General features: G+C 37.2%; 1 protein-coding gene across 1 annotated transcript; it reads right to left on the bottom strand.

The window, feature by feature from the left end:
• Window positions 1–55,827: 55,827 nt before the first annotated feature.
• CXCL14 (C-X-C motif chemokine ligand 14) lies at window positions 55,828–139,038 on the bottom strand. Its single transcript, XM_053717202.1, has 4 exons — window positions 138,834–139,038; window positions 138,280–138,385; window positions 92,948–93,061; window positions 55,828–63,430 (listed from the first exon to the last, which is right to left on the bottom strand). The coding sequence occupies exons 1-4, from the start codon at window positions 138,895–138,897 to the stop codon at window positions 63,415–63,417; spliced, it is 300 nt and encodes a 99-aa protein (XP_053573177.1). The 5' UTR covers window positions 138,898–139,038; the 3' UTR covers window positions 55,828–63,414.
• Window positions 139,039–144,179: the final 5,141 nt, after the last annotated feature.

The raw sequence follows: 144,179 nt of genomic DNA, 5'->3' as shown, positions 1-144,179 counted from the left end.
GGAATCGTGCACAAGCACGTTTTTGAGGCTGGCCGCGTTCGTAAGCAACTCTGGTATCGAGAGTTGAAGTTGCGTTAAATATGCTCTACGCTCCTTTTTTGGAGCCTAACGAAGCCATTCTGTGGACTCTCAATACCAGAGTTATTTTAAAGGTGCGGCCAGAAAAAAGCCAGCGTTAGCTACGCGGGTCGTTACCGACAAAACTCTAAATCTAGCCGATAAGCTTTTATCTCCAGACAGACTGTCACATCAATTCTCACTGAATTTGAGTAGGATACATGTTGGTTATATAGGCCCCAGGTATGGCCTGTATAAATGGCAGCAGTATATATTTATTATCTGGTGGTAGGAAGTTCCAGGCCCCACTAAACTAGTTTTGAATTAGCAGTTTAGAAGCACAGGTGCAAATTCCTAAGCGATTAACAATTTGCTGTGAGTAAGTGAAGTGTGTTGTGTATAAGACAAGTGCCTGGCTAACATAGGGCCTATCGGCCTAAGTACTCACATTTATAGTAGGTGGCAGGATAGTTCCAAAACCCTGTGTTAAACCTAGGCACTGTAAAGTATGCTCAGGAGTCCTAGGGCGTGTAGCTCTGTTACAGGCACAATCTCACACTTTGCGAGCGAAGTCAAGATGTAAAATGACCGGACTCAGGTTTTGGATGGTGGTGTGGAATCTGTCCCATGTGTGACTCAGCTTACTGCTGGAGAGTCGTAATGGCGATGCGCATCAAAGAACTGCATGCCAATGAACTGCTCAGTCTCCACTGTGCTAACTGCCGCTCAGGACACTCCGGCAAGGCTAAAAGTGCACACCACGCTCCCGATGTCTCTGGACAAAGAGGTCTCAGATGGTGCAGCTACTAAGATGGAGGTCGGCACCCGCTTGTCTTGGCCTGCTGTGTTGGTGAAGGTCCACTATTATGACAGGTATGCCTCAGCTGATAGTTGAGTGTTAGGTACATATGACCCAGCTGGATTGCCAATGAAGATGAGTTGAAGTTCGGTGGTGAACTTAGAATTTAGTTAGGGATATAACGATATTTGAACAGAGCTGCAGCTTTGTACGTCTCTCTCTTTGGCAGCTAGCTCCGCCCCCCGCTTATAGAATCTTTTAAACTAGGCAAGGGGGGGAGGTCAGTCCAAGCATAATAGAACAGGCAGAACAGTCTGTGAATATGTCACGCCTAGAATATCTCAAGGAGGGGACGGCAGTAGGATACACTTAGAAAAATGTAAAAAAAAAAAAGTAACAGCAGAAAGCACTTGAAAATTAAATTTATGACAGCAAATGCAAAATGCATGATGGGTGACATGGGGGAGCTTGAGCTCTTGGTTGCAGAAAAGGACTATGATATTATCAGTATAACTAAAAACTTATGGGATGATTCACATGACTGGGCAGTTAACCTAGGGAGTTATACTTTATTTTAGGAGGGACATGACTAATAAAAGTGGTAGAGGAATTTGCATGTATATTAAACATGACCTTGAACCTACAATAAGTAGGCTGACAATATTGCCGCTTTAAAAAGGGACACATATGAAAAATACATATGTAAGGGCTATTTTCTGGGCTGTTTAAAGAAATGGTTTTGTATAAGAACCCTCACATATGTATTTTTCATATGTGTTCCTTCTTAAAGCGGCAATATGGTCAGCCTAACAATAAGGGAAGATATTTATAATGATACAGGTGATAATGTAGAGACCCTGTGGGTTGAAATAAGGAGTAAGGAAAAAATCCTAAAATATTATTACTAGGGACATGCTACAAGCCACCCAAAATTAGTGAGATGGAGGAAACTGAACTACTAATGCAAATAGAAAAGACTGCTAATAAAACCAGTGCTGTTATTATGGGAGATTTCAACTACCCTGACATAAACTGGACCAATAAATCTTTTAATACAGCTAAGGGCGATAGATTTTTAAATTTTCTCAGGGATAACTTCTTGTCACAATTAATAGAGGAGCCAATTAGTAATAAAGCGACGTTGGATTTAGTTCTATCATACAATACAGATATACTTTTAAACATAGAAGTCAAAATACATTTGGGTAACAGTAATCATAACATGGTCACATTTGAAATCACTTTCCATACGCAGTGTCTTAAGGGTTCAACTAAGACTTTTAATTTAAAAAAAAAAAAATATTTAAGGCATTTGTTAAATCAAATTAGCCAATATTGAAGATAAAAGATTAATGGCAAAGGATTGTAAGTCAAACCCTAAAAGGTTTTTGTAAGTACATAAATGGCAATAAAATGTGTGAAGGGTAGCATGATTAACAGTGACAGGGAGAAGACTGAGGTACTAAACCAGTTATTTTCTTCAGTTATACACAAGAGAGGTGAGAGTCACTTACTGTGTTAGCACCAAATAACTTAAGTCCACTTTGTAGGATGCATATGAGAATGTAAATGTCATTTCATTTCCACTGTTCATTTATTTGAATGTGAACAAGAAAGCTCCTACTGACTCACCCAGCTGTCCGTCGGCTCACTGCTCCTGTCTAGACGAATCGGTTATGGAATCTGCCCGTCCACGGGGGGTACCCTTTAACAGAAGCTGGTTTACTTTACCGGAAAACCGGAACTTCTTTGGCGTGCCTCCTGACTCGGTACCTTCTCCCCTCCTGGGTCCGTTCCTCACTTCACTGTTCGGCGTCTGACGTGTCCTGCGAGCACCTGACAGCTGGCCACACCTCTCCCTCTCGGATCTTCCTGCTTCCACAGGCTGGTGTAGGTGAGTGCATCCACTAGGTGTAAATCGTGCTGTTGAGTCTTCCGTGCCTGCTCGATTTCTTGGTCATCTGTGTTTAGTGTAAAAAGCGGCACTGGAGACTGGCTGCACTTTAAAAATAGTGGCTTTATTCAGGCAATTGGATCCTTAACAAAGCGGATACTATGTGACAATATTGTGCCATAGAATTGCACTCCATGAACTATTGCTGACGCGTTTCAGCCCTTGTGGCCGTAGTCGTAGCTGTAGCTCACAATCACCTCTACCTTAATATACACCTGTGCTTGCTTGTGATTGGATAAAATCAATATCTGGGGCGCAATTCTATAATTGGCAACAGAACTACCATATTTATCTTAGCAATACTCAATGTTTATACTCTGTGCTCTTGCTGTATGAACACAATATTATACAATGACATAACATAAAATAACAATATTAATAAATTCAGATAGCATCAGATAACTTATTATACTGTACAATTATCTTAAATGCACACATATTTTCTATTAACAATAGTAAAGAATTGTGATATTTGTCTAATAGCTAAATGACCTTATTTTAGTTAGAAAAGAAAGAAAAGAAAAATTTGATGATGAGCAACTATCTATGTGTTACATATTTCCTGCTTATGGCCCCATTCATTTATTTATTTAAGCTCTTTTCTACCTAAAAGTTCAATTGCTGGTGCAAGATTAAATTTAAACTTATAAGAATGTTGCACAGCTATTTACCATATTCTAAGGGATTATGAAGTGTCACATGTCATTAAGAGTACCTTATCTGATGAAACTAATGAAGCTTTTAGCTAATAAAACTAATAAAGCTTTTGCTTGAATAGAAAGAGGGTGAAGGTTCCCGGACACACCGATTATTCCCAAAAGTTGATAATGTCATATTCTGAATTTAACCCTGTGGGAATTCTTGGCTAGAAGGCTATCTCTGTCCCCTCCTCTCTTCTTATTCCTTACCTGCTCAATAATGGTCCATTCTAATGAGGCTACATTTTTATTATGGAGGATTTTAAAATGTTGTACCAAAGGGGTCGTGATTTTGCCTGCTTTTATATTTGTGATGTGCTCCCTGATCCTATCACGTGCCTCCCTGGTAGTAAGTCCAGTATATTGCACCCCACATAATTTACATGTCAGAAGGTAGACCACGTACTTACTTCTGCAATTTAAGCATGAATACTGCCTGAACTTCTCCCCAGTTACTGTACTTGAAAAGCCCTCATTATTAGTTTGTAGACCCCATTGTGTTTAAGCCATGATGAGCTGGAAATTAATATTGAGGGTAACTGTGTTGGAGCTACCATGTTTCCTATTGTTAAACCCTTTTTGAAGGCGTACCTACATCCTTTCGATACAATGTTCATTAACTCATCATCCGCTTTCAACATATGCGTATAATATTACAAATCTCATGGTATTGAAAACTGTAACGGGTGACGAAAGTAACGCCTTCAAAAACTTTCTTTTTATGGTTATCTTTATTCTGAGTCAAAAAAGTATTTCTATCCATTAGAGAGACTTGATTTTTGATTCTTACTATTTCTTTCCTATTATAGCCCCTCCTATTCAATCTTCCTTCTAAATACTGAGCCTGTTTTTCGTACTCTTTCTGTGTAGAACAGTTTCTTTTTAGTCGTACAAATTGGCCCTTCATCACTGAGTGAAATACTCTTTTAGGGTGACTGCTCTTCGCATGTAGAAGTGTATTTCCGGAAATTGGTTTCCTATACACTTTCGTGAGTACTTTATCTTCTGCCCCTGTCAAAGTTACATCCAAAAAATTATGGTATGTCCAAATTCAAAAGTTATTAAGGTATTAAGGTATCAAGTTTACTTTTGAATTTGGACATACCGAAATTAATTTTTTGTATGTAACTTTGACAGGGGCAAAAGATAAAGTACTCACGAAAGTGTATAGGAAACCAATTTCCGGAAATACACTTCTACATGCGAAGAGCAGTCACCCTAAAAGAGTATTTCACTCAGTGATGAAGGGCCAATTTGTATGACTAAAAAGAAACTGTTCTACACAGAAAGAGTACGAAAAAAACAGGCTCAGGATTTAGAAGGAAGATTGAATAGGAGGGGCTATAATAGGAAACAAATAGTAAGATTTAAAAATCAATTCTCTCTAATGGATAGAAATACTTTTTTGACTCAGAATAAAGACAACCATAAAAAGAAAGTTTTTGAAGGCGTTACCTTCGTCACCCATTACAGTTCTCAATGCCATGAGATTTGTAATATTATACGCAAACACTTTCATATGTTGAAAGCGGATGATGAGTTAATGAACATTGTATCGAAAGGATGTAGGTACGCCTTCAAAAAGGGTTTAACAATAGGAAACATGGTAGCTCCAACACAGTTACCCTCAACATTAATTTCCAGCTCATCATGGCTTAAACACAATGGGGTCTACAAATGCAGTTATTCATCATGCATAGCTTGTGGTCATTTACAAACTAATAATGAGGGCTTTTCAAGTACAGTAACTGGGGAGAAGTTCAGGCAGTATTCATGCTTAAATTGCAGAAGTAAGTACGTGGTCTACCTTCTGACATGTAAATTATGTGGGGTGCAATATACTGGACTTACTACCAGGGAGGCACGTGATAGGATCAGGGAGCACATCACAAATATAAAAGCAGGCAAAATCACGACCCCTTTGGTACAACATTTTAAAATCCTCCATAATAAAAATGTAGCCTCATTAGAATGGACCATTATTGAGCAGGTAAAGAATAAGAAGAGAGGAGGGGACAGAGATAGCCTTCTAGCCAAGAGGGAGGTTTTCTGGATACACCGATTAAAAACAAGAATTCCCACAGGGTTAAATTCAGAATATGACATTATCAACTTTTGGGAATAATCGGTGTGTCCGGGAAACTTCACCCTCTTTCTATTCAAGCAAAAGCTTTATTAGTTTTATTAGCTAAAAGCTTCATTAGTTTCATCAGATAAGGTACTCTTAATGACATGTGACACTTCATAATCCCTTAGAATAGCTGTGTAAATAGCTGTGCAACATTCTTATAAGTTTAAATTTAATCTTGCACCATCAATTGAACTTTTAGGTAGAAAAGAGCTTAAATAAATAAATGAATGGGGCCATAAGCAGGAAATATGTAACACATAGATAGTTGCTCATCATCAAATTTTTCTTTTCTTTCTTTTCTAACTAAAATAAGGTAATTTAGCTATTAGACAAATATCACAATTCTTTACTATTGTTAATAGAAAATGTGTGTGCATTTAAGATAATTGTACAGTATAAACAAGTTATCTGATGCTATCTGAATTTATTAATATTGTTATTTTATGTTATGTCATTGTATAATATTGTGTTCATACAGCAAGAGCACAGAGTATAAACATTGAGTATTGCTAAGATAAATATGGTAGTTCTGTTGCCAATTATAGAATTGCGCCCCAGGTATTGATATTATCCAATCACAAGCAAGCACAGGTGTATATTAAGGTAGAGGTGATTGTGAACTACAGCTACGACTACGGCCACAAGGGCTGAAACGCGTCAGCAATAGTTCATGGAGTGCAATTCTATGGCACAATATTGTCACATAGTATCCGCTTTGTTAAGGATCCAATTGCCTGAATAAAGCCACTATTTTTAAAGTGCAGCCAGTCTCCGGTGCCGCTTTTTACACTAAACACAGATACACAAGAGAGGAGCCAATGGGAGATACTTTGAAACAAACTAGAAGATACAAGCCCATATCATTAACTGGGTTATCTCTAGAAGATATCAGAAAAAAACTGGATAATATTAAGGTAAATAAAACTCCAGGCCCAGATGGAATACACCCAAGGGTTTTACGGGAACTTAGCACTGTTATATACAAACCTCTACTCTTAATTTTTCAAGACTTATTATCTTCAGGCATAGTACCCCAGGACTGGCGTCTATATATGATGTGGTGCCACTTTTTAAAAAGTAAGCATGGCTGATCCAGGAAGCTATATACCAGTTAGTCTGACATCAATAGTGGGGAAGATACTTGAAGGGGTTATAAGGGATTATATTTATGTAAACAAATTTATGAGTTCAAATCAGCATGGTTTTATGAGAAATAGATAATGTAAAACTAATCTAATTTCATTCTACGATGAAGTAAGTAAAAATATAAATAAAGGGGAATCAGTTGATACAGAATCTTGTGGCGGTATACAAATAAATGATAATAATAATAATGTGATTTACTTCGATTTTTCAATGGTGTTTGATAGTGCCACATGAGAGATTAATGTACAAAATTAAGGGATTAGGAATAGCTGAAAAAGTTAGCTCAGGGAAAAAAATAACTGGATAAAAGACAGGGTGCAATGAGTAGTAGTAAACGGATTATACTCAGATTGGACAAAGGTAATTAGTGGAATTCCCTATGGATCAGTACTGGGCTATATTCTTTATAATATTTTTTATTAATGACTTGGAGCAAGGATGAAATAGTGAAATGTCTATATTTTCAGATGATACAAAGTTGTGTAAGGTCATTAGATCCGGGCAGGATGAAGTGGCTTTACAAGGGGATCTACAAAAATTAGAAGAATGGGCAGGAAAATGGAAAATGAGATTTAATACTGGAAAATGCAAGGTTCTTCATTTTGGAAGTAAAAATAAGCAGGAAACATAATCTATTATTTAATTAGGACTAGACTCAGCAAAACAGAGGAGGAAAGGGATTTGGAAGAAATTATAGATAACAAGCTAAAGATGGGTGCACAATGCAGGGCAGGGACTTCTAAGGCTAATAAGATACTAGCATGTAGCAAGGGAGAAAAGCATAATTCTGTCACTATAAAAAAAAACCCTGGTGAGACTTCAACTTGAGAATAGAGTGCAGTTCTGGGAACCGATCTAAAAAGAATACATTGCAGACTTAGAAACAATTCAGAGAAGCTCCACAAAGCTATTAAGGGGATCATTTAAGTTATGAGGAGAGGCTAGCCAAACTGGGTCTGTTTTCTCAAGAAAATAATGCACTTGAGAGGTGATATGATTCCTTTATATAAATATATTCAAGGCCCATATAAAGAGATGGCAGAAGCTCTGTTTACTCCAAGAAAATTTAAGGCTGGAGGAAAGGAGATTTAATCTCCTGCAACGTAAATGTTTTTTCACTATAAGAGCAATTAAATTGTGGGACTCATTACATGAGGAGGTAGTAAATGCCAATACCTTAGATACATTTAAAAATGGTTTAGATACATTTCTGACTAAAAACAGAATTCAGGAATATGATTATTTAAATTAAATGGGTCACCTTTTTTAATGGGATTAATTGAAGCTTAAAGGGACAGTATAAACCAATGTTCATATAACTGCATGTTATAGACACTAATAGAAATAATATGATGCATAGATACTGATACTGCAAGTGGGAAATAAGACACTCCCCCCCTCCCCCTTCTTTTGCATATGAAAAGACTCTTTACACAAACAGGAGCAAGCTGGGCTGGGGTAGGTATCTGACGGTATTCTCCTAAAATTTAGGGGCTTGGTTAGGAGTCTGAAAATCAGAGCAATGTTATTTAAAAATAAGCAAAACTATACATTTTTAAAAAAAATAAAAAAACTTTATGGGCTATATAAATAGATCATCTACAAAACATTTATGCAAAGAAAAAAATGAGTGTATAATGTCCCTTTAACTGGAACTTTTTTGTAAGTATATTAGGATTTGTATAGGTTGAACTCAATGTTTTTTTTCAACCTCATCTACTATGTTACTATGTTACTACAATACATAGAATTATTTTTAATTTTTATTATTAAATATATAATTCTGTATATATTTAATAATGTATAGGTATATACAGATATATATATATATATATATACAGTATATATACAGTAGTATATATATATATATATATATATATATATATATATATATATACACACACACACAGTGGGTATTGAAAAGAATCACCACCCTTGAAAATAATCACATTTTGTTGCTTTGCAGCCTGAAACAAAGACAACGTTTTTTTTTTTTAATCCAGTTGGAATTACTCAGTGCAATTTATAACATGTAAGTGAAAGATATAACATCAGCATGTCAGGCAAAAATAAAGATAATCCAAAAACAGAATCACTGAGTTGGAAAAAGAATCACCCCCCTCGTGTCAGTATTTTGTTGAACCACCTTTTGCTTTAATTACAGCCTTTAGTCTGTTGGGATATGTCACTACTAATTTTGCACATCTGGACTATGCAATATTTGCCCACTCTTCTTTGCAGAACTGCTCCAGTTCCGTTACATTTGATGGTGACCGTTTGTGGACTGCAGTCTTCAAGTCATGCCACAGATATTCATTTGGGTTTAAGTCTGGACTCTGACTAGGCCATGCAAGGACATTCACATTTTTCTCCTTCAACCACTGTGTTGTCATTGTTGCTGTGTGCTTTCGGTCATTGTCATGTTGGAAGGTAAACCTTATTCCCATTGACAACGTTCCGGGCAGAGGGCAGCAGATTTTTCTTAAGAATTTGACAGTATTTTGCCCCATCCATTATTCCTTTTATCCTAACAAGTGCTCCAGTGCCTGCTGCAGAGAAACACCCTCCACCTCCATGCGTTACTGTATGTATGGTGTTATTTGGATGGTGAGCTGTATTGGATTTCCTCCAGACATTATTTTAAGGCTTTTTTTTTATTTTTAATGGGCTGTAAAAAAGCTGAATGCCTTTTTGGTAGATTAGTAGTTTACTATAGATTAGGGTTTTTTATTTTGGGGTGGGTTTTTTTTTAAACAGGATTTTAGAATAGGAATAATTATTATTATTTGGATAATTTTGTTTGTTATTTTTTGTAATGGAAGTTTTTTTTATTTTTTGTAATTTTAGTGTTTATTATTTTTTGTAATTGTAGTTTTAATTTGTTTGTAATGTTAGGTTTTATTATTTTTAGAAATGTTAAGTTTTTTAGTTTTATATTACTTTTTAATAACAAATAATCAGCTAGATTACAAGTTTTGCGTTATGAGTCAAATAGCATCGTTATGGCCCATAACGTTTCATTTTCCCTAACGCTGCTATTACAAGTCTTGTCGGTATAGGTGTACCGCACACCTTTTAGCCTGTCACGCAACGTCAGTACCGCACTTTTAAAAAAGTCCTTTTCAATGGGACTCTCATAGCACCGGTATCACGAGTTTGCCTGGGAGGCCAAAAGGTGAACGGTACACTCTATAACCACAAGATCCGTACCGCCATCTAAAGTCAGTAGTTATGAGGTTTACATTACAAAGCTGTACCATAAAACTCATAATTCAGTGTTAAAAAGTAAACTAACACCCATAAACTACCTATTAACCCCTAAACCGAGGCCCTCCCGCATTGCAAACATTATAATAAAGTTATTAACCCCTAATCTGCCGATCCGGACATTGCCGCCACTATTAAAATGTCCGCCAACACCGCCGCTATAATAAACCTATTAACCCCTAAACCGCAAACCCCCCACAACGAAATATGCTTAAATAAACTATTAACCCCTAAACCCCCTTGCAACAAAATATACTAAAATAAACTATTAACCCCTAAGCCTAAGACTCCCTAACTTTATATTAAAATTACAATTTCCCTATCTTAAATTACATTAAAACTCACCTGCCAAATTAAATAAATTAAGTTTAAACTAACAATTAAACTAAGATAATTATTAAACTACAATTAAACTAACTACCAATTAAATTAAACTAAACTACACATTAAAACAATCCTAACACTACTCTAAAAATTACAAAAAGTATCTAATTACAAAAAATAAAATAACTAAATTACAAAAAACAAACAAACACTAATACGAAAAATAAGAAACAAATTATCAAAAATAAAAAAGAATTACACCTAATCTAATAGCCCTATCAAAATAAAAAAGCCCCCCCAAAATAAATAACCCTAGCCTACAATTAACTACCAGTAAAACCCACCACCCCCACAACCAATCCCCCCAAATAAAATAACTATCTAAAAAAACCTAAGCTCCCCATTGCCCTGAAAATGGCATTTGTATGGGCATTGCCCTTAAAAGGGCATTTAGATCTTTTACATGCCCAGACCCTAAACTAAAAATAAAACCCACCCAAAAAACCCTTAAAATATCCTAAAACTAACCCCCGACGATCTACTTGCAGTTCTTGAATACCGCTTGAAGGATCCATCCAGCCGGCGAAGTCCTCATCCATGCAGCAAAAAGTCTTCATCCAGGTGGCCTCTTCCATCTTCATCCAGCCGGCGAAGGCCTCATCCAGGCGGCAAGAAGTCTTCATCCATACGGCATCTTCTATCTTCATCCACCGGTGCGGAGCGGGTCCATCCTGAAGACATCCGGCACGAAGCATCCTCTTCATACGGTCGCAGCCGTAAACTGGAACCTCAATGCAAGTGACGTCATCCAAGATGGCGTCCCTTGCATTCCTATAGTTTGAAAGATTTCAATCAGTCAATAGGATTAGAGCTGCTAAAATCCTATTGGCTGTTCCAATCAGCCAATAGGATTGAGCTCTCATCCTATTGGCTGATTGGAACAGCCAATAGGATTTTAGTAGCTCTAATGTAAAAGAGCTAAATGCCCTTTTAAGGGCAATGCCCATACAAATGCCCTTTTCAGGGGAGGCAATGGGGAGCTTAGGTTTTTTTAGATAGTTATTTTATTTGGGGGGGGGTTGGTTGTGGGAGTGGTGGGTTTTACTGTTGGGGGGGTGTTTGTATTTTTTTTTACAGGTAAAAGAGCTGTTATCTTTGGGGCAATGCCCCACAAAAGGCCCTTTTAAGGGTCATTGGTAATTTATTGTAGGCTATGGGTTTTTTTATTTTTTTGGGGGGGGGGCCTTTTTTTATTTTGATAGGGCTATTAGATTAGCTGTAATTTTTTTTATCTTTGATAAATTTGTTTCTTATTTTTTGTAATTTAGTGTTTGTTTTTTTATGTAATTTAGTTATTTTTATTTTTTAGTAATTTTAGTGTTTATTTTTTTGTAATGTTAGGTATTAGTGTAAGGCAGGTTAGGTTTTATTTGACAGGTATATTTTTATTTATTTTAACTAGGTAGTTAGTAAATAGTTAATAACTATTTTACTAACTAGTCTACCTAGTTAAAATAAATACAAACTTACCTGTGAAATAAAAATAAAACCTAAGCTAACTACAATATAACTATTAGTTATATTGTAGCTAGCTTAGGTTTTAGTTCACAGGTAAGTTTGTGTTTAGCAGTATTTTAATTATGTTAAAGTTAGGGGGTGTTAGGCTTAGGGTTACATTTGGGTTAGGGTTAGGTTTAGGGGTTAATGGATTTATTTAGTGGTAGTGATGTGGGAGGCCAGAGGTTTAGGAGTTAATAACTTTAGTATAGTGGTGGCGACATCGGGAGCAGCAGATTAGGGGTTTATAGTTTTATGTAGGTGGCCGCGATGTCGGGGGTGGCAGATTAGGGGTGTTTAAACTCGGGGTTTATGTTAGGGTGTTAGGGTTAAACATAACTTTTTCTTTCCCCATAGACATCAATGGGGCTGCATTATGGAGCTTTTCATTCTGTGATCATAGGTGTTAGGCTTTTTTTGCCAGCTCTCCCCATTGATGTCTATGGGGAAATCGTGCACGAGCACGTCAAAGTAGCGCTTGATTTCGGTGCGGTATGGAGCTCAATGCAACCATATCACCCGCACAAGCCTGCTTTTTTAAAACTTGTAATAGCAGCGCTATAGGGAGGTGAAATAAAGCCGTTTTTGTGGTGGTCATTAAAATCCCTATAGCACTCAAAACTCGTAATCTAGCTGAATGTTAGGGTTTTTTTTAGTTTAATCTTAGGTTTTATTTTATTTCACAGGTAAGTTTGTATTTATTTTAACTAGTTAGTTAGTAAATTGTAATATTGTAACTAGCTTAGGTTTTATTTTTATTTCACAGGTAAGTTTGTATTTATTTTTAAATAGGTAGTTAGTTTTACTTTAGGTGTATTTTAATTATGTTAAAGTTAGGGGGTGTTAGGTTTAGGGGTTAATAGTTTCATTTAGCTAGTTGCGATGTGGGGGGCGGTGGTTTAGAGGTAAATCATTTTATTTAGTGCTTGTGATGTGGGGGGCGGCGGTTTAGAGGTTAATTTTATTTACTGCTTGTGATGTAGGGGGGCGGCAGTTTAGAGTTTAATAGGTTTAGTTTGTGTTGGCGATGTGTGGGAATGGTGGTTTAGAGGTTAAAATCTTTATTTAGTGTTGGCGATGTGGGGGGATGGCGGTTTAGAGGTTAATAGGTTTTTATTTAGTTTTGGCGATGTTGGGGGGCAGCGGTTTGGATAATTTTGTTTCGGCATATTCCTTATGTTAAGTTAAATAGTTTTTTGGATCCATTCTTTATTCATATTCATTATTTTATTCTAAACTTTAGAATAGAACAATGAATATGAATAAAGAATGGATACGAAATAATGAATGGATACGAAAAACGATTTAACGTAACATAACTAATTTGCTGAAACAAAATTATTTATTTAACTTATGAAAACAAAACAAAACGAAAGTAAACAATTTTTTTCGCTGTGAATATGTCTAGCTTTTTCCTTGCAAACCTCCCATACAAGCCACATTTGTGGAGAATTTGTGATATTGTTGCCACATGCACACAATGACCACTCTTTGTCATAAATTCATGAAACTGCTTCAGAAGTTGCTGTGGGCCTCTTGGTAGTCTCTCTGACCAGTTTCCTCCTGGCTCTTTTATCCAGTTTGGAGCGATGTCCTGATAGAGAGAGGGTCTGTGTTGTACCAAATACCTTCCACTTCTTAATAATAGACTTCACTGTGCTTCTAGGAATTGATAAAGCCTTTGATATATTCTTGTATCCATCTCCTGACTTGTGCCTGTCCACATCATTATCCTGGAGACCTTTTGACAGTGCCTTGCCACCCATAGTTGATTGTTTTCATTATTTGCACTACCAGGGACTGAGATCCTCCAGGAAAGCTCTTTTCATGCTGAGCTAATCAATATGCCCACAGCTGATCACAGTTGAAGGTCAAATGGCTTTGTGTGTGCTGTTGAGAAGCTACACCTGATTGAGTTTACAAGTAAATTTAGGAGGGGGTGATCCTTTTTCCAACTTAGTGATTCTGTTTTTGAATTGTCTTTATTTTTGCCTGACATGTTGGTGCTATATCTTTCACTTGGATGTTATAAGTTGCACTGAGTAATTACAACTGGATAAACAAAAACTGTGTCGGTCTTTATTTCAGGCTGCAAAGCAACAAAATGCGATTATTTTCAAGGATGGGAATTAATTTCGATATCCACTGTATTTATATATTTACAATAAAAATGATATAATTCTGTATGTGAAGAATATTGGAATGGGGATTATGTACAATAATATACAGTAAATGCATATATACACATGCTTGTGGCTCTGGGGACAGCACAGCTTCCTGTGAGTGCCAGTGGCACCCAGGGCTGAGCATGTTGCAGGGTCATGGGATGTGTACCCGGTCCGGTATGAGAGTGCAGTTCCCTTCCGTGTTTTGTATATGTCTAGGGTGGTTACATATTCCTGTGCACCCTTCCCTTGTTTTCAGTTTGTTTGGATTTGAAAGCTTGCATTGTGTGGCTGTTTTAGGGTCTCAGGTATTGGAGAGGACCTTGACGTGGTACCTGAGCTTGTCCCATTTGGCCAGATGCGGTGAATAACCTTTCCATTTTTGCTTTTAAATCTTAGCTGAGAGCTTGTAAGTGAGTGCTGGGTTTTCTCTGTGTGTTATATATATATATATATATATATATATATATATATATAAACAAATTTAGACATGTATATGTATGTATATATACATTATAGCCCTTTGCAGTCAACCACCTTGTCATATACCATATACCTTTGAATTCTTATAACTGAGGAAGGGAAGATTATCCTCAAAATGTCACCAGAATAAAGAAGTATTGAAAAAGCCCTTGTGGGGGATACGTACTCATCGAATAGGACATAGCACGAAATGCAGGACTTTTGAAATGTAATGGAACTTCTCTGATCCATAATCAGCAGAGAATGTCGAGCTGCCACGCATTCTTTCAGCTGTAGATCAAATATCTGTACTATTTGTCCTCATTACGCCAGTGTGCATGTATATTGTCCTGAATCTAAAGTTTTTATATATTTTAAAATAAATATTTACCTGGATCCTGCAGTCTCCTGTCATCTATTCTGCAGAGAAGTGGGATAAATTTGAGCAAATACAACTGAGAGCTAAGTCATTAGCTCTCAAGTGTGTGAGTATGGTCCTTTAGTATTAACATATACTGTTTGCAATCACAGAACTTCATTATCGATTTGCACTCTCTTGATTTGAAGATATTGATATGGATAGGTGAAGACCTTAAAGGGACATTTTTCCAGACCTTGTTAAAGAAAACATCTCCAAGGACTATATCCTTTGTTTTATGTTTTAGACAAGTGCACATTGCTGTATATTACTGTTGCTTTATTTTACGTATATGAAAAATGTCTCTGTTAGGATTATCCAGTAACAGTATAATGTTATTTAAGTGAAAGCATTTCTGAGATCTAAATTCAGTGATTGGACTAAGCTTTCCAAATGTCCCAGTAAACTTCCATTCTACCTTGGCTATTGTATGTGTATTTTCCCATTTCAGTAAAATACTCATGCTGTAAACTTTAGCAATCTGTGGGGGATCCAGCCTTTTCCAGTTGTAGCAATACATAATTTCGTTGCGGCTAAAATATAAATCATCAGCCTTTTTGATGATTCTGGGATCTTATTGTCTATGACATGGGGAAGAGCACATGAGGACAAAAGAGTAGATATAATTTTAGGAGTCGCAAATAAGGATGAGATCTCACGCCATAAGGGGCTCACTATAATTTTTATTATCAGATGACTGACAAAGTAACTGATAAAAAAATAGCCTTCTTTCTCACATTATCAAAATCAAGGTTATTTCATCCTAATATATTTCCCTTTATTATTCATGGATTTCTCTAAAGGAATTGAAGGATTGATCATATCTCTAAAGAAGAACATTGAACACAGTCTTGAATAGAATTGTGTCTACAGTTTTACAGAATTCGCAATAACTACTCTAACATTGCTTCTTGTTCCTTGACAAAAATGGTTGATTTCTGTTTTTTCCTTTTACTAAGTCAATACCTTATGTCCTTATATTTGACTAAGAAACCTCCTTTGTGAGACAAGAGTCCTATCAGTTCACTTTGTAGATCATCTCAACATTCTTGCAAAGGCAGTGGTGGCCCATGATAAACATCCCCCTGGTATGATGCCAACTGATACAGTTTGGAAGAGCTTGAATTAAAGGCAGTGTAAGAACCAGCATGGGACTGTAGCAACCTAAGGGTTATAGCTGTAAGGAGTGAGATAGGAGTAGAGGGCTGGGTAGTGAAGTTAGTGCAACATAGTTGCAAGTTTGGGGAGGAGCCCCTTCCTGACCTTTAAGAAGTGCAGCTTTCAGTTCCCTTTCCCTCTTCTCCTGGTATCCTAAACAGAGACGTTTCCCCTCCCACCCTCCCTAGTTATGGCGGCCCGCAATCAACATCTGATAGACGGCTATGGCATAGTTTTGATTAGTCAATCTAAGATCAGTAAGACCATAGCGGTAATCTATGATTATCCCTAATTCTGTTTACTCGGTTCGAGCGGCCGGGTAGCAGTTACCCTCATAGGGGGAGAACCTTTGCACCCTGACTGCGGGAGGTAGCGGCCATGTTGCGTGGGAGAGGGTGAACGGGGGCGTGATGGCCAATCTAAAAGCGGGAGGGGCGGATTGCCTCAGGTGCACATGAGGTGCCCCTCCTTCCCATCTCCCAGGGCAGAGGGGACCCTCCCCTCTGCTGCAGTTTCCGTTTAGGGCTGCTGATCTCCAGTAGCGATGGGTTAGTTAGCTCTTGTCGGCTCCTAAGTTTTATATTTACTGTTTAATAAACAATTTTTAACCTGTGACAGTTGAAAAATGTACCCATATATGTGTTGTGTCTTTATTTAATAGTTAAGTACAGTTAAGTTTTTATAAGTTATGGTTAATTTATGTTAGTGATTCCCTCTCTGCTGGTAATGAATTGTAAGCCTTTAATCCCTTAAGGCATCTAGCTCAAGGGAATTCCTGGAATATGAAAATAAAATAATTTGTACATTTATGTTTTCTGATCTCAGGTTATTAGAGTTTTTGTAATATCTAACCCTCAATCTTTCCTACCTAAATCTTGTTCGACTTGGTAGCTGATTGGTACTGAAAAGTTATCCATTTTATTTTCTATACAAAATAGCCTTTCTTAAAGAAAATATAATAGCTTGCAGAATGTCAACTGCACTAAACTTCTTATTTAGAAAGTATTTAACAAAAATTATGTTTACTTTTTGCAAGAATCTTTTTTTTTTTTATATGTATGACATCCAGTAAGCAAATGCTTTAATGCAAACTTGGAATAATTTAATAATATATAGCGGCAATAGAAAAATGTTTTACTGCTTGGTGTACATGGTGTATTTATGAAAATGTTGGCAGGGGGTGAAGTGCAGTAGGGCACTGTTCTTTTTCAGTAATGCTGTTTAAGCTTACTTAAGTTAAAATGAGACATCATTAGTCATAAGTAGTGCCATACATCATATGGTGTATATAAATAACAGTAAGCCTTATGAAAGTGTGGTATTTATTCTAAGAAAAGCCTCATTCACACATCAAGAATGATTTCAGATTACCATTCAGCTATTTCCAATGTGCTTAAATTTGGCAGCAGATTTTGCATGTGCACCTATTCATACTAACCATAAGAAATGTACTAGATGAGAATGAAATCAACACTTAAAAGGAGTGTCGCTATTTGTCATCCAAATTGTTAAAGGGACAGTATACAGCAATTTTCATTTAACTGCATGTAATAGACACTATTGTAAAGAAGAATATGTACAGATACTTATATAAAAATCCAGAATAAAACCTTTTAAAAACTTACTTAGAAGCTCCCAGTTTAGCACTGTTGATAAGGTTTGGCTGGGACACCCACTGAAAGGGTCTGAGAGCAGACCCACCCCTCCCCTGCATAGAAAAAGACCCATTATACAAACAGAAGCAATCTGAAGTCTGTACACATCAGTATGCATCTAAAACTTTGGGGATTGGTTAGGAGTCTGAAAATCAGAATAATGTACTTTAAAAATAAACAAAATTAAAGTTTTTTTTACAAATAAACCCCAAGATGGGCTATATAAAAGGATCATCTACAAAACATTTATGTAAAGAAAAATCTAGTGTATAATGTCCCTTTAAAAAAAGATCTAAAATAGCATTGATATTGTCACTTTTTGCTCATGTGCTTTTTACATTCTTTAAGAAAATATAATAAATGAGACACACTGTGTAATTCAGGATATCATTCTTATTGCATAAGTAGGGCTAGATTATGAGTGGATCACTATTCAGTGCTCCTGCTTGAGTGTAACCTTTGCTAGATGGAGCGAAACAAGGCGAGCAATAACCAAATGTCGCAACTTCATTAACTTCAACCCATAGGAGTCAATGGAGAGTGCAGAGAAATAAACCGAACAACAATTGCTCGCATGCTAACCATTCCTAGTAACATTATCACATGCACACACATATATATATGTGTGTATATATATATATATATATATATATATAAACATCTTTCATTAAAATTTTAAGATAAAATAAAGCTATATTTCCTTTGTTTAACCAATAAGAATATATATTTAATAATACAAATTACATTATTTTCTATCTGAAGAACAGAGGAATGTAAAATGTGCATAACGCACATCTGGGTTCACAATTTAAGTCTAACACAATTGGGTCAGCGCACATGAAGTATAGCTAACTTTAATGCGTGTAATTGAAATATTAAATATAAATTATTAAAACATTAATAAAAATGATTATACATACTGTAGAATATTTTAAATAATCTATAGAATATATCTATATTTGTTATAGTATATGTATAATCATTATTATTAATATTTTTAAATATTTTATATTTAATTTTTTAATAACTCGCATGAATATGCAACCACAGGACAACTGATGACCCACTGTTGCGTTAGTGGGACAGATCTTTGCTGTTAATAGACAGAGAGTTGCAGAAAGAAATATTTTAATCCTCAATGGAGATTATTGCATACTTTGGGACATTTCTATTATTGCAATGGCACTGTACTTAATATTTTATTAAAATAGAACATGTTTGGTATAGTGTGATTACAATATTAGAAATAAGACTAAAGTAAGTTGGATGAGCAATATAATGCTGATAAAATATTGCAGGCTCTTAAGAGGATAGCAGCACAGTAGGTAGGAGAGCAGGCAGGCACCAATGTGAAAATGGAGTTTGTAGTCACTGATGGAGCATCCAATAAAGTGAAGGCTGTCCGTGAGTGTGAGTTTGTTGGTGTGCGCATTTTGCTCACTTCCCCCACCTGCTGGTATAGGCAGCTATTCTGGAGGGTAATTCTAAGGTAGCAGTTGTTCTTGAATGTTGCAGAAGGATTACAGGCCGCTTCCACTGCCGTTTTAACGCCAGTTAGCTTCTTAGGCAAACTTCTCCGGCACTATCTTAAGTAAGAGATGATGGAACATATTTTGAAGCAGAGGACTACCTGTGCTATAGCAGCCAATCAATTGGGATCGGGGGCCCATTAGGCAGAGATGAGTGGACCATGATTGGTCAGTTAGTGGCAGTGCTTAAACTGTTTAGGAATGTAACTGAGAAGTTGTGCCAAAACACTGCCAGCCTGGGTCAAATCAAAAGCTTGTTCTCTCACCTTTTGAGCAAGATGGATGCCTGGTGACATACTAAATGGTGATGCAGCAACACTTGTCAGGTGTCTGAAGGAGCCGGAAGTTGCAGCTGAAAGTCACATGCGGGAGGGTCTGGATAAATGCCCTAAACTGATGCTGCCATCTTGTTTGATCAGAGAATTAAGGGGAAAATGGCCCTACATATTTGGAGGGACAAACTGATTAACAGGTTGTGTGCAGTCCAAGAAAATGGGGGCATGACATATGAGAGAGAAGCACATAGCAGGAGACATACATTTCTGCATCTCCTATCAGCAGCAGCACAATACAGCTGAGTATACCTTCTGTGTTTTGGTTAGAGACAATGGCATCTATTTATCAAGCCGCCAACTGCAAATACGCTGGAATTCTGCAGCATATTTGTGGCGAGCCTGATTGCCCTTAGTTATCAAAACCTACAGACCGTCAAAAGTAGAATTTTGTGACGTAACATACTATCTGCCGGACTCAGTCCGACACAGATCGATGCTTACGTCATTACAGATGTTCCGAATGCAAATTTGGCACAATCTGACTACTTTTGCTAGTTATCAAATTTCTACCAGGTACGCTCGCCACTACTCCGGTCCAGCGTACCTGGAGGTGGTGGATACCATAGGAATCAATGGGAGTCTGAAAGCAGCGAAAGCTTATGTTTGCTGCTGCCCGATATCCAATTGATTCCTATGGGAGAATAAAGTTACGTTTACACTAAACACCCTAACATGTACCCTGAGTCTAAACACCCCTAATCTGCCCCCCCCTACACCGCCGCCACCTACATTATACTTATTAACCCCTAATATGCCACCCCCTATACCGCCGCAACCTACATTATATGTATTAACCCCTAATCTTTTTCTACCTTAAAGGGACAGTCTAGTATAAATTAAACTTTCATTATTCAGGCTCATATGCTAATTTCTAAGACTTTGAGGGCTGCCTCTTATCACATGCTTTTTAAATCTCTTTTCAACACAAAGAGACAGAAAGTACACGTGGGACATATAGATAACACTGTGTTCAGGCACAGTGGGTTATTTAAGATTTAGCACAAAACAATGCTAAATTTAAGACAATAGCTAATAAACAGTCACATTCATGTGATCAGGGGGGTGAAAGAAGGTTCCTAGATACAAGGTAATCACAGAGGTAAAATGTATTTTAATATAACTGTGTTGGTTATGCAAAACTGGGGAATGGTTATTAAAGGGATTATCTATCTTTTAAAACAATAACAATTCTATGGTAGACTCTCCCTTTAATTGAATTCTATCAGCCAATCGGAATTGAAGGGACGCCATCTTGGATGATGTCACTTAAAGGAACCGTCATTTAGTAAGAAGACGTTGAAAGAAGAGGATGCTCCACGTCGGATGTCTTGAAGATGGACCCGCTCCACGCCGGATGGATGAACAAAGAAGATGCCGTCTGGATGAAGACTTCTGCCCATCTGGAGGACCACTTCTGCCAGATTCGTTGAGGACTTTGGCCCGGTTGGGTGAAGACTTCTCATGGTAGGGTGATCTTTAAGGGGTTAGTGTTAGGTTTTTTTAAGGGGGGATTGGGTGGGTTTTAGAGTAGGGTTGGTTGTGTTGGTGGTGGGTTTTAATGTTAGGGGGTGTTGCAATTTTTTTTTACAGGTAAAAGAGCTGATTACTTTGGAGCAATGCCCCGCAAAAGGCCCTTTTAAGGGCTATTTGTAATTTAGTGTAGGGTAGGGCTTTTTTTATTTTGAGGGGCTTTTTTATTTTGTTAGGGGGATTAGATTAGGTGTAATTAGTTTAAAAATCTCTTAATTTGTTTATTATTTTCTGTAATTTAGTGGGGGGTTTTTAAAAAAAAAATTGTACTTTAGATAATTTTATTTAATTGTATTTAATTGTATTTAGTTTAGGGAATTTATTTAATTATAGTGTAGTGTTAGGTGTAATTGTAACTTAGGTTAGGTTTTATTTTACAAGTATATTTGTATTTATTTTAACTAGGAAGTTATTAATAGTTAAGAGCTATTTAATAACTATTCTACCTAGTTAAAATAAATACAAACTTGCCTGTAAAATAAAAATAAACCCTAACGCCTAGATTTAGAGTTCTGCGGCCAAAGGGGTGCGTTAGCTACGCTGGCTTTTTTCTGGCCGCACCTTTTAAATACCGCTGGTATTTAGAGTTCACAGAATGGCTGCGTTAGGCTCCAAAAAAGGAGCGTATAGCATATTTACCGCAACTTCAACTCTCGATACCAGCGGTGCTTACGGACGCTTCAAAAACGTGCTCGTGCACGATTCCCCCATAGAAAACAATGGGGCTGTTTGAGCTAAAAAAAAACCTAACACCTGCAAAAAAGCCGCGTTCAGCTCCTAACGCAGCCCCATTGTTTTCTATGGGGAAACACTTCCTACGTCTGCACCTAACACTCTAACATGTACCCCGAGTCTAAACACCCCTAACCTTACACTTATTAACCCCTAATCTGCTGCCCCCGCTATCGCTGACCCCTGCATATTATTATTAACCCCTAATCTGCCGCTCCGTACACCGCCGCTACTTACATTATCCCTATGTACCCCTAATCTGCTGCCCCTAACACCGCCGACCCCTATATTATATTTATTAACCCCTAATCTGCCCCCCACAACGTCGCCTCCACCTGCCTACACTTATTTACCCCTAATCTGCCGAGCGGACCGCACCGCTATTATAATAAAGTTATTAACCCCTAATCCGCCTCACTCCCGCCTCAATAACCCTATAATAAATAGTATTAACCCCTAATCTGCCCTCCCTAACATCGCCGACACCTAACTTCAAACATTAACCCCTAATCTGCCGACTGGAGCTCACCGCTATTCTAATAAATGTATTAACCCCTAAAGCTAAGTCTAACCCTAACACTAACACCCCCCTAAGTTAAATATAATTTAAATCTAACTAAATAAATTAACTATTATTAAATAAATTATTCCTATTTAAAGCTAAATACTTACCTGTAAAATAAACCCTAATATAGCTACAATATAAATTATAATTATATTATAGCTATTTTAGGATTTATATTTATTTTACAGGTAACTTTATATTTATTTTAACCAGGTACAATAGCTATTAAATAGTTAAGAACTATTTAATAGCTAAAATAGTTAAAATAATTACAAATGTACCTGTAAAATAAATCCTAACCTAAGTTACAATTAAACCTAACACTACACTATCAATAAATAAATTAAATAAAATACCTACAATTACCTACAATTAAACCTAACACTACACTATCAATAAATGAATTAAATACAATACCTACAAATAACTACAATTAAATAAACTAACTAAAGTACAAAAAATAAAAAAGAACTAAGTTACAAAAAATAAATATTACAACAATTTTAAACTAATTACACCTACTCTAAGCCCCCTAATAAAATAACAAAGCCCCCCAAAATAAAAAAATGCCCTACCCTATTCTAAATTACAAAAGTTCAAAGCTCTTTTACCTTACCAGCCCTGAACAGGGCCCTTTGCGGGGCATGCCCCAAAGAATTCAGCTCTTTTGCCTGTAAAAAAACACATACAATACCCCCCCCAACATTACAACCCACCACCCACATACCCCTAATCTAACCCAAACCCCCCTTAAATAAACCTAACACTAAGCCCCTGAAGATCTTCCTACCTTATCTTCACCTCACCGGGTATCACCGATCGGTCATGGCTCCAAAATCTTCATCCAACCCAAGCGGGCGCTGGCGATCCATAATCCTGCGGCTGAAGAGGTCCAGAAGAGGCTCCAAAGTCTTCATCCTATCCGGGAAGAAGAGGCGATCCAGACCGGCAACCATCTTGATCCAAGCGGCATCTTCTATCTTCATCCGATGAGGAACGGCTCCATCGTGAAGACCTCCAGCGCGGACCAATCTTCTTCCGACGACGTCCAACTGGAGAATGACGGTTCCTTTAAGGGACGTCATCCAAGATGGCGTCCCTCGAATTCCAAATGGCTGATAGGATTCTATCAGCCAATCGGAATTAAGGTAGGAAAATTCTGATTGGCTGATGGAATCAGCCAATCAGAATCAAGTTCAATCCGATTGGCCGATCCGATCAGCCAATCAGATTGAGCTCACATTCTATTGGCTGATCGGAAATGTATTATAATTGCTATATTAGGGTTTATTTTACAGGTAAGTATTTAGCTTTAAATAGGAATAATTTATTTAATAAGAGTTAATTTATTTCGTTAGATTTAAATTATATTTAACTTAGGGGGGTGTTAGTGTTAGGGTTAGACTTAGCTTTAGGGGTTAATACATTTATTACAGTAGCGGCGAGATTAGGTCGGCAGATTAGGGGTTAATAATTGAAGTTAGGTGTCGGCGATGTTAGGGAGGGCAGATTAGGGGTTAATACTATTTATTATAGGGTTATTGAGGCGGGAGTGAGGCGGATTAGGGGTTAATAACTTTATTATAGTAGCGGTGCGGTCCGCTCGGCAGATTAGGGGTTAATAAGTGTAGGGGTACATAGCTATAATGTAGGTGGCGGTGGTGTACGGAGCGGCAGATTAGGGGTTAATAATAATATGCAGGGGTCTGCGATAGCGGGGACGGCAGATTAGGGGTTAATAAATATAATATAGGGGTCGGCGGTGTTAGGGGCAGAAGATTAGGGGTACATAGGGATAACGTAGTTGGCGGCAGTGTACGGAGCGGAAGATTAGGGGTTAAAAAATTTAAATATAGTGGCGGCGATCTGGGGGGACCTCGGTTTAGGGGTGCATAGGTAGTTTATGGGTGTTAGTGTACTTTAGAGCACAATAGTTAAGAGCTTTATAAACCGGCGTTAGCCCAGAAAGCTCATAACTACTGACTTATTTCTGCGGCTGGAGTTTTGTTGTTAGATTTCTAACGCTCACTTCAGCCACGACTCTAAATACCGGCGTTAGAAAGATCCCATTGAAAAGATAGGATACGCAAATGACGTTAGGGGATCTGCGGTATGGAAAAGTCGCGGCTGGAAAGTGAGCGTTAGACCCTTTCCTGACTGACTCCAAATACCGGCGGTAGCCTAAAACCAGCGTTTTGACGCTGGTTTTGACGGCTACCGCCCAACTCTAAATCTAGGCCTAAGCTAGCTACAATGTAACTATTAGTTATATTGTAGCTATCTTACGGTTTATTTTACAGGTAAGTATTTAGTTTTAAATAGGAATCATTTATTTAATGATAGGAATATTTATTTAGATTTATTTAAATTATATTTAGGTTAGTGGGTGTTAGGGTTAGGGCTAGACTTATGTTTAGGGGTTAATAAATTTAACATAGTGGCAGCGGTGTAGGGGGGCAGATTAGGGATTAATAAGAAGAATGTAGGTGGCGGTGGGCTCCGGGAGCAGCGGTTTAGGGGTTAAACACTTTATTTAGTTGCGGCGGGGTCCGTGAGTGGCGGTTTAGGGGTTAATACATTAGAGTTGTGGTGGGCTCCGGGAGCGGCGGTATAGGAGGTAAACAGTATAGTATAGTGTGGGTGTTTAGTGACAGGGTAGTAATAAAGCTGTGAAAAAGCCGAAGAGTAGCGAGATCGATGACTGTTAGTTAACAACAGTCTGCTGCTCATCGCCCTGTACTTGGTGTTTGGCTTTTTGACAGTTTTTTTTATAATTTTGGAGAACGTATTCATGTCCGCGGAAGCGATGTTAGGCGATCTTAGGCGAGAGTATTGGTGCCGTCGAATGCAAGTAAGTTGACGGCTTGATAAATAGATGCCAATGTGAGATGAGAGCTACTGAAATCCTATTGGCTGATTTGAACAGCAAATAGGATTTCAGTAGTTCTCATCCTATTGGCTGATTTGAGTTTGAAGACTGGAATGCAAGGTACACCATATTTAAACACGTACATTGAATTCAGTCCTCAGTGTGCGTCAGTGATCATACGAAGAGGATCTCCAAGCTCTATTGCTCTGCGGTCGCCGGTTTTCAGTTCCGCCGTCGCCAGTCTTCAGTTCCGTGGTCACTGGTCTTCTGTTCCGTGCTGCTCTCCGTGCCGGCTTGTTCCTGGAAGAAGACTTCACCGCCAGACTTCAGGAACCATGAGTACTTATCTGGGGGTTAGATATAGGCTTTTTTTTATTATTAAATTAGGGATTTAATGGGCCTTTGAAAAAGAGCTGAATGCCCTTTTAAGGGCAATGCCCATACAAATGCCCCTTTAGGGTCAATGGGTAGTTTAGGATTTGTTAGTGTTAGGTTTTTATTATGGTGGGGGGTTTTACCGTTAGAGTTGGGACTTAGTATTTTCTAAGGTAAAATAGCTGTTTAACTTATGGCAATGCCCTACAAAATGCCCTTTTAAGGGCTATTGGTAGTTTAGCATTAGATTAGGGGATATTTTTATTTGGGGGGGGGGGCTTTTTTATTTTATATAGGGATTAGGTTTTTTTTGTTTTTTTTTTGATAATTTAGTTTATTATTTTATGTAATGTTAGAATTTTTTATTTTTTGTAATCTTTGATTAATTTAATCTTAGGCTTTTTATTTTTCAGTAATGTTATCTTTTTATTTTAATTGTTTGTAACTTAGAATTTTTTAATTTAGGTAATTGGGGTCAATTTAGGGGGTGTTAGGTTAGGGGTGTTAGGTTAGGGGGTTTAGTAATTTAATTAGTTATTTGCGTTGTGGTGGTTTGGCGGTTTAGGGATTATAAATTTTATTAGGATTATTGTGTTGTGTGCGTTTGGGGGGTTAGGGGTTAATAGTTTTATTAGGATTATTGGGTTGTGTGGGTTTAGCGGATTAGGGGTTAATAGATTTTTTTTTTTTTTTGCTGTAGCTGTTGTCTTTCTCCCGAATACTATATAATTTTTATAGCCACCAAAAATAAAAAAAAAGGCTAGTATTGGGATTGAGATTGCAGCACTTTACTTTATTAAATTTATTAATATTTTAAAAAGAGAAAAGGAAAGAAAAAGGGAAAAGAGAAAGAGAGAGAAAAAAAAAATAAAGGGGAAAAGGGATCATTCTCTCCTCTCCACCTCTCCTCTCCCGTTAGTGCTCATTCATATTCCTTAAGCTCTATCTTTATTCAGGAATTCCTCCCAGTGAAAACGTATCATCAGGAAGAGATCTTCCCTTTTAGACTTTAAGTATGAAAACTCTTCTAGTTCCAGTAGCTCATTTACCCTGGGTATTAACATATTCTCATTTATGCGCCCTTCTTTTTGCAGTTCTGTGCTATAATGGATTTAGTACCATTTAATATGTATATTATAAGTTTAGCTTTAATTTTACAAATACCTTTAATAGGTTTATTCATAAGGGCGTTATAAATATATCTAATTGAAAAGATTTATTTAAAATAAACTGAATACATAGTGAAGTGCCTGACCATAGTCCTTGGATCAATGGACAGTCCCACCATATGTGTTTCATTGTCCCAACCATACCGCATTGCCTCCAGCAGTTTTTGGAAGCATTTTGGTAAATACTATGCAGTCTAACTGGTGTAAGGTACCATCTGGTTAGTACTTTATAGTTAAGTTCTTGAATATTTGAGGATGCTGAAATCTCAGCTGATTTTAGAAAGATTTGGTTCCATTCTGCATTTTCAAGATGGTTACCAATCTCTTTTTCCCATTTATGTATATATACATGGTTTTTAGGTTTATCCGTGTCTGTTAAAAATTTATAACTACAAGAGATTATTCCCTTTAGTGGTGTTCCTTTATGGCATATTTTTTCAAAAGTAGTTAGCTCTCTTACTAAGTCGCTTCTTGACGGATGATTAGCTATAAAGTTTTTTAATTGAAGATATTTTAGCCATTTTGAGTATTACCCTTCTGCTATGTTTACAAGATTTTCCTTTGATCTTAAATTACCTTGTTCAAGGAAATTTACTAGAGGTAACATTACTTGTGTCTGTTTTGAGTTATAGAGTCTAGGGACTATGCCTCCTTGAAATTCCACGTTAATATTTATTGGTAGTAATGGTGATGGAAAAGTTGATATATTGGGGCATGTGATCACTATCTTATCCCACTTTGTCACTATATGCTGGATCAGAGGGAAGTCCTCTGTGCCTGGGGGTCTGCTTTCTGCCGTTACCCAACATAAGTTACTAATTGGTTGATGTGCTATTAGGTCTGTTTCTAGTGCTACCCATGCTTTATTCTCTTTATTTGTGTGCCAGTCTATTACTCTCTGTAATACTATTGCCCTATAATAATGTTTAATATTAGGTACCCCCAACCCTCCTTTTTTTTAGGTGTATATAATGTGGAGATGTTAATTCTAGTTTTTTTCCCATTCCAGATAAAAGCATTGATCATCTTCTGGAGGTCAATGCAGTAGTTTTTAGGGAGAGCAATAGGAACTGTCTGAAGAATGTATAAAATACGAGGGAGAATATTCATTTTTATTGTATGTATACGGCCAAACCAAGAGAGTGTTTTTTTTTTCCATTGAATAAGATCTTGCTGAATATTTTATGCTAATTTCACATAGTTTCTGTATAAAGGTCTGCAGTATCTGACATTAAGTGAACACCTAAATATTTAAGCGAAGATTCGTTCCAGGAAAATGTTTTTTGTTGTTTACATACCTGAATGGTCGATACAGGTGTTGAGGTAAATAATGCCTCTGATTTATTGTTATTTATCAAAAAATTTGAATATTTTCCACTGATTGGGCACTGATTGAATCGGCTGGATTAGTCAAGGTTAATAAAACATTGTCAGCATAGAGTGATATCCTATATTCCTTATTCCCTATATTCAGCCCTCTAATTTTGTTGTTGAAGCGTATTCTAGCGGCTAAAATTTCCATGGATATTACAAAGAGTATGGGCGACAGGGGGCAACCCTGTCTCGTACCATTGGTTATATTAAATGGGTCTGAGATCATGCCATTCACCCTCGCCCTTGCCATAGGACAGGTGTATAAATGGAAGATATTGTTACTAAAGGGATCTTTTTTAATTTGGCATATTTTATTAAATGTAATGTTCTAATAGTGTTGTCCCATGCTTCTCTACCAGGGACAAATCCCACCTGGTCTGTATTTATAATATGGGGGAGGAACTTATTTATTCTATTAGAAATAATTTTGGAGAAAATTTCTATGTCATTATTAAGTAACGAAATTGGTCTAAAATGTTTCGTACTATTGGGTTCTTTCCTGGTTTAGGAGGCACTACTATTCTAGCTTCTAACATTTCTTTTAAAAAAGATGAGTTTTTATTGAGTGAATTGAATAATCTAAGTAAATTAGGTGCAAGAGACTCTATATAGGTTTTATAGTATGTTGTATTAAAGCCATCGGGGCCCGGGCTCTTACCAGATGGTAGGTCCTTAATAGTCTGAATGACCTGCTGTAATGTGAATGGCTCATCTAATGACAATCTTTGTGCGTCAGTAAGGGTGGGTACTTCTGTTTCTCTTATGTATGTCAGTTTATCTGATTCAGCATTTTGAGAAAAGGGGTTAGGGTCTAAGTTATATAATTGCTGATAATAATTTTTAAATTCTCTAACTATATCCTGACTCCCTACAATGTGATTCCCTTGTGCATCCAGTAATTTTGAGATATGCGATTGCAATCTTTTTTTCTTTAAAGCTTTTGCCAGCAGTTTTCTGGCCTTTTTGCCTCCGTTGAAATAGATTTTTTTAAGTGCTAGTGCCCTTCGTTGGGCCCTTTTATTCAAGAAGGCATTAAGGTTGGTACAGGCCTCTTTAAGCTGAGTAGATACAGTCACATTGTAAGGGTCTTTTTTATGTGTTTGTTCAATCTTTTGCAGTGTGCTGGTAAGTGAAAGGTATGTTCTATTCAAATTTTTATTTAATCTGGCCTTATATTTGATAAATTCCCCCCGTATCACCTGTTTGTGTGCTTCCCACCAGATAGCGGGTGAGGTGTCCCCCCATTGGTTATAACAGAAATACATATCTATTGTTTCTTGGATAGCGGTCTTAATTTGTAGATCATTCAATAGATGATCTTCTGATCTCCATTGATATGGAGTTATTGGCGTCTCTGGCCATTTAATACTTACTGAGATAAGTGAGTGGTCTGACCATGCTATGTTATGTATTTTCATTTCCTGGGCTAAAGAGTAACTATTTTGATCAATAAAAAAATAATCGATGCATGAATATGATTGTTGAGGGGCTGAGTAATACGTATAATCCTTTGTTGTGGGGTATTGTGTTCTCCAACTGTCTACAAGGGATAAAGAAAGTAAATTTGTTTTAACAGATCTAATTAAATGTTTAGATATATTACTCTTTTGTTTTGAACAGTCCAACATTGGTTCAAATGTGAGGTTAAAGTCTCCACCCAGTATTAATGTGCCTTTCATATTTTCTAATATAAGGTTAGTAATTTGTTTAAAGAATGCTTTTTGTCCTATATTAGGTGCATATAGATTGACTATTGTAACGGGTCTATTGTATAATAGGCCAACCAGGCACAGGAATCTACCCTATAGATCTTTTTCCATTTGCAAAAGTTGAAAGGGGGTATCTTTCTGAATTATTATACATACTCTGTTGCGTTTCCGAGTATTCGAACTATGGTAAATAGTAGGGTAAAATCTATTGGTAAATTTACTTTCGTTATTATGTATGAAATGGGATTCCTGAATAAAGACAATATCTCCCTTCTCTTTATGAAAACTGTGTAATGCTATTTGCCTTTTATGGGGTGTATTGAGGCCCTTCGCATTTTGAGATAAAAATTTTATTTGTTTGGTATCCATTATATTGTACTTGAAAAAAACAGCCTATGAGTGAGTAATCCACCTTTTGGGGTAGACACATTTCCACGAGAGGGAAGAAAAACCCAGATAATAGGGGATAAAGGAGGGGGGAAGAGGGACAGGTAAGAGGAGAGGAAGGAGAAAAAAAAAAAATTGTTGTACACAGACCCAAGTAGAACATCCATGTACCTCCTAAGCAGCTCTACAGCAAGAGTAGATAGGAAAAAATTATTCTGTTACCCTTCTCCTCCACGAGAGACAAATTTTATCAGAGGAGAAAAAAAACAAAAAAAAAACCCCAAGGGACTTCCACCTCTGTTATATGCCTTCAATAAAAACTTTAATCAGAGAGGAAAAAAGAAAAAAGAAAAAGGGGGATATATGCTTTTATATTTCTTCATTAAGTGTATAATACAAGCATTTTATGCTAAAATAATTAATAACACTTCTACATATTTTCTTAATTTCTATTAATTATTTACTATTATTTGAAATAAATATTAATGTTATGTACTATATTGTGTGCCTTTAGTGCATTTATTATTCAAACTTTATGTGGGGAAGGGGTGGAAGTGAGGTTTTAGTATGCCCATATATAAATAGACTAACTGTGTGTTTTCCAAATTATAATGTAGCCAATAATTAATCTATTTGTGCTTAAATTGTAGCCATGTGCTTCTCGGTCTATACTATAACTAATAATCCTTTTATTTGTGATTGTGTTAAAAGCATTTAACAAAAAAAAAAATTAAGTTGTGACCTTATACAAACAACCTTAACCATTTACCTTACATACTGTGCTATCGTCAAAAATCTTACTATTTGTAATTGTGTTAAAAATTCTTTCTTTATTATTCTCCCTCTTTATCTCCTTTATCTTTTCTCTCTGTTCCCTACTCCTTCCTCCATTCCCCTCACTCCCTTCTTTCTCTTCCTTATCTTTCTTTTCTCCCCCCATTCTTCTATCTATTTATGTGTCACTTTGGACCATTGTGAGCTTTGTAGTTGTAAGGGGGCTTTTGATTGTTTTGGTTGCTGGGCTGAGTTAGTTTTAGGGCTTTCTTTATTTTCTGCCTGGGTATGGTGGGGTGGAGGGTTTATCCCTAGAGTGGTGCAAAATGTGGTTATATCATCCATCGTTCTGAGGATCGCGGTTTTTCCGTTTATTGTTGCTCTTAAGTCAAATGGGAATCCCCATCTGTAAACAATGTTCAGTTGACGGAGATGGGTAGTCAGGTGTCTCAGTTCTCTTCTCTTCTGCAATGTCCTTGGGCTCAAGTCTGTAAAGATCTGTATAGTCTGTCCATCATATATTATATTTTGCTGTCTTCTTGCCCTTTGCAGTATAAGGTCTTTATCCTTGAAGTGTGCAAACTTAATAATTATGTCCCTCGGTGGTTCCCCCGCTCTGGGTTTAGGCCTAAGGGCCCTGTGACTTTTTTCAAGGATCCTCGTGACATAATTATTAGTATCTGTGAAATGGTTAAAGAATTGAAGGAGATATTCTTCCAGGTCTTCCTTTGTTACATTCTCTGTAATCCCTCTTATTCGCAGAGCCTTCTGTGTCTATTTTCCATGTCTTCTATTTGGTTCTGCTGTATTATAAGTGCTTCCCCTTATTGACGTATTTGGGTTGTTAGGATGTCAATAGTATTAGTAAATAGTATATTGTCTTCTTCCAACTGTGCCACCCTATTGCAATCTCAGAAACATCTTTTTTAACAGGTAAAAGTTCCGTTTTAATACATTGTTTAATCTGGGCAATTTCATCCAGAAGAGTCTGGATGTCTATTTTGCTAGGTAGAGTCTGTAAATCTGCCTTTGTTACAGGAGACATGTTTGTTTCTATTGGGCTCTGTGTAATTTTAGAGGGAGATTGATCTTCTGAGTTGCTTATAAGAGATGTGTCTGTTGCTTTGAAATATTTATCCATTTTTGATGCTTGTGGTGTGATGGTTTTATTTATTTTCTCTTGCTTATTTCCTTTTTTGGAAGCCATATTGGTGGATCTTTTTTCTTCCTTGCCACCTTCTCTCTCCTCTTCTCCTTCTCCTCTTTCTCTCCCACCTCTTTCTCTCCTTTCTTTCTTTTCCCCTTTTTGGGCAGGGATTGGTTAAATCTTATCCCTTTTAATTTAGTAGTTGCTTTATGGTTTTGTAGTCTTTGACCATATATTATTCCATACAATATAAATTTAAAGGGTTACCATCTTTATTGCTTATTTGCCTTTATATATTATAACTGGGGGTCTTATTTTTTGTTATACCACCCCAGACCTGCCTAAGTTATGCGGGTTTGATTATGTATTTAAGGGAGAGCAGTGGGAGTTTTGCCTTATTGTTTTAAATTATTATTTCTCTATTATGTAGTGTGTAACCAGGGGTACACATGTACTTTCTTTACATAGGTAACCTTTTTTTCCCCTTTTATTCCTTCTTCTTCCCTTTTTCCACTCACTCTTCCCTTTTATTTTCATCCTTTACTTTATTTTCTGCTGAATTTCAGACCCCTCTCCACCACCACCCTTATCCCTTATCCCGTGTTTCTCACCTCTGCACCGCTTGTTTATAATCTGCCTGTGCTGTTGTATGAGATCCATTAAAGGTTGGCGTTCCTCTCCGCTACAGGGTCCTTCTCCCCTCTCTTATTGCTCAGCCCTCTCATGCTCCGCCAGCAGCTATTAGCCCCCGCCTCTGTGCCAAGATACTCCATTATGTGAGGGACCAGAGCCACTATACTTCACCGGGTTGTATACCCGTTTTTGGCTAAAGCTTCACCTGATCTGCACTGTTTCTCCCAACTACTCGCGCTCTCAGGATCAGTCACTCCGTATCCTCCTTTATTGGACTGTGCGCTCCACTGGCTCCTCTCTAGTCAGCTGTTGTTACCCGATGCTCCTTCTGTGTTAAGGCGCGCCGCGTCACAGCATGCTGTGGCTCCTCCAACCCTCTGACCTGTGCACCTGTCCTCAGATGTATTTCGGCCTATTTCGTAATTGGGCTTGTGGAAGGGGGGGATTGCGAACCAAGGTGAGTGAGTTCAGATCATTCTATTTTCCTCCCCTCCTCTCTCGCTCAGGACCTGGGTAGTTATTTTTTGCTGCTCCTAGGGGATATTCTTAGCTGGAGCTCCTAGCACCTGCGGCCATGTTCGTTCTCGACCGGCTCCGCCCCCTTCAAAATAGCTTAATCTCTTTCTTAATCTGGGGTTAATAGATTTATAAGGTTTGTTGTGATATGGGTTAATGGAGGATTAAGGGTTAAAAGTTTTAATAGGTACTTTGCTGTTTGGGTGAATAGAGGATTCGGGGTTAATAATTTTAATAGTGTCTTTGCTGTGTGGGTTAATGGCGGATTAGAGGTTAATACATTTATTAGGTAAATTATATACACACCCCATTTAACCCTGTATTGTCAAAGTCCAGTGCCCACCAGATCTCACTTTCTAATAGGGGGGAGTGCCACAATAATACCGCTTTCAACACTTGTTCAAACCCACTTCATAAATATTCACCGTTGTAAGTAATCTTGCTATATGCAATAATTATTACTCACATAACCTTCAGTGACACATGTCTGTCAGTGCTCGGTCCTAGGGGATGCCCTCACACACAGGACCATGTCCAGTGGGCCATTCCTCCCCTCCTTAAGCTTCCTGGTTTACTGTGTCTCCATATGGGTATCGGCGTTGTTCACATCGTTTCTGTGTAGCCGGTGACGTCAGTGGCTACGTACTCACCCCCTAGTGGTCTGTGGCCTCACTAGCATCCAACCAGAACTCCTCTGCTGGCTCCAAATATGAAAATTAAAATACACAATGCGGGTAAAGGAGTAATCCGGAGTCTTGCAGGTAAAATAAAAAGTCCTTTATTATTTGTCAAGTTTAAAAACAGGTTAGCAGCTTCTGCTCCAAGTAATGCAATCCATCTAGGGTAGGCTTGTCACTAATGCTGACATGTTTCAGCTACTTCTGCCGTAATCATAGCTTGATTAGTGACAGCCAAGCCTCTACTTAAAAAGCTGTTGCCCTCATTCAATAGGTTAAATGAAACTGACATATTAGCCAATGCCCTGTCTTTTCTTATTTGACCATTGATTAATTAATATTAACCCTTTCCTAGACACAGTATATCACCCTTTAGAATTTCTATTTGCTAAGTATGAATATAGTTTAAATGCAAATAAATAAATATTTTGCCTACTGTAGTATCTGCATTCTTAGCTGGCAAACTAGATTCAATATATGTGGAAACATGAGAGTTAAAGGTATAAATTACATTGTTTTCAAAAAGGTTTTTAAAACATTTCAAAATAGCCAAAATAGTGACATTAGTGGCTATTGTACATATTCATTTGTGTTAATGCACAAACATTTGCACCAACTTACAGAGATGCAAAGACACATATAATGCTACACACAGCTTATTAATGAATACAGGTTTATCATAATATACCTGTTGAAAACCATTGCAATAGATTTTATCATACTCCATTTTGTATTTTAATATATGGGATTTTAAATTATTTTGTTGTATTTTACTTCACTTCTCTCCATCCTTAACTATTGCATGATTCACATAGTTTCATAGTTAATTACAACCCCTTATATTGTGTCACTTCACTGAATATTTATCTAAGTCCAGTAATTAATTAAATCAAACTCACTGTCAGGAGAGGGTGGTGTTAGTTCCATGGTGTAGATAGGTTCTATAGACATGGCTAAGGTAAAGTAAGGATTTTGATGGGGTTTTGTGGTAAATCCCACAACTTTTTTTTTTTTTTTTTTTTTTTTCAAAAGAGCTTTATTCAAGTATAATAAACATACAAAAAATAAAAAGCGATCTTACAACCAGAGGATTGTTAATGTACAAAGCAAAACAACTTGAACAGCTTGTCGCAGTCTATTAAATTACAACTTAAATCAGTGCATAAAAGGTAAGTTTACATACAGCCAATGATGTCTCACTGAATCCCTAACTGTGATAGCCAGTCTACTACCATAATTGTATATTCATTTTTCATTGTATACCCCATCGGGTTGCACATAATATCACTCCTAAGAATGGTGTAGGGTATAAGTCCATGAGATTTTAATCCAGTCCAGGTTCAGTGAACGTAGGTTTCTATTGCATTAAACCTTAAAAAATCTAGAAAAACTGCGTAACTGCTAAAGAATCTACAGATCCTAACAAGTTTTCCACCGTGAGGGCCACTCTACATTACTGTTCTGGGTACTATCGACACATCTTCTAATACATATATATTACATATTATGCACTATCTTACATGCTTTCAATAAATATCAATTGCCAGCCACCTCTAAACCATACATATATTGCTCCCATAGAAATAACAATAATACAAAGTTAAATTTCCTATTTTAAGATAATGTAACCTTTCTAGTATTAAGGTGTGCTTCACCAAGTCACGCCAATCGCTAAGTGTAGGTGCATTTATTTTCTTCCAGGCTCTGGCTATGAGCCTTTTTGCTGCATTAATTTGTATTTGATAAAGGTTCCCCTAATCTTACAAGAGATCTCTATACTAGCATTAAACAAAACACCTTCTGGTGACAAGGTCCGATCAATACCAATCGTTTTACAGATCTGATTATGTATTTGTATCCAAAATGCGTGTATTGTTCTGCATTCCCACCATATGTGATACATAGTACCTTCCTGCCCGCAACCCCTCCAACATTTGCCACTAGCATTCTTAAACATGTGTTTTAACTTGCCCGGTGTTAAGTACCACCTAGTGAGGGTTTTGATATTGGTTTCAAGTGCTGATGATGAGTGTGCTGATTTGGCTGTTGTCTGAAACCATGTATCCCACTGTTTACAAGTAAAACTTCTGCCCATCTCAGCCTCCCATTTAGATATGTAATTCGGTTTGGTCGGAAGGCTTGACCTAAGGACCATTCTATACATTGTGGAGATCACCCCCTTAGGGCGATGGTGTGAGATGCAAAGGTTTTCAAATACCGTGAGCGGCCTGATCAAGTCTTGCTTGCTTTTGTGCATAGCTAGATAATGGCGTATCTGATGGTATCTCAACCAGGACTGAAAAAAAGAGTAGCCTTGTGTTAGTAGGGTTTTTCTCTGTGCTAATCTTCCTTTTTCTAATAACAGATATATAGGGATATAATCCTGTAGTTTAGATGCTTGATCTACCCTTAATTTCATTCCCGACCAGCCATGTAGGAATTCCTCATTTGGGTCAAGTATTGTTAGAGGGGAGTAGGTGGTTGTTATGTGTTTGTGTTTGTTGCGTAATTTTAACCAATCGGACCAGGTTTCCTTGATTATTGGGAAAGCTTCCATTTTTTCTATAGGTGGTTTTTGAGGGGCCCAGCACATCCCACCTATGTGTGGGACTCCTAACAGTTGGGATTCTAGATGGACATTTCTCTTATAAGAGTTATCCCCCTGTCTGCACCATTCTACTACTTTGTTTGCGGCAATTGCCAATTTATAAAAGTGCAAATTAGGAACCCCCAATCCCCCCTCTTCTCTGTGTCTATAAAGCGTAGTCTTAGCTAGGCGTGGGGGTTTCTTATCCCAAATATAAGTATCTATAATCACTTGTAGCTTGTTGATGTCTGCTGCCACTCCAGATATGGGCAGTGCTTGCATGACATATAATGCTTTGGGTAATAATGTCATCTTGGCAGCGGCAATTCTGCCCGGCCAAGAAATGTGTTTTTTCGGTAACCAAGAAGATACCAAATGTTCGAATTCCCCCAACAATCGGCCATAATTTAGTTTCCTTAGGGAGATAGGATCTTGTGTCAAGAATATCCCCAAATATTTTAATGCTTGACTCTGAATTTTATAGGGGAACATATGTTTAATTTCTAATATTTCTGATTCTGCGAGATTTATCGGGTATAATTCCGATTTGTTAATATTTATCAAGAAATTTGATACTGCCCCAAATGTCTCCAGTTCACTTTGGATGTGCGGGAGAGAGAGTAGTGGGTCAGCTATGGTCAGGAGAATATCATCAGCGAACATTGCTAATTTATAAGATTGGTCTTGTATAGTAATACCTTTTATTCCCGAATGTTCACGTAGTTTTGTGGCCAATGGTTCTAATGATAGTATAAAGAGGATGGGGGAGAGCGGGCAGCCCTGCCTGTCCCATTCCTGATTTCGAGGTGTTCAGACAGAGTCCCATTGACTCGTATCTGGGCCGATGGGGTAGAATATAGGGCGAAAATTTTGGAGATAAATGTTTTGGGGAAGCCGAATCTTTGAAGAGTTGTTAATAAAAAGGTCCAATCTAATCTATCAAATGCTTTTTCAGCATCAGTTGATAGATAAATTGCAGGAATTTTAATTTTTTTAATGTAGTCCAATAGGTTTATTACTTTCCCAATATTATCTTTAGGCTCCCTCTCTGGAACAAAGCCTACCTGATCGTGGTGTATTAGATTCGGGAGAACTTTATTTATCCTATTTGCTATTATTTTGGAGTATAGTTTGATATCTACATTTAACAAGGAGATTGGCCTGAAGTTAGCTGGGGTCTCTGGTTTTTTGCCAGGTTTAGGGAGTACTGAAATATGGGCCTGTAGCATTGTGTCAGGGAAAACTACAGTGTCAGATATTTGATTGAAAAGGGTAAGTAAGTGTGGGATGAGCTGGGTCCTGAAGACCTTATAATACCTATTACTGAGACCATCTGGTCCTGGGGCTTTATCCGGTTTTAATTCTTTAATAGCTTCTATTATCTCCTTACTGGAGATCTGTGCTTCCATTATCCTACATTCATCTTCTGTGAGTTTAGGGAGATTTATACCTTCTAAATATTTTTCACACTCTGACTGATGGTTATTTGGTGACCTATTGGGGAACAAATTATAAAGTCTGTGGTAGAACTTCCTGAAGGATTCCCCAATGGATTTTGTGTCCTCAATATCAGTATTATGTGGTGATTTGAGCGAGTGAATGTAGGAGTTTGTGCGTTGCTGCTTTAGTGTTCTAGCTAATAGCTTCCCCGATCTATTTCCCTCACCATAATATTTTTGTTGTATGTGCAATTGACTTCTTTGTGTTTCGAGTTGCAAGTGTTCATTTAGGTTTTCCCTTTTAAGTTGTAGAATCTTAGCTAGTTCCTGATCCCTAGGGTGTAATTTCAATGACATATCAGCCTCAGATACTTCTTGTGCCAATTTAACATATTCTGCAAGAGTTTGTTTACGTTTATATGCTTGTAATTTGATAAATTCGCCTCTGATATAAGCTTTATGAGCTTCCCATACTGTCGCGGGGCTGACATCTGGTGTGTTATTAATAAGAAAATAGTTATCTAGAAACTCTGCAAATGATTCTATCACTTTTGAGTCAGCCAGCAGCGTATTGTCGAGACGCCATGTAAAGGGTTTGATGGGGGCAGAAGGCCATGCCATCACACATTCCACTAAAGAGTGGTCTGACCATGTTGTATGTTTGATATTTACATGTTTAACTAATGAGAGTGCAAGATGGTCTTCTAGAATGTAGTCCAATCTTGAGTAACTTTTTTGTGGGTTCGAAAAAAAGGTGTAGTCTCTAGTTTGCGGGTGAGTGTAACGCCATGTGTCATGTAGTTGCAGGGCTCTAATATCTTTCCAAATAGAATGAAGCATTTTTTGGTTCTGCCGAACATGGGGGTTAGAGCTGTCTAGGTCAGGGTCGAGAGGAGTGTTAAGATCTCCAGCTGCTATTAGGGGGCCTTTGGCAAGAACTGTAATTCTATCTGAGATCTGTGAAACAAAACGGTCCTGTCTCACATTGGGAGCATATAAATTGACAATAGTCACAGGCCTACCAAACATCAGACCCATAATTCCCAAGAATCTCCCTTCCTTATCCTTATCTATTTTTTGGGGTTTAAATGGGATTGATTTGTGTACCAAAATGCTGACCCCATTAATTTTTTTATTGGAGTTCGTGCTGTGAAAATGTTGCGGATATTGAGTTGAAAAAAACCTGGGTATCATACTCGCCTTAAAATGTGTTTCCTGTAGTAGGAGGATTTTCCCTCCTCTCCTATACAAGTCTCTAATAGCCATATTCCGCTTTCTAGGGCAATTGAAACCTTTTACGTTTTGAGTAATTATATGTATATTGGGTGTATTAGTTTCTGTCATCTAGAGAGTTGAAGCTATTTGTTGATAGTCCCAGGGTAAGTGGCAGTATTGTATATAATTCACATTGATATTTAACCCAGAATACATATCTAAGAATAAGGTGGCCCTCACGGCAGCAACTAAAAAAATAATAAGCAAAACAAAATTCAAGCAAAATAAGTATTGCACAACTGGTGTGAATGAAAAAACCTATAACTAGCATTCTTTTATGGGGAGAATACAAAACCCCTGTTTGGGCATAAGATAGATATTACCTCAGGCTTGCACCATGGTGCATCTTGGGTATTGCTTGGTGAGTGCGCCTATAAACATTTGGACATAAGATATGCTACATCTCGCTTTGCAAGTTAAACAGTATTTGCCTCTAGACATTACATTCAAATAAATACGTGATTCCTACCATTACAGCATTCAAATATTTACTTTACGATGTGATTTCTATTTTAGGTCAAAGGCAATTATCATATCTTATTTACAAGGTGCGTCTCACCTCTCTTCATCCTCAAGAGCTCTCGTCTGTCATTCAGTATGACCATACCCCAACAGAGTGCCATCCGTGAGATCATCCCACCCCGGCCCACTCCACTTTTAAATCACAGAGCGGGCCAGTGCAGGCTACCCCCAGATAACAGATACTGCTGTATTTACTGCGATCCTTGCCCCCTATAATCAATTAAATACAGACCCGCAACAGAGGGAAAAAAGAAAAGTTCACTTTTCTGAAGTTGTTGCCGAGTCCACTTTTTGAATGTCTTTATTGACCAATTTTCCTGGGATTCTCTTCCATTCCGATCTCTGTGGTAGAGGTGGTGCCGTATGGGGTCTCTCCCCTCTTCTTTCACTGATTTCATCTTGCTGAGGCATATTGGTGATTTCCAGGTCCTTGCAGACCCTCTGTATATCCTCTGTTGTATTGCAGATTAATCTTCTTCCTTTCCATGAGATTTGCAGATTGAAAGGGTGGCCCCATCTGTATGGGATGTTACGCTGTCTCAGTGTGGTGGTGAAGAATCTAAATTCACGTCTCTTCTGTAGTGTTCTTGGAGTCAAATCTTCAAATAGCTGAATGGGATCGGCCCTAAACTTAAGAGGGTATTTCTGTCGTGCTTTTTTCATTATCTCCTCTTTGATTTGGTAGCTAGTAATCTTGATAATTACATCTCTTGGGGGTTGGTCGCCCAGAGGTTTTGCTCGTAAAGCCCGGTGAAACCTATCCAGTGCTATCGTGGCTTCTGAGTCCACTCCCAAGACAAGAGTAAATACTCCTTGTAGGTAGTCTTCCAAATCTGCTGGTAGGATGGTCTCTGGGATACCTCTGATTCGAATGTTGCTACGACGACTACGGTTTTCCAAGTCATCTAGCTTGTTCTCCATTTGTAACAGTTGCTCATCTTGAAAGGCCACCTTAGACCTGAGAAAGAGTATGTTGGAATCAGTGAGGGCAGTAGTATCTTCTAATTTTTCTACTCTCTGGCCCATATCTGAAATTTCCTTTTTGATCTCGGAGATTTCCTCCCTTATGCATTGCTTAACTTGGCCAATTAGGTTGGAAAAGTCCTTTTTTGAGGGCAAAGAGTTCAGCAGGGCTCTAGGAACTGAGATAGCATGTTCTGAACTCTCTCCCTCCGATTCAGATGAGGCCGATGAAGCATCTCCCCTAGCCTCACTTGTAGCTGTTAGCACTTTCCCAGGTGTGTCTATGTGTTTGAAAAAATTATTCACAGAGGGGTTTGTTGCTGTCCGTTTTTTTGCGCCCTTTTCTGGCTTATTTCCCTTTTTGGGGGACATTTTAACTCCTATGATAAAGAGGTCGGTACTTGATAGAAAGGGCAAAGTGCAGTATCAATCAACTGTAAGTGTATGAAGTAAATTAGTTTCAGTAACACAGCAGCACATGTATTTATCAGCAGTAATAAATCTGCAGCCGAGACGTGTTGTTTACTACCTTTTCTACCCTCCTAAGCTGGTCAGCATGCGTCAGTGGGGTGTATTTTTATTTACATGATAGGCACAGTTCATACTGATCAAAATTAAACATATTTCTTGCTCCGTTGTTATGTTTTATTGCTGCCCCCTTATAGCAAGTTTATCGGACGTCACTGTAAAAGGCCATGTATTCCGGTTCATTATGGTCAGTTGCGGCCTTCCACTAGATTTGGCACTTCCCTTCCCGGAGCCTCATATAAGCACAGTAAGTTCACAAAAAGACACCCACTTCAGGCAACACATATCGGCTTACCACTGCGGTCACTCATCCCCTGCGGGCTTTATAGCAGCTTTCACTTCTGACCGCGATCAGTGACATGCAGCGTCTCCTTCATATGGCGCTTGGGTGCGATGTAGGCCGCATGCCTCGGTGTCATGAAATGTCGTCCTTTTACTGTTAACCTGTAAATCCGGTCAGATGTCAATCCGGGTTGATAAGTGGGGCTTGTCGAGGTTTCTTAGCAGATCAATTGAGCTAGGTACACTCACATTTAAGTTGATTTAGCCCTTAAGGGAGACTAGAGCTCACAAACGTGCAGCCATCTCCTGTGAGCGCTGGCTCCGCCCCCCCCCCCCACAATTTTTTTTGTTGCAATGTTCTTGTTTAACACCATGGTCTCATAGAATACATTTTGGGAGACTAAACAGTGTGCATACAATATAAAATATGTTCATATCTTTACAGACCTGTAAACTGTAATACATTTATTTTGAAAGTAAGAACATGCACTGTCAATTTTATAGTATGCTATACATTTTAAAAACATTTTGGGTCAGATTACAAGTGGAGCACTAAATATTGCTTTGATGAAAGCTATATTTGCGCACCACTGTGTAATACCATCGCACGATAATGTGCGCTGGTATTACAAGTTTTCAGCAATGCAAACGCGGCCTCGTATACATAAATATTTACTGGAAACACACAGTTCCCATTGACCGCAATGTAAAGGCACTAGTGCAGTAAATTTATTAAAAATTAAAGATGCTGCCATCTTTTATTTTTTAATAAACTTCACTAGAAAGTATTTTGGGGCCATTTGGGTCATATTTATAAAATGAACCAGGGATCTGATCTCTGGTTCATTTTACCAGCACTAATTGCTACTGCGAGCTCGCTTTAACATTAACCAGCCACTTGTAATAGCTAGTTCATTATCACGCTCCCGCAAACAGGCAAATTTGCTCATTTGCGGGATCTTGATAATTCAGCACTCCACTTGTAATCTAGCCCTTTTTTTCTAGATCAGTGATTACCTTTACTTTCTTATTTTTACATGTGTGTGTGTTGTTTTTTTTGTGGAACAATAAGGAAAACAAGCTAAGCTGTCATTAAGCATACAATAATTATAGCATGTGCAGCTGTTTGTGAAAGTCATTTGATATGATCAAAACAAAATTTGATAGCTGAATAGTTAAATTAATGCAGTTCAAAATGAAAGGTTGCTACAAGAGGGTGGAGCAGATTATGCCCATGATCAATTCTGTGGCACAGCTGTGCAAGCTTGGCAAACCCTGACCGACTTCAATAAGATCTCAGTCTTTTTTTTTTCCCAAGGTCTTTAAACATTTTTATCTCAATGTTCCTCATAAGATTGCAAAGAGGTAAGATAATTTAATACATTTGATGACAAAACCAAACAAAGCGGCGGCAACAGAAAAATGAAACCACTGCGGCTATCATGAAGCCTCAGAAAAAACAATAGCAGGCTGATCTGCTTGGCATATGATAACCTTCAACTGAATAGGTTAGCATGACTAACAAGAAGTATTTTATTTTCATTTGTCTACTCAAGCAGACATTGAACATTTTAGTCAGATAGGTTTTCATATGCTTTAGAAAAGAATCATTATACAATCACAGAGAAAGGATGCATGTTATGAAAAAGGTTTGACAATAAGGCATTAATTATAGAACTGGGCAAAAGTAAAACCATATAAACGTATGTTATTTCAAAAGTGTAAATGAAAATTAATTTACAAAAACCAGAGCATTTGTAATAATGAATCCTATTTTATCTAGATACAATTAGATGGGGGTTGGTGTTGTAAAATTTGAATTATTTTTGCTGGGATCAGAATTTTTATTTGGATATTTGAGAAATATTTCAGTATGTGTCACTGTAAAGAATAAACAAAAAATGCCATCAACAACTATAATGGAGCATGAAAGTTAGTACTACATACACTTTAAGTCAAATAGTAAAAAAGTAAATGTTAATGGAAGTTTGGTTTTACACCGGTGGTCTATTTAAAAGGATATGTTTCATTTTTTGTAATAAACAAAAACAATAAGCAGTGGGTTATACTTAATAGAAAGCATTGCAATATGTATTATGATTATTATTTTAAAGAATTTTACCTTTTATTCCTTTTTTAAACTTAAAGGGGCATTCCGGTCAAAATGTAAATGCACAAAGATGAATTACAGCTTTGAATAGAAATATATTTGCAATATACATGTATTGACAAAAGGGATTTAGTTAAAGTTATCACTGTTTTAATGTTATCATTTTTCTCTGCACATGCAGGTGAAACATAGCTAGATATTCTCAGTGCACCAGCATTTTAAATACTGCTGATTTTAAAAGAGCCAGTGGGGCTTGTATTATGTCAGCAATTAACAAATTGAGTTATTATAAAATGGTAAAAGCACCTTAGGCTCTCTGAGCAAGTGCTGTGTATAAAATGCTGGTGCATGGTGCATACTTAAATACACTTTTGAAACAGCTATAGCTTTTATCAGAAGCATTTTTGCTAATACATGTATATTACACAATTTCTTCTATTCAAAACTAAAATGTATCCATGTGTATTTTAACTTTGGCTGGAATGTCCCTTTAATTTGTGAAGCATCCATTACTTCCTCTCACAGTCCCACAAGGAGGCTGGGGTCCCTACTAGAAGGCATAGCTAGCAAGATGTCATAAATCTTATAAGGTAGTATGAGCTGGTTTATTATTCAGTGAATAATAGAAGAACAGGAAGTCAATTGTTCCTGTGCTCAGTAGAGGCAAATGCAATTGAAGTTATCAACATGTCAGCTATCTTATCACCCTGATGGCAGTGGCTTCACTGAGAATTTCTAAGTACTCTTTTTGAAAGAAAACGACTAAGTTGTTTGCTTTTTTTTACAATCTGTATATTTTTATGTTTACTTTGATTTAACAAATTTGTTTTTATTAAAGGAGCATTGTTTCATATCCTTTTATAGTTTATATGAAATATGTATTAGACATGACTAAGGGCTTTGTGTCTAAAACATAGCACCACAAAACTTGGACAATGAGTCAGTATTATTTAAGAGCATAGACCATCTAAATGTCTACTTTTCAAGATGCAAGTATTGTGAGATTGGTATGTGACAATCACAAGAATAATGTGAGTACAACAGTGCTGCATGCAGCTGTAAATATCGTGACAAGATAATGTTGGGATGCAAAATTTAGGTTTAATAATGGAAGAACATTTATCATTGCTTAATGGGACAGTAAACAGCTTGTAGTTACAGTTATGTTGTGTTGCTATAGCATAACATATCAGCCAAGTCTAAACATTTTTAAAAACAAATTAACATCCAGTTCGCTGAAATTGCTTTTCAATAGACTCCAAAATAGCCATTGTCTTCATGCTACTATAAAGTGCATTATTTTGCAGTTGTTATCAGTTAAAATTAGGGAAAGATATGTAGCAGGGTTAGGCTTGTGAATCCAACTGGGTGCATTTTATTTTTTTTCAGATCTAAATTACATAAACGGTGGTGAAAAATTTAATGAAAGGGTATTGCAAAGTTGATTACTTTTATATAACTAAATATTTTATAAAAAAAATTCAAGAAAGTATGAATAGCAGTACATTGATAGGGCACAATTCATGAGCATTTAATGATTCAGTCATGGAGGAAAGTCCTGTCACAGAACTTGAAGGGCCATGATACCCAAATGTTTAAACACTTGAAAGTGCTGCAGCATAGCTGTAAAAAGCTGACTAGAAAATATCACCTGAACATCTCTATGTTCTAAGCAATTATATACTGACAAGCCAAACTAGTTAATAGATACATATTAATACTAATAATAATATATATGTGTATGTGTACCTGAATATATAAGTAAATACATATGATCAATTTTACACCTATATAATGAAGCACAGACACTTGTGATTAATATGAAATATCTAAATGGTGAATTTTCCCAGACAATTGTCCTGACAGCCATGATACCCAAATGTTTAAACACTTGAAAGTGCTGCAGCATAACTGCAAAAAGCTGCCTAGAAAATATCACCTGAACATCTCTATGTAAAAAAGGAAGATATTTTACCTCAAAATGTCCTAAGTATTCACACCCCATTGTAAAGGACTTTAAGCAGAAAATCAGTATGTCTGTCTCAGGACAGGCAAGGGAGTGAGCCTCATGCACACTCATACTATTTCCCTATTCAGTTTAAGGAAGTTTACAATGAAATCTCATGAGAGTTAAGTGGAATCTCATGAGATCACAGTAAAAGAGTTCATGATCTCAGCACTGCTGATGTCGATTGGTTGCTGTTCATTTCTTCCTTTTTTTTTAACCTACAGCTGGGCAGTAACTGAAAGATAACTTTTTACACAGGACTTACTCTGGTGAGCTGAGGAAATTGTGAGGTAAAATATCTTACTTTTTTTACATAGAAATGTTCAGGTGATATTTTCCTGTCAGCTTTTTACAGTTATGTTGCATCACTTTTAAGTGATTTAGCATATGAGTATAATGTCCCTTTAAGGTTAATTTTAAAATAGGCTTATTTATGTATAGTTAACTTTAGAGTATATAAGGTAAAGAGGTGATATGATAGCAACTTTTAAGTATATTAAAGGGCTTAGTAAAGCTGAGGCTGTGAGTATTTTTCATAAAAAGGACAATTCAAGAACATAGGGTCATGATCTCAATGTTGTGAATATTATCCTTATTATTATTATTATTATTTCAGTAGTATACCCGCAAAGTGTATTATGTGTTTAAACACAATACAAATTATAGAACCTCTATATCATTCTGTTAATGTAACTCAATATATGTAAAATAGAGGTTACCAACTTTGCAGGGGCAATGTATGCAATTTAATAGCACTCTGAATTATATAATTTGCAAAGGATTATACATATAAAACCTGAATCCCTTTAGTTCTAATTTTTTATATTAATTAAACTGAGACCAGATCAATAAACAAACAAAGTTTATTAAAGAAATTATTAGAAATAATAAGCAATATTTGGATAAAACAAATCAACAAGCTTACAGCATTACAATGATTTAATGATAATCAGGTTAGAACTAATGAAAACAATAACTAAATTATTTTATTTAGCAGTAGCTTGCATGCATAATAGAGAAACGGAAATGTTTGTTATTTTAATTCTCAAATAATATCAAAATGATATCATTACCAGATTCCTGATTGACCCAGTGTTATTGTCGACTGATAAGACCAGGTAAACAGGAATTACCTAACAAAAATATCTGTGACTATAAAGGGCAGACCAAAATTGATTAACTCGCCTGATTAAATAAGAAAACTTTGAATATAAATGTAATGAGCATAAATCATAGTAGTAAAACTGTTTCATATTTCATACTTATCAATATTGTTGGATCCTTCACTGGGTTCAGTGTAAAAAGAACCTCTTAGGTTACCCCTGGACCCTCTTTTGCCATTATCCTGACCTGTCTGTCTGGTCAGCTTAGGCTCTCATCTCCTCTGAACAGGGTGTGGTCATCATGCCTGCTCAGTCTTGCCCCTTTTGCCGTCTGTTTGTGTCCCCTCGCCCCCCTTTGTGGGTGAGTGTGAACCCCAACTGATAAGGTTAGGTTCACATAAATGATTGGCTAACACTAATTACAGATTAATTAACATTTTTGTTAATAAGCAAAGATTTAGGAGTTATAATATTTTTCCCTCAGAACATGGCACTCGTCACTAATCTATAATAGACAAATATGTATTTTGTAAGTATGTTCTGAAAAACAAGTCAGTATCTCGATTTGACTGTTAACCAATGTTTAACCCCATTAATGTTTATAGAAAAAGAGACTTACTGGAACCATGCATAAAAAACATGGTGATTTTTGTGGATATTTATACGACTAATATAATGATAGGAATCATGCAGCTATGTTGGGGACCTTGAATATCATAACTACTAAATATGAATTATTTTGTTAAAGTGCAAAAACTTTACTTTAAGCAATTATATACTGACAAGCCAAACTAGTTAATAGATACATATTAATACTAATAATAATATATATGTGTATGTGTACCTGAATATATAAGTAAATACATATGATCAATTTTACACCTATATAATGAAGCACAGACACTTGTGATTAATATGAAATATCTAAATGGTGAATTTTCCCAGACAATTGTCCTGACAGCCATGATACCCAAATGTTTAAACACTTGGAAGTGCTGCAGCATAACTGCAAAAAGCTGCCTAGAAAATATCACCTGAACATCTCTATGTAAAAAAGGAAGATATTTTACCTCAAAATGTCCTAAGTATTCACACCCCATTATAAAGGACTTTAAGTAGCAAATCAGTATGTCTGTCCCGGGACAGGCAAGGGAATGAGCCTCATGCACACTCATGTTATTTCCCTATTCAGTTTAAGGAAATTTACAATGAAATCTCATGAAAGTTAAGTGAAATCTCATGAGATCACAGTAAAAGAGTTTATGACCTCAGCACTGCTGATGTCGATTGGTTGCTGTTCATTTCTTCCTTTTTTTAACCTGCAGCTGGGCATTAACTGAAAGATAACTTTTTACACAGGACTTACTCTGGTGAGCTGAGGAAATTGTGAGGTAAAATATATTCCTTTTTTACATAGAGATGTTCAGGTGATATTTTCCTGTCAGCTTTTTACAGTTATGCTGCATCACTTTCAAGTGATTTAGCATATGAGTATAATGTCCCTTTAAGGTTAATTCTAAAATAGGCTTATTTATGTATAGTTAACTTAAGAGTATATAAGGTAAAGAGGTGATATGATAGCAACTTTTAAGTATATTAAAGGGCTTAGTAAAGCTGAGGCTGTGAGTATTTTTCATAAAAAGAACAATTCAAGGACAAGGGGTCATGATCTCAAGCTGAAGGGTAGTAGATTCAGGAAAAATGTGTGGATGCACTTGTTTACAGAAAGGTTGATTTATGGAATAAACTTCTACAAGAGGTGATAAGGACAAACACTGTGGGGACTTTAAAAATGCCTGGGTTAAGCATAAAGTTATCCTACTAATTAGATAAGTTTTACTTTTAGGAAATATCTGGCAGACATGCTGGGCCTATGGCTCTTATCTGCCATCAAAATCTATGTTTCTATGTAATGATGTTAGAATCTTTTACACAAATAAAGGGTGAAAGCCCCTATTGCTTGCAGGTTTGCCTGAATCTATTAATGAATCAGCGGTTTGAACTGCTATACCCTCTCCTTCAATTTAGAGTTGGCGGATGAAAATCGCCCTAGACTCATTCCTTTGGGATGATTGACAAGCCTTGGTCTCACTTAATTGGTTGGGCAAGAGCAAGGGCTGAATTGCAAGAGCGAATAAATATGCAGAATAATTGCAGGAAATGTGACTCTTGGTCATCCGCAAATTGATAAATCTAGCCCCAAATATAATTTGACAGAGACTGAAAGGAACATTAACATCATAAAGATGTTTTTGTAAAAATCATGTTAAATTAAAGTAAACATAAAAAGACTGATTGTTTTAATATAACAAAACAACACAGCAAACAAAAAGTGGTTTCTGTGTAGGAACGCTTGTAATAATACATACCTAACCTTACATCTACAAATATGGCTGAAACCCTATACCTAACCTGCAGGGCTGTCCTTGGAATATATTGCACTACTGGTGATGTAATCCCAATTAAAATACAAGTTACTCCCCTGGAATGCCCTGCTGACTCCCACAGAAAGCCTACATCTATGTCATTTCTTCGCTATACCTGACTAATAAAGACAAAAAAAAACTTCCTATTATAAATAGGAACTATGTCGATACATTTATATACAGGGGTAGATTATTGGAGTGCTAATTTATTGATATAATATATCTTTACATACAGAACTGCAAAATCTCTGTACCCACTTTCACTTTATTATGATTTGCAAATCTGCTGTAAAATCCTGGTATGTTTATCTTATCTCTCTTAATTGTGGCCAGTTAGGGCTAGCTGTAAATGAGTGTGGTCACTGCTCTATGCAATCACTCTTTACTTTGTAGCTCCTTTAGGAAATTTGCAGCATTGTGAAGAAAACCAAGGCTACAGAATTTGCTTTATAGCCTTTTATATAGCATTCCAAATGATTAGAAGAATAGCAATGTCAGATGTGTATTCCAATCCATTAGAATATTTATGCTTTTTGAGTTTTCTGGCCTTTAAGGGTTTCTCGCATTTGGAGTAATTCCAAACCTTTTGAAAAATTGCACATTGTGTAATATTAATGTGACACTGTATGCCATTAACTACACAAATACTTAACATGACTATAATTCCGTAGTGATATTCTTATCCATCAGAAAACACCTTTAATTTAGATATTCTCAGGACTTTTTGCCTCTTTGAAATTGCATATTTTGCCCATTTGTGCATATACCTGTAAAATATTAAAAATTAGAGCTATTCTTTTCTTATTTTATTTATTGAAGATAATTCAAGATAAAACATACAGAGACTTATGACATTCACAGATTTGCTGCAGGATTACAAATAAAGGTCTGTAAAAGGCTGAAGATACAGTATAGTTATCCTCATCTTTTCTTTATGTCCCTATGAATGCTTAGCAAGGCCACTCATAGACCTTTGGTAACTGCGCCAATTTAGCAGAGACTCATGATATTTGTTGGGCCTAGGCCAGTGAGAAAGAGTGAGTGGCCACCAGTGGAACAGACTTTTCCAGGGTAAGAAATAGGTGTATGCACCATACTGATGAGACCCACAGAAGGGTGAAATGATCATCTAAGGTTGCCATGATCCTCCTTCAGAGGGGGGTTTCCTTTAATTTTAGGCTGGACCGTTATTTTTAGGGGGATCAGACTTATAGACTTCAAGGAAGTTCTCCTCTATGAAATTAGTCTAAAAGAGCTACTCCAAGGTGGTGACTCACCAATTAACATTGATCTGAGCATTTTCTGTTCCTGGTTGAGGGCTTCTCTTTCTATATTTATGTGTTCCTTTAGTAGATTGTGATATTTTTTAATGGACCAACAAAATCATTTTTTTTTATACAATACGCTTTCAGGAACTTACAGGTCTCTACATCTAAAGAAGAGACCTGTGAATTCTTGAAAGTTTATGGAATAAAAAGCTTATGAAATAAAAAAAAAACGATAAACTTGATTTTGTTGCTCCATTAAAAGGTATCACATTCTACAAAAAGGAATATTCTTTGTGGGACTGATACAGCAACAACCCTTTTTCTGTTATATTTATGTGTATAACTAACTCAAACTCTCATACAATAGGTAAGGTTGTTATGCTCAGAGCACCTTGAATACATCTTGCCAATGGTTTTAGCTTACATAAACCTTTTGGCCTCTTGTAGTTTTTACTCATATTATTATCAGTACTATCAGTGAAAGGGTGAAGAGCACTTTATATGTTGTTAAAACTAAAGTGGTCGGGTAAGCGCACATGAAGAATTGCTATCTTTAATGCGTGTTATTGAAATATTAAATATAAAACATTTAAAAAAATATATTATACATACTGTAAATAATAGATATATTCTATGTAATATTTAGATTTTTTTTTACAGTATGTATAATAATTTAAAATAATTTTTATTATTTTTTTTATATTTGATGTTTTAATAGCGAGCATTGAAGATAGCAATTCTTCATGTGCGCTAACGCAACCCCGTTAATCCTAAATTACTAACCCTAAAGCATGTTACACATATTTTACATTCCTATGTTCTTCACATAGAAAATAATTGTACTTTTTATTATTACTTATATATTTTTATATACATCTGACTCTGTTCATGTAAAAAACATATCTATACGTATATATAAATATTTAGGAATATACAGGTATGCACATTTATAGATATATAGAAATATATATTTACAATAAAAAGTACATTATCCTGTAAGTGAAGAACATTGGAATGTGAAACACATAAAGACATATATACATGTGTATGTGTATATATGTGTATGTGTATATACTTTGTAGCTCTTTGCAGTTAAATACCAGAAAACATGAAAAATTATTTTTGCTTACTATTAATGTTCAATAATTTGTTTAGCTGTGTATGTAGTGTAAATATTTGTATGTTCTCCACATAATTTAAAATGCTCTATGTATAACTTTTTTTATTGAATGTTTCTTTTTTAGTGCTCAAGCCATTTTTATTTGTTTTGCTATATAGCTTACCTCATTATGGATTGAGGTCTGAATGTGTAAATTGCAATTAGTGAAAATATTTTTTAATAAATGTGTTTACACTACGGTAATACACTAGTGGAGTCTTTTTTCTCCTCACCTGCATGATTCGAATGTGAGGGTTAATTACGGAAAGAGCCAAGAGCCACATCTAGTGGACATCAGAGATCGGGCAAGCAGGAAGAGAAGGGGCATATTGGACTAAAGTTTTGCACACAGTGGATCTCAGGCTACTAGAGATCTGGATCAGTGGGGAAAATCAGCGAATCCCTCTTACTAACAATGCACTACCCTTACCTCATAGGATTGAGGTAGGGTCTTGTAAGTAGCACTTTTACTTATCCTCTTCCTTCACAGAATTCCCTTGAGCAGAAAAGTTAATATATGTGTAATCTTATATCCAAATTCCTGATGAACTGTTATACTTTGACTCTCAAGTGCGCTGTATTAATCTGATACTCTTGCTTGTTTGATATATATATATATATATATATATATATATTTATAAAATAATAGAACATATTCTTCTATGTGAAGAACATGTTGAGTTGAGCGCACTTGAAAAAATGCAGTCAGGTTAACTCACGAGTATGGTGTTACATTTTTTCAATTTTTCACGCTCCATTGAATTTTATGGGAGAATACGTTAACACAGCGGATTTTCGTTGACACACAAACTTTTTACTTTCAACATGTAATATGAGCGCAATCCGATGCACACAAAAAGCTTTTGTCTAGCGTAGCTTACGCTTGAGCGGGAGCTCTAAATTGGGCTCCATTCATAGGGGTATATTTATCAAAGTGCAAGCAGACATGATACAATGTAGCGTATCATGTCCGCTGCACATCAATAAATGCCGAAAGCATACGCTGTTGGCATTTATCATTGCACAAGCAGTTCACCAGATCTGCTTGTGCAATACCGCCCCCTGCAGATTCGCAACCAATTGTCCGCTAGCAGGGGGGGTGTCAATCAACCCGACCGTATTCGATCAGGTTGATTTCTGTCCGCTGCCTTAGAGCAGGCGGACAAGTTATGGAGCAGCGGTCATAACTGCTTCATAACTTCTGTTTTCCGAGCCTGAAGATTCGCCAGAAACAAGGGGCATCAAGCTCCATTCAGAGCTTGATAGTTTGTCCCCATAATCTTGCCCACAATTTGTAATGTATCACAACTTCACTTCACTTACATTTAACATCTGATTACTTGTGTTAAATTGATCTGCTTTCTATTTGTAATTAATGTAAGTTCAGTTGACAGCTTTTTATCAAAAATAAGTTAGGATCTGTATATGTTGAACTCGGTGGACCTCTGTCTTCTTTCAGCCGCATCCACTGTGTTACTATTTTACTATGTATATAAATGGTATCCTGAAAAAAGATGATCTGATTCTATAAAACCCAGGTTAATTGTGGAAAAGATTTAAAAAAAAGATTATTTGTTTTCACTATTTTCCATACATTTGACACCTTCCTGTGAGAATTGATATATAAATAAAAAATGTAAAATTAAATGTTGCATTAGTCTGTTTTCACTATATTATAATTTGTGTTTCAGTGATACTTCTAAGGACAAGTTTAGTTTACCAACCACAATATATATTTTATATTTATCTATATTTTTTATTTTAATATTCTAATTGTAATTTTGCGTAACATATATTAATATATAGCAGGTACATCAACAAATCAGCATCAATACATGAATACAGCTTATAATCATCATAATAGTTTTTCTATACTTCCACATATAACTTCACACAAATACTGCCCTTTCATTACTTTATATTACAGCCCCACAAGGTGGTTGTGGTTTCTTCAGGAAGGCTAAGGAGTAGATTTTCCTTTGACGTGGTTGCTTCAAAAAAATACAGCCAATCTCTCAACAGACAGTGAATCACAATAGCTAGTCTATAGTAATCTACTACTTTACTGTGACCAGTAAAACTGCACATGCGTGACCTATCTTCTGTAAATCATCCTGGCAGTAGACGCCTGCTTTCTTGAATGGAGTTGGAAGCTAGGTATGTATTATCACATTGAAGTTTACACACATGTATATATATGTTTGTAATTTTTGTTTTGCAAAATCAAAGCCTTTATTAAGATTTAAAACATAAATTATAAAAACAATTTTATATCTCAACTGTTACAAACTGCTATTTGTAACTGGCCCTTTAAATGTAAAATTGCCCTGCTTCCCTGGATTGTGGAGAAGCCTATTTGCCAGCCTCCTTCCTCATGACTATGGCCCCTGGAAGATTGTGCCCCTGAAAACGTATTAACTTTTATTGGGTGTGTATGGCCCTTTAAGAACCGTCTGGGGACATATTGTGACTTTGGTGAACAATGCCCCTTTAAGACTATGTCCCCAGACCTGTTAAATAACTTGTCCCTGGCTTTCTCCCACTTGGTTCAGTAAATAGGGCTTACTGAACCAAGTACCACACAGGCAGACCGTGTTTGCCAGAGTATTCCACAGAAAGGGAGCACTGTTACAAAAGCATTAGTTTTCATTGTGTACCATTAAGTGCTATGTGACAGACCCTTCGGTCAGAACTGAAAGAGTTAACTTTGTTCAGCTTCAAGAAGCTATTTTCTAAATACAAGTTTGCTGGCATCAGCTCTAATTAAGTTTAGTGATAAACATTCCCATTGTCTAATCACCTCCAGAGTCAGACTGCTAGTTGATAAGATGGACTGCATTGTTTTCTTGTGTGTAACTTGTTATCTGCTGAATTAATGTAATTCTATTGTGGCCTGTCAAAGGGCGTTGTCTCTCTATCTAAATGTACCAAATGTGTGATTGGGGATTTTATGCCTCCCCCTGAGAGTGTCCTTTTTGCATGTAACCTCAATAAAAACCAGGCTGGGTGTTCCAGCACCTCAGACCTCTTCTGACCCTCTAACTTGCAGCCTTGACTCATGTTTGTAGGGGACAGCTATAATCACTATAGGGATTGCTATGCTCTTCATACTCCCTTAGCTACTGAGCTCTTGTAAGAGCTCTTGTTCCTGATCCTGCTTCGCTCTACAGAAGAAAGAGGTTCACCTATTGGAGACTGGTCGTAGGTCCAGGGCGCAGAGCAGACGGCGAGATACCAGCCCAGCAGCGGTGGTTCGTAGAGTCTGCATTACTTATGGTGGCTACGCAGTAGTTATGGTGTCTACGGTGCTGATGATCCTTTGGTGAGCGCTAGGAGCATCCTTTTCTACGGTACAACTTCCAGCCAGCCTGGAGGCAACCGTAACATCAACAAAAACAAGGAATTACTTATTTTGGATGTTTAACTCTTCAAAACCCATTTCATGAAAATAATTAAAGCTAAGTTTATCCATATAGGAGACTACAAGTTATATTTGATAGTTAAGATACATTTCTATTTATCGTATTAAAACTTAGAATGGTGTGAAAATAGAGTATGGGCCTTTTTTACAATAATATGGAAGGTCTTACAAAAAAATTTAAATATTAAATCTGCTACACTAGAAATTATTTATTTTATTATTTATTTTTTTTATTCTCCAGCTATCATTTCCTACATATTGAGATAGAGGTTGAATGAACTAGAGAAGAATATTCAAATGAACATATTTAAAACTAGTTTGTTAAATTGTTGTGGATTGGTTATGTTTGCTGAGGACATTTATGGTTTTTCAGAAGATTGATTTTTGGGTTTTGAAATAAGCTAAGTAAAACAACCAACTTTTATGATCCTTGGATTGCTTCGGTTAACCAGCATCTTCCATGTCCATTTTAAAAGTATTCAATAGGCTATGTTATCTTTAGATAGTCACCGTATTGTGTTAGCTGAGCTGCATACAGCAATGTCCTTCACTTATCATAAAGGTTTAATAACCAGGAGGATAATTCTCTAATTATAAGAAAATTGAAAATAAAAAAAAAACACATTTCATTTCTTTTTCATTTTATTTGGAAAAAACAAATTGAATAAGAAACCATCATGCAACTTTCTACAAACTGGAAGTACTTAAATAACATGACAATTTACCAGTGCAATACATCAATTGTATAGATAATATACAAATATTTATATGAAAAAATTCATAATTTATTTACAAACTAAAATAGTATATAGTAAATGATTTTCTTAGAATAGAAAGCCTTGTTTATTTAAAATGTCATTCAATACTGACAGCTAGATCTGTATCTAATATTTACACAAAAAATGCAAAAATAAAAGAACGTAGTGAGAATTTTAATATATGGTCATGTATATTGGTTACAAAAAATATGATATACACCTAATAATAGAGTTTTGATCAGACAATTATACTGTCTACCATCATTAAAGGGACATTAAACAAAAAAATAGCAAATAAACATGCAAAAATAATTATTTTACATGAAAAAACTGTTATGATGAAGATTTTTAAATTGATACAAAACAGAAAATGCACTGCAAGTTGTGAGATGTCTCCTACAGAAAGTACTGGAGCTAGCTGGAAAAGTTAACTTCACTGGGGAGAGTAAAGTTAAAAGGAAACACAATTTAAAATAAAATCAGATTACTTTCAGCATATAGTATTTTAAAATTGCCTCTATTTGTTATATACAACTGTTTTTGTATGAGAATAAGTGTTTTGCACATTTTGACAGTCTCACCATCTTTTAGTATGCAAAGAAAAAAAAAAGGATGAGATCTGCAGGGGGGAAATTAAGAGAATAAGGAATGTTTAATCTACAACCATGGAATGTTCCTGGTTCAGCCCACTAGCAGAGGCAGGGAACCAGATTTAACATTAAAGATAACAATACACTTTACATTTCATATTATAAATACTGTGTATGGTGGTTTTTACATGTGCAGTGTAGGTTTATTATGATTTTCTACTGTGAGCCTTAAATAGCTTTTTAATTTCAATATAAATTTAAAAAAAATCATAAATGACATTTTTGCCTCACAGTTTTGTTACAATTTTAAATGTGATTTAAACAATATCATTTTTACAGTGTATTTTGTATTTAAATATTTCATTTATTCATTTTATATGATTTTTAAATTATGACTTTTTTTGTGAGTCCTATTATTATGTATGCATCGCCTTTACTTAAAGGGATACTAAATCCAAATGTTTTCTTCTAGGATTTAGATAGGACATGCAATTTTAAGTAGCTTTCTTATTTACTCCTCATCTATTTTTCTTCATTCTCTTGTTATCTTTATTTGAAAAAGCAGGAATCTAAGTTTAGGAGTCAGCCCATTTTTGGTACAGCACCAGAGTTGCGCTTGGTTCACCCAATGTGTTCAGCTAACTTCCTGTAGTGTAATGTTGCTCCTTTAACAAAGAATAGCAAAGGAATTAAGCAAATTTGTTAATTTAAGTAAATTGAAAAGTTGTTTAAAATTGTATTCTCTATCTGAATCATGAAAGAAAAATGTTGGGTTTCATATCCTTTTAAAAGCAGGGAACACACCTTTGCGAGACACACTGTTCTCAATGTAAGAACTGCCTTTATAGAAAGGACAGGGACTTCATAGTGCTGCTGAGATGTCTTAGAAAATCTTGCAAGCACACAGAGCTTTTGATCATTGGACCCTGGGTGAGAGAATAAACGTCATTGGTCTATCAGTGGACAGGGATAAACTTTAACAAGCACTCAAGTAATAAGTAGCTTTATTCATCTAAGTAACACCTGTTTTTCATAGAATGGAAAATTGTGATATATATTAAAAGACTTTAAGCTAGAAATAAAAAATTACTTTAATTTCCTTTTAAAAGAGACATTATAGTTTAAAAATAAAATGCTAAATTTTGTGTTTTTTAAACACATTTACTTTTTACATTATGTTTAAATCGTGCTAAGGGTCAAAGTCGAATAAATGCACCTGGTACTCCATCCTGTTCCAAAGTAGAATGTTTTTTATGATTGCACAATACATATGTATGTCACTTTACTGACCATATTCTTCCCTGAAGCATCAATGTATAAAATATATTTGTTTTTAATCCCTCAGCAGAAGTATAAACACTGTAAAAAGGGAATGTCTTATTTTTATGCTTTTTAGTCCCTTTAACTGTCTCTATACATCTAAGAAATAATTGTGTTGAAATATCCAAACCTTTTCAATGAATATCCAATATATATTTAGGTCTATTATTATTATCGGTTATTTGTAGAGAGCCAACAGATTCTGCAGCGCTATTAACAAAGGCGGAGTACAAGAAAACAATTATAGGGATCAAATGGGTAGAGGGCCCTGCCAAGAGTTGCACTGTTGTGGTCAGCTCTTGAGAAGGTGATCAACAAACAGCTGGACTCTTAGGCATACATGGTAAGGGGGTTCAGGGGATAGCAATGGAGGAGAGGAACTGGTATAAAGAAAGGTTAGAGTAGGTTGTATGCATCCCTGAACAGTAGAGTCTTTAGGGAGCACTTGAAGCTTTTAAAACTAGAAGAGAGTCTTGTGGAACGAGGCAGAGAGTTCCACAAGATGGGAGCCAGTCTGGAGAAGTCCTGTAAATGGGAGTGTGATGAGGTGACAAGAGAGGAGGGGAGTAGGAGGTCGTGAGCAGAGCGAAGGGGATGGGAGGGAGAGTATCTGGAGACAAGGTCTGAGATATAGGGGGGAGCAGTTCAGTTGAGGGCTTTGTATGTCAGAATGATATTTTTTTGTTTGATCCTAGAGGCAAGAGGAAGCCAGTGAAGAGATTGGCAGAGAGGTGCAGCAGATGAAGAGCGATGTGTAAGGAAGATGAGTCTGGCAGAGGCATTCATTATGGATTGTAAAGGAGCTAGGCGGTAGGTGGGGAGACCAGAGAGGACAGAGTTGCAGTAATCGAGGCGGGAGAGAATGAGAGAGTGGATTAAAATCTTAGTTGTGTCTTGTGTAAGGAAGTGTCTAATTTTAGAGATGTTTTTAAGGTGGAAGCGGCAGGCTTTAGCCAATAACTGAATGTGAGGAGTGAAAGAAAGATCTGAGTCAAATGTGACCCCGAGACATGGGGCATGCGGGGTAGGGGTAATGATGGAGTTGTCGACAGTTATAGAGAGATTATAGAGAGTTATAGAGAGATTTTCCCCCCTTCTTTAGAAGAAGGGGGGAAAATAAGGAGCTCAGTTTTGGAGAGATTTAGCTTGAGGTAGTGAGAGGACATCCAGTTGGAGATGTGAGAAAGGCAATTAGTGACATGGGTTAGCAAGGAAGGAGAAAGGTCTGGTGCAGAGAAGTAGATTTGGGTGTCATTGGCATACAAATGATATTGTAAACCGTGGGACTTTATTAGGGAACCTAGTGATGACGTGTAGATTGAGAAGAGAAGGGGACCGAGGACAGAGCCTTGCGGTACTCTGTCAGAAAGTGGTGACGGGGCAGAGGAGGCCCCAGGGAAGGATACACTAAAGGTACGGTTTGACAGGTAGGAAGAGAGCCACGAGAGGGCTATGTCCCATATACCGAAGGATTGCAGCAAGAGAGGGTGGTCAACAGTGTCAAAGGCGGCGGACAGATCAAGGAGGATAAGCAGAGAGAAGTGGCCTTTTGATTTTGCTGTAAGTAGGTCATTGGTAACCTTAACAATTGCTGTCTCTGTGGAGTGATGGGTACGAAATCCAGATTGCAATGGGTCAAGGAGGGAGTTTATTGTAAGGAAATGGGATAGGCGTGCATAAGCTAGTTTTTCGAGAAGCTTTGATGCAAGAGGGAGGAGGGAAATAAGGCGGTAGTTGGATGGGGAAGTAGGATCAAGGGAAGGTTTTTTGAGGATAGGTGTGACCAGTGCATGTTTCAGTGATGAGGGAAATATACCGGTGCTGAGGGAGAGGTTGAAAGTGTGTGTGAGTATAGGGGTAAGGGTGGCAGAGAGGGAGGGGAGTAGCTGTGAGGGGATAGGGTCAAGGGGACAGGTAGTGACGTGAGAGAGCAGTATAAGTGCTGAAACTTCTTCCTCAGTAACAGGGGAGAATGAGCTAAGTTTAAGGTTATGTGGGTTGTTGTTGATTGAGAGTATTTGAGGGGGTGAGAGAATGGAATTATGTTGAGAGCTGATTTCACTTCTGATGGAGTCGATTTTGTTATTGAAGTGGTTGGCAAAGTCTTGAGCTGACAGAGAAGTTGCATTAGGAAGTGGGGGAGGGCGGAGAAGAGTATTGAAAGTGGAGAACAAACGTTTTGGGTTTGAAGAAAGATTAGAGATAAGAGTAGAGAAATAGTGTTGCTTATGGAAATTAAGGGCAGAGTAGTAGGAGTTCAAGATAAATTTGTAATGTTGAAAATCAGCTGAACTCCTAGATTTTCTCCAGTGCCGCTCAGCAGTATGGGAACATCTGCGAAAGGTATCGTGTCAGAGAAGTATGCCAGGGCTGAGGATGAGAGTTTGATTTCCGAGCTATGGTAAGAGGGGCGAAATTGTCAAGGACGGATGTAAGGGTGGAATTAAAGTGGCAGATAGATTTATCAGGGCATGAAAAGGAGGAGAAGGATGAGAGGAGAGGTTTGAGGGAATTAGAAAGCTGTTGTTGATCTAATGACATAATGCTTCTGTGAAGTTTGGTGTGAGGAGCAGAAGGAGGGAGAGTTGTAGGGAGGGATGATATGTTGCAAGTAAGGAGATGGTGGTCAGAAAGAGGAAAGGGGGAGTTTGTGAAGTTTGAGAGGGTGCATCGATAGCTAAAGATAAGTTCAAGGGAGTGACTATCTTTGTGAGTGGTAGAATCAGTCCATTGTGACAAACTGAAAGAGGAAGTGAGTTGCAGAAGTTGTTTTGCAGAGGAGGCAGTGGGATTGTCAAGAGGGATGTTGAAGTCACCAAGAATGAGGGAAGGGGTGTCTGAGGAAAGGAAATAAGGTAGCCAGTCAGCCTAGTGATCTAGAAATTGAGTTGAGGAGCCAGGAGGATATATGACTGCAACACGTATAGAAAGAGGAGAGAATAAGCGAATCATGTGGGTTTCGAATGAGGAAAATGTGTCTATCAGTGTTTTAATCTTATAATTAGGATGGAATTGCTGCAAAGTGAAGAAAAATTATTGTTTTTCATTAACCTTAAAAAGCCATTTTGCAACAATATCTATATAATAATATCTATAAACCAAAGGGAAAAAAACCAGTCTAAAATATTAATTCACATTTCATTCTGCAATTAAAAAAAAAATTCTGGTTGATATATATTTTTGCTGGATTAAGAAAAATAATATTTCTTAAATTAAATATATATATGTTTAAAAAGCTTATTTTATTTTAGAAAAACCTTACTTTAAAACTTGTGGTATTATTTTATTTTTAATGATAAAAGTGCATATTTTCTGCAGTGTGCTATCTTTTTATTTATTTATTGAATTGTAGTGTAACAAGCTATACATGTATAGCAGTTTTCTTATGGTAGAGTTTCAGTTTTCAGTTTAGTGTTTTAAACTATTTTGTTTACTTCTTTCATGAGAAAACAAAATCCACAAATTACTGAACTTGTGTGAGTAGTTAAAATATAAAGTTTATAAAGTGATTTAGCACTGTAAAACAAGAGTGGTACCTTAAAGGGATATTAAAGTCACAATTAAAATTGCATGACTCCGATAGACTTTCTACTTTACTTCTATAACAAAATTTACTTTGTTCTCTTGGTATTCTTTGTTGAAAAGTAGGCTCAGGAGCAGCAAGGCACCACTGAGAGCTAGCTAAACATGAGCCGGTAATTACAGGCATAAATATGGAGCTCCCAGTCATCAGCAGCTTGTTCCCAGAGGTGCATTGCTGCTTCTGGGCCTGTCTAGCCATGCTCTTCAACAAAATACCAAGATAAAGAATGAAAATGAAATAACAGAAGTAAAATGGAAAGTTGTTTAAAATTGCATCTTCTATTTGAATCATTAAAGTTTCATTTTGACTTTACTGTCCCTTTAAGAAATCCTGGATAGAAAGCATGAGACATTCTTAACCATTTTATCTATCTTGTTGCCTGAGAAAGCTACAATGCAGTTAGCACTTTTTGGCAGTCAATGTAAATTTAGTATATCTTTATTTTTAATTGCGATATGCCAGATTATGTATGCTAACAATGGTTCCTTTAATGTAAGGTTGACTCCATGGGGTAGATTTATCAAGCAGCAGATGCTACTTTCTACGCCCAAGGTTTCAAGCTCACCAGAAACCTAAGTTAAGAAGCAGCGGTCACAAGACCACTGCTCCTTAAAGGGATAGTCTAGCCAAAAATAAAAGACAGAACATGCAATTTTAAGCAACTTTCTAATTTAATCCTATTATCAATTTTTCTTTGTTCTCTTGGTATCTTTATTTAAAAAAAAATAGAAAGTAAGTCTAGGAGCCGGCCAATTTTTGGTTCAGCACCTGGGTAGCGCTTGCTGATTGGATGGCTACATTTAGTCACTAATTAGCAAGCGCTATCCAGGTGCTAAACCAAAAATGGGCTGGCTTCTTAGCTTACAATCCAGCTTTTTAAAATAAAGATATCAAGAGAATGAAGAAAAATTGATAAAAGGAGTAAATTAGAAAATTTCTTAAAATTGCATCCTCTATCTGAATCATACAAGTTTAATTTTGACTAAACTAGACTATCCCTTTAAGTTGTCCGCCACCTTTTAGGCGGACTGCAATCATCACGATCAGATACGATTGGGGTGATTGACACCTCCTGCTAGTGGTCGATTGGCCGCAAATGTGCAGGTGGCGCATTGCACAAGCATTTCTCTAGAAATGCTTGTGCAATGTTAAATGTCGACATTGTATGTTGTAAGCAATTTAGCGAGTCGGGCAGACATGATTCGCTACAGTTTAATATTGCTATTAAACTTAAAGGGAAATTGTAATACAAAAAAGTTTTTTTTTGCATATGAAAGAGTGGCATTTAAAATATTCACAGTATTTTTTATTAAAAAAATAAGTAAAAGTAAAATTGGTTAAATTGAAGTTGAAGCTAATACAGCAGTATAACAGTTGGTTTATTCAGGAGTGGAACGTGCATTAAAAAAAACTGTGTCTTTTTAACCCATTAACCTGTTAAACATCTTATAGGCCCAAAACTAGCAAGAACAATCAAAAGTATTTAAAATGATAAATATATATATATATATATATATATATATATATATATATATATTTTAGGGATAGATTTCCGTGCCTTAAATAATATGTCTGGGAGAAAGAAAAACACGAAATAAATTATTTGAACCGTCTCTCCTCATCCAGATATTTTCAAACAAGCTTATAAAAGCTCATACCATCTACTACCAATCTGCAAAATTAAAAGCCACAATAAAATCAGGACATTTTGTAACAGCACAAGTATTTCAGTTTTCAGAAAATTACAAGCAATAAAAGCTATGATCTATGAAACAGTTCTAAGCTCTAAAAGTTATTTTTTTGTTTGTTTTTTTACTGTGTATAGCTACAAAAAGAAAGAACTAATGCTTGGGACTATTGTCTTCTAATAAGAGAAATGTACAGTTACATCTTAAGAACAGGAAAGAAGTAATCTTCTTGACAGATGGCCACTACCCTTTTTTGTCTGTGTGTCCTTTGTTTAATCTTCATATACTCTGCAAAAAAAAAAGAAAACAATGAATACTATTAATACTATTTAATTTATATATTTACAATAGGTTTATCGAAATAATGAGTCTCAGTGCTGGTTATTTACATCAAAAGGTATTTAAGTTTTATAAGAATACTGTTCACCATACAGTGAACGCCCCATTCCCAAAATGATTGAACAAAGTTTTTACCTAGATTTATATTCAAATATTTTGCTTGCTTATTTGTGCTCTATTTAATATGATTTAATTTGAGATGCTTAAATGTAACTGATCCTACAGTACCAATTTCACATAACAAAAACCTATGAAAAAAGACCACAATTTAAACATTAAAATACTTTTCATGGATAAGCACAACTACTCAATGGGAGTGATTCTGATAGGCTGCAAAGGATAACTTGTTTGGCTCAATAGATAGAGGCACACCCACAAGTATTTTTGTTTGCCATTTTTAAAAGACAAAACTCAAATTGTACAATGACCTCTTTTTATATTTAAAGGGACACTGAACCCAATTTTTTTCTTTTGTTATTCAGATAGAGCATGCAATTTTAAGCAACTTTCTAATTTACTCCTATTATCAATTTTTCTTCGTTCTTGCTATCTTTATTTAAAAAAGAAGGCATCTAAGCTTTTTTTTTGGTTTAGAACTCTGGGCATCACTTTGTTATTGGTGGATGAATTTATCCACCAATCAGCAAGAACAACCCAGGTTGTTCACCAAAAATGGTCCGGCATCTAAACTTACATTCTTGCATTTCAAATAAAGATACCAAGAGAATAAAGAAAATATGATAATAGGAGTAAATTAGACAGTTGCTTAAAATGTCATCCTCTATCTGAATCACAAAAGAAAAAAATGTGGGTTCAGTGCCCCTTTAAAAATGAGACAATATGACTTTAGCATCTCTTTTATTTAGCTTGAAAGACACCAAACACATACATGGTATATATATGAGATGGAAAATCTCTCTAGCACTACTGACCTTGCAGCTTGTATAATGTTTTAAATACCAGATACTAAATTTAGTTACACTGCTTTATATACTATGTTCTCTTCATTCCAAAGTTGTACAGCTTCTTCTTTTATTTGCCTCAACAAAGAATCATTTGAAGTTATTTTTACTGAACTATTTTTCATTTCCCAGTATTTAAATGATATTTACCTTTACATTTATCTTGCCTATTTTGCCATCTTACTGGAAATTTTAGAAAGCAGTGATCTCATTATTTACATTACGCTTCATGGAAAGCAGATAGACAAAACAATGGGTAAAACAGAGCTGCCCGCATTATCTATGTATATGTGGTGGTCTGTGATTTGAAATTGTAATGACAGAATTAAACTTTCATGATTCAGAAAGAACATGCAATTTAAAACAGCTTTCCAATTTACTTCTATTATCTAATTTGTTGTTTTTTCTTGGTATCCTCGGTTGAAAAATCATACCTAGGTAGGTTCTGGAGCAGTAATGTACTACTTAAAGGGACAGTCTAGTCCAAAAAAAAAATTTCATGATTCAAATAGGGCATGCAATTTTAAACAACTTTCCAATTTACTTTTATCACCAATTTTGCTTTGTTCTCTTGGTATTCTTAGTTGAAAGCTAAACCTAGGAAGTTCATATGTTAATTTCTTAGACCTTGAAGACTGCCTCTAATCTAAATGCATTTTGACAGTTTTTCACCACTAGAGGGCGTTAGTTCATGTGTTTCATATAGATAACATTGAGCTCATGCACGTGGATTTACCGAGGAGTGAGCACTGAAATAAGGGGACAGTCTGCAGAGGCTTAGATACAAGGTAATTACAGAGGTAAAATGTGTATTAGTATATCTGTGTTAGTTATGCAAAACTGGGTTTCAGTTATGACTATTTCCACTCCTCCTGTATCATGTGACAGCCATCAGCCAATTATAAATGTATATACGTATAGTCTGTGATTTCTTGCACATGCTCAGTAGGAGCTGTTGACTCAAAAAGTGTAAATATAAAAACTGTGCATATTTTGTTAATGGAAGTAAATTGGAAAGTTGTTTAAAATTGCATGCTCTTTATAAATCATGAAAGTTTAGTTTTGTCCTAAGTGTCAAGTCAAAATTAAACTTTCATGATTCAGATAGGACATGCAATTTTAAACAACTTTCCAATTTACTTTTATCATTAAATTTGTTTAGTTATTTTGGTATTCTTTGTTAAAAGAAGGCTCACTTGCTAATTTCTAAGCCCATAAAGGCCGCCTCTTATCTCGTGCATTTTACAGTTGTTTACAGCTAGATAGAGCTAGTTCATGTTACTTATAGTGGAGTTACTTATGAGTCCAGCACTGATTGGCTAAAAATTGCATGTCTGTCAAAACAACTGAGATAAGGGGGGCAGTCTGCAGAGGCTTAGATACAAGGTAGTCACAAAGGTAAAAAGTATATTAATATAACTGTGTTGGTTATGCAAAACTGGTGAATAGGTAATAAAGGGATTATCTATCTTTTTAAACAATAAACATTTTGGTGTAGACTGTCACTTTAAAAAAAAAAGTCAAGAGGTGAGGTATAACAGAAGAATACTTAGTGTAATCTCTATATTACTTTTCAGCTAACAGGCAGCAAGATTACAAGTAGCACGTTATGAGTTTTCCGGGCGCAATGTGGTCTTTTCGCAGTCAATTTTCATTGCGCAGGTATTACAAGTCTTGAAAAATTGAGACTACGTGTTCGCATTCGCCTTTTACGCAACAATCCTTTTCGCACTCGAAGAGCTGTAGTTAATGCTTTTCCAAAAAACAAAAAAGTTTCACGAAACACTTCTAATATACCTTATAAAGTACACTTACACTCATATTAACACTGTCTAATAAAAAGTATTTAAAAAAATATTGCACACAAAAGTTATAAGGGCTCAAAGATAGGAGATCTCGGGTGTTAGAAAAAAATAGCCGATGCAGGGATTTAACATTGACATACATACACATACATAGAGAAACATGAATATATATGTATAGACATATGTTTAACTATGGAGATAATGAAAATATTTTACATTACAATCTTATGCACTTTAAACAATATCTCAGATGGATTTTTAATGTGATATTTAAATATAGATCTCAAGATATCTAGACATATGTATATTCATATACATATCTTGCAATAGATATATCAGTCCAAATGTCATTAAATATATAGAGAAATATTTATTTAGAAATAAATAGAACATATTCCATTGCAAAAACATTTTCGCAATATGAAATATTTGCATTTTCATGTACGCTTTTCAAGAAGAATACGTCATGGGCTTTGTGCAACTTTTTAATTTTTTTTATTTTTGTCTTCTTCTGTGGGGAATACATGAACGTGCACGCAATTTTGCGGTTTGCATTACACGGCTTAACACTCGCGCAAAATAAGTTATTTTGCAACTTTTAATACCTGCAACTGATTTGCCGCGTGACTTGTAATCTTGCTCAGTATGTTCACATAAAAGTTTTGGAAAATAAAGAGTCTGTGTCATTTAATAAGACCAGATTTAGACACCTGATCATGTTCTTGTTAGTCAGGCAAGGGCATAAGTTATCTTGAACAGTGCACAGACCCATGAAAATGGCTCCTAGGGAATGCGTAAATACCTGGGATGGTCCAGGTGCTTTTTCAATGGTTAATATTAATTTTAAGCCATAGAACAGCTGTGGTTGGCATAGCTACTGTGAGGATAGGGGTCAACATAGCCTTCTTCATGGCGGTGCTCTGACAAAATGCCGACGGACATTTGGCTGACAGCATTCTGCGCGACGGACATTTGGCCGGTGGACAGAATGCCGAAGCATGTTCTGAGTTCGGCCGAGGGCAGATACGCTCCAGAGTGCTCTGTTCTAATCAGAGCCTTGGGCACCGCAACCGCCCCTGGGAACCTAACCATGGGTCCTAGCCCACACGTCTTGTAATTCTCTGTCTGTGAAATTATCTATCTATCTATTTATATATCTATCTATTGAATCTATCAAATTTATCTATCTATCTATTGCATCTATTTATCTAAATTATCTATCTCTCAAATCTATCTACCTATCTCATGGCCGGACTGTTATCTGACAGCCACTTGTGTGTCGGACTATTATCCGTCGGCCAAATGTCCATCTGTCAAATGTCTGTCGGCCAAATGTCAGTCGGCTAACAGTCTGGCCACATTCATGGCCTATGACTGAGCAAACAGTTGAGGAATTCTAGACTACATTTGTCATATCTTTTTATAGCACTTAAATCAGAATATTATTCAATACAAATGTTTACTTTCAGAATAATTGTTTTTGTTTTAAAAAGAAACTAAATGAATGGTCACATGAGAGAGATCTACATTTTAGCACTGAAAAATAACAGAATGATAACGCAACAACAAAATAATTCACAATTGTGTTTTAATGCTTAATTGGGAATATAATTGAACAACTAGATTAGAACTAATGGGCATGTTGGCAAAAAAAATAATCTCTGTTTCTATGTTAAATTATCATAGTTTTTATTACAATCTTAACAGAGACATATGTGTTTGCATATATCATTTAAACATATATAGTTTCATGTTTTTGTAACCAAAATTTTCGGAAAAAATATTGTATGTAAAAATTAAAATTAATTTTGAAATTATGCAGGGAAAATATATTTAATGCACATTAAGTACTAGTAATAAAAGTAGACTTCACATTCATAACAAGCTGGGAAATGCATACTTATAATACAAAATTGATATTGCATTATTTTTCTTATTGTAAATGGAACTTCCCTGCCTCTGCTAGTGGACTGAACTGGAGTGTTACATGGGCATAGCTGAAAGTTCTCCACCAGGTGTGGAACATTTGTCCCTCTGCAGATATTGGTTTCATTTTGCAGACTTAAAGATGGTGAGATTGTGTCAAAATACGTAACAATGCCTACTGCTCAAAAGTGTCAATGCATTGCATCTGGGTACTTAAAGGGACATTAAACACTTTGAGATGGTAATATAAAATGATAAATTGTATATAATAAAACAACTCTGCAATATACTTTCATTATTTATTTTGTCCTCTTTGCCTGTAATTCCATTCTGAAATTGTGAGCTTTTCATTTCCTGTTAGAAATGGAAGTGCAGAACACAGTTAAATCCAGCACAACCATTGGCTGCACACTCTAGTGACCTATTTATAACTGTCCCTAATTGGCCACAGCAGAGAAGGTAACACAAGTTACAACATGGCAGCTCCCAGTGTTTAATAGACACTAAAATTTTACACTTATTTTGTCACTTTTTAAACAACTAATGAAACTTTAAAAAATACATCTACATGTTAGTCATGGACTAATCTTTTCTTTGAATGCATCATTCTATCTAGCATGTATTTAGTGTTTAATGTCCATTTAAGTTTATTGCTGCAGAAGGACTTAGCACCTGGTGAAAAAAGATAATCATTTAACATAATATTATATTGTCTATTTGTATGTAATGAGCAAAGAAAAAATGATAACAGAATTATATCAGAAAGTTTTTTTTTAAATTGTATGCTCTATCTGAATCATGAAAACTTTGGGTTTCATGTCCCTTTAATGTTTAACAAACACATTTGTTGACCAAAATATGTTACTGTGCTCTTAAAAATAAGATGCACAATTTTCATAAAATAAAATAGATATATTTGAAAGACAACCATAATGAATGACACATTTTTAATAAAACTAGCTAAGAATTTAAGTAACTGAAAAAAACTAGAGAGTGGGAAAATGTCAAGGTTTTGAGAAGAGGCATTTAGTCATATGACTGTAACTAATGTAGATTCTCAGGGGAGTATTAGTGCCCACAGCTGAGACATCTCACTGATGGACTGACACATGGTTTCAAATAAAATAACTGCAGTGAATTTTCTAGTCTAATCAGAGCTTACTGCCCTCAAGCAAAGAGTATAAGCTCTACTCTGCAGTTCTATTAATAGATGTCAATAGGATCTCATTATCACATTCTTGACAGAGTTAGGACAAGAAGTGACTGGCAGAAGTTAAAGAATCATATCTGTGTTTATACAATCCATGGGAGATGTCATTTGGGTATTTATGTGTTTTATTTAATATTCAAACCTCTTTCTTTCTTATGATTTTTTTTTTAAATTAAAATAAATCAAAGGACCATTTTTTATTATGCCCTAAAGTAATGTTCATCTAAAGAATATATACTATATATATATATATATATATATATATATATATTATATCAAAGTCTTAGCTTCATACCGACTGTACTTAAAGGGACAATAAACCTTAAAATTTTCTTTATTCTATTGTGTGTAATGTGTACTGAGGTTTAAATTTGCAACTATGAGTCATTAATTATTTTTCTTAACTTTTTCACAATAATACATAAGATATCTATTATTTTCTAAGCCCTATGTTTTGGCCATCAAGCAAGCACTATCCGGATAAGACCTCCTGGCACGCATGTCACTTTACCGCATGGGCACATCTATGGCATTAGATCTGTTTATTTTACGTGTGGCAAATTGCGCCATACAATTGTGATGTTACAAATGAAAGTGGCGATATCTGATGAAGTTGCGCAAGTGTATAGCCTCTTACAGCACTGCATGTGTGCATAGGAGACAGTCAACACCAGTATGTTTGTTGTTTTAAAAGATAGATAATCCCTTAATTGCCCATTCCCCGGTTTTGCATAACAAACACAGTTATAATAATACCCATTTTACCTCTGTAATTACCTTGTATCTAAGCCTCTACAGACTGCCCCCTTATTTCAGTTCTTTGGACAGACTTATATTTTAGCCAATCAGTGCTCACTCCTCGGTAAATTTGTGTGCATGAGCTCAATATTATTTATATGAAACACATGAACTAATGCCATCAAGTCAAAATGCAATTTGATTAGTGGCGGCCTTCAAGGTCTAAGAAATTAGCATATGAACCTCCTAGGTTTAGCTTTCAACTAAGAATACCAAGAGAACAAAGCAAAATTGGTGATAAAAGTAAATTGGAAAGTTGTTTAAAATTACATGCCCTATTTGAATCATGAAAGTTTTTTTTGGACTTGACTGTCCCTTTAAGAGCAATGATTGGCCACAATTCAAATGAGCAGGCTTGCTTTTTTCAATGGGCTCACGGACACTTTTAAAGGCTACAATCGGACTTAAGAAATAAGTTATTGATTGAAATGTAAGTTATATTTTAACATCGTTAATAGATACACAAGTGTATTTTAATAAAAAAAAAGACCTTTACTTTGAAAGTTTACTGTTCATTTAAATGAGAACTTAATTGAATATAAAAACTAGAAATAGCTACAAACAATTATTTGGGTGGGTTTCCCATAGCTGGTGTTGAGATTTCTAGAGCGGGGGGGCAATCTTTTAAAATGTATTTTGGATTAAAGAAGATAGTAGCGCTGAGAGTGATTGCAGTTAATTAATTATATTAATTATTGGAAAAAAAATCAGTAGACTTTTATTATTACATTTGCCTCAGGTTTCTGCAATTTGACTCTAAAAAATTAAGGGGTTTTCTTATTCTAGGAAATAGAAGTATATACTGCAGGCTTAATTAGCCTAACCTTACATAATATCTGTGATGGTTCAAGCAATTTGAAGAAAACCTAAATTATAGAATCTGCTTGTTGGTACCTCCAGGAAACATAAGGCAAGCAAATTTTTTACCTCTTTTTTTTTACCACCCTAGGAGCAGACTCTTTTTGCTCAACATGTGCCTTTCACAAAGAATTTTCCTGTAGTATATCAGTCTGATCCTGACTAAACATTGCAGTCCAGCCCCAAAATACCAGGCAATCCTTCTCTGATTGAGAGGAACAGCAAAACCCCAGATGCACATTTCAGCCTAGTGTGGGCCTCGTCAGTGGAGTGGACTCCTTGCCCAATGTGCTTAGAGGAATATGGCTGCACCTCACTGATGAGGCCCAATGAAGGTTGAAACGATCATCTGGGGTTTTCATATTCTTTGTTCAGAGAAGGATTGCCTGGTATTTTGGGACTGGACTGACCCTACTCGGTGGGATTAGACTGATTTACTTCAGGGAAGTTCTCCTCTGTCAAAAGCACAACAGGGCTAAAAGAGGCTGCTCCTAGGTGGTAACTTGCCATTGAAAAAGCTACTGAACCGTTGTTCATTCATAGTCTTTCTGTATGCATTTGCATTATGACCCTAAGGAAGTCTCCCTATGGGTGATAAGGGAAACCCGACGTGGACTCCTTGTTCAATGTCCTTAGAGAAATATGGCTGACGAGGTCCAATGAAGGCTGAAACGATCGTCTGGGGTTGTCATGTCCCTTCTTCAGAGGAGGATTGTCTGGTATTTTGGGGCTGGACTGACCTTACTCACTGGGATCAGACTGATATACTTCAGGAAAGTTCTCCTCTGTGAAAAGCACAATTGGGTTAAAAGAGGCTGCTCCTTGGTGGTAACTCACCATAGAACAAGCTACTGAGATGTTGTTCATTCCTAGCAGAGCGCGTCTCTTTCTGTATGCATTTGTATTATGACCCTGGGGAAGTCTTCCTATGGGTGATGGAGGAAACCAGACGTGGATTCCTTGCCCAATGTGTTTAGAGGAATTTGGCTGCACCTCACTGGTGAGGCGTAATGAAGGCAGAAATGATTATCTGGGGTTGTCATGTTCCTTGTTCAGAGGAGGATTGCCTGGTAATGTGGGGCTGGACTGACCTTACTCGGCAGGATCAAATTAATATACTTCAGGAAAGTTCTCCTCTGTGTAAAGCACAATTGGGATAAAAAAGGCTTCTCCTAGGTGGTAACTCATCATAGAACAAGCTACTGAGCTGTTGTTAGTTCCTAATAGAGCACTTTTCCTTCTGTATGCATGTGCAAACATTTGTTGTCTATTCATTTACAAAGCAAATGAATTTGTCCATAATCCATGAAGTAAACACACATATGAACAAATATAAAAATGTGTTCATCATTACTTTATTTAGTTCCCATGTCTATTAAAATGAGTAACTAAATTAACTCATAAACAATTGTTCGTATTAGATCATTTCCGAAAAAAATCTAGATTCTGAAATTGCCACCTGTGGTAAAACAAAGTCTTACACCAGAATAGAAAGTTAACCAAACTTTCTTTTTTTCTGCAGACCTAAGTGTAAGTGAATAGAACATGGAAAGTAAAAAAAAAAAAACATAGAAGAGGTGTGCTTTTTAGCAGCATCTTGAATGGTCGCAATATTGGTTGCTCTGTGTAGCTGGCTGTTAATCCACCACTAATCAGCATATTGTGAAGCCATCAAGATATTTTTTTTTCAGATATCTGAGGTCTGCAGACCATGCTGATTCACCAGATATATGATTGAGCTGAGTCATACACATGTACACTGATCTGGAGCATTGAGACCCACTGGTGAATGTAATCAGTGCATTGACACTGGACAATAAAATACAATGAAGGAACTTTATCATGGTTTGCATAATATATTGCTGGATTTTGAACTGAAGTTTTGTGAACAGCTAGAGGTTGATGGTACCAAGTTATTGATCTGGAGCCTGGGGAAAGTATTCACCCCCTGTCCTATGCTGCGCTAACATAATATAAAGTTGACCTACATCATAGTGAGAATTCTGATGACCCACTTTGCTTGCTGACATCTGATCCGGTGACTATGGAGGAAGATGCAGATTTATAGCATGTCCAGATGAGCAACCAGGGCACAAAAATGCCTCTAAGCCCAGGATCGGCATTGGCAGAGAGGGAGGCCACTTTTCTTATAATTGGGGCTCAGTAGAGAACCTTTCTGTCCCTACCGGCACATTGGATCCTTAGAATGATTGTCAAAAGTTGTTTCATCAAACAGTATTGAAATCTTCTGCAACATGGACCACAATGAGCACTTCAAAAGCTTCACAGCTTTGCGACTGCTATGGGTTCAACACCTTATTGTGGAGACACAAAATTTCAGGAGCAACCCTCTAATTGATAAGACTAATCGGACACTCACCAAACCGCCTATGATGACTTGATTTGTCTGATTGTACAATTGTAGTTTGGTGTTTGCCACTCTTAAGTTGTTCAGAGTAAATATGTTTCAGATATTACTCTCTTGGGGCCCGATCCGATATGCAGCGTCGCCCGCAAAAGCCGGCGACGCCGAAATTTGCGCTGGTTTGGTATCCTATATACGGTGTAACCTAGAAGTTACGCCCGTATATTTCTGCCGTCGACCGTACTTTTTTGGGCCATAGGCAGGTATACCAAACCAGCGCAGTTTGGTATCCAATATACAGCATAAGGACTTACGTGGCGAAAATGGAGAAATCTTACTCCATTTTCACCTCGCCACAAAATGCAGCCGTAGTAAGCCTTACGCTGTCTATTGGAGCCCCGTAACTCCCTAATCTACCTGCTAAATAAAACCTAACACCTAAAGCATGCGCAATGTCTATCTACCTGTCAACCGCGATCCCCCGCCGCAATCCCTAATAAAGTATTTAACCCCTAAACCGCCGTACACGGACCCCGCCGCCACCTACATTAAAAGTATAACCCCCTAATGTGATCCCCCTACACCGTCGCAAGCTACATTACATACCCCCTAAAGTGAGTCCCTTACACCGCCGCCATCTATCTTACCTACCCCCTAAAGTGAGCCCCCTACCCCGCCGCCATCTATCTTACCTACCCCCTAAAGTTAGCCCTCTACCCCGCCGCCATCTATCTTACCTACCCCCTAAAGTGAGCCCCCTACCCCGCCGCCATCTATCTTACCTACCCCCTAAAGTGAGCCCCCTTCCCCGCCGCCATCTATCTTACCTACCCCCTAAAGTAAGCTCCTACCCCGCCGCCATCTATTTTAAAAATATTAACCCCTAATCTAATCCCCCTACACCGCAGCCAGCTACATTAACTATATTAACCCTAATTATATTAGGGTTAATATAGTTAATATTGTTATTATATTATATATATTAACTATATTAACCCTAATTATATTAGGGTTAATATAGTTAATATAGTTATTATATTATATATATTAACTATATTAACCCTAATTATATTTGGGTTAATATAGTTAATATCGTTATTATATTATATATATATATATATATATATATATATATATATATATATATATATATATATATATATATATATTAAGTATAAAAATCCTATCTAACTCTAACATCCCTAACTAAATTCTTATTAAAATAGATCTAATTAATATTAATATTATTAATTAAATTATTCTTATTTAAATCTAAATACTTACCTATAAAATAAACCCTAAGATAGCTACAATGTAATTAATAATTATATTGTATCTATTTTAGGGTTTATATTTATTTTACAGGTAACTTGGCATTTATTTTAACTAGGTAGAATAGCTATTAAATAGTTAATAACTATTTAATAGCTACCTAGTTAAAATAATTACCAATTTACCTGTAAAATAAATCCTAACCTAAGTTACAAATACACCTACACTATCAATAAATTAAATAAACTAAAAATATCTAAACTAAAATACAATAAAATAAACTAAACTAAATTACAAAAAAACAAACACTAAATTACAAAAAATAAAAAAAAATTACAAGATTTTTAAGCTAATTACACCTATTCTAAGCCCCCTAATAAAATAATAAAGCCCCCCAAAATAAAAAAAAATTCCCTACCCTATTCTAAATTTAAAAAGTACAAAGCTCTTTTACCTTACCAGCCCTTAAAAGGGCCTTTTGCGGGGCATGCCCCAAAGAATTCTGCTCTTTTGCATTGAAATAAATATACAATACCCCCCCACACTACAACCCACCACCCACATACCCCTATTCTAAACCCACCCAAACCCCCCTTAAAAAAAACCTAACACTACCCCCATGAAGATCTCCCTACCTTGTCTTCACCCAGCCGGGCCGAACTCTTCATCCGATCCGGGCGATGTCCAATCAAGCGGCAGTGAAGTCTTCTTCCATCCGGGCGATGTCTTCAGATTCAAGTTCAATCCGATTGGCTGATTAATTAGGGTTAATATAGTTAATATATATAATATAATAACTATATTAACTATATTAACCCTAATATAATTAGGGTTAATATAGTTAATATAGCTGGCGGTGGTGTAGGGGGATTAAATTAGGGGTTAATATTTTTAAAATAGATGGCGACGGTGTAAGGGGCTTACTTTAGGGGGTAGGTAAGATAGATGGCGGCGGGGTAGGGGCTTACTTTAGGGGGTAGGTAAGATAGATGGCGGCGGGGTAGGGGCTCACTTTAGGGGGTTATAGATTTAATATACCTGGCGGCGGGGTCCGGGAGCGGCGGTTTAGGGGTTAATGCATTTATTGTTAGGATAGTGAGGGGGGGTAGCGGATAGAGGGTGGATAGAGGGTTAGACGTGTCGAGCTATGTTAGGGAGGCGTGTTAGACAGTACGTGATATTTTATACTTTAGTCAGGTTGTGTAGGCGCCGGCAGTTTCTTAAGTGCCGTAAGTCACTGGCGACTCCAGAAATTTGTGCTTACGCAGATTTCTGGACATCGCTGGTTTGTGAGACTTACGGCACTTTAGCCTCTGACGGCGCTGTGTATAGGATAACTCGAGTTGCGAGCTGAAACTGCGGGCGGCGGGGGTTCCCTCGCTTGCGCCGCAAACTACGATCTTTATCAGATCGCGCCCCTGGTCGTCATGTTTTTTGTATAGTATGTGGGACTACATAGTATATAGTTTACATTGCTTTGGGTACGTTTGAGACATCCATACTCTATTTGTAGACTTCCACCCCAAGTTTTACCTCATTTACCATATGATAGTTGATCCCAAATACTGTGTATGCAGAGGGATCTAGAGTACTAGATATATAATCTTTGTAAGAACATACTCACAGGAGGCCGAATTTCACAAAAAGCTCTTAGTTTTATATACCAGAGCTACTATGTACAGTATATTCTGTCATTTAATCTACTGATGATGATCAGTACTAATAATTATTACTGGTTTTTTTTGTTGTGCCATGCCTAAAGTTTTTTTTTCTTTTAGAGTAGGGGTATAAAATCCTAAGAACAGAGCAGATATGTTCCCCTCTATGCTTAATGGTACAGATAACACTTTCTGATTAATACTGTACACATTTGTATTTAAAGGGACATTTAACACCAACATTGCTATTGTTTAAAAAGGTAGATAAAACCTTTACTACCCATTCCCCAGCTTTGCACCACTAACATTGTTATATTAATATACTTTAAAACATTTAAACCTCTATTTTTTGCCTGCTACAGACAGTCTCTTATCACATGCATTTTATTAGCTTTTCACAGCAAGACACTGCTAATTCATGTGTGCCATATATAACAATGTGCTCACTCACATGGAGTTGTACAGGACACAGCACTAATTGACTAAAATGCATGTCAATAGATAATTAATAAATAGCCCTGAAGTAAGGGGTTGTCTACATAAACTTAGATACAAGGTAATCACAGAGGTACAAAGTATATTAATATAAACAGGTTGGATGTGCAAAACTAGGGAGTGGGTAATAAAGGAATTATCTATCTGTTTAAGCAATACAAATGTTGAAGTAGACTGTCCCTTTAATTCTGAGTTAATTGTTGTACATTGTAAGGGATACTAAACAGAACTTGTAAACTATATGATTATAAACATTCAAATATAAGAATAATTTTACAATGAAAACTGCAGCTTTATTTTGTCAAATTAGTACATTGTGTTATGTTTATCATTTTCATTGATTTCCCTGTACCCCAGAACAAAAGAACCCTTGTTAACTAATCACAATAACTAATATTCATATAAACTCTGTTTGCAAATGTGCAGACTGGGGTAGCTTTCCCTCTTGTGTTCCCTTAAGGGGGTTTAGCACTGATTTAACTTGGTTACTTTTGCAAAGATTTGCCTATCATGATTGTTGATGCAGAACTGATAATCCATCTTGTAAAAGCATGTGACACCATAGAAGCTTAAGGAGGAAAGTGAAAAGTAAACAAAAGCTTGCATAAATTGCCTTAAAGTATTAACCCAAGCCGTCCTGGGAGAAAGTGAAACAAACACATTTTTAGATTATTTTACAACAAAAGACTGCAAAATAAATAATGTATATTGCAATAATGTAACATTTTATGCGTTGTTGAAATGTCAACTTTAATGATCCTTTAATAGTGCTGGTTTTATGACTTCACTAACAGACTCCACCTGCCAAACGCCTAGATTTAGAGTTCTGCGTTAGCCGTCAAAAGCAGCGTTAAGGGCTCCTAACGCTGCTTTTGGCCGCCCGCTGGTATTTAGAGTCAGCCAGGAAAGGGTCTACCGCTCACTTCCCTACCGTGATTCAAGGCTACCGCAGATCCCCTTACGCCAATTGCGTATCCTATCTTTTCAATGGGATCTGCCTAACACTGGTATTTGGAGTCTTGGAAGAAGTGAGCGGAAGAGCCTCTACCGACAAGACTCCAGCTGTAGAAAAAAGTCAGTAGTTAAGAGCTTTATGGGCTAACGCGTGAATATAAAGCTCTTAACTACTGTGCTATAAAGTACACTAACACCCATAAACTACCTATGTACCCCTAAACCGAGGCCCCCCCACATCGCCGCCACTCTAATACATTTTTTTAACCCCTAATCTGCCGACCGGACATCGCCGCCACCTACGTTATACTTATGAACCCCTAATCTGCTGCCCCTAACATTGCCGACCCCTATATTATATTTATTAACCCCTAATCTGCCCCCCCCCAACGTCGCCGCTACCTAACTACACTTATTAACCCCTAATCTGCCGACCGGACCTCGCCGCCACTATAATAAATGTATTAACCCCTAAACCGCCGCACTCCCGCCTCGCAAACACTATAATAAATTTGATTAACCCCTAATCTGCCCTCCCTAACATCGCCGCCACCTACCTACAATTATTAACCCCTAATCTCCCGCCCGCACCATCGCCGCTACTATAATAAAGTTATTAACCCCTAAACATAACTCTAACCCTAACACCCCCCTAATATAAATATAATTTATATTAAATGAAATAATATTCCTAAAATTAACTAAATTATTCCTATTTAAAATGAAATACTTACCTATCAAATAATTAATAATTACATTGTAGCTATTTTAGGATTTATATTTATTTTACAGGCAACTTTGTATGTATTTTAACTGGGTACAAAAGCTATTAAATAGTTAATAACTATTTAATAGCTACCTAGTTAAAAAAATACAAAATTACCTGTAAAATAAATCCTAACCTAAGTTACAATTAAACCTAACACTACACTATCATTAAATTAATTAAATAAATTACCTACAATTAAATACAATTAAATAAACTATTCTATAATACAAAAAACAAACAAACACTAAATTACAAAAAATAAAAAAGAATTACAAGTTTAAACTAATTACACCTAATCTAAGCCCCCTAATAAAATAAAAAAGCCCCCCAAAATAAAAAATTCCCTACCCTATTCTAAAATACAAAAGTAATCAGCTCTTTTACCAGCCCTTAAAAGGGCTTTTTGCAGGGCATGCCCCAAAGTAATCAGCTCTTTTGCCTGTAAAAAAAAATACAACCCCCCCAACATTAAAACCCACCACCCACATACCCCTACTCTAACCCACCCAAACCCCCCTTAAATAAACCTGAAAGATGGCTCCGCTCCGCTCCGGATGGATGAAGATAGAAGATGCCGCTTTGATGAAGATGTCTGCCAGTCCGGATGTCCTCTTCTTCCCGGATAGGATGAAGACTTCTGCCGGTCTGGATGTCCTCTTCTGCCCCATCGGATGAAGACTTCGGCCGGCTGGGTGAAGACGACTCAAGGTAGGGAGATCTTCAGGGGGGTAGTGTTAGGTTTATTTAAGGGGGGTTTGGGTGGGTTAGAGTAGGGGTATATGGGTGGTGGGTTTTAATGTTGGGGGGGGTTGTATTTTTTCTTACAGGCAAAAGAGCTGATTACTTTGGGGCCTGCCCCGCAAAAAGCCCTTTTAAGGGCTGGTAAAAGAGCTGATTACTTTGGTATTTTAGAATAGGGTAGGGAATTATTTATTTTGGGGGGCTTTTTTTATTTTATTAGGGGGCTTAGATTAGGTGTAATTAGTTTAAACTGCTTGTAATTCTTTCTTTTTTTTGTAATTTAGTGTTTGTTTTTGTATTATAGAATAGTTTAATTGTATTTAATTGTAGGTAATTTATTTAATTAATGTAATGATAGTGTAGTGTTAGGTTTAATTGTAACTTAGGTTAGGATTTATTTTACAGGTAATTTTGTAATTATTTTAACTAGGTAGCTATTAAATAGTTATTAACTATTTAACAGCTTTTGTACCTAGTTAAAATAAATACAAACTTGCCTGTAAAATAAATATAAATCCTAAAATATCTACAATGTAATTATTAATTATATTGTAGCTATATTAGGGTTTATTTTATAGGTAAGTATTTAGTTCTAAATAGGAATAATTTAGTTAATTTTAGGAATATTATTTCGTTTAATATAAATTATATTTATGTTAGAGGGGTGTTAGGGTTAGAGTTATGTTTAGGGGTTAATAACTTTATTATAGTAGAGGCGACGGTGTGGGCGGGAGATTAGGGGTTAATAATTGTAGGTAGGTGGCGGCGATGTTAGGGAGGGCAGATTAGGGGTTAATCAAATTTATTATAGTGTTTGCAAGGCGGGAGTGCGGCGGTTTAGGGGATAATACATTTATTATAGTGGCGACGTGGTCCGGTCGGCAGATTAGGGGTTAATAAGTGTAGGTAAGGTAGCGGCAACATTGGGGGGGGGGCAGATTAGGGGTTAATAAATATAATATAGGTGTCGGCGATGCTAGGGGCATCAGATTAGGGGTTCATAGGGATAATGTAGGTTGCGGCGGTGTCCGGAGTGGAAGATTAGGGGTTAATAATAATATGCAGGTGTCAGCGATAGCGGGGGCGGCAGATTAGAGGTTAATTAGTGTAAGGTTAGGGGTGTTTAGACTCGGGGTTCATGTTAGGGTGTTAGGTGTAGACTTAGAAAGTGTTTCCCCATTGGAAACAATGGGGCTGCGTTAGGAGCTGAACGCTGCTTTTTTGCAGGTGTTAGGTTTTTTTTCAGCCAGCTCAGCCCCATTGTTTCCTATGGGGATATCATGCATGAGCACGTTTTCCTAGCTTACCGCTACCGTAAGCAACGCTGATATTGAGAGTTGAAATGGAGCTAAGTTAGGCTCAACGCACCCTTTTTTGAGCCTAACGCAGCCCCTCAGACAACTCTTAATACCAGCGTTGTTGGAAAGGTGCGTTGGGAAAAAAGCAGCGTTAGCTACTGGTGCAACGCCGCTCCCTGCAGATGCAGGGGGGTGTCAATCAACCCGATCATACTCGATCGGGTTGAATTGCGGCGATGTCTGTCCACCTCCTCAGAGCAGGCAGACAGGTTATGGAGCAGCGGTCTTTAGACCGCTGCTTCATAACTGGTGTCTCTGGTGAGCCTGCAGGGGGCTCTCAAGCTCCATCCAGAGCTTGATAAATGGGCCCCTATATCTCTATTTTGAACTTGCACATTCTTAGAAGTCTACTAAATTGCCATGAGGGTCTATTTTTCTTATTGTTAGTAACTACTTAATGACATTATGGCAGAGTTCAAATATTTAACATACCTGTCATTAACAGCTTTCAATATATATCCGTTTATATAACTGTGTGTTAATACCTATATGTCCGGTAATGTTCGGATAGTCTGGCACATAACGCATATTTTATATCATACAGATTAGATGTTACTATGGCACATAATGCATATTTTATATCATACAGATTAGATGTTACTATGGCATACAGTGGCATAATAGTGTCTAAATGCTCATTATAGCTGGTTGAAAATGTGACTTGGTGCCCTGTTTTAAAACAGAAAATATCATGGCACTTATAGTAAGATCTGCTGAAACAGTAAATCTCTCATTACTATGTTGATAATAGCATATTTCCAAATTTAATTTTAGTATGTAACAGGTGGCCCAAGAATGGCCTCTAATGTCATTGAGGGTAGTTAATTAATAGGGTTGCACCGATACCGATAATAGTATTGGTATCGGTGCCGATACCAAGTATTTGCATGAGTACTTGTACTCATGCAAATGCACCGATACTTAAACCGATACCTCCAATTCCTACCCATACGCCATCTTGTGGTGGTTTTCAAACTGCATGTTCCCATTTCATTTTAAGTTGGAGTGGAGACTAAACTAAAAATTGTTCACAAAGCCTACCTGGGAGATATCACTGTACCTTATTCAGACAAACCCCTGAAGTACTGGGCAGTTTATAAACTGAGATTTAATGGCCCAAAAATATCTTTCTGATCCATGCAGTAGTGTGAAAAATGAAAGACTGTTCAGCATAGCGTCAAACGTCCTTACTGATAAAAGAAACAGACTTATAGCTGAACATGCAGAGATGCTTCTGTTCCTTAATAAGAACTTGCCACTAACTTTTGAAAAATTATTTTAATTGCTAGATTGCCTGTTATACTGCTAGTTCTCATCTTGCACAATACATACTGTACTCTGAGGAACATCATTAGCCAGGACTTGACTGGGAATAAAAAGCAGCCCTGGAACAATATGAAGACCAGCCCTTTTTTCTGTTGAGTCAGTAGAATACAAATGCCCCATTTTTCTCAAAGGGGGGATTACTGGGATACTCCTTCCCCAATATTATTTTCAAAATTCAATTATATTACTTTTGTATTAAGTACAAATGTCAGATTGATGAGTTATATAGGCACCCTACAACCCAATTGCATCTAGTAATCACCCCTTTAAATTGTAGCTTTCCAGCCCCGGCTGCTGCAGCTGTTATTTATTGTTGTTATTATTAATATTTGTTATTGCAAGATTTGTATTTAAAAACATGTTCTGTGAACTTTGTGACAACAAGCACATAAAACGGTTTTATTTCAAAATGTCTTTTGAGATACAGTTCACAATTATATAGAAGCAATATTAAATCATTAGTCTGTATTGTGCTTGGTAAACTGTCATGACATAAAAAAAGTATCGGTATTTGGTATCGGTGAGTATTTGAAAAAAGTATTGGTACTTGTACTCGGTCTTGAAAAAATGGTATTGGTGCAACCCTATTAATTAATATAATAAATAAATTGGCGGTTTATAAGATTAACATGTTCTTTAGTATTAGACATACAATTCTAATCAGATTGTTGTTTTGCTTTCATCTGAGTCTGTACATTGATTTATCCAATGTAAATATAATTTGTATGTCTGTTTTATTACACTCTCAAACCTCAGTAAAAATATTTAAAAAAAACAAACAAACTTAGATATACATTTTTTAATGTAATTATGTAGAGAAGCTCAACATCCTCTAAGTAAATTACTACATCTTTTAATACATTTATTTAACATAATACTTTCAAAATAAGATATAAAGTAATTGTATATTGAGCACAATAAGCATTGGTCTTACAGGTTGTAAAAATACTTGACTTATACACACTTCCCCAAAACCAAGTACATCTTTAACAGGGTTGTACACCCTATGGTTTAAAAGCAACAAAGAGCCCCTTGAGTGATCCCTCCCCCATTTAGCCTAACACTTTCTACTTTGTAGAATATTTAGCAATTTCCATACCTTTTCCTGTGATTGCATGCTAAGGGTGTCAATTTTAGGACATCCTACCTCCAATCCTTTAAAGTTCTGTGCTCCCTCCTGTCCTGGAAAATTCCCTCCTGTAAAACTCCCTCCTTATTCTTGAAAAACTTCCTGCTTTATCATTTGAAGCTCCATGCTCCCTCCTCTGAAATATCATCCTTCCTCTTTCCAATAAAATTGCCTTCACCCTGCTCTATGCTGTCTTCTTCTTGCTCTATGCTGCTTCCTTCCTCCATTATCCTCCCTGCTTTATGTTGCCTCCTCCCTCCTCTGTCTTCCCTGCTCCATGCTGTCTCCCCCCTCTCCTCTATCCTCTCTGCTTCCTCCTCTCTCCTCTGTCCTCCATGCTCCATGCTGCCTCCTCCCTCTTCTATCCTCCCTGCCCCATGCTTTTTCCTCCCTGCAGCCTCAGCCTTCTTCTGTCCTCCCTGTCTGCTCTCACCTGCCTGCTCCCTGCTCTATGCTGCCTTTTCCCTCCTTTATCTTCCCTGCTCCATGCTACCTCCTCCCTAATCTGTCTACTTCCCTGCTCCATGCTACCTCCTGCCTCCTCTGTCCACCCTGCAACCTTCTACCTCCTTTGCGCTCCATGCCGCATACAACCTCCTGCCTCCTCTGTCCTCTTTGCAACCTCCTCCCTCTTCTGTTCACCCTGACTACTCCATGCTGCCTCCTTCCTACTACATGTGGCCTCCTCCCTTCTCTATCCTTCTGGCTCCATGCTTCCTCCTCTCTCTTCTATCCATTTAGATAAATGCTACCTCTTCCTTCCTTTTTTTTCCCTGCTCCATGTTACCTCCTATTTCCTCTGGCCTCACTGCAACCTCCTCTCTCCTCTGTCTTCCCTGCTCCATGAAACTTCCTCCATGGTCCACTGTAACCTCCTCTGTCTTCCTTGCTTCTTGACACCTCCTGCATTTTTTAAACAACTCCCTTTTCTTCAGACTTTCACCAATTTAAATGCAGCTAAATAAAAGATTCAGATCTTTTAAAGGGGCACTGAACCCCAAATTTTTATTTTGTGACTCAGATAGAGCATGCAATTTTAAGTAACTTTCTAATTTACTCCTATTATCAATTTTTCTTCGTTCACTGGTGTTGAATTACTTTGGACATTTGTAACATTTGTGTTAAAGAAAATACAAATGCATTTATACTACTTTCTGCATAATGTACATTGTAATAATTTCTAGTTTAGCAAACATATCTTTTTCTTTCAATTTAATAAGCAGAATGCCACTATTCTGCCCACTCATCAAGGCTGAGAGACTCATTTATAATGGAAATATAACAAACCCTTTTTTTGACCTTTTGGTTATAATTTAAACATTGTATATGATTTCTCAAAAACACAGGGACTTCATCACTCTTTTATTATTATTTTTTTTTGTTAATTAGGTATTATTATAAAAATAGTTTAGATCAGGGGTCGCCAACCTTTCGGACCTCAGGGACCACTAAACTCACAATTTTGAATCCTGTGGACCACTAACATGAATTATATATATATATATATATATATATATATATATATATATACATACATACATACACACACATACTGTACATAACTAGTATAACCATAGCTAAGTTTACATTATGTATATATTTACACATTTTTACACATCCCTCTGACATTCGCTGTACTCTGAGAGGAATCGGGCTTCAAAATGCTGAGAAGCGCATATCAACGTAGAAATCTTAGCACAAACTTGATTCACCACCTCCATAGGAGGCAAAGTTTGTAAAAACTGAATTGTGGGTGTGGTGAGGGGTGTATTACTACATCTTTTAATACATTTATTTAACATAATACTTTCAAAATAAGATATAAAGTAATTGTATATTGAGCACAATAAGCATTGGTCTTACAGGTTGTAAAAATACTTGACTTATACACACTTCCCCAAAACCAAGTACATCTTTAACAGGGTTGTACACCCTATGGTTTAAAAGCAACAAAGAGCCCCTTGAGTGATCCCTCCCCCATTTAGCCTAACACTTTCTACTTTGTAGAATATTTAGCAATTTCCATACCTTTTCCTGTGATTGCATGCTAAGGGTGTCAATTTTAGGACATCCTACCTCCAATCCTTTAAAGTTCTGTGCTCCCTCCTGTCCTGGAAAATTCCCTCCTGTAAAACTCCCTCCTTATTCTTGAAAAACTTCCTGCTTTATCATTTGAAGCTCCATGCTCCCTCCTCTGAAATATCATCCTTCCTCTTTCCAATAAAATTGCCTTCACCCTGCTCTATGCTGTCTTCTTCTTGCTCTATGCTGCTTCCTTCCTCCATTATCCTCCCTGCTTTATGTTGCCTCCTCCCTCCTCTGTCTTCCCTGCTCCATGCTGTCTCCCCCCTCTCCTCTATCCTCTCTGCTTCCTCCTCTCTCCTCTGTCCTCCATGCTCCATGCTGCCTCCTCCCTCTTCTATCCTCCCTGCCCCATGCTTTTTCCTCCCTGCAGCCTCAGCCTTCTTCTGTCCTCCCTGTCTGCTCTCACCTGCCTGCTCCCTGCTCTATGCTGCCTTTTCCCTCCTTTATCTTCCCTGCTCCATGCTACCTCCTCCCTAATCTGTCTACTTCCCTGCTCCATGCTACCTCCTGCCTCCTCTGTCCACCCTGCAACCTTCTACCTCCTTTGCGCTCCATGCCGCATACAACCTCCTGCCTCCTCTGTCCTCTTTGCAACCTCCTCCCTCTTCTGTTCACCCTGACTACTCCATGCTGCCTCCTTCCTACTACATGTGGCCTCCTCCCTTCTCTATCCTTCTGGCTCCATGCTTCCTCCTCTCTCTTCTATCCATTTAGATAAATGCTACCTCTTCCTTCCTTTTTTTTCCCTGCTCCATGTTACCTCCTATTTCCTCTGGCCTCACTGCAACCTCCTCTCTCCTCTGTCTTCCCTGCTCCATGAAACTTCCTCCATGGTCCACTGTAACCTCCTCTGTCTTCCTTGCTTCTTGACACCTCCTGCATTTTTTAAACAACTCCCTTTTCTTCAGACTTTCACCAATTTAAATGCAGCTAAATAAAAGATTCAGATCTTTTAAAGGGGCACTGAACCCCAAATTTTTATTTTGTGACTCAGATAGAGCATGCAATTTTAAGTAACTTTCTAATTTACTCCTATTATCAATTTTTCTTCGTTCACTGGTGTTGAATTACTTTGGACATTTGTAACATTTGTGTTAAAGAAAATACAAATGCATTTATACTACTTTCTGCATAATGTACATTGTAATAATTTCTAGTTTAGCAAACATATCTTTTTCTTTCAATTTAATAAGCAGAATGCCACTATTCTGCCCACTCATCAAGGCTGAGAGACTCATTTATAATGGAAATATAACAAACCCTTTTTTTGACCTTTTGGTTATAATTTAAACATTGTATATGATTTCTCAAAAACACAGGGACTTCATCACTCTTTTATTATTATTTTTTTTTGTTAATTAGGTATTATTATAAAAATAGTTTAGATCAGGGGTCGCCAACCTTTCGGACCTCAGGGACCACTAAACTCACAATTTTGAATCCTGTGGACCACTAACATGAATTATATATATATATATATATATATATATATATATATATATATATACATACATACATACACACACATACTGTACATAACTAGTATAACCATAGCTAAGTTTACATTATGTATATATTTACACATTTTTACACATCCCTCTGACATTCGCTGTACTCTGAGAGGAATCGGGCTTCAAAATGCTGAGAAGCGCATATCAACGTAGAAATCTTAGCACAAACTTGATTCACCACCTCCATAGGAGGCAAAGTTTGTAAAAACTGAATTGTGGGTGTGGTGAGGGGTGTATTTATAGGCATTTTGAGGTTTGGGAAACTTCCCAAACCTCAAAATCCCATACGTCACTAGCTCATGGACTCTTGCCAATTACATGAAAGAAATACAATCTAGCTACGCAAGTTGCGCAGTACTACGCAACATGTGTAGGGAGATTGTAATTTAACTCCTCCGACGTCTGTTTTTTACTGATGCCTAGCCAGGCACTGTAGGGAGTTGCGGCGTGATGGGGTGACACCATCAAAATAATTCCTGCTTGATAGTGTCAAGGACCACCAACATCTTCTCGTGGACCACTGGTTGGCGAACGCTGGTTTAGATAACAGTGCATATAAAAATGTCCTAAACATATCACCTCTAGATGCCCAGTTAAAAACAAACATGAAACACTAGTAGCCTGTATAAAGGAGCATACAACATAAATACATTTAAAGGGTACAGAATACACCAATTTTAATTTAACTGTATGTAATAGAAACTACTATAAATAATAACATGAACAGATACTGATATAAAAATCCAGTAATCTTTTTTTTTAAAAAAAACCTACTTAGAAGCTCCCAATTAAGCACTGCTAATGAGATTAGTCTGGAACACCCACTGAAAGGGGGTGAGAGCAGACCCTTCCCTAACCCCTGCATATGAATAGACCCATTATACATCTAAATACATCTAAAACTTTGGGGCTTGGTTTGGAGTCTGAAAATCATCTGAAAAATCTGAAGATTTGAATATATTCTTTTTTAGTATAATTAATAAATTTACATGTGCCTAGTCATTAGATGGTGTGAGCACATTATACTTATTTAAGAGTGTTAATATATAAATACACATATTTGAGGATTTCTCAGTTTTTTAATTTAGGTATTGCACTCTTTGCTTCATTAACGCCTCACTTTTTTTCTAATTAAATTAGGAGTCTGAAAATCAGCACAATGTTAGTTAATAATAAGCAAAACTATACAGTTTTACAAAAACACTCCCATATTGGTTATATAAATGGATCATCTACAAAACATTTATGCAAAGAAAAATCTAGTGTACAATGTCCCTTTAAGTTTTTAATACATTATCTTGGTAGAGCCAAGAATATCCTTTAGGGCTTTACTACTCCTAGGTTTCAGCACTGTGTTTGTAGTGAGTGTTAGCTCAGTCTCAAAAATCTCCACACAGTTAAATGGTTAATTGCAGTAACAACTGATTATGGCCTAGATTTGGAGTTCGGCGGTAGCCGTCAAAACCAGCGTTAGAGGCTCCTAACGCTGGTTTTGGCCGCCCGCTGGTATTTGGAGTCAGTGATTAAAGGGTCTAACGCTCACTTTTCAGCCGCGACTTTTCCATACCGCAGATCCCCCTACGCCATTTGCGTAGCCTATCTTTTCAATGGGATCTTTCTAACGCTGGTATTTAGAGTCGTTTCTGAAGTGAGCGTTAGAGCTCTAACGACAAGATTCCAGCCGCCTGAAAATAGCAGGAGTTAAGAGCTTTCTGGCTAACGCCGGTTTATAAAGCTCTTAACTACTGTACCCTAAAGTACACTAACACCCATAAACTACCTATGTACCCCTAAACCGAGGTCCCCCCACACCGCCGCCACTCGATTAAAATTTTTAACCCCTAATCTGCCGACCGCCACCTACGTTATACTTATGTACCCCTAATCTGCTGCCCCTAACCCCGCCGACCACTGTATTATATTTATTAACCCCTAACCTGCCCCCCACAACATCGCCGCCAGCTACTTAAAATAATTAACCCCTAATCTTACGACCGCAAAGCGCCGCCACCTACGTTATCCCTATGTACCCCTAATCTGCTACCCCTAACACCGCCGACCCCTATATTATATTTATTAACCCCTAATCTGCCCCCCACAACGTCGCCGACACCTGCCTACACTTATTAACTCCTAATCTGCAGAGCGGACCTGAGCGCTACTATAATAAAGTTATTAACCCCTAATCCGCCTCACTAACCCTATCATAAATAGTATTAACCCCTAATCTGCCCTCCCTAACATCGCCGACACCTACCTTCAATTATTAACCCCTAATCTTCCGATAGGAGCTCACCGCTATTCTAATAAATGGATTAACCCCTAAAGCTAAGTCTAACCCTAACACTAACACCCCCCTAAGTTAAATATAATTTACATCTAATGAAATAAATTAACTCTTATTAAATAAATGATTCCTATTTAAAGCTAAATACTTACCTGTAAAATAAACCCTAATATAGCTACAATATAAATTATAATTATATTATAGCTATTTTAGGATTAATATTTATTTTACAGGTAACTTTGTAATTATTTTAACCAGGTACAATAGCTATTAAATAGTTAAGAACTATTTAATAGTTACCTAGTTAAAATAATAACAAATTTACCTGTAAAATAAATCCTAACCTAAGATATAATTAAACCCAACACTACCCTATCAATAAATTAATTAAATAAACTACCTACAATTACCTACAATTAACCTAACACTACACTATCAATAAATTAATTAAACACAATTCCTACAAATAAATACAATTAAATAAACTAGCTAAAGTACAAAAAATAAAAAAGAACTAAGTTACAGAAAATAAAAAAATATTTACAAACATAAGAAAAATATTACAACAATTTTAAACTAATTACACCTACTCTAAGCCCCCTAATAAAATAACAAAGCCCCCCAAAATAAAAAATTCCCTACCCTATTCTAAATTAAAAAAGTTACAAGCTCTTTTACCTTACCAGCCCTGAACAGGGCCCTTTGCGGGGCATGCCCCAAGAAGTTCAGCTCTTTTGCCTGTAAAAAAAAACATACAATACCCCCCCCCCAACATTACAACCCACCACCCACATACCCCTAATGTAAACCAAACCCCCCTTAAATAAACCTAACACTAATCCCCTGAAGATCTTCCTACCTTGTCTTCACCATCCAGGTATCACCGATCCGTCCTGGCTCCAAGATCTTCATCCAACCCAAGCGGGGGTTGTCGATCCATAATCCGGTGCTGAAGAGGTCCAGAAGAGGCTCCAAAGTCTTCCTCCTATCCGGCAAGAAGAGGACATCCGGACCGGCAAACATCTTCTCCAAGCGGCATCTTCGATCTTCTTCCATCCGGAGCGAAGCGGCAGGATCCTGAAGACCTCCAGCGCGGAACATCCATCCGGACCGACGACTGAACGACGAATGACTGTTCCTTTAAGGGACGTCATCCAAGATGGCGTCCCTCGAATTCCGATTGGCTGATAGGATTCTATCAGCCAATCGGAATTAAGGTAGGAATTTTCTGATTGGCTGATGGAATCAGCCAATCAGAATCTAGTTCAATCCGATTGGCCGATCCAATCAGCCAATCAGATTGAGCTCGCATTCTATTGGCTGATCGGAACAGCCAATAGAATGCAAGCTCAATCTGATTGGCTGATTGGATCAGCCAATCGGATTGAACTTGATTCTGATTGGCTGATTCCATCAGCCAATCAGAAAATTCCTACCTTAATTCCGATTGGCTGATAGAATCCTATCAGCCAATCGGAATTCGAGGGACGCCATCTTGGATGACGTCCCTTAAAGGAACAGTCATTCGTCGTTCAGTCGTCGGTCCGGATGGATGTTCCACGCTGGAGGTCTTCAGGAACCTGCCGCTTCGCTCCGGATGGAAGAAGATCGAAGATGCCGCTTGGAGAAGATGTTTGCCGGTCCGGATGTCCTCTTCTTGCCGGATAGGAGGAAGACTTTGGAGCCTCTTCTGGACCTCTTCAGCACCGGATTATGGATCGCTAACCCCCGCTTGGGTTGGATGAAGATCTTGGAGCCAGGACGGATCGGTGATACCTGGATGGTGAAGACAAGGTAGGAAGATCTTCAGGGGATTAGTGTTAGGTTTATTTAAGGGGGGTTTGGGTTACATTAGGGGTATGTGGGTGGTGGGTTGTAATGTTGGGGGGGGGTATTGTATGTTTTTTTTTACAGGCAAAAGAGCTGAACTTCTTGGGGCATGCCCCGCAAAGGGCCCTGTTCAGGGCTGGTAAGGTAAAAGAGCTTGTAACTTTTTTAATTTAGAATAGGGTAGGGAATTTTTTATTTTGGGGGGCTTTGTTATTTTATTAGGGGGCTTAGAGTAGGTGTAATTAGTTTAAAATTGTTGTAATATTTTTCTTATGTTTGTAAATATTTTTTTATTTTCTGTAACTTAGTTCTTTTTTATTTTTTGTACTTTAGCTAGTTTATTTAATTGTATTTATTTGTAGGAATTGTGTTTAATTAATTTATTGATAGTGTAGTGTTAGGTTAATTGTAGGTAATTGTAGGTAGTTTATTTAATTAATTTATTGATAGGGTAGTGTTAGGTTTAATTATATCTTAGGTTAGGATTTATTTTACAGGTAAATTTGTTATTATTTTAACTAGGTAACTATTAAATAGTTTTTAACTATTTAATAGCTATTGTACCTGGTTAAAATAATTACAAAGTTGCCTGTAAAATAAATATTAATCCTAAAATAGCTATAATATAATTATAATTTATATTGTAGCTATATTAGGGTTTATTTTACAGGTAAGTATTTAGCTTTAAATAGGAATCATTTATTTAATAAGAGTTAATTTATTTCGTTAGATAAAAATTATATTTAACTTAGGGGGGTGTTAGTGTTAGGGTTAGACTTAGCTTTAGGGGTTAATCCATTTATTAGAATAGCGGTGAGCTCCGATCGGAAGATTAGGGGTTAATAATTGAAGGTAGGTGTCGGCGATGTTAGGGAGGGCAGATTAGGGGTTAATACTATTTATGATAGGGTTAGTGAGGCGGATTAGGGGTTAATAACTTTATTATAGTAGCGCTCAGGTCCGCTCGGCAGATTAGGGGTTAATAAGTGTAGGCAGGTGGAGGCAACGTTGTGGGGAGCAGATTAGGGGTTAATAAATATAATATAGGGGTCGGCGATGTTAGGGCAGCAGATTAGGGGTACATAGGGATAACGTAGGTTGCGGCGGTTTACGGAGCGGCAGATTAGGGGTTAAAAAAAATATGCAGGGGTCAGCGATAGCGGGGGCGGCAGAATAGGGGTTAATAAGTGTAAGGTTAGGGGTGTTTAGACTCGGGGTACATGTTAGAGTGTTAGGTGCAGACGTAGGAAGTGTTTCCCCATAGGAAACAATGGGGCTGCGTTAGGAGCTGAACGCTGCTTTTTTGCAGGTGTTAGGTTTTTTTTCAGCTCAAACAGCCCCATTGTTTCCTATGGGAGAATCGTGCACGAGCACGTTTTTGAGGCCGGCCGCGTCCGTAAGCAACTCTGGTATCGAGAGTTGCATTTGCGGTAAAAATGCTCTACGCTCCTTTTTTGGAGCCTAACGCAGCATTTGATTAAACTCTCGATACCAGAGTTAAATTTATGGTGCGGCCAGAAAAAAGCCCGCGGAGCGTTAACAGCCCTTTTACCGCCGAACTCCAAATCTAGGCCTATGTGTGCTACACAATAAAAAAACCTTTATTTCATATGCTTAAGTGGATGCGCTTAGGCAAATTCCTGAATGTTGTTGCAGTTTTTTTATGCGTAACTCATGATTTTTTGAGCTTACATTAATACACTTTTGAAATGCTTATTTTATTAAGCACTATACTGTTCATTTGTATCTCACCTACACATACGAAAATGTAAGTAAAATGTAGTTTAGCAAGATACACAACAATCAAGGTAAAATATGCTTGTAGAGAATCTTGTTTAGGATCTCATAGCACTAAGGGATCTATTGCATCAGCAATGGCCATTATAGAATTGGCCCTAAGTAAGCAAACAGAAAGATAATTAACAAATTGCTCTAACAGTGTGTTAAAAGTATGATCAAAGTAATCCATTATATTTAAAAAGGCTCTGAACCAAACGTTATATTACATTTCAAAAACCACATGAATTATTTAATTTTGTCAATATAGTATTACTTGCTTTAATAAGATAGTAACAACCAATAGGATATAATATGACAGCTGTCATATGTTAGCTTTATTGTACATACCTGTTTTTTTCCTTCCATATTGTGTACCATTTGAGGAATTTCTTTGTACTGTGAAGTTTAGGATGCAGACAATACTGCTGCCCTCTAAATCTTGATACGTGCTGCATGGTTACACTAGAATAAAATAAACGGTATTAAAATGACAGACAGAAAAACTCACCTACTGAAATTCAATAAGCTGTTCTACCTGCTGCCCCACATAGGAGGGATAGCCATGAAATAGAATCTCAGTTACATCCTTCTTCCTGCTTAGATCACAGAATGGTTCTGTGATCACTTTAGCAGAGCTTGTAGTGTTAATGACATAGTCAAAACCCAATCAAAGGTTTGGGTTATAGCCTAGACAATGATAAGGTTATCACAGTACAGGTCTATCTTTTTTGCTTCATGAGAGCCTTGCCCCTTCAGAACATAAGTTGTGCAACACAATTAAATCAGCCACTGGATTCCCCAAGCACATCTTTGAAACATAAGTTTCATCCCCTAAAAATCTTCCAGATACATTTGTTAAAATGTGTTAAATTTCTAGGTACAGTATGAACAAGGCCTATATTGGAATTAGTTTTTTTTATCACCTGACAATAATTTGACAATCTGAGGAACAGTGAAGCTGTCGGTGGCCTCTGTTACAAAATGCTGAAATGAAATAAAAACCTTTTTAAAGTTTGATCACCTGAATAGTCCCTGAAAATTACTTTTTTCTTTGATGTACCTATGAGGTGGAATTTCAAAAACAATTTCAGAAAATATTTCTCTTTCATGAATTATTTTGTAATTGTTGATCAATTATAGCATTTTTCTATTCTTCATAGCTCCCTAATATATTTCTGGAAATCCATAATTTATATTGAAATAAGCGTTTAAATATATTACTTTTGCGTTGAAAACTTTTTATAGCTCTCTTTTACAATTATCTGAACTATTTAGAACTGAAATCCCCTTACTGTCCTAAAATAAATAATAGTAAGGTTTTCAATATTTTAGTTTTGTTTTAATATTCCTCTTAATTTCAAATATTAAAAAATAATAGTTGTTACATAGCTCTGCCTTTCTACTGCATCTGACGTGTGTATATACATCCGTCTATGCTTCTCTGCAATGTTTTCATTTTGCTGACCCTATTTTAACCATCTTATTTTAGCTGACAACTTTTAGAAAATTAACCAGAGATCTTTTAATGGCTGGTGAATTATTGCGCTCCCACAAACGGGCAAATTTGCCCGTTTGCGGGAGCACAATAATTTAGAGCTCCACTTGTAATCTAGCCCTTAGTGAAGTAAGATTCACCTTTATCTGCTGGACTGAATTTTTGTATTCTTACATGTATTAATCTTTAATGTATAACTCTATAACCTAAAACAGCATACATAACCTCCATACACATAAAAATGGTACTTAAAGGGACATTATAGTGAACAAATATTGTTAGCGTATGTCATTTTAACACTAGGGAAATTGCACGTCTATGTGTTTAACTCCCACAAAGTAAAAGTACCGCATTGGCAGACACAGAGAACCGCTGATCCAGAGTGGAAACTACAACTGACCAAGTTCCATAGATTGCAGTGTTACTAGTATTAAATGGCATGGTTTAATGAATTAGCATGTGCAATTTTTTCACTATAATTTCCCTTTAAAATAAGTGTTGTGCTTCTTGAACTCCTGTAAAAATACTACTTGATGCTTTGCACATCTACAGAAAGACAGTGTTTATAATTATTTTCTAATTTATTTGTAACAGACAATAGTTGGTTCTAATGTAAAGGGACATTGCAGTAGATATGCAGCAGTTAGAGCATACCAAGGGAATATCACCGCACATGGCCTACTGCATTATGCTTTGCAGATTGCTCACAGTAAAATCTATCACTAAGGGCTTGATGATGTAAACATTGTCTGCTCAAAGATACTTTTTTTTGCCGACTCTCGCAGGGCTGTCCCAGTGGAATGATCGTAAAAAAGTGGCAGGCCCTGCGAGTGGCGAGATGGCTCCTATTGAAAGTATTGGAGCACGCTGGATAGGGACACTGCTCCTTAGAGCAAAGTTATCAGGGAGCAGGGGGAGCACTTTAAAATTAAAATCCTGCAGCCAATATAACTTACATTATGCTGCTTTCTGCATAGAGCATCTTAAATTCACCTATATTTTCGTATATATGTGTTTTTCTATTAGGATTATAAGTATATTGAGTGTTTTGAGAAAAGCTCGCCACCTTTTAGTTGGCGAGAAAAAACTGTGAGATCTGCAGTGCGAAAATCTTTATAGAATTACGCTGGGATTAGAGAGACATTGTCATATACACCCATGTTCAGCCCATTTTACAAAAAAACAATTACATTTTGCATTTTGTATTTTGAAGTACAAATTTCTGTGTGATTTTTGCACATCGAGTGCACTAAAATTAAAATGTAAGCTGTGCATATTTAATTAGATTTATTCCTGTGTAAATTACACACAGATTTTAAGTTCTTTGTTAAAACATGATTTTTGGTGAAGAATTTTGTTACGATTTTTGATGCACCTTAACAGTACAATTTGTCCCTGCTTATTTTTGTGTGATTGGGTCAAATATTTGTTTTGTATGATGTTTAAAATACAAATTTTTTTGTGCATTTTGCATATGGAAATGCAGTATACGCCCCTTAGCGAAACACCCTGTTTTCAGGGTAAAAAGTGGCTTTAGATCATTCCAACAGGGAAATAGAAGGACTGGCGAGAATTCTTTAATAATCTCGCCAGCACAGAGAGCTTTTATTCATCGAGTTCTAAGACTGGTTCTGATCAAAGCCCGATTGGCCTACCAAGACACTAGGGCCTAGATTTAGAGTTGGGCGGTAGCCGTCAAAACCAGCGTTAGAGGCTCCTAACGCTGGTTTTGGGCTACCGCCGGTATTTAGAGTCAGTCATTTAAGGGTCTAACGCTAACTTTCCAGCCGCGACTTTTCCATACCACAGATCCCCTTACGTCAATTGCGTATCCTATCTTTTCTATGGGATCTTTCTAACGCCGGTATTTAGAGTCTTGGTTGGAGTGAGAGTTAGAACTCTAACGACAAAACTCCAGCCGCAGAAAAAAGTCAGTAGTTAAGAGCTTTCTGGGCTAACGTCGGTTCATAAAGCTCTTAACTACTGTGCTCTAAAGTACACTAACACCCATAAACTACCTATGTACCCCTAAACTGAGGCCCCCCCACATCGCCGCCACTCGATTAAATTTTTTTAACACCTAATCTGCCGACCGCCACCTACGTTATACTTATGTACCCCTAATCTGCTGCCCCTAACACCGCCGACCCCTATATTATATTTATTAACCTCTAATCTGCCCCCCACAACGTCGCCACCAGCTACCTACAATAATTAACCCCTAATCTGCCGACCGCAAAGCGCCGCCAACTACGTTATCCTTATGTACCCCTAATCTGCTGCCCCTAACACCGCCGACCCCTATATTATATTTATTAACCCCTAATCTGCCCCCCACAACATCGCCGCCACCTACCTACACTTATTAAACCCTAATCTGCTGAGCGGACCGCACCGCTACTATAATAAAGTTATTAACCCCTAATCCGCCTCACTCCCGCCTCAATAACCCTATGATAAATAGTATTAACCCCTAATCTGCCCTCCCTAACATCGCCGACACCTAACTTCAAACATTAACCCCTAATCTGCCGATCGGAGCTCACCGCTATTCTAATACATTTTTTAACCCCTAAAGCTAATTCTAACCCTAACCCTAACACCCCCCTAAATTAAATATAATTTTATTCTAACAAAATAAATTAACTCTTATTAAATAAATTATTCCTATTTAAAGCTAAATACTTACCTGTAAAATAAATCCTAATATAGCTACAATATAAATTATAATTATATTGTAGCTATTTTAGGATTAATATTTATTTTACAGGTAACTTTGTAATTATTTTAACCAGGTACAATAGCTATTAAATAGTTAAGAACTATTTAATAGTTACCTAGTTAAAATAATTACAAAATTACCTGTAAAATAAATCCTAACCTAAGTTACAATTAAACCTAACACTACACTATCAATAAATAAATTAAATAAACTACCTACAATTATCTACAATTAAACCTAACACTACACTATCAATAAATTAATTAAATACAATTCCTACAAATAAATACAATGAAATAAACTAACTAAAGTACAAAAAATAAAAAAGAACTAAATTACAAAAAATAAAAAAATATTTACAAACATTAGAAAAAAATTACAACAATTTTAAACTAATTACACCTACTCTAAGCCCCCTAATAAAATAACAAAGACCCCCAAAATAAAAAAATGCCCTACCCTATTCTAAATTAAAAAAGTTCAAAGCTCTTTTACCTTGCCAGCCCTTAAAAGGACCTTTTGTGGGGCATGCCCCAAAGAATTCAGCTCTTTTGCCTGTAAAAATAAACATACGATACCCCCCCAACATTACAACCCACCACCCACATACCCCTAATCTAACCCAAACCCCCCTTAAATAAACCTAACACTAAGCCCCTGAAGATCCTCCTACCTTGTCTTCACCATGCCAGGTATCACCGATCGTTCCAGGCTCCGAAATCTTCATCCAAGCCCAAGCAGGGGCTAGACATCCATCATCCGTTGGCTGAAGAGGTCCAGAAGAGGCTCCAAAGTCTTCATCCTATCCGGGAAGAAGAGGCGATCCGGACCGGCAACCATCTTGATCCAAGCGGCATCTTCTATCTTCATTCAATGACGACCAGCTCCATCTTGAAGACCTCCACCGCGGACCCATCTTCTTCTTCCGACGACTTCCCGATGAATGACGGTTCCTTTAAGGGACGTCATCCAAGATGGCATCCCTCGAATTCCAATTGGCTGATAGGATTCTATCAGCCAATCGGAATTAAGGTAGGAAAATTCTGATTGGCTGATGGAATCAGCCAATCAGAATCAAGTTCAATCCGATTGGCTGATCCAATCAGCCAATCAGATTGAGCTCGCATTCTATTGGCTGTTGGATCAGCCAATCGGATTGAACTTGATTCTGATTGGCTGATTCCATCAGCCAATCAGAATTTTCCTACCTTAATTCCGACTGGCTGATAGAATCCTATAAGCCAATCGGAATTCGAGGGACGCCATCTTTGATGACGTCATTTAAAGGAACTGTCATTCGGCGAGTAGGCGTCAGTTGAAGAGGTTGGATCCTCGTCGGTTGGAAAGAAGATGGCTCTGCTCCGCTCCGCTCCAGAAGAAAAAAGATTGAAGATGCGGCTTGATAGAAGACTTCATCCCGATGATGGACTTCCGACTTCAGCCCGAAGATGGATTTCTTCAGCCGCCGCTTGGATCCAGACTTCAGCCCGAGGATGGACGTCACTCTTCAGCCCCCCGCTTGGGCTTGGATCAACACTTCCGAGGCTTGGATCAAGACTTCCGAGGACGGATCGGTGAACCTGGTATGGTGAAGATAAGGTAGGAAGATCTTCAGGGGCTTAGTGTTAGGTTTATTTAAGGAGGGTTTGGGTTAGATTAGGGGTATGTGGGTGGTGGGTTGTAATGTTGGGGGGGGGTATTGTATGTGGTTTTTTTACAGGCAAAAGAGCTGAATTCTTTGGGGCATGCCCCGCAAGGGGCCCTGTTCAGGGCTGGTAAGGTAAAAGAGCTTTGAACTTTTTTAATTTAGAATAGGGTGGGGCATTTTTTTATTTTGGGGGGCTTTGTTATTTTATTAGGGGGCTTAGAGTAGGTGTAATTAGTTTAAAATTGTTGTAATATTTTTCTGATGTTTGTAAATTTTTTTTTTTTTTGTAACTTAGTTCTTTTTTATTTTTTGTACTTTAGTTAGTTTATTTCATTGTAGTTAATTGTAGGAATTGTATTTAATTAATTTATTGATAGTGTAGTGTTAGGTTTAATTGTAACTTAGGTTAGAATTTATTTTACAGGTAATTTTGTAATTATTTTAACTATTTTAGCTATTAAATAGTTCTTAACTATTTAATAGCTATTGTACCTGGTTAATATAATTACAAAGTTACCTGTAAAATAAATATAAATCCTAAAATAGCTACAATATAATTATTAATTACATTGTAGCTATCTTAGAGTTTATTTTACAGGTAAGTATTTAGCTTTAAATAGGAATAATATATTTAATAAGAGTTAATTTATTTCGTTAGATTTAAATTATATTTAACTTAGGGGGGTGTTAGTGTTAGGGTTAGACTTAGCTTTAGGGGTTAATCCATTTATTACAGTAGCGGCGAGATTCGGTCGGCAGATTAGGGGTTAATACTATTTATTATAGGGTTATTGAGGCGGGAGTGAGGCGGATTAAGGGTTAATAATTTTATTATAGTAGCGGTGCGGTCCGCTCGGCAGATTAGGGGTTAATAAGTGTAGGCAGGTGGAGGCGACGTTGAGGGGGGCAGATTAGGGGTTAATAAATATAATATAGGGGTCGGCGGAGTTAGGGGCACATAGGGATAATGTAAGTAGCGGCGGTTTACGGAGTGGCAGATTAGGGGTTAAAAAAAATATGCAAGTGTCAGCGATAGCGGGGGCGGCAGAATAGGGGTTAATAAGTGTAATGCTAGGGGTGTTTAGACTCGGGGTACATGTTAGAGTGTTAGGTGCAGACGTAGGAAGTGTTTCACCATAGGAAACAATGGGGCTGCGTTAGGAGCTGAACGCGGCTTTTTTGCAGGTGTTAGGTTTTTTTTCACCTCAAACAGCCCCATTGTTTTCTATGGGGGAATCGTGCACGAGCACGTTTTTGAAGCTGGTCGCGTCCGTAAGCACCGCTGGTATCTAGAGTTGCAGTGGCGTTAAATTATGCTCTACGCTCCCTTTTTGGAGCCTAACGCACTGAAAACCCAGCCATTCTGTGAACTCTAAATACCAGCGGTATTTAAAAGGTGCGGGGGAAAAAAAGCACGCGTAGCTAACGCACCCCTTTGGCCGCAAAACTCTAAATCTAGGCCCATGAGATTTATCTGTGAGCTGCATCACCTGGGGCTGGCCAGCTACAGTTAAAGGTTGTTGTTTTTTTCTCTCCTCTGAGATAAATATATTAAAGGGGCAGTCTAGTCAAAATTTCATTTCATGATTCAGATAGGGCATGTAATTTTAAACAACTTTCCAATTTACTTCTATTATCTAATTTGCTCAGTTCTTTAGATATCCTTTGTTGAAGAAATAGCAATGCACATGTGCGAGCCAATCACACAAGGCCTCTATGTGTAGCAACCAATCAGCAGCTACTGAGCATATCTATATATGCTTTTCAGCAAGTGATATCAAGAGAATGAAGCAAATGAGATAATGGAAGTAAATTAGAAAGTTGTTTAAAATGACATGCTCTTTCTAAATCACAAAAGAAAAAAATTTTGGGTTTCATGTCCCTTTAAGGTCACAAAGTATTTCCTTGTATGTTTTATTTAGTGGATTAAGTACCATTTTAGTGGCTCTTCTCTAAATGTTTTCTAGTGTCCATTCAAGTCACACTGTGAGACAGAGGTACACACTGTTTTGAGCATCTTCTCCAGATCACACTATAGATAATAATTTTCACACTGTGATGAAACTGGGTTGTAGGGTTGTAGTCATGGATGAAACTGGGTTGTAGGGTGCCTATATAACAAGAAACTGGAACAAAAAAAAATGGGAGGGAGGAGTATCCCAGTAATGCCCTTGAGAAAAATGGAGCATGTGCAATCTATGGACTCAATGGAAAATAGGGCAGGTCTTCTATTTTGCCAGAACTGCTTTTTATTCCCACTCCGGCCTTGGTTCTAATACAAGTTAAAAAGTAATGCTGTGCATTTCAGATTATACCAAAATGACTCTACTAAGTTTTTTTTTTTAGCTCAATTACAAGTGATAATTAAGTAATAGTAAACTCATTTGACTTTTTCAAATTTTGCTGGAGCCAAACAACTTCAAAAGGAAATCCTGTGGCTTGTAATTAATACCTGACATACCATCCAATGTACAATTTAAAGAGTTGTCTTTCCAGCAAGCAAGTACTTTGCAATTTACTTCAAACTATTCTGCATCTTTTCAAACAAGATTTTTTTTTCCCTAGAGAAAATCCAAACGGGTAGGCGGCCCTAGCATTTCAGGATATTTTTGGTTGTCGTAGATCACTTTTAATTATAGGATATTGACAGAAAAATAAGGCTAAATATACTGCTGTCAAAATCATCACATGATCATTTTTCTCTTTCTTTTCATACAGAATGTTAACAAAACTAGTCATTCAAAGAGAAAATTATAGGTTACATTTTGGAAAGAGATACAGTATGCAAGCATTCCTAATTTATGTCATCTAGATCTAGCAATATTTGTTTTCATATGTAGAGAGGCCTTACATTTTAACGTGGTAAAAAGAAATTGAAATAAGAGGCTTAATTACTGTTTTCAGCAGGTAATAAAGTTGCAATGGTTATATTTCAAACATCTAAGCAACTTACAGGACTTGGAACTTCTATACCTGGAAAAACAATTGGTAATGTTTTTTGTTGTCACTGCAATAGAAGTTATGTAGCCAATTGTAACATATGGCAAACCTTTAACGACTCAAAATAGAGAGGTTAGGTTACACAGAAATCAATGCAAGCTGCTAAACACCTTGGGCGCGATCAAATATACGGCGCAGGTTTCGGCGCAAGCGTGGAAACTTGCGCCGCCCGTAATTTCACCTCGCACATCGGGGTATTACATACTTGGCGTCGGCATTTCCTAAGTGACGTAAGTCGGATAAATTACGATGTCCAGAAATAAGCGTAAAGACAAATTTCTGGAGTCGCTAGTGACTTACGGCACTTTAGAAACTGCCGGCGCCTAAGAAAAGTAAAGAAAATAACAAATCTCCTGTAAAAGTCTAACACGCCTCCCAAAAATAAGCCCGACACGTAAAACCCCTATATCCGCAATCCCCCCGCTCATTACTACAGGGAGTGCAGAATTATTAGGCAAATGAGTATTTTGACCACATCATCCTCTTTATGCATGTTGTCTTACTCCAAGCTGTATAGGCTCGAAAGCCTACTACCAATTAAGCATATTAGGTGATGTGCATCTCTGTAATGAGAAGGGGTGTGGTCTAATGACATCAACACCCTATATCAGGTGTGCATAATTATTAGGCAACTTCCTTTCCTTTGGCAAAATGGGTCAAAAGAAGGACTTGACAGGCTCAGAAAAGTCAAAAATAGTGAGATATCTTGCAGAGGGATGCAGCACTCTTAAAATTGCAAAGCTTCTGAAGCGTGATCATCGAACAATCAAGCGTTTCATTCAAAATAGTCAACAGGTTCGCAAGAAGCGTGTGGAAAAACCAAGGCGCAAAATAACTGCCCATGAACTGAGAAAAGTCAAGTGTGCAGCTGCCAAGATGCCACTTACCACCAGTTTGGCCATATTTCAGAGCTGCAACATCACTGGAGTGCCCAAAAGCACAAGGTGTGCAATACTCAGAGACATGGCCAAGGTAAGAAAGGCTGAAAGACGACCACCACTGAACAAGACACACAAGCTGAAACGTCAAGACTGGGCCAAGAAATATCTCAAGACTGATTTTTCTAAGGTTTTATGGACTAATGAAATGAGAGTGAGTCTTGATGGGCCAGATGGATGGGCCCGTGGCTGGATTGGTAAAGGGCAGAGAGCTCCAGTCCGACTAAGACGCCAGCAAGGTGGAGGTGGAGTACTGGTTTGGGCTGGTATCATCAAAGATGAGCTTGTGGGGCCTTTTCGGGTTGAGGATGGAGTCAAGCTCAACTCCCAGTCCTACTGCCAGTTTCTGGAAGACACCTTCTTCAAGCAGTGGTACAGGAAGAAGTCTGCATCCTTCAAGAAAAACATGATTTTCATGCAGGACAATGCTCCATCACACGCGTCCAAGTACTCCACAGCGTGGCTGGCAAGAAAGGGTATAAAAGAAGAAAATCTAATGACATGGCCTCCTTGTTCACCTGATCTGAACCCCATTGAGAACCTGTGGTCCATCATCAAATGTGAGATTTACAGGGAGGGAAACAGTACACCTCTCTGAACAGTGTCTGGGAGGCTGTGGTTGCTGCTGCACGCAATGTTGATGGTGAACAGATCAAAACACTGACAGAATCCATGGATGGCAGGCTTTTGAGTGTCCTTGCAAAGAAAGGTGGCTATATTGGTCACTGATTTGTTTTTGTTTTGTTTTTGAATGTCAGAAATGTATATTTGTGAATGTTGAGATGTTATATTGGTTTCACTGGTAAAAATAAATAATTGAAATGGGTATATATTTGTTTTTTGTTAAGTTGCCTAATAATTATGCACAGTAATAGTCACCTGCACACACAGATATCCCCCTAAAATAGCTAAAACTAAAAACAAACTAAAAACTACTTCCAAAAATATTCAGCTTTGATATTAATGAGTTTTTTGGGTTCATTGAGAACATGGTTGTTGTTCAATAATAAAATTAATACTCAAAAATACAACTTTCCTAATAATTCTGCACTCCCTGTAATATTAAATGTATTAACCCCTAGACCGACAACCCCCCACAACGCAATATGCCTATTTAAACTACTAACCCCTATATCCGCCATCAAACCCACACCGCAAGTAATAACTAAATTATTAACCCCTAAACTGCCATAGCCCACAACGCAATTAACCTATTCAAGTATTAACCCCTAAACCGCCATAGCCCACATAGCCTATTAAATGTATTAACCACTAATCTGCCGCCACTATAATAAAGTTATTAACCCCTAAACCTAAGTCTAACCCTAACACCCCCCTAACATAAATATTATTTAAATAAATCTAAATAATATTACTATTATTAACTAAATTATTCCTATTTAAAACTAAATACTTACCTATAAAATAAACCCTAAGATAGCTACAATATAATTAATAATTACATTATAGCTATTTTAGGATTTATTTTTATTTTACAGGCAACTTTGTATTTATTTTAACTAGGTACAATAGCTATTAAATAGTTGATAACTATTTAATAGCTACCTAGTTAAAATAACTACAAATTTACCTGTAAAATAAATCCTAACCTAAGTTACAATTACACCTAACACTACACTATCATTAAATAAATTAAATTAATTAAATTAATTAACTACAATTAAATAAAATAAACTATAGTACAAAAAACACACTAAATTACAGAAAATAAAAAAAAAAATGACAAGAAGTTTAAACTAATTACACCTAATCTAAGCCCCCTAATAAAATAAAAAAAATAAAAAAATAATAAAATTCCCTACCCTATACTAAATTACAAATAGCATTTAAAAGGGCTTTTTGCGGTGCATTGCCCCAAAGTAATCAGCTCTTTTACCTGTAAAAAAGGAAATACAACCCCCCAACATTAAAACCCACCACCCACACACCCAGCCTTACTCTAAAACCCACCCAATCCCACCTTTAAAAAAACTAACACTAACCGCTTGAAGACCACCCTACCTTGAGCCATCTTCACCCAGCCAGGCAGAAGTCTTCATCCGATCCGGGCAGAAGAGGTCCTCCAGCCGGGCAGAAGACTTCATCCGATCCTGACAGAAGAGGTCCTCCAGCCGGGCAGAAGTCTTCATCCAAGCGGCATCTTCTATCTTCTTCCATCCGATGAGGAGTGGATCCATCTTGAACACATCCAATCATTCCTGGCCGACGACTAACCGACGGATGAAGGTTCCTTTAAATGACATCATCCAAGATGGCGTCCCTTCAATTCGGATTGGCTGATAGAATTCTATCAGCCAATCGGAATTAAGGTAGGAAAAATCCTATTGGCTGATGCAATCAGCCAATAGAATTGAGCTTGCATTCTATTGGCTGATTGGAACAGCTAATAGAATGTGAGGTCAATCCTATTGGCTGATTGCATCAGCCAATAGGATTTTTCCTAACTATAGAATTCTATCAGCCAATCGGAATTGAAAGGACGCCATCTTGGATGACGTAATTTAAAGGAACCTTCATTCGTCGGTTAGTCGTCAGCCAGGAATGATGCTCTGCGTCGGATGTCTTCAAGATGGAGCCGCTCCTCGTCGGATGGAAGAAGATAGAAGATGCTGCTTGGATGAAGACTTCTGCCCGGCTGGAGGACCTCTTCTGCCCAGATCGGATGAAGACGGCTCAAAGTACGGTGGTCTTCAAGGGGTTAGTGTTAGTTTTTTTAAGGGGGGATTGGGTGGGTTTTAGAGTAAGGTTGGGTGGGTGGGTGGTGGGTTTTAATGTTGGGGCGATTGTATTTCTTTTTTACAGGTAAAAGAGCCGATTACTTTGGGGCAATGCCCCGCAAAAAGCCCTTTTAAGGGCTATTTGTAATTTAGTATAGGGTAGGGAATTTTATTATTTTAGGGGGCTTTTTTATTTTATTAGGGGGCTTAGATTAGGTGTAATTAGTTTAAACTTCTTGTAATTTTTTTTATTTTCTGTAATTTAGTGTTTGCTAGTTTATTTTATTTTATTGTATTTAATTTTAGGTAATTGTAGTTAATTAATTTAATTTATTTAATTATAGTGTAGTGTTAGGTTTCTATTAAATAGTTATTAACTATTTAATAGCTATTGTACCTAGTTAAAATAAATACAAAGTTGCCTGTAAAATAAAAATAAATCCTAAAATAGCTACAATATATTTGTTAATTATATTGTAGCTATCTTAGGGTTTATTTTATAGGTAAGTATTTAGTTTTAAATAGGAATAATTTAGTTAATAATAGTAATATTATTTAGATTTATTTAAATAATATTTAAGTTAGGGGGGTGTTAGGGTTAGACTTATGTTTAGGGGTTAATAACTTTATTATAATGGCGGCGACGTTGGCGGCGGCAGAATAGGGGTTAATACATTTAATAGACTATGTGGGCTATGGTGGTTTAGGGGTTAATATACTTTATTAGTTATTGCGGTGGGGGATTGCGGTTGACAGGTAGATAGACATTGCACATGTGTTAGGTGTTAGTTTATTTTTGCAGGCATTTTCAGGAGTTACGGTGCTCCCATACTCAGCGCAAGGCCTGCTACAGCTGCCTTTTATGGCGAGGTAAAAATGGAGTAAGATTTCTCCATTTTCGCCACGTAAGGCCTTGCGCTGGATAATGGATACCGATTTACGACCAGGTCAGCCTATGGGAGTAAAAATTGCGAGCAACGGGTGAAATATACCGGCGTAACTTGTATGCTACGCCGTATATGTAATACCAAAATTGCGTAAAATCTGGTGTCGCCGGCTTTTGCGGGCGACGCTCTATATGTAATGGAGGCCCTTATGAGTTACATATGTCAAAATACATGGAAGGATGTTTGATGTATCTGTGCCTAGAGTAGATCATTAGAAGAAACCTGAAATACAATAGCATCATTACTAAATCAAGTTTTATATTTCAGGTTTGTACTTTATACTTATTCAGACTGCAGTAAAACTAGTGACCCCACTAGATTTCTCTTTTCGTAAAATACATATACATTTTTTTTTTATATATAAATGAATGAATGAAGACAATAAACCTCCCCAAAAAAAGTTTCGAAATAAATGGAGGTTGTCCTAAATCATGAAAATGTCATGAAATATTGGATCTTAACTTTTAGATTAAGCAAGTCATCGTGCATATTGGTACTAATGAAGGAATCAGCGGGAGATGCATAGTCCTAAAAAATGACTTCAGGGAGTTAGGTAGCAAGCTTAAAGCAAGGACCTCCAAAGTAATTTTTTCGGAGATATTACCAGTGCCGGGTGCTAACTCAGTAAGGCAGAAGGAGCTAAGGTCTGTTAATTCATGGTTAAAAACATGGTGTAAAAATTAGGGGTTTTACTTTTTAGAGCACTGGGCTGACTTTTCACTTGGGTACAATTTGTACAGTAAGGATGAATTGCACCTGCATGACATGGGTGCAGGTGTGTTGGGGAGAAAGGATGGTAGCACATTTAGAGAACCTTTTAAACTAGGCAAAGGGGGGGAGGGTCAGTTAGAACACAATAGAACAGAGAGATCAGTCTGTGAATATGTCAATCCCTTAATTTCTCAAGGGAGGGATGACTTAATAAATGTCACATTAGAAAGTATAGAGGAAAGCACACCAAGTAGCAGCAGAAAGCACATGAAAATTAAATGTATGACAACAAATGCAAGAAACATGACAGGTAAAATGGGGGAGCTGGAGCTCTTAGTTGCAGTAGAGGACTATGATGTTATCAGTATAACTGAAACTTGGTGGGATGATTCACATGACTGGGCAGTTAACTTAGAGGGGTATACTTTATTTAGGAGGGACAGGAATAATAAAAGGAGTGGAGGAATTTGCATGTATATTAAACCTAACCTTAAACCTACAATAAGGGAAGATATTTAAATTTAAATTAACTTAAATTTTCAAGACTCATTATCCTCAGGCATGGTACCCCAGGATTGGCATAAAGCTGATGTGGTGCCACTCTTCAAAAAGGGAAGCAGGGATGATCCATGAAGCTATAGACCAGTTAGTCTGACATCAGTAGTGGGGAAGATATTTGAAGGGATTATAAGGGATTATATTGATGAGCATATTCGTGTAAACAAGATTATGAGTTCTAATCAGCATGTTTTTAGTAGAAATAGTTCATGTCAAACTAGTCTAATTAGATTCTACAAGGAAGTAAGTAAAAATATAGATAAAGGGAAATCAGTTGATGTGAAATACTTAGATTTTGCAAAGGCATTTGATACAGTGCCACATAAGAGATTAATGCACAAAATTAAGGGACTGGGAATAGCTGAAAATGTTAGCTCATGGATAAATAACTGGATAAAAGATAGGGAGCAACGAGTAGTAGTAAATGGATCATACTCAGATTGGACAAAGGTAATCAGTGGAGTCCCCCAGGGATCAGTACTGGGCCCTGTTCTTTTTAATATTTTTATAAATGACTTGGAGCAAGGATTAAATAGCAACATCTCTATTTTTGCAGATGATACTAAGTTAAGTAAGGTCATTAGGTCAGAGCAGGATTAACTTTCATTACAAAGAGATCTGCAAAAATTAGAAGTATGGGCAAGTAAATAGAAAATGAGATTTAATACGGAAAAATGCAAGGCTCTACATTTTGGAAGTAAAAATAAGCAGGCAACATATTTTTTAAATGGGACAAGACTTAGCCAAACAGAGGAGAAAAGGGATTTGGAAGTAGTAATAGATAACAAGCTAAAGATGGGTGCACAATGCAGGGCAGCGGCTTCAAAGGCTAATAAGATACTAGCATGTATTAAAAGAGGCATTGATTCAAGGGAGGGAAGTATAATTCTGTCACTATATAAAGCCCTGGTAAGACCTCACCTTGAGTATGTAGTAAAGTTCTGGGGACCGATTGCAAAAAAAAGATATTGCAGAACTAGAAAAAGTTCACAGAAGGGCCACAAAGCTAATAAGGGGATTGGAGAATTGAACCTATGCGGAGAGGCTAGCCAAACTGGGTCTGTTTTATTTAGAAAAAAGGCGCTTGAGAGGTGACATGATTACTTTATATAAATATATTCAAGGCCCATATACAGAGATGGCAGAAGCTCTGATTATTCCAAGAAAATTGTTTCTGACAAGAGGTCACAATTTAATGTTGGAGGAAAGGAGATATAGGCCTCTAGTTATCAACGTGTCAACTTTCCTGCCTTCGCCGGCCCAATACGCCCGCCTAAGCTCGCCTACTATCGCCGCCGCGGACCTGCAAAATTTCCCCTAAGTTATCAATAAATCTGTCAAAAAGCCGCGCACCAAGTACGGGGCGATGAGCAGCAGACTGTGATAGTTATCACTCATCCGATCTTGCTGCTCTTCGGCTTTTTGACAGCTTTATTGCTAGCCTGTCACTAAGCACCCACACTAAACTACACTGTTCTACCCCTTATACCGGCGCCCCCGGAGCCTCCCGCAACTCAATAAAGTTACTAACCCCTAAACCGCCGCTCCTAGACCCCGCCGCAACTATAATAAATGTATTAACCCCTAAACCGCCGCTCCCGGACACCGCCGCCACCTACATTATACCTAGTAACCCCTATCCTGCCCCCCCTATACCGCCGCCCTCTATAATAAAGTTATTAACCCCTATCCTGCTGATCCAGGACCTCGCCGCAACTAAATAATAGTTTAACCCCTAAACCACTGCTCCCGGACCCCGCCGCAACCTATATTAAACTTATTAACCCCTAATCTGCCCCCCTTACACCGTCGCCACCTATAATAAATTTATTAACCCCTATCCTGCCCCCCTTATACCGCCGCAACCTATAATAAATTTATTAACCCCTATCCTGCCCCCCCTACACCGCCGCCACTGTAATAAAATTATTAACCCCTAAGCCTAAGTCTAACACTAAACCTAACACCCCCCTAACTTAAATATTAATTAAATAAATCTAAATAACATTTATATTATTAACTAAATTAATCCTATTTAAAACTAAATACCTTTAAAATAAACCCTAATATAGCTACAATATAACTAATAATTATATTGTAGCTATCTTAGGATTTATTTTTATTTTACAGGCATCTTTCAATTTATTTTAACTAGGTACAATAGCTATTAAATAGTTATTAACTATTTAATAGCTTACCTAGCTAAAATAAAGAGAAATTTACCTGTAAAATAAATCCTAACCTAAGTTACAATTACACCTAACACTACACTATACTAAATAAATTATTCCTATTTAAACTAAATACTTACCTGTAAAATAAACCCTAAGATAGCTACAATATAATTAATAATTACATTGTAGCTATTTTAGGATTTATGTTTATTTTACAGGTAACTTTGTATTTATTTTAGCTAGTTAGAATAGTTATTAAATAGTTATTAACTATTTAATAACTACCTAGCTAAAAGAAATACAGAATTACCTGTAAAATAAATCCTAACCTAAGTTACAATTAAACCTAACACTACACTATCATTAAATTAATTAAATTAATTAGCTACAAATAACTACAATTAAATACAATTACATAAACTAACTAAAGTACAAAAAATAAAAAAGCTAAGTTACAAAAAAATAAAAAAAATAAGTTACAAACATTTCAAAAATATTACAACAATTTTAAGCTACTTACACCTAATCTAAGCCCCCTAATAAAATAACAAAGCCCCCCAAAATAAAAAAATGCCCTACCCTATTCTTAATTAAAAAAGTTCAAAGCTCTTTTACCTTACCAGCCCTTAAAAGGGCCTTTTGCGGGGCATGCCCCAAAGAAAACAGCTCTTTTGCCTGTAAAAGAAAAATACAACCCCCCCCAATGTTAAAACCCACCACCCACATACCCTTAATCTAACCCAAACCCCCCTTAATAAAACCTAACACTACCCCCCTGAAGATCATCCTACCTTGAGTCGTCTTCACTCAGCCGAGCCACCGATGGAACCGAAGAGGAGATCCAGAGCGGCAGAAGTGATCCTCCAAGGGGCGCAGAAGAAGTCTTCCATCCGATGAAGTGATCCTCCAAGGGGCGCTGAAGAAGTCTTCCATCCGGGCGATGTAATCTTCCAAGCGGGGTCTTCAATCTTCTTTCTTCAGGATCCATCTTCATCCCGCCGATGCGGAACATCCTTCTTCCCCGACGGACTAACGATGAATGAAGGCTCCTTTAAGGGACGTCATCCAAGATGGCGTCCCTTCAATTCCGATTGGCTGATAGGATTCTATCAGCCAATCGGAATTAAGGTAGGAAAAATCTGATTGGCTGATTGAATCAGCCAATCAGATTGAGCTTGCATTCTATTGGCGGATCGGAACAGCCAATGGAAGATGACATTGCCCGGATGGAAGACTTCTTCAGCGCCGCTTGGAAGATGACATCGCCCGGATGGAACACTCCTTCAGCGCCCCTTGGAGGATCACTTCATCGGATGGAAGACTTCTTCTGCGCCCCTTGGAGGATCACTTCTGCCGCTCCGGATCTCCTCTTCGGTTCCATTGGTGGCTCAGCTGAGTGAAGACAACTCAAGGTAGGATGATCTTCAGGGGGGTAGTGTTAGGTTTTATTAAGGGGGGTTTGGGTTAGATTAGGGGTATGTGGGTGGTGGGTTTTAATGTTGGGGGGTTGTATTTTTCTTTTACAGGCAAAAGAGCTGTTTTCTTTGGAGCATGCCCCGCAAAAGGCCCTTTTAAGGGCTTGTAAGGTAAAAGAGCTTGTAACTTTTTAATTTAGAATAGGGTAGGGCATTTTTTTATTTTGGGGGGCTTTGTTATTTTATTAGGGGGCTTAGATTAGGTGTAAGTAGCTTAAAATTGTTGTAATATTTTTGAAATGTTTGTAACTTATTTTTTTAATTTTTGTAATTGTATTTAATTGTAGTTATTTGTAGCTAATTTATTTAATTAATTTAATGATAGTGTAGTGTTAGGTTTAATTGTAACTTAGGTTAGGATTTATTTTACAGGTAATTTTGTATTTCTTTTAGCTAGGTAGTTATTAAATAGTTAATAACTATTTAATAATTATTCTAACTAGCTAAAATAAATACAAAGTTACCTGTAAAATAAACATAAATCCTAAAATAGCTACAATGTAATTATTAATTATATTGTAGCTATCTTAGGGTTTATTTTACAGGTAAGTATTTAGTTTAAATAGGAATAATTTATTAAAGTATATTGTAGTGTTAGGTGTAATTGTAACTTAGGTTAGGATTTTATTTTACAGGTAAATTTCTCTTTATTTTAGCTAGGTAAGCTATTAAATAGTTAATTACTATTTAATAGCTATTGTACCTAGTTAAAATAAATTGAAAGATGCCTGTAAAATAAAAATAAATCCTAAGATAGCTACAATATAATTATTAGTTATATTGTAGCTATATTAGGGTTTATTTTAAAGGTAAGTATTTAGTTTTAAATAGGATTAATTTAGTTAATAATATAAATATTATTTAGATTTATTTAATTAATATTTAAGTTAGGGGGGTGTTAGGTTTAGTGTTAGACTTAGGTTTAGGGGTTAATAAATTTATTACAGTGGCGGCGGTGTAGGGGGGGCAGGATAGGGGTTAATAAATTTATTATAGGTGGCGACGGTGTAGGGGGGGCAGGATAGGGGTTAGTAGGTATAATGTAGGTGGCGGCGGTGTCCGGGAGCGGCGGTTTAGGGGTTAATACATTTATAAGAGTTGCGGCGGGGTCTAGGAGCGGCGGTTTAGGGGTTACTAACTTTATTTAGTTGCGGGGGGGCTCCGGGGGCAACGGTATAGGGGGTTAACATATTTATTATAGTGGCGGCGGGTCCGGGAGCAGCGGTTTAGGGGTTAATCAGTTTATAATAGTGGCGGTGGGCTCCGGGAGCGGCGGTTTAGGGGTTAATCAGTTTATTATAGTGGCGGTGGGCTCCGGGAGTGGCGGTTTAGGGGTTAACATATTTAGTATAGCTTGCGGTGGGCTCGGGGAGTGGCGGTTTAGGGGGAAAAACCTTTATTTAGGTGGCGGCAGTGTAGGGGGGACAGATTAAGGGTGTTTAGACTCGGGGTACATGTTAGGGTGTTAGGTGTAGACAGCTCCCATAGGAATCAAAGGGATGTCTGGCAGCAGCGAACATGAGCTTTCGCTATTGTCAGACTCCCATTGATTCCTATGGGATCCGCCGCCGGATTGAAAACCAGGTACGCTGGGCCGGAAAAGTGCCGAGCGTACCTGCTAGTTTTTTGATAACTAGCAAAAGTAGTCAGATTGTGCCGCACTTGTGTGCGGAACATCTGGAGTGACGTAAGAATCGATCTGTGTCGGACTGAGTCCGGCGGATCGAAGCTTACGTCACTAAATTCTTTGATAACTAAGGTGAATTAGCCTCGCCACAAATACGCTGCGGAATTCGAGCGTATTTGAGGTTGACGGCTTGATAACTACCCCCCTTAATCTCCTCCAACGTTTTTTCACTGTAAGAGCAATAAAATTGTGGAACTCATTACCAAAGGAGGTAGTGAATGCCAATACCCTAGATACATTTAAAAATAGTCTAGATTCATTTCTGTATATAAACAAAATTCATGGATATGATTGCTAGTATTAAATGGGTCACCTTTTAGTGGGGTTATTTAAGCTTAACTGGAGCTTTTTGTAAGTATTTTAGATTTGTATAGGTTGAATTCAATGGACATCAGTCTTTTTTCAACCTTATCTACTATGTTACTATGTTAATATTGATTCTTGAGACAAAGGGGCCGATTTATTAAGGCCTGTATTGTGCCAATGCCAAATGCACCTATTTCCGCATGAACCTTCAGGCTCACTGGAAATGGGAGTTAAGAAGCAGCGGTCTTAAGACCGCTGCTCCTTAACTCGTCCGCTACCTCTCAGGCGGCGGACAGCAATCTGCCCGATCGCATATGATCGGGTTGATTGACACCCCCTGCTAGCGACCGATTGGTCATATATTGTGCAGGGGGAGTCATTGCACAAGAATTTCTAGTGAAATGCTTGTGCAATCAAAAAAAAAGAAAAGAAAGAGGGGGGGAGGGAGGAAGTGGCATTTTCAACTATCTTGCTGTATTATTTCTATATCTTCTGATAAACTCTAACCACTTACATTCAAATCTATCTTGTCGAATTGTTCCAGTATTAGAGCTATCAAGTTGTTCTAATATGTATTGAGAGTGCAGTAAAAAAGTTAAGTTGTTAATTGTTGGTGCCCTTGTAGATTTCCAGTTTTTCAGAATGAGATATCTCCCTCCCAAAATTACTGTGTTAATAAACTCGACATTAGGGACATACTCCACAAGATCACTCCGATCTATTAAGAAGATGATATGTTGCAGTTCTAGTACTATCTAGATGGAGAGTACCCTATTCAACCAGAATTGGATTCTTCGCCAGAATTGTTGAATCTTTGCACATCTCCAAAACATGTGGACCAAGTCGGCATCGACAGAGCTACAGCGAGGACACAAATACAGCGAGTTCCCAAACCATCTATTTAGGCTAGCCGGGGTTATATGAATACGATTTACGACTTTGAAATGTCACTCTCGCCAAGAGGCGGATAAGGTAGCATGTTCCACCAGAATTATACTGTGTTTTATTTTGTCAGGATCTAGAGCTTGAATATCTCTACTCCATTTTGAGTAAATTTCTATTAAATTCGCTTCTCCAATCTCAAGAAGCACCATCCTATACCAGTAGCTAATAACATGTTTGCCTGCCTTAAACAGGGCAAGACCCATTTTAATACCTGGGTGTAGGCATTCTCTGGCGGGATCTTTAAAGGTCTCATTGTACCAGTGCCGCACCTGTAAGTGGGCATAAAAATCTGTATTTTTAAGCTGGTAACGAGTTCTTAAGGCTGCAAAAGTATATAACCCAGTAGTTTCTGGGTCCCTAAATTGTAATAGGTGCTGCAGGCCCAGCGTAGCCCATCTACTGAATACTTTGTTTCTAATACCCAGAGTAAAACACGGATTCCCTGCAATAGGGACAAAATCTGAAATTAGTGGGCTGTCCTTCATACTAGACCGAATAAACTGCCATGCTTTAATAATGTGGGATATTGTAGATTTGATTTTAATTTTATGTGGTAGATCCTTAATAGGGCAGTGTAATAGAGCCGCCAGGCTGAACGGAGTGACCAATTTTTGCTCCATTTCGAAAGAAGCGACGTGCGACCCTCCAGTAAGCCAATCCATGGCTACCTTTGCCAAACATATTTTATTGTAAGTCGAAAAACTAGGAAGTGCTAAACCTCCGCATTGTCTGGGGTGCGAAAGTTTCTGTAAGGCAATATGTTTCTTGCCCATCCCCCATACAAACAGCCTGATAGAACTATCCAAGCATTTGAGATCTGATTTTGTTAGAGGGATTGGAATATTTTGCATTATGTACAGCAATTTAGGTAATATGATCATTTTTATCAAGTTAATTTTTGCCGTCAATGACAACGGTAACTTTGCCCAGTTTCTAAGATCTAATTGGATTTTGTTAAGTAATGGAGAATAGTTCAACGAATACCATTCCGCCGGATTTGTACTAACTTTAATTCCTAGATATGTCATATATTGATCTGCCACCTTGAAGGGTGGAGTATATTCTGTACTTGAAGGTCTGGTTAACCATAACAGGTCTGATTTGGAGATGTTAATTTTGTAGCCTGAAAATGAATCAAATTTGGTAATTATATCTATGATGATTGGGATCTCTAATTGTGGTTTATTGAGGAAGAGTAACAGGTCATCCGCATATAAGAGTAATTTAAGATATTTATCTCCCACAAGAATACCTTGTAAATATAACTTCAACATCAATGCCAGTGGTTCAATAGCCAGGTTAAACAATAAGGGTGAGATTGGACAGCCTTGTCTCTTTCCTGTCAAAATACAAAAAGTTTCTGTGGGGGAGCCGTTGACAAGAAGTACTGAAGAAGCCTTTGCATAGAGGGTGTGAATACATTTTGGAAATTGACCCCTAAAGCCAAATTGTTCCATAGTAAAGAATAAGTGGTCCCAGGTAATCGAGTTGAGCGCTTTTTGAGCGTCGACTGATAGAATCGCAGTTTCCTCACAATTGTTTGTATTTTCCACACGGGAGAAATCTAGAAGTAATAAAATTTTCCGAATACTAGCAGCTGGATTCCTATTTAGCATAAAGCCGACCTGGTCCACATGAATCAGCAAGCCAAGAATTTGTTTAAGTCTGTTGGCCAAAATAGTTGTGAATATTTTATAGTCTGCATTGAGTAGTGAAATGGGATGATATGAATCAATTAATTCTGGATCTTTGTTCTTTTTTAAGATTAAGATAATTTTGGATGCTGCAAAATATGCAGAGGGCACTCTACCATTACAAAGATAGTCATTGAATAGATTAACAAGTGAGGTATTTATCTCCTCTCTGAGAATTTTGTAAAATTCTGCCGGGAGCATATCTGGGCCAGCTGCTTTGTCCAATTTGAGTTTGTCTATGGCTTGAGTTACCTCTGTAGATGTTATAGGTATATTAAGTTTCTCAGCCTCCTCTAGAGATAGCTTTGGAAGCGAGATTTTGTCCCAAAAGCATTCTTTATTCTGTGTATGAGTCTGTGGTGCTGCGTATAGTTTTTTTAAAAATTTGGCGAAACCGTTCTTGATTGCCTCTGCCTCAGTAACTCTAACATCATCTACCACAATAGCTTTAATTGGTTTGTGCGCTGTATGCAGTTTCACCTGGTTTGCTAAGAGCTTGCCTATCTTACTGCCAGATCTATAATAGCTAGCTCTTTGTCGCTGGTCTTGCCTATTTATCTGTTGAAGATTAAATGCGTCCCACTCCTGTTTTGCTTTAATATATTTATGCCAGTTAATCTCAGTAGGTGTCACAATGTAGGTATTATAGGTATTACTAAGGCAGTTAGAGAGCTGAGTCTCCCTTAGACATATATTTGCTCTGAGTCTACAAGTATATTTTTTAATTTCACCCCTAATCACAGCTTTAGCTGCTTCCCAGAATGTTTGATTTTGTGTCCTATATTCATTCCATCGTTCTGTAACAAATTTGTTAAATGTTGGGTTTTTGTATAGATATCGTGGGAAAGAATACCCTCTACTTGGTTCATATTTACTATTATCCAGACCAATCTCCAAGGAAATGGGGGCATGGTCTGAGATAGTAAATTCCCCAATTTGCGATTTAACCACCGAACCAAGCAGTCTATCTGAACCAAGAAAGAAATCGATGCGTGAGAATGATTTAAACTGTTTTTGATTCATATGTGAATGCACGATTATTGGGGTATGTATGCCGCCATATGTCCCTGATCTTAAGTACGCTACAGAACGATCTAAGAATTCTTGTTGCTTTTTGGGAAATTTTGACACTTGTTTGCTTTGTGGTCTGTAGTCTGTCAATGCTGTTGAAGACCATATTAAAGTCTCCAGCAACTATCAGAGTAGTATCCACATAGTGGGACAATTTAGTCCTCAAAGTTTGCCAAAAAGATTTGTCGACGTTGTTTGGCCCGTATACATTACATAGTGTGAAAATATGAAAGCGCATTTTTATTTTTAAAATAATAAAATGCTCATTAAGATCTATCTCCTGAGAAATAATTTGCAAATCCACCCCTTTTTTTACAAGAATTGCTACCCCCCTTTTACGTGAGGCACACTGAGTGAAAATCACTTCCTGTACCCAGTTAACCTGAAGTTTTTTATGTTCTCTTTCTGTAAGGTGGGTTTCCTGCAAAAAGGTTAGATCAGCTTTATGTTTTTTAAGATAAGAAAATTCTCTTCCTTTTTATCGGACTGGTATCGGGATACAACCTTCAACTGTAGTATTTTAATTTAAATGAAACCACTATATATAGTACAAACACACAGAAGAAGAAAAAAAAAAAATAATAAAGCAAGGGCCGTAGGACCTAATGCCCTACTCCTTGGCAGCGGCCTGATGGTCATATTTATATTTATCTACAAAGGTCTTAGCCTCCTGAGGCGTATCTAGCACTATTAACTCATTATCCACAAAAAGTTTAATTTTAGCTGGGTATATTACCCTGGCTGAGAGTCCACAATTAAAGTGAAGGTAAAGTTCGCATCTTTCTAACTTTTCAAATGTAAGTAGCATTAAAACTAATGTGAGTTTAATTCATCAATTTCTTTAAAAATCGATATTTAACCTTTTATCCGCTTTTGAAAACTCTAATCTCCTTGTTCTGTAATCTGCCCGTAATTAATTTTTTTTTTTGGCAGCCAGGTCACGTTGTTCTATTATCCAATTATCTGTCTGGCCGTTAGGCGGCCGTCATTTGACGTCACTGCATAACTGTTTCATATGCGCATGCGTTAGATACACTTCCTGTATCTTATAAGCCGTGCTCGTTCCAGCTTTGCGCTTGCGCACATCGCCTTCATTCAAGCAACTGGCCCGAACGCACTTTGTTTAGCAACAATTGGCAACAGATGGTAATAGTATTTACTCGCGCAGGCGCAAATTGAGGTTGATGCGTAATGTGCGCATGCGCAAGATTGAAGAAAATCGAGAACGCGCATTTACCATACGTATAGAGCGGGTGGAAACGCTCTATACGTAATACAACCAGAAAGCAGGAAATAACTGGAGGGAGGAGCTTTAATCGGCCGGTCACGTAAAGAAAAACTGTTTATTTTATATTGATATATATAGTAATATGTAATACAAACTTAGCGATCTTGCTATATTTTGAACAACTAACACAATACTGCTTTCATTTCCATAAAACTTTACCTTCACTTTAATAAGTGTGGTGCAAAAAGGTGCCATAGCTTTTCGTTTGCTTGCTGTCTGAAAGGAGAAATCCTGAAACAGAAGGATTCTATTTTGATCTATTTCTAGCTGTTGCAATTTCCTGTAAGCTCTAAGAATAGCAATTTTATCTTGAAAATTCAAATATTTCACGATGATGGGACATCTCTGTGTCATGTTATCTGCTGTGTTCCTTACACTACCAACCCGGTGCGCTCTTTCTACCTGAATATTCTGCTGTTTCTTTTCTTTTCTTTTTTTTTCCTCCTGACCATCCTTCCCCCCCCCCCCCGCAACCCAACATGATCGTCCAATAGGATGTGTTTAGATATAGTTAGAACCTAAATAGTTTATATCACATCAGGTTTAATAAATATTGATGCAGAAAGTGTTTGGTAGTAATTTTATGTTAATTAATGAAATATTATACTGCTAGGTTATTTGTCTGGTTTAGCTTTTTTAAAATTTGAGGTTTGCTTTCTTTGTTATATATAAAAATATCTGTGATGTAGCAGAATGGTGAGGTTCATGTGTCACTGTAGACCAATTGTTAGGATTATTAGTATCTTGATGTGTGGATTTCTATTGTGTGAACTCTGTCGACATTTGGTGGTTGTTATGTTAACCTCAAATAAAAAAATAAAAAAATGCTTGTGCAATGATAAATGCTGACAGCATATATTATCAGCATTTATCGATGTGCGGCGGACATTAATAAATTGGCCCCAAAGAGTTTCTATGTTATAAAATTCCCTTGAAACACCATATTTCATGATTACTTTATCTACATATAATAACATTATTTCCTTTAGAAATATGATCTCACATATTAAACAAACCAAATATGACTAGTCTTGTTTTGTATTATTAGAGTTAGCAATCCACAGTTTAAGAAACTACTGTCAAAACCCCTCAACTTTGTAACCTCTCTGCTACCTCAGAGGTGGGAAAGTTAAATCCTCCCAGCCTGATTGACAATCCCTGTTCTTGTTTGATTAATTGTGCAAGAACAGGCTGCAGTGCTGCAAAAGCATTTGCTTGTGCGATGTTATAAATGTTATCAGTGAATATGCTGCTCACTTGCCCCAAATCCAGATAGACCCATAGCCTAGCTGTGAAACTTATCACCAGGAGATTTACCAATGTCCTCAATATACTCCATAGTTCATAGTTTTTAATAGTGGAAGGAGTTTTACTTCACATTTATAATGCCCTAATTAAATCAATAAAATATCACAAGTACTTTCTCAGTCATAATAACATATTCAATTCACAAATAACCAAAGAACGTTAGTTAATTTGGTAACAATTATTGAATGTTATTGTTTATGTTTATTAGTGATATGTCACACACTGTAATAGAGATGTGCATTTGTTTTGTACAAATGTATGAAATTGTAAGAAAACAAAAAATACTGATGAAATGTGCAAGTATTCATTTTTCTCAATAAATGACCTTTAAGGGGTTAAATACTTAGCATTGGCACACTGGAGAGCCATGCAAACCCGGTGCTCTTCTTCCCAGAGGCCCTAGGCCCTAGCCATACTAATAGGAAGCTTAGCACAGTGGCTCCAATGGCCTGTACTAAAGGAGAAAGTGTAGGCCCAAGGAGTCACGGCACTAAGCCTCATATTTGTTCCCAAAAGATTTGGATGAACTGAATTATTTGGCCCTGTATAAGTCTACATTGTAACCATCCCAGATTCCCCTTAACTATATGTTTCAGAAGACAAAGGTGTTTTATAGTAGAATAACAGATAAATTAAAGGGACAGTCTAGTCAAATCTAAACTTTCATGATTCAGATAAGGCATACAATTTTAAACAACTTTCCAATTCACTTTTATCATCAAATTTTCTTTGTTCTTTTGGTATTCTTTACTGAAAGCTAAACCTAGGTAGGCTCATATGCTAATTTCTAAGCCCTTGAAGGCCGCCTCTTATCTCAAAGCATTTGACAGTTTTTCACAGCTAGAGGACGTTAGTTCATGTGTGCCATAAAGATAACATTGTGCTCACGCCATGGAGTTACTTATGGAAGGGCACTGATTGGCTGATTGACTCTGCTGTCACTTTTTTCATAGCTTGTCTGATATTACTTTTAAAAAATATTATTCTTGAAGGTGAAATATTCTTTTCTTTAACCCAAAAGAGACAGTAAACACCTTGTATTATTATTATTATCAGGTATCTGTAGAGCGCCAACAGATTCTGCAGCGCTATAAACAAATCCGGTATACAAGGTAACAATTATATGGATCAAATAGGGACCTGCCGAGAGTTGCACTGTTCTAGTCGGCTCTTATGAGGGTGATCTACAAACAGCTGGGCTAATAGGCTTACATGCTAAGGGGTTCAAGGGGATAGCAATGGAGTTAGGAAGGTTGGTGTAGGTTGCATGCATCCCTGAATAGTGCAGTATTTAGGGAGCACTTGAAGCTTTCAAAACTAGGGGAGAGTCTTTTGGAGTGAGGCAGAAAGTTCCATAAGATGGGAGCCAGTCTGGAGAAATCTTGTAAACTGGAATGTGAGGAGGTAACAAAAGAGGAGGAGAAGAGGAGATCGGAAGCAGAGTGAGGGGGTCGGGAGATAGAGTATCTGGGGTGTAGGGGGGAGCAGTGCAGTTGAGGGCTTTATATGTCAAAGTAAGAATTTTGTGTTTAAGCCTGGAGGCAAGAGGAAGCCAGTGAAGGGATTGGCAGAGAGGTGCAGCAGATGAAGAGCGACGTGTAAGAAGGATGAGCCTCGCAGAGGCATTCATTATGAATTGTAAAGGAATTAGCGGCAGCTAGGGAGACAAGAGAGGATGGGGTTGCAGTAGTCAAGGCGGGAAAGGAATCTTATTGTGTCTTGTGCAAGGAAATGTCTAATTTTAGAGATGTTTTTTTAAGGTGGAAGCTGCAGGCTTTAGCCAAGGACTAAATGAGGAGTGAAAGAATGATCTCAGTCAAGTCTGACCCCAAGACATTGGGCATGTGGGGTAGGTGTAATGATGGAGAGGTTCGAGAGAGCTAGTGAGCTTTTGCTGATCTAATGACTTGATGCTTCTGTGAAGTTTGGTGTGAGGGGTAGAAGGAGGGAGAGCTGTAGAGAGGTATGTGATGTTACAAGTGAGGAGATGATGGTCAGAAAGAGGAAAAAGGGGAGTTTGAGAAGTTTTAGATGCATCAATAGCTGAAAATCAGATCAAGGGAGTGACCATCTTTGTGAGTGGGAGAGTCAGTCCATTGAGACAGGCCGATAGAGGAAGTGAGTTGCAGAAGTTGTTTTGCAGAGGAGGCAGTGGGACTTTCATCAGGGAAGTTGAAGTCGCCAAGAATGAGGGAAGGGGTGTCTGAAGAAAGGAAATAAAGTAGCCAGGCAGCAAAGTGATCTAAAATTGATGAGCCAGGGGGGTGGTATATGACTGCAACGCGTATAGAGAGGGGAGCAAATAAGCGAATCATGTGTGTTTCAAATGAAGAAAATGTGAGGGAAGAGAAGGGCTGTATTTGTTGAAAGTTGCAACAAGAGGAAAATATCAGACCTAGGAGTGTGGCTGAAGTGAAGACCCCATGTGACAGTGCAGCAGAGGAAGCTGTGTCTGAAGAAGAGAGCCAGGTTTCTGTGAGAGCCAGAAGATTGAGAGAGTGGGAGAGAAAGAGGTCATGGCCGCTAGCAGGGGGTGTCAATCAACATGATCATATTAGATCAGGTTGAATTGCGGCAATTATGGAGCTTGATAAATGGGCCCCTATGTCCCTACTCTTATGTTTCTACTTTACAACAAAAGATACCAAGAGAACAAAGAAAATGTTAGAAGTAAATTAGAAAGTTCTTTAAAATTGCATCCTCCATCTGAATCATGAAAGAAAAAAGGATGGGTTTCATATCCCTTTAAGTATCCCATTTCTTTAGGTCTAATTTATCTAACATCTTCTCTTAGCTTTAAGGGACAAAATGGTCAAATTTAAAAGGACAGATTACTTGAAAATTGTTATTGTTTAAACAAATAGATAATCTCTTTATTACCCATTCACCAGTTTTGTATATCCAACATTGTTATATTAATATACTTTTTACCTCAGTGATTATCTGTATCTAAGCCACTGCAGACTGCATCTGATCTCAGTGCTTTTTACAATCTTACCTTTTAGCCAATTAGTGCTGGTTCTTGCTTAACCATTATCATTCTCCACAGAAGTGATCACAATCGGCCAGATTACGAGTTTTGCAGTAAGAGCGGCTCGGTACTAATTTGCAAGTTATTTCCACTGTTCACCTCCCTATAGCGCTGCTATTACAAGTTTTCATAAACCCGGCGTTAGCAGGCAATAAGTGAGCATTGAGCAAAATTGAGCTCCATACCGCACTCCAATACCAGCGCTGCTGTGAGCTGGTTTTAAGTGCTTGTGCAGGATTTCCCCATAGACATCAATGGGGAGAGCTGGCTGAAAAAAAGCCTAACACCTGTAATAAAGCAGCGTAAAGCTCCGTAATGCAGCCCTATTGATTCCTATGGGGAAACAAAATTTATGTTTACACCTAACACCCTAACATAAACCCCGATTCTAAACACCCCTAATCTGCCACCCCCGACACCTACATTACACCTATTAACCCCTAATATGGCGACCCTAACATCGTCGCCACCTACCTACATTTATTAACCAATAATCTTCCGGCCCAAATGTCGCCGCCACCTACATTACAGTTTTTAACCCCTAATCTGCGGCCCCCAACATCGCCGCCACCTACCTATAATTACCTACAATTATTAAACCCTAATCCTCCGCCCCCAACGTCGCCGCCACTATACTAAAGTTATTAACCCTAAGTCTAACCCTAACCCTAACGTAACCCTGACACCCACTAACTTTAATGTAATTAAAATAAATCTAATTAAAACCTACTATTAATAACTAAATAATTCATATTTAAAACTAAATACTTACCTGTAAAATAAACATTAAGCTAGCTACAATATAACATATAATAATAGATATATTGTATCTAGCTTAGGTTTTATTTTTATTTCACAGGCAAGTTTGTATTTATTTTAACTAGGTAGAATAGTTAGTAAATAGTTATTATGTTCCTTGCTGACCGATATCCCATTGATTCCTATGGGAGAATAAAAGTTATGTTTACACCTAACACCCTAAAACGTACCCCAAGTTTAATACCCCTAATATGCCTCCCCCTACACCACTGCCACCTAAATTATACTTATTAACCCATAATCTGTTGCCCGACACTGCTGCCACCTACATAAAGTTATTAACCCCTATCCAGCCGCTCCCGGAGCCCACCGCAAGTAAATAAATGTATTAACCCTTCCCCGACACTGCCGCCACCTTCATTATGTTATTAACCCCTAATCTGCTGCCCCGCCACCGCCGCCACCTAAATTATACTTATTAACCCATAATCTGTTGCCCGACACCACTGCCACCTACATAAAGTTATTAACCCCTATCCAGCCGCTCCCGGACCCCGCCGCCACCTACATAAAGTTATTAACCCCTATCCCGCCGCTCCCGGAGCCCACCGCAAGTAAATAAATGTATTAACCCCTAAACCCATGGCCTCCCAAATCACTAGCACTTACTAAACCTATTAACCCACCAGCCCCCCACATCGCCATAAACTAAATTAACCTATTAACCCCTAAACCTAACAACCCCTTAACTTTACATTAAATATTAATTCATCCCTATCGTATAATACATTTAAACTTACCTTTAGATTTAAATTAAACTATATTAAACTAATAATTATTCTACCCTAACTGTTATACTAAAATTACATTAAACTATATTAAACTAATAATTAATCTACCCTAACTGTTATACTAAAATTACTATAAACTATATTAAACTAATAATGAATCTACCCTAACTGTTATACTAAAACTGCATTAAACTACAAATTAAATTAACTATATTATATATTTAAACACCTAACCCTACTCAAAGAATTTAAATCTACAATTAAAAATTACAAAGTTACAAAAAACTAACAACTAAGTTACAAAAAATAACAAACACTAAGTTACAAAAAAAATAAACACTAAGTTACACAAAATAAAAATTAAATTATCAAAGATTTAAATTAATTACACCTAATCTAAGAGCCCTATGAAAATAAAAAAGCCCCCCCAAGATAAAAAAAAACCCTAACATACAATAAACTACCAATGGCCCTTAAATGGGCCTTTTGCGGGGCATTGCCCCAAAGAAATCAGCTCTTTTACCTGTAAATAAAAAATACAAATACCCCCCAACAGTAAAACCCACCACCCACACAACCAACCCCCCAAATAAAAACCTAACTAAAAAACCTAAGCTCCCCATTGCCCTGAAAAGGGCATTTGTAGGGGCATTGCCCTTAAAAGGGCATTTAGCTCTTTTTCAAAAGCCCAAACCCTAATCTAAAAATAAAACCCACCCAATAAACCCTTAAAAATGCCTAACACTAACCCCCGAAGATCCACTTTTTCTGAAGAGCCGACATCCATCCTCAACAAAGCGACAGAAGTTCTCATCGAAGCCAGCAGAAGTCTTCATCCAAGCGGCCAAAGTCTTCATCCAAGCCTGCAGAAGTCTTCACCCAGATGGAATCTTCTATCTTCATCTGTCGCGGAGTGGCTCCATCTTCAAGACATCCGACGCGGAGCATCCTCTTCTTACGACGTCTTCTTTGGAATGAAGGTTCCTTTAAATGACGTCATCCAAGATGGAATCCCTTAAATTCTGATTGGCTGATAGAATTCTATCAGCCATTTAGAATTAAGGTTAAAAAAATCCTATTGGCTGTTGCAATCAGCCAATAGGATTGAGCTTTCATCCTATTGGCTGATCCAATCAGCCAATAGGATTGAGCTTGCATTCTATTGGCTGATTGGAATAGCCAATAGAATGCAAGCTCAATACGCACCGGATGGATGAAGATAGAAGATGCCATCTGGGTGAAGACTTCTGCGGGCTTGGATGAAGTCTTCGGCCTTATGGATGAAGACTTCTGCAGGCTTTGATGAGGACTTCTGCTGCTTCATTGAGGATGGATGTCGGCTCTTCAGAAACTGTAAGTGGATCTTCGGGGGTTAGTGTTAAGATTTTTTTAAGGGTTTATTGGGTGGGTTTTATTTTTAGATTAGGGTTTGGGCTTTTGAAAAAAGAGCTAAATGCCCTTTAGGGGTTAATAGGTTAATTTAGTTTATGGCGATGTGGGGGGCTGGCAGTTTAGGGGTTAATAGGTTTAGTAAGTGGTAGTGATGTGGGAGGCCAGAGGTTTAAGGGTTAATACATTTAGTTAGTTGCGGCAGGGTCCGGGAGCGGCGGGATAGGGGTTAATAACTTTATTAGAGTTGTGGTGGGCTCCGGGAGTGGTGGTTTAGGGGTTAATAACTTTATTTAGTTGCAGCGGGGTTCGGGAGTGGCGGGATAAGGGTTAAACAGTTTAGTATAGTGGCGGTGTTTAGTGACAAGGTATAAATAAAGCTGTGAAAAAGCAGAATATCAGTGAGCTTGATGACTGTTTAGTTAACAACAGCCTGCTGCTCATCACCCCGTACTTGGTGCACAGCTTTTTGACAGCTTTTTTGTTAAATATGGAGAGCGTATTCAGGTCCGCGGCCGCGATGTTAGGCGATGTCAGGTGAGCGTATTGGTACCGTTGAATTCAAGTAAAGTTGACGGCTTGATAAGTAGGCCTCTTAGGGTTAGGTTTAGGGGTTAATAACTTTAGTATAGTGGCAGCGATTTTGGGGGCAGCAGATTAGGGGTTAATAACAGTAATGTAGGTTGCGGTGATGTTAGGGACAGCAGATTAGGAGTTAATAATATTTAACTAGTGTTTGCGATGCAGGAGTACGGCGGTTTAGGGGTTAATATGTTTATTCTAGTGGCGGCGATGTCCGGATCGGCAGATTAGGGGTTAATAATTGTATTATAGTGTTTGCGATGTGGGAGGGCCTTGGTTTAGGGGTTAATAGGTAGTTTATGGGCGTTAGTGTACTTTGTAACACTTTAGTTATGAGTTTTATGTTATGGCGTTGTAGCATAAAACCCATAACTACTGACTTTCAGTTTACGGTATGGATTATGACGGTATAGGTTGTACCGCTCACTTTTTGGCCTCCCAGGCAAACTCGTAATTCCGGTGCTATGGAAGTCCCATTAAAAAAGGACTTTTGGAAAGCTGCGGTAGTTACACTGCGGCCAAAAAAATGTGCGGTGCAGCTAAACCTGCAAGACTCGTAATACCAGCGGTAGTGAACAAGAGCCATAATGCTGCTTTTTCACTCATAACGCAAAACTCGTAATCTAGCCGAATGTTATCTATAAGACACACATGAACTAGCACTGTCTAACTGTTGTGCAAGATTAAAAAAAAAAACACTAAGATAAGAAGCGGTCTTCTTGGGCTTAGAAACAGGCAAAATTATAGGTAATAAAGTATATTAATATAACAATATTGGTTATACAAAGCTGGAGAATGGTTAGTAAAGGTGTTATCTCTTTTTTTAAAATCAAGTAGATTGTCACTTTAAATAAATGAGTGCATTGTAGTTTTCACTAGAAACCCAAGCGGTTCTATTTGTATTATTTGTTGTCAGCACAAATATTCTGAAAACTAGCCTCAAGTCAATTTTGCTGGAAGTACTGGAACAGAGGGGTTTATTCAGTTAGAAAATAAATGCAAAAATGCTTCTGACAGGTTTTCATCGGATTCTTCAGAAACAAAGTAATTCCAATCCATTGCAAAACCATTATATTATGTGGATTTGAAAGATTTGAAAGAATGCATTAATAGCTTTCCAACAGTGTGCATGCTTACTCTGCCGCAGTATCCATTCTGCTGAACATGGTGTGTAAGACAAAAACATAATGTGCAACAAAGGAGTCAAACACTTGTTCAACCCAACATATTCCCCAGCAAGCCCTCATAAAAACATGTCTCTATTTTCCCCCAGGTTGCAGTCTATGTTTGACACTCCCATACCCTATATTCCAAGTCAGTAAAGAGCAATAATATATACATACTTCTATCTATCTGGCTGGAATTCACAGTATCATTCATTCAGGATATTAAAGATGAATCTACGCTATCACAGATACGGATGGCTATACAGTAAGACAAAACCCTCCCCCTCCTTTTCTATTGTATTGAACACAATCACTAAGGATATACAGTTTCTAACTTAAAGGGACCATCTCCTCCAGAATTTTCGTTGTTTAAAAAAATAGATAATTGGGGGGGCGGAGCCAACCGCCAAGCAGAGCAGACGCTTTTACACAGAGCTCTCCAAACCAACGTTATATTTAACTACTAAATGCCATTGTTTTCCAGGCAAACACTTAACTCTTGTCTCTATATACATGCCCTACCAAGTGGTACTTAAACCAGCTCATTTAGAGGAGATTAAAGAGAGGAAGCTCCGACACAAAGCTCCGGTATGAAGCATCTCTGAACCACAGAAGAGCCATGCCGCCATCTTAGGCCTCATCTTCTAACCTACTAAGGCGGATTAATCCGCTCCATCATCACATAGGAAGTCGCAGACTCACAAACCAACGGGACAAGACCTGGACCTGCAACCAGACTTTCCCTATACTTAATTTTGCCGTACCTGCCTTGCCTAATGATTTTTTTTTTACATTCAGAGCTGCTGAACCCCTCCCTTGCTCTCCCCCCACTTCTTTTCCGCTGGTGTCTGAGCTGAGATCTTCTGAGGGACATCAATAGGTGAAAGTATTTGAAACACTCTCCGGAAGCTGCCTATATATATATCTCTACCTCACCTATTCCAGAAATATGGCTCTTGTGGTCAAAGAGGAGGACGTGATACTACATTGATCGGCAGCCAATTACACCGATCTCAAGCAAAGCCTCCTAGCACTCATGGACCTAGCCAAACATCTACCAGAAGCCTACCGGGAGATGCCTCAACAGGAGAGTGTTGGGACCCTCCCAGAATTAGCTAGAAAGCACTATATGAGAGACAGAAAAATACCTTCTGCACAACAAGCTTCTAGGATTGTGAGTATATCACTGCACGCTGGGACTTTGAACATCGGACATTCTTTTGTTGCGACCCAGCGATTGAGTTGTTCTCAGGAGCAGCAAGTACTGGGCCACATGTTGCTTTTCCACGGGAGTACCCCAGACATGAATCGGAGAGAATACTCATGTGGGACTTAACTCTGCCCAAGAAGGAATGCAGCCCACTATACTGTTTTACCCAGGACTTTCCTACCTCCCTGTCAGTGCAAAGGCGAGACTTTGGGGAATCATTGAGCCAAATTTATGTTCTGGTATTATATTGCTTAGCCTGCCCAAAATCTGGAGTGGGTTAAATATTTTTATCCATATAGATAGCCTGCTGGGTATTAGCCTAGTCACTGATAACTTTTTCCTAATTTTACATGACCCCCCTCCCCTGGTTATTTGTTTATTGGAATGGGGCAGAAGGAAGTGCAGGTTAACCTCTAGGTACATCTAATAAACTTCTTAGTATGTCCTTTTTAGCTATAACCGTGGACATAGTAGTTCCTGTAGGTATATCCCTAATAATAATACTATATTCATTCACCCTCCATACTCTACCCTTCCTAGGGCATGTTATGTATTTATGTTTGTGACATGTATGTTGGGCTATGCATACTCACACTCTATTACACTTAACCATTAGACTGCCTGTATCTGGAGGTCTATTGCTCTCATTTGTTTTACAAGATATTAGCCTTGCATGGTTTCTGGTGCTTAGCTATGCAGGCTTATATATGGTATATAGATGTTTGCATGCACTGTTTCCTTTTATGCAATGTATCTAAGACACATTACGTCCTTATATGTTTGTCTTATTCCTTGAGCCATATATTGCGGCACATTGTTATAAATCCGCTTGTATGTTGGTCATGTATTGTACCCCAAAAGGATATGTCTTATATGTCAATACTATGCAACGCCCCCATTGGCTCCTATGTTAAAATATAGGATTCAATTTAGATAACTCGGTGGGATTTAGGAGTTATATTGGATGCATATACAATTCCCTACTCCTAGCCAAACCGTGTAATTAAATCTCTTGCTCTCCAAATTTTAGATCATGCCAAAGTTAAATTGAGTTTATTGATATTAACTAATTGGATCTCATAACTGTGGGTAGCAAGCACCCTACATCATGTCCTAATCTTACCCTACCTCACAAGCCTAACAAACTTTCTCATGGTGTGCATGTTATACTTAGCTTTATTCTAAAGTTTTTGGTTGCTTGAGTGTGCCTAGCCTTGTTTCACTACTCTCTCCCCCTGAGTTAAAAGACCTAGTTAAAATTGCTTACATCCATCCCTATACATAGCCACATCTATTTAGATACTCTACCCCTCTAACAGCATACTAATGGCTTACTCTAGTGTACATTTCAGGGTGCCAAAACTGATCTTCCCCAACCCTTTGGGCATATACGTACTATTATATCAAAGCTGCCTTATATAGGGCTCTGGGGACAAATATGTCTCTTAAGTATTGGATGTAACTTCTAGCACTGTATTAACTAAATCTATAGTAATGACCAGGTACTATGCTTGTACTTAAGTATATTTGTTAGGCGAAACGCCCTCTTTACTTTACTGTACTAGTTGCTGCCCTGATTGACTTTTCAGATTAGATAATGTAGTATGTGGTTTTAGCTCACACAACAAACAGCTTTCATCCTTGACCTTAGACACCTACTAATGGAAATTATTACCCCTTTTCTCACACTATCTACCCTCCCATTGGGCTGTTCTACCATCCTGTTGTAGATAAAACCGCCCTTCTATCTATTTCCCCTATAATATGAGCGGCTCTTGCCCGCTGCCTTTTCTCTCTTTTTCCATTTCTCCTGGCCTAAGTGTGGCCGTTACAAAAGCTAACTCCCCACATCTTAATATTATTACAATAGAAAGATATAGAATATTGTTAATATAGATGTTGTGATAATTTCCAAGTTAATATAACAAAAAATGAAGTTCAATTTTATATAGCCCAGAGTCTCTTTTTCGCTCTATCAGGGCATGATATGCAATGTCATACACACATGCTCACCTCACATAGTTGTTTTTTTTTTTTTGTTCCCTTTTTTTCATACACACGCACGAAACCTAGACATGGTGTTAGATATCCGTGGAGGGCAAGTTTTATCTCTCTACAGTCCAAAACTTTTTCACTAGCACAGACTTGAGAGGTGAAGTTGTTTTCTTTGTTTTCCCCCTTTAGAATGGTGGGCGAACTATTTACATTACTTTTCTTTGAAACTTCAATAAAAAATTTTTGTTTTTTTTAAAAAAAAAAAGATAGATAATCCCTTTATTACCCATATCCCAGTTTTGCATAAGCAACACGATTTACCTCTGTTATTACCTTGTATCTAAGCCTCTGCAGACTGTCCATTCATTAAAATTCTTTTGACAGTCAGTGCTAAATAACTCCACAGGAGTGAGCACATTTATCTATATTACACACATGAACTAGCCCTGTCTAGCTGTGAAAAACTGTCAACATGCACTGAGATAAGAGGCAGCCTTCAAGGGCTTAGAAATTAGCATATGAGCCTACCTAGGTTTAGCTTTAAACAATGAATACCAAGTGAACAAAGCAAATGTGATGATAAAAATTGATTGGAAAGTTGTTTAAATTGCATGTATTCTTTGAATCATGAAAGTTTAATAATGACTAGACTGTCCCTTTAACATTTCTCTCTGCAGAACTCCCTAAGTTTAAGTAACTTTTAACACTCTATTTAACACTCTATTTAACACTCTATTTAACACTCTATTTAAAAATGTATCTCTGTCATTAATGTTTGTGTAGAAACTGCAGAATATTAAAAAGAGCCAAAGATGATTGGCTTGGGTGGGTAGATAATTCCATAGCAGACATGAAGGGTAAAGTTTCCATAAACTCCCAAGAGGAAACATTTCTTTCAAGCTGATATTACTTCACAATAAAGTAATGCCATCTTGTGCATGGTAGGTACTAATTATTCAAAGATTTGTTTAATACATTTCTCTTTAGTATTGATTCTGATATGGAAATACTGCAGGGCTTCTGTACATCAAATGTTTTCAGTAGCTTTACATGGTCTTGCAATACTTATTTTTCATATCAACACCATCTAAAGTTATCAGAATCTATTTTATAATGCATTCCAAACCATTGCAATGATTAAAACATTCATGGCATCCCATCCGGGACAGTAACCACCTATATGACAGGGTGCGGAACTGGAAAAATGTATATATCTGTATGTGCATACTATATATATATATATAAATAAACACACACATATATATATATATATATATATATACTGTATACACATACAGTATATAAATATATATATATATATATACAGGGAGTGCAGAATTATTAGGCAAGTTGTATTTTTGAGGATTAATTTTATTATTGAACAACAACCATGTTCTCAATGAACCCAAAAAACTCATTAATATCAAAGCTGAATAGTTTTGGAAGTAGTTTTTAGTTTGTTTTTAGTTATAGCTATTTTAGGGGAATATCTGTGTGTGCAGGTGACTATTACTGTGCATAATTATTAGGCAACTTAACAAAAAACAGATATATACCCATTTCAATTATTTATTTTTACCAGTGAAACCAATATAACATCTCAACATTCACAAATATACATTTCTGACATTCAAAAACAAAACAAAAACAAATCAGTGACCAATATAGCCACCTTTCTTTGCAAGGACACTCAAAAGCCTGCCATCCATGGATTCTGTCAGTGTTTTGATCTGTTCACCATCAACATTGCATGCAGCAGCAACAACAGCCTCCCAGACACTGTTCAGAGAGGTGTACTGTTTTCCCTCCTTGTAAATCTCACATTTGATGATGGACCACAGGTTCTCAATGGGGTTCAGATCAGGTGAACAAGGAGGCCATGTCATTAGATTTTCTTCTTTTATACCCTTTCTTGCCAGCCACGCTGTGGAGTACTTGGACGCGTGTGATGGAGCATTGTCCTGCATGAAAATCATGTTTTTCTTGAAGGATGCAGACTTCTTCCTGTACCACTGCTTGAAGAAGGTGTCTTCCAGAAACTGGCAGTAGGACTGGGAGTTGAGCTTGACTCCATCCTCAACCCGAAAAGGCCCCACAAGCTCATCTTTGATGATACTAGCCCAAACCAGTACTCCACCTCCACCTTGCTGGCGTCTGAGTTGGACTGGAGCTCTCTGCCCTTTACCAATCCAGCCACGGGCCCATCCATCTGGCCCATCAAGACTCACTCTCATTTCATCAGTCCATAAAACCTTAGAAAAATCAGTCTTGAGATATTTCTTGGCCCAGTCTTGAAGTTTCAGCTTGTGTGTTTTGTTCAGTGGTGGTCGTTTTCAGCCTTTCTTACCTTGGCCATGTCTCTGAGTATTGCACACCTTGTGCTTTTGGGCACTCCAGTGATGTTGCAGCTCTGAAATATGGCCAAACTGGTGGCAAGTGGCATCTTGGCAGCTGCACGCTTGACTTTTCTCAGTTCATGGGCAGTTATTTTGCTCCTTGGTTTTTCCACACGCTTCTTGCGACCCTGTTGACTATTTTGAAAGAAACGCTTGATTGTTTGATGATCACGCTTCAGAAGCTTTGCAATTTTAAGAGTGCTGCATCCCTCTGCAAGATATCTCACTATTTTTTACTTTTCTGAGCCTGTCAAGTCCTTCTTTTGACCCATTTTGCCAAAGGAAAGGAAGTTGCCTAATAATTATGCACACCTGATATAGGGTGTTGATGTCATTAGACCACACCCCTTCTCATTACAGAGATGCACATCACCTAATATGCTTAATTGGTAGTAGGCTTTCGAGCCTATACAGCTTGGAGTAAGACAACATGCATAAAGAGGATGATGTGGTCAAAATACTCATTTGCCTAATAATTCTGCACACAGTGTATATATATATATATATATATATACACACACACACACACGTTTTTTACTTAACTTTCATTAAAACAGTGTATCACAGAACTGTGATACCCCATTAGCTTAGCACTTGAACGATATCCAACATAAATCTTACTACATGCCCCCATAGAGGTCTGTCATGTGAGAGATTTAGTGCACCTACATTGTCCGACATGCAGATGTTAAAGCATCCCAGATTATGGGGCATATTTATCAAAGTGCGAGCAGGCATGATACGATGTAGCGTATCATGTTCGCTGCACATCGATAAATGCAGACACCATACGCTGTCGGCATTTATCATTGCACATGCAGTTCACCAGAACTGCTTGTGCAATACTGCCCCCTGCAGATGCCCGGCCAATCGGCCACTAGCAGGGGGTGTCAATCAACCCGATCGTATTCGATCGGGTTGATTTCTGTCCGCGGCCTTAGAGCAGGCGGACAAATTATGGAGTAGTGGTCTTTAGACCGCTGCTTCATAACTTCTGTTTCCGGCGAGCCATCAGCCTTCGGAGCTTGATAATTCGGCCCCTATGGCTTTACCATTAAAAATAACTTTGGACATGTAATATGAGTGCAAACTGGAAGCAATATTGGTTGTTTATTAATGCATAATAGTCCTAAAAGTTATGATGTCCCTGTGATCGCATGCCTGTCAGTGATCAGCATAAGGTGTGCCTCTGTTACATGAGATCAACGTGTGTCTTATGCTGTTACAGGATGTCTGCATGTGAGTCAGATATGACTGTTACTGTATACAATCACTGTGACAGCCACTCACAGTGATTGTATACTTAAAAGGACACTCAAGACAAAATTAAACGTTAATGATTCAGATAGAGCATGTTATTTTAAAGAACTTTCTAATTTACTTCCATTAACAAAATGTGCACAGTCTTTTTATATTTATACTTTTTTAGTCTCCAGCTCCTATTGAGCAGGTGCAAGAATTTACGGAAAATACGTATATACATTTGTGATTGGCTGATGGCTGTCACATGATACAGGAGGAGGAGGAGTGGAAATAGACATAACTTTTGAAATTTGATAGAAAAAAATCTACTACTCCTTTGAAGTTCAGACTAAGTGCTATTGCATTGTGCATTTGTTGATTATGCAAATCTAATGTATTTACTGGTCCTTTAAAGTGGAGCCTACTGGCATGCTGCAATGCAAGATGGTATCAAGGTCACTGGGCAATCACTGGATGCTTCATGAGTGAGGCAGTTCAGTGATCCCCAAAGAAGTGCCCCCCCTGGTCATGTGATCATTGTAACAGCACCCACAGTGTGCATTTTTTAACCTAAGACCATGCAGATGATCAAGTATGGGATCAGGAAGATCTTTTATTCCTCTCTGAGAAATCTGTACATAAATAGTAGTTGAAAAAAGACACAGGGCAATTCTGCAAATTATATGATGACTGGGAGTTTTGTGACTGCTAACAACCACATGTTAAAAAGCTGATAAGTAACTACTTTCTATATCATTACAATCCCTGCTAATCAGGCACCTAATAATAGTAAACCAATAAACTTATTTAACATAAGCTTTCTTTTATAACCCCTTCGATACACAACCCTATAGTTCCTCAATTGTGATCTAGATAAATATTTCAATACAATTTTTTGATGCTCCAGTGGATGTTTAAACTTATATATGAGGTGTGCAACATATTTTAATGTGATACAATGAAGTCCATGAGAACTAAATAATAAAACAAAGCTCCACAACACAATAGATGATGTGTGCACTATCTTCCGATATGATACAATGCTGTCCGTGAGAACTACAAAATAATAATAGTGCACACCTCATCTTTTGTGTAGCTTTGCCTTCTAATATACAATGCTTTCCTTGAGAACTTAATAATAATAATAATAATAATAATAATGTTGAAAAACTGTACTAAGGATTACAAATATCATCTACTATAAAAAAATATTAATTCTAAATTTGCTTTGCTACTATTTATGCTAATAATAACAACAAGACATGTGATAGATTAAATACAAAAATAAGCTAAATATGAGTGATTGTAGCAGCATTCAGATTTATATAAATGCCACATGCTACCATCACGGCATCTATTTATAATTATATTGTGTATAGATATGGAAAGAAGGTTATCTTTTATTCAATTTAAATTATTTTTTTTAAGATGCTGACAATTTTCAGTTTACAAAAATCCAAAAGTACCATTTCAGCTAACTGTATATCCCTACACAAGCAATTTCCACTCTGATAAAATAACAAGAAAGCATGAATATACCAGCTGTGCCATAGATAAAATTTAGGTCATTTGCACTTAAACACTTGGAAACCTGGCACAATCACAAGATCTGCAAACAAATTATTAAAGGGACATGAAAGCCCATTTTTTTTCTTTTATGATTCAGATAGAGCTTAGCATTTTTAAAAACTTTCAATTTTACTTGTATTATGTAATTTTCTTCCATCTCTTGGTATCCTTTGTTGAAAAGCATGCTTAGGTAGGCTCAAGAGCAGCAATGCATTAACGGGAGCTAACGGCTGATTGGTGGATGCACATACTGTATATGACTCTTGTCTTTGAATCAACTGTGATCAGCTAGCATCTAGCTGTGCACTGCTGCTTCTTCAAGAAAGGATACCAAGAGAAAGAAAGAATGAATAAACATTTTGGGTTTCATGTCCCTTTAGATAAACAGCCTTAGCACTGTTGGTGCTCTACAAACCGATAATAATAAAAGATACATTTTATTTCTGTTTTGTTAAAGTAGCATTTTTAAAAGTAAATCAAGATTCTTAGATTATGTCAGTCTATTTCCCCATCCTCATATCTGAAAGGTGCCAGCTGCCTTGAATATATTTGTACTTGCTGGTGCTTTACGCAAGGAGAGAACTAACAGTGGAAGAAGGGAGATTGAAAGATATATAGCAAATTAGAAAAAAATTAAATCCATCCTGGAAGCTTGACAATTAGTTTTGTGGTCAACCTTTTAAACCTGCAAATTTTATGGAAAAAAAGCAACTCTAGGTTATGCATGTAAATACCTTGTAGCTTAAAGTGATGGTAAACTCCATTTTATGTAAATAGTTAATTAACATCAATTAATTTAATCAATGTGACACACCAAATATCATCTAATCAAGTATATTTGTAATTACTTACAATCCTTTTATTAGTATGATATTCTTATGCGATCCATCTCCAGCCCCCTGTGATGTCATATTCTTTGCTTGTTTTTTTGTCCAATCACTAAGCCTGTCGTTAGACAGGCTTACTTCTAAGGAACCCGCTATACGCCTGCGCAATATAGCATTCTTCTTACAATATGCTCCTCCAATCAGGAACGTTTAAATTCCGTGACGATTTGCGCGTTCATGTTTTTGCACTGCATGCATTGATTGACACTTCAACACGGCACGCCAAAGTAATCATATTTTTTAAATATAATTTATAACTATGCATATTTGATTTATAAATATATGAAATAGTAATAGACTTACTGATTTATAACTATTTTAATAGAAATTGCTCGTTTTCTAAGGGACCGATCACTCGCTCACTCGTTCTCATCACTGTTTTGCTTCATATGGCACTAAGTAACCATTGAATCTCATGACTCAGTGTTTACCTGGTACACATCATTTAAACCACTGCGCATGCGGTAATAATATCCATGTCGGGAGCGTGCAATTGCTCTGACGTGCAGAGCGGGTGGGACCGCAATAGACTCACATAGATTTTGTGTAAGGAATCAGAGGGGCGGAGCTAAGCAGCGCTAAAACGGATTGGGAATATGTGTTAATTATACTAAAAGCAAGTATAAACAATTTTTAATTTTAATGCGGTTTGATTACTGTTATATTAAAGATTAGAAATCTGGTATTTACCCACAAGGGAGTTTACCATCACTTTAACAAACACATGCAACTTTTAACTATTGTGTACGCTAAATGATACATAATATTTAACATAAAGTAAGCACTGAAGAAGGGATTTAAAAGTTTGATTTTAATATTCTCTAACTTGCAGCAAGTTTACATATCTGACTTTATGTTGGATAATATATATATATAATGTTGCATATTCTTTCTTTTGCATTCTTTTTTTTTTAATTTTAAATAATTTGCTGTGTTGGGATATTAAAACAGGAGGTACACACAGAAAATTTAATTTGCTACTCTTGCCTCAAGGTCGGTAGAGGATTGCAAAATATCTCTTTTATCCAGCATAATGTAAATGTTTGGCTAGACAACAAGTAGTTCTTGTGTCACAAAGGAATCTCTCAACTGTTTTGAATCTCAGTGATTCCTCTGTGTCTAAAATAACCCAGGGCAAGGAAATATAGGAAATTTGCTGCTATTGTCCAAATATTTTCAATCTGGGATTTTCATCCTTATAAATACTATAGTTTCCAACAGATCAGCACATGCCTTTTCTTAAAGGTTCAGCTCATGTCTCCATCTCAGTCCTTCCATGCTGTGGTCACCTGATGGCAGGTGCTGCCTGATGGAATCCACCCTTATTTAGGACAGCCTCTTTTTACATTACATAATTTAATTCTGTAAATCTGAATACTTTCTGGCTTGTTCTGCTAATTTAATCGTACACATTGCACAACATTCTTCTTGTGGACTCCTTAGCACCAGCCACGTACTGTACAAATGTTTCTGTGTTCTTTATAAATGCATAAATGCAATATATAATACTCCACTTAACCAGCAGATGATTATACGAGAACCTTGTTCAGTGGTTGACAAATATATCTGATGCTTAACAGAAAGCCCCTAGCACCCTGATATGTATATATATGCATACACACACACACATATATATATATATATATATATATATACAGTGTATATATATATATATATATATATATATATATATATATATATATATATATATATATACACACACACATACATACATACACTATACACACTATAAATGCACTGTATATCAGTAAAATAAATGTATAAAACCTAATGATGTATCAATTCTTGCTCTGCTTCCAAAAGTAGGTTAAGGGAACACCAGTTACCAAATATGATTTCATTTTACATGAAGCAGCAACAGCATCAAGTAAAAAAAATATATATCTTGCTTTGTATTAAAAAAAAAAAGTAAAAAATAATTTGGAGTAATTGCTTACATAATCATCTTTTCCTCACAATATGGGTACTTTGGTTTGATTTCCAGCTTCTGCACATCTGTAACTCTTATTTTTGGTCCTTTTCTGGAACACTTACATTTTGACCCTAGAGAAAAAAAATGAGACAATGAATCTCTTGTGCAAAGCAAATTAAAATAGCTGCATAATAATGCATTAACTTAAATTAGCTACAGTATATTAACATTTATAAGAGGGGATGAATTATTTTGCATTACCAATTGACACAGTTTCTAAATTAGGAAATTATATTTAACCTTCATGATTTTCCTTTAGCTGCTATTACACCTGGTAGGAAACTAAAATAACAATTTATTGCTAGCAGAAAGGTAATGCTGACCTATATATAAGCTACTTTTTTGACTATTTTAAACTTTGTCTTACTATATAAGTAAACATTTAATGAATATGTCTATTTTAAATATTTTACTAAGACAATAATTCAAACATAACTATGTATAAAGGAGGAATAATATATTAATCAAGCCCACCTATAAATAAAAATAAATCTATATAAATAAATCTACAATGCTTACCTTCCACACGGACTGTACATGCTGCAATGAACAGCAGTAACAGAGCTGCTATCACAAGTCTCATGGTTAAAATTCCTTACAACAAAAGTCAAGTGATTTGCTTTTATCTTCTTAACTCAGTTGCTACAATTAGCTGGTGCTGTGTGAGCTCTATATATCCAGCCTGCTGTCTTGCTTCAATTCTACCTCTAGTCTGAGCGTCGCTTCTCTGCTTGTCCTCTTTTAAAACAGCTCCCACTGCCCTGGGTACAAAGTCATTAATATGCATAGCAACTAAACTACTCACTGCAATTTCCCAACAGTATGGAGGGTGGGGTTTGTTAGCTCACCCTATCCTTTCTTAGGGAATGGATACAGACAGGCGTGAGGTGTGCAAGCATAAGCAAGAAAATATATGTTTTATGACCTTTTATGATATCCTAAATAGTGTTTTCTCATGTTATTAAATGTATGTTGCTTCTAACAGGAGTTTCATGTTTAACTCCTTAAATGCCACTGCTTGTTTAAATTAGCTTTTTAGTTAAAACTATGATAAGCAATTCTAGAATTGATAACAGTTTAGAAAAAAATAATCTCAAACTCAAAAACAAAAGCTTTGAAATGAAAAATGGTAGCAATTTGACAAGCAAACAGCACTTGATTTGACTTTATACACCTGAACTTTATGCACATTTTAAGGGACGTGAAAGTATACTTTTTTCTTTATAACTGTATGATTATTACAGATACTAAAAGATATAGAAAGGTGTCATTAACCAAAAATAATATAAACTTTATTTATTACTTTAACAGCTAATGTAACCTTGACAATCTTAACCATTTACTAACGTTTTTTTTCCCCCCAGCTGAGATGTTTCTTTCTAATGTGGTACTTTTGAGAAAATCCCTTTTAAAAAAAAATGAAAAAAAAAAAAAAAAAATGTTGCAATAGACACGAACAGAAAAGTTATGACTTTATGATTCTTATTTTTGAGAAGACATCTGTGTAGTTAACTATTTTGATAAAGGTTAAAAATATACCTGAATGATTTTGCGAACAAGTAAATATATTGTTACAGTTGAATTCATGATATTGCTGTTTTTTGTATTGTTGTGGTAAAATCGGCAATTTTTAATAAAGAACAAAAAAAACAAAAAAAAGACTGATAACTGTAAATATTTTGTTCTAAGCACAGGGATCAGAGTAATGGAATTTAGTCGTTGGTGTTCTGTTCTTGTCAGATAAAACTATGGACAACAAGTGTTGGCAAAGACAAGCCCTGTCTTTCCACCCATAAAGGTTTATAACAATAGTGTTATCTTACACTAAAAGCAAGTGCTTGGTTGGCAGTCTTTGAATATAAGCATGTAATAAACAATTCAATGTAAGTTAAGTAGATTATGCAAGTTCAGCTTAAGTATGGGGAAAGTCAAATTCAGTTAATTTTTACTATACAAATGTTCTGTCATATAGAGGAACTTGCAAGCTTAAATGCACTTTAAAGCTTTTGACATTACATTTTTAAAAATGTGGAAAAATGTTTGCACAAGGGATATCTTAAAGGGACAGTAGCATCATAATTAGACATTCATGATTCAGACAGAGCAAAACTATTTTAAGCAACTTTCTAATTGACTTCTATTATTCAATTTGCTTCCTTCTCTTGTTATCCTTTGTTGAAAGGTTTATCTAGTTAAGCTCAGGAGCAGCAAAGCTCCTGGATGCTAGATGCTGATTGGTGGTTGCATATATATGTCTATTGCCATGGGCACACCCCATATGTTCAGTTAGAAACCAGTAGTGCGTTGCTGCTCTTTTAAAAAATGATACCAAAATAATGAAGCAAATTTGATAATAGAAGTAAAATGGAAAGTTGTTCAAAATGGTATGCTCTACCTAAATTATGGGGGAAAAATGTGTTTCATGTCCCTTTGTTGCTTTTTATTTTTTATTTTTCTTATTAATTTTTTCTTGAGGTTAAAGACATAATCCAACTCAGATGTGACACATCATAAGATACATGAATACAGGAGAAAAGAATCACAATATGCACATCATTACAAAAACATATAGTCATAGCTGTTGCTTTTCAGTGAAATATTAACATTTAAACAGATAGTCTTAACCTCACTTTTTCTATTTTTTAGTGCAATGGTATAATATATTTATTCTTTTTTCACAAAATGTTATGAGTCCCATAAATTCAACATGCTATTACTATGGAACATTTTATTCTGTGCTTGTCTGTGAACTTAGAATTAACAACAATTAGACATCCCAAGGGGAATGCAGCACAGAACAAGAAGGGTATTAACTGGGATTGATACAGAATTAGTAGGACTACTCATAAATTATATAAGTTGCTAAACTAGCTAAGGAAAATGAAGTTAACATTTTGCTAAAATGTAAAAGTTACTATAAAAAGGGTAGTTAAAGTTGCAGTATAGTTCTCAGTATTAACATCTGGTGGTTTATAGAGGTAACCTATAAGGAAATAAGTTAGGGTGTGGTATAGGCAAGACAAACCGCATAGTTTAATCTCCTTAACAAGGAGGTATATTATGTGTAGGAGAGGGGGGGGGGGGGGTTACTTAGGTATGGTGAGATAAGCAGCCCCTACTCAGAGAGAAGGGAAAATACTGTGCCTTCATTGAGGAGCAAGGGAAACTGTTACATGCTGACTCAGGATAAGTGCGTTCTAATATTGCTAAATTACATATCCATGTGGAGAGGTTCATGAGCAACTGAATTACTAGCAAATACATAAAGAGAAAACACTGATGTGCTTACTTTATACCTAGCAAGTTAGGGCCTAAATGTCCAAGCCCAAAAATTTGGTGTGATTTTCATATCTTATTTAAGACATAGTGAGAAAGGAGACAGTGCCTGGTATTAGTAGAGCAGGTCCAGCCTGCACTAAGAAACTTTACAGATACTTTGAGATAAGGCTGCGTACCTCAGAATAACATTGACCGTATAGGCAGGTCACACGTTTGTCTCTGTGCAGAATCGAATACATATATATACAATCTATTCCTAACATCTACTGTGGTGCATTGAGCAAGTATCTAAGGCTATTTATAAAGGTAGAAACACTTATCAAACAGCGAATGCTAGAGTTCCCCTGCTACTCATATGGTCCCGAGGTCATATGTAATCAATATAGTATAAAAAATGGGAGGGCTCAGCTATCCCGGCCGTTGATCACCAAGCCCACTGGAACAATCAAAAACAAAAGTATTATATGGGTGTTTAGCTAGGGGCTGTAAGTCTGAGGTCATTTTAGCCATCAGTGTCTAATATCTGTTTAGGCTGAGGAGAGGAACAGAGGCACATAATAGACAAACACATATAGAAAGTAATTGTCGGATAACTGGGTCAAGAAAGATGCTGCAGGACATATCATACAGTATACTGCAAGGTTTTCTTCTAGAAGAAGCATTTGTTAAAAAGGGATTGAAGGATACCATGGCTTTCTCTCACAATACTCATGAACATAGCATACATTCTTGTATATATAGACCTATAATAAACATGCGGAGTAGCAAATTTATAAACAGATAAAACTGCATAATAATTTAGAATGAAGAATTATCCATCTTTAGCGTTAGCTGTCAGAGATGTCACTCAAACATATAGTTATGTGAGTAAGTCACATCAGTTACTCAGTACCATGCAGGCTAATAGCAGTGGAAAAACCAAATTATGACAGAAAAATGTGCATTATCTTTATAACAGCATGGTCACAGCAAGACCAAAGTGTTTAGAGAAGGCAGTTATGGCGAAGTTAGAGCTTTGATCCGTATGCGAGCGTCATAGGGAGCTCTCAAAGTAACTAGGGCTTTTCAAAGTGTAATAGACATCTGTTAGGCCAAAATCAGTTAATTCTTAACTATATACATATTTTTATGAGAAGCGACTAGCTGCTAAATACAAAATATTGGAGACATTATAATATAGCATGTACTAAGCCCTGCAGATAGGGTAGAGGAAAACAGTAAAGACAGCAGCTGCAGTATTTGAACAGCCACTCAGTTCAAGCAGTTGTAAGTGGACTGTCATTATAGAATTCAGCTATGTCTATCCCACTCCGTTTTTAGATTGATAAGGGGAGTCTACCCCGCTCTCCCCATACTGGAGCAACCAATCTCCACAGCCGGCTGGTTTAAATGTTGGGAGCAAGCTCCATAACTGTCCAGCTATTTGGGACCATTTTAACAAGGATACTAGGTGAACATCCATAACTAGCCTTTATAGGGATCTATGTCTCAGCGGGCGTGTCTTCTGAGGGATTAGAACTCTTTGTGATATCAGCCCCCCGTACGGCCTTGCAGGCGGTGCACCAACAATGGCATGCAAATCCTGTAAAGTCATCACTTTTATGGTTACCGTAAGAGGCCTGGGAAACGAATCTGAGATCCTAGACCCCAACATCACCGCCATGTCCTCAGCTCTGAGTTTCCCTCCTCCATCAAGCTCCATCAAGCCTGCCTTAGCTCGCATTGCCGTATGTTCTTCTAGCCGTTGATCAAACCCTTGACATGCTGAGCTTCTATACACTCTCCTAGCAGAATCAGGAGTGTGCAATAAGTGTTGGGGCTCTGGAGCAGCTCCACTAGCTCCTACGGCGTCAGCTGTGCGTAAACAGTTTTCTGTCAAGGTCTCATTGTCAGCCGTGAGACCAGTCGCCGTGTTTAAAGTGGCTGTAAACTCATGTTGATATGATTCCAGGAGTTTGCGAATTTCAGATAAGATCCAGCGAGTGCTCTCCATTATTAATTATAGCGCTGGTCCACGTGGTCACACATATGGCTGCTGTCTATGAGGGCTGTATTCAGGCCCCCAGACTCACTTTTAGGTTTTTGTGTTGGCAGGGAAAAATGGCCCTCTCTCTATTCTGTAGTCAAGCAATTAGCCCATAGCTTCTTAAGACTTAATTTGCATTTAATTAATGTCCTGATGCGGTTTTATAGCATTTAGAGCCGGAGCTCTAAAAGCATGCAACTATTCCTCTAGGCTGCTGGCTCCGCCTCCCACCTTTTTATTTTTATTTTAAATCTAATAAAGTCCATGATTGTTTAATATTTAACTTTTAAAAAAAAAAAAAAAAAAGAATACATTTTTTTTATCTGCAGCATGGGGAAAATGACTTAATATCATTATATTTTACTTTTTTTAGGGGCGTTTATATTAATTTTAATTACAATGTTAATGCAGTATTTTCCATCCTAAACATTATTAAATTATACAATTTATTTGCAGCTTCCTGTCTTATTGCCATTTCTAATTCTTAAACTTTATGAGAAACATTTTTTTTCTAAAGAAATAAACTACTATACAAAAACTGTGCCAAGGTACTTTAAAGG

This window comes from Bombina bombina, chromosome 6 (genome assembly GCF_027579735.1).
Source record: "Bombina bombina isolate aBomBom1 chromosome 6, aBomBom1.pri, whole genome shotgun sequence".
Taxonomy (NCBI): Eukaryota; Metazoa; Chordata; class Amphibia; order Anura; family Bombinatoridae; genus Bombina; species Bombina bombina.
Note: the sequence above shows the minus strand (reverse complement) of the source record. Positions and strands in the feature narration are given on the sequence as shown.

Bases quoted from the DNA above. Each gene is read 5' to 3' on its own strand.
- CXCL14 (XM_053717202.1), bottom strand. From the start codon at position 138,897: ATGAGACTTGTGATAGCAGCTCTGTTACTGCTGTTCATTGCAGCATGT. The intron at 138,386-138,833 runs GTAAGCATTGTA...TTTTTTCTCTAG, and splicing joins ATGTACAGTCCGTGTGGAAG to GGTCAAAATGTAAGTGTTCC. The intron at 93,062-138,279 runs GTAAGCAATTAC...ATTTTATTCTAG, and splicing joins TGTGAGGAAAAGATGATTAT to TGTAACCATGCAGCACGTAT.